General features: G+C 41.4%; 8 protein-coding genes across 15 annotated transcripts; 4 read left to right on the top strand and 4 right to left on the bottom strand.

Annotated features, from left to right (window-relative positions):
- The first annotated feature begins 52334 nt into the window (after nt 1-52334).
- LOC128755829 (beta-1,4-galactosyltransferase 2-like) lies at nt 52335-56924 on the top strand. The gene is made up of 2 exons (XM_053859861.1): nt 52335-52976; nt 55856-56924. Exons 1-2 carry the CDS (start codon nt 52413-52415, stop codon nt 56522-56524), a joined length of 1233 nt encoding a protein of 410 aa, XP_053715836.1. The 5' UTR covers nt 52335-52412; the 3' UTR covers nt 56525-56924.
- Nucleotides 56925-62325: 5401 nt separating this feature from the next.
- On the bottom strand, nt 62326-66972 carry amer2 (APC membrane recruitment protein 2). Its single transcript, XM_053859681.1, has one exon. It carries the CDS (start codon nt 66832-66834, stop codon nt 64816-64818), a length of 2019 nt encoding a protein of 672 aa, XP_053715656.1. The 5' UTR covers nt 66835-66972; the 3' UTR covers nt 62326-64815.
- Nucleotides 66973-78520: 11548 nt separating this feature from the next.
- On the bottom strand, nt 78521-83333 carry fen1 (flap structure-specific endonuclease 1). The gene is made up of 12 exons (XM_053859939.1): nt 83268-83333; nt 82570-82676; nt 81806-81908; nt 81618-81720; nt 81448-81511; nt 81011-81120; nt 80810-80946; nt 80670-80736; nt 79388-79519; nt 79152-79303; nt 78855-78969; nt 78521-78762 (listed from the first exon to the last, which is right to left on the bottom strand). The coding sequence occupies exons 2-12, from the start codon at nt 82649-82651 to the stop codon at nt 78685-78687; spliced, it is 1143 nt and encodes a 380-aa protein (XP_053715914.1). The 5' UTR covers nt 82652-82676; nt 83268-83333; the 3' UTR covers nt 78521-78684.
- A 72-nt stretch (nt 83334-83405) lies between these two features.
- Nucleotides 83406-89471, top strand: tm9sf1 (transmembrane 9 superfamily member 1). 5 transcript variants are annotated; one of them, XM_053859676.1, is made up of 10 exons: nt 83582-83926; nt 84740-84868; nt 85039-85235; nt 85322-85453; nt 85634-85756; nt 86119-86477; nt 87410-87564; nt 87635-87820; nt 87954-88227; nt 88336-89471. In XM_053859676.1, exons 3-10 carry the CDS (start codon nt 85074-85076, stop codon nt 88727-88729), a joined length of 1785 nt encoding a protein of 594 aa, XP_053715651.1. In that variant the 5' UTR covers nt 83582-83926; nt 84740-84868; nt 85039-85073; the 3' UTR covers nt 88730-89471. The 5 variants fall into 5 exon arrangements, with proteins under 5 accessions (XP_053715648.1, XP_053715652.1, XP_053715651.1 ...); XM_053859673.1 differs by lacking the exons at nt 83582-83926; nt 84740-84868 and adding an exon at nt 83406-83542; XM_053859677.1 differs by lacking the exons at nt 83582-83926; nt 84740-84868 and adding an exon at nt 83426-83484.
- Nucleotides 89472-89853: 382 nt separating this feature from the next.
- On the bottom strand, nt 89854-96060 carry nanog (nanog homeobox). Of its 3 annotated transcripts, XM_053860896.1 has the most exons (5): nt 95091-96060; nt 91436-94298; nt 90787-91175; nt 90577-90726; nt 89854-90343 (listed from the first exon to the last, which is right to left on the bottom strand). In XM_053860896.1, the coding sequence occupies exons 2-5, from the start codon at nt 91950-91952 to the stop codon at nt 90047-90049; spliced, it is 1353 nt and encodes a 450-aa protein (XP_053716871.1). In that variant the 5' UTR covers nt 91953-94298; nt 95091-96060; the 3' UTR covers nt 89854-90046. The 3 variants fall into 3 exon arrangements, with proteins under 3 accessions (XP_053716871.1, XP_053716870.1, XP_053716872.1); XM_053860895.1 differs by having other exon boundaries at nt 91436-96060; XM_053860897.1 differs by having other exon boundaries at nt 90583-90726; nt 91436-96060.
- Nucleotides 95379-105662, top strand: ipo4 (importin 4). Its single transcript, XM_053860894.1, has 30 exons — nt 95379-96111; nt 96276-96362; nt 96794-96873; nt 96946-96987; nt 97062-97191; nt 97311-97490; nt 97605-97670; nt 97738-97839; nt 98042-98125; nt 98360-98515; nt 98582-98635; nt 98734-98843; nt 98938-99046; nt 99121-99250; nt 99324-99437; nt 99595-99708; nt 99893-100016; nt 100100-100211; nt 100296-100435; nt 100624-100701; nt 100787-100844; nt 101566-101671; nt 101869-102062; nt 102142-102192; nt 102269-102394; nt 102677-102903; nt 103670-103802; nt 103872-103976; nt 104306-104375; nt 104454-105662. Exons 1-30 carry the CDS (start codon nt 96037-96039, stop codon nt 104582-104584), a joined length of 3288 nt encoding a protein of 1095 aa, XP_053716869.1. The 5' UTR covers nt 95379-96036; the 3' UTR covers nt 104585-105662.
- On the bottom strand, nt 104950-106430 carry si:ch211-196f5.2 (uncharacterized protein LOC556372 homolog). The gene is made up of 4 exons (XM_053860089.1): nt 106231-106430; nt 106068-106167; nt 105868-105997; nt 104950-105038 (listed from the first exon to the last, which is right to left on the bottom strand). Exons 1-4 carry the CDS (start codon nt 106428-106430, stop codon nt 104950-104952), a joined length of 519 nt encoding a protein of 172 aa, XP_053716064.1.
- A 6707-nt stretch (nt 106431-113137) lies between these two features.
- Nucleotides 113138-128056, top strand: pdcd6 (programmed cell death 6). 2 transcript variants are annotated; one of them, XM_053860681.1, is made up of 6 exons: nt 113138-113332; nt 117219-117280; nt 123427-123471; nt 124520-124690; nt 125571-125680; nt 125833-128056. In XM_053860681.1, exons 1-6 carry the CDS (start codon nt 113250-113252, stop codon nt 125929-125931), a joined length of 570 nt encoding a protein of 189 aa, XP_053716656.1. In that variant the 5' UTR covers nt 113138-113249; the 3' UTR covers nt 125932-128056. The 2 variants fall into 2 exon arrangements, with proteins under 2 accessions (XP_053716656.1, XP_053716657.1); XM_053860682.1 differs by having other exon boundaries at nt 124520-124678; nt 125833-128050.
- Nucleotides 128057-143606: the final 15550 nt, after the last annotated feature.

Genomic DNA, 143606 nt, shown 5'->3' with positions numbered 1-143606 from the left:
ATGCTATGGACCTAGTAGACTGCAGAACAGTACCTGATCTGAAATATATTGATGCCAAATTTGAGAAAAAGAGCTCACAAGTTAAATCACAAAACCACAGTGAGTCATCCAGGATTAACAGTAATCGAATTGGTGGACCATGTTTCATCTGGAATACAATTTTGATACCTGTGGCGTTAGTTTTAACAGCATACTATAGGAATTCAGTTTCTGGCCATGTGTGACTATGTCACCGGCCACAAGTGGGCCACAAGCCGTCTGTTGATATCGGCCTTATTCATCAAATAAAGCACATTAAGAAAAGTGATTATTTTTAATGAAGATATGTGTTGTTATCTATTGTTTTAGTTTTTTTTTTCTTTGTGATGTTTCCACTCTTAGGGGTGGAAAATCACTGCCAGTCTCTGTCTGAAGCCAGTTGAAGTAGTGAGGAATGTGACTTCTACAGAAAATGGAGGAAGATCATGAGCCTGTTTCTGATGACATAGATTATTTAACAGCCTGTGCATCTTCAAGTGCAGAGTAGATTGAAGGGAAAACAAACAGCCACTGATCAAAACAGAGGCAGACTGTGGTTTCATGATGAACATAACTGATTTATAATTTACACCTTCATCTGCCACAAAGTATTGATCTGCAGCTCCAAGAAGGATCTTAAATCCTTGAGCTCACCAACATTACATCTAATGATTTCTAATTTGTTCGAGTGTCTTCGTCCAGCGGGTAAATCTCAAAGTAAAACGATTTTTTTTACTCCATAAATAAACAAGCACCTGCAATAATGTGCCTTTTTATATGAAAGACTACATTCAGATGTACATTTAATGCTGACTGTAAATCCAGCTAAAAGCCAATAATCTTGCCCTGGAGGTGATCTTTAGTTGAACTTGAGCTGATCTCACTGTGGTCTCAGTAAAACTCTAAACTGATCCACAAGGCACTCTGCAGCCTGAGATCCTTCAGCGCACATCGATTAAGTGATCAATATGTGGGCATGTGGGTATCGACTTGGGTAATGATGATAGCTGCGCAAAGTCTCGCATGTATGGAAATCCAGTAAATGCGCACACACACACACCTGCTCATAGGAAAACATAAAATCTAAGTAAAATTGATCAGTGTTCAGATTATAGCAAAAAAAATTTAAGATGACATTATAGATGAATGATCTTCTTCATAGCAGAGATTCTGTGTAGTACAAGACTATAACTACACACTTTTAACAGAGATAGGGCGTTTGAGGAGTGAAGGATCGGTGCAGAGATCAATGCTTTATTTGACTGGTAATACAGCTGCCATATGTTCAATGGAAATTTGTAAAGACCAGTCATGCCTTTAAGGTTGAAGGCAGCTTCGTATGCAATGGGTACAGAGTGACTCTCCAACTTCTGTAGCAGGAGTGAACAAGATGGAGCTCTACGTAGGGGGAAGGATGCGTCCTCATTCCCGCACCAGCATTAAGACTTCAAATAGCTAAAACTTAAGAGCAATTTATTTTTTAACATCTGGAATATGATATGACACACCAAGTAATGAAATCCAAATGAGCTCCACGGGACAGACGGGGGCAGCACTGCCACCAAAATCCAACGCACAACCAGAGACCAAGTCGGCATTGAATCTCTTTTTTTTTTCATCTGATCCCAATTTTTGCTGCCACGATTTGGAGAGAGCACGAGTAAATTTCACCCCTACGCTTGCATGTCCAGTCTGTACGACAGTGAAGTTTGCTGAGCCTTTACATGTAACACAGCGAAACGACACTGCTCAGTCTGACTGAGACCTGTCAATCATTGACGTATAACCTGCCCCTTGTTGGAAGACAGTGTCTGGTGGACTCAAGCATGTCAGCTGCCATTGGTGGCACGGAGAAAATAAATACAGCGTGAAGTACCAAACCCACCTGCACTAGTCTTACTACAGATTATTAGCCATGTTTATGCTCAACAATTACAAGGCGAATTGGTCATGCTTGCGCCATATGCCAGTGAGAAATAGAGGAACATTAAAACATGTTTTTATTCCTGTGCTCTGTCATTGTTTATAAATAGTTGCATACTATTATTCATTTTATTCACCGTTTTATTCATTTGTGGACCATTTATTTACAATAAAACCTCAGTTTTGTATTGAAAGTGGTACACACATTCTTATTATTTTAATTTTAACTAACACAACAAAAATTCCCTTGCATTGACTCATTACAAAATAAAATAATCATCAATATCTTTTGGACCGCAGTCACGCAGCCCTTGGTGCAATCGCAATATGTAAAAGAAACATGCTGTCTCAAATTAAGTTAGATTACTTTTACTAAGCAAGATGTGGTTTCAGTGGCTTGTCATGAGTAAATAGATCACTGTTGAGGCTATGAGATGAGTCAGTAAACTCCCAGCAATAATTTGAATATGTTGCATGTGGTTTTACACGGGTGGAAACCACAGTGTTGCACACTTCTTTGAACCCACATTGGAAGGTTTGATGCGAGTAAGACACCATGACTGAGTGACATCGGACAGCTGACCCAGACTGACTTAAGACAGACCATGTGAATGCATCAGACACTCACCACTCCTGAGAGATTGTGGCAATACCACTTCATACAAATAGCGAGTTTAATAGAATCAAAAATACAAAAATGCAATTTTTATAAATGAGTAAAGAATGCTGATGTGTGTATATGAGACAATAATCCAAAATTCCCCAGTGAAGAATTTGATTCACAGTGGTTGTATCACGGTATAAAAAATATTATAACACTGACAGCCACTGAAAATGTAGCAATGAACATTATTATTTGTAATTTAATATGCAATGCAGGCAACACGTGGAAAATAATACATATACTTTGCATGTGAAGTTCGCACCAAAGTCTGAAACAAAGCTCTGACTTCTGACAGAGAAAAACGCCAAGCTGTTGGTTGTTCGCAGGGATCACAAACAAATCAGCAAATAGGAAGCTACAAAATTCATTAAAATAATCTCAGCTTGTCTTGATGTTGGTTCGAGCCGTGACACACATCAAGACATTGTTCGAAGAAGTCCCAATAAAAGCAACACTGACTTAACAGGCAATTGTGTCCGTCTTGCTGCGAGTGCACTCTTAGTCACGGACAGTGAGTTTATTGGGCGGATCAGTGTCAGAACCACATGCACACACACACACGCACACGCACACACACACACACACACACACACACACACACACACACACACACACACACACACGCACGTTCGAGCTTTAATAAGCCCACACTTTAATTTAGGCCCCGTCACTACAATGAGACATCCAGCATCAGACAGCAAATTGTTCTTGTTCAGTGGAAAAAAAAAAAAAAAAAAAAAAAAACTCTGTCCTCTTGTCTGGGCAGAAAGACTGGCGGACAAAACAATAGGAGGAGGAGGGATTGTCTGAACAAGAGAAAGGAGGGGAAACTTGAGTGCAACCATGCGTGCTTCATGTGGGCATAGATTTGTGTGTCTGCATGTTGCGGCTTGCAGAGTGAGTTGTGAACACATGCACATGCTCCTGCATATACATCACATGCGCACGTGCGCCTCACTGCAAGTGTGTATTTCCGACTGGCAGGCAGGCTTGAAAGAGCACTCCAGACAGAAGTGCGTTGGGGGTATTCTATGTCTCTACAGCCTCTCCAACGTGTTCAGTTAAATACGCCGATTGTTCTTTAAAAGCTTCATCAAACCCCAATTAGCATAGACATAATTACACTTGCCTCATGGCAGCGCTCCATTGACATGGATTCCCATGTTAATTATTGTAATTGCCTTGTTAATGCTGTGAATACTTCAAAGTTATGCAAATGGTAATGATGAGTAATCCAGCAAGTGTTTGAAAAGGCTGTCGCCATGTCGACGCGCCTGCGTTCACGCACACTTGCTCTGAACTGGAATACTGTGGATTCTTGGCTTCATTTCTCTCCGCCAGTCACACAGATGAACACAGAAGAAATTCAAATATGAAGGGCAACACATAACCTACACACTGTCAATTCAATAGCATCTATCGTTTTGAGATGCTGAGGGTGCTTTTACTGAAGTATTCAATAAGCTTGTCACCCGGTTTTTATCACAACACATTCAAAACTGTTAAATAAGGTCTTAACCACCTGGTCAGGAGGCCAAATCCTGCCAAACATTTCTTCTTTTGTGGTCTGCAAGCATTGTATTGGCAGGAATCTTGCGATATGATACGTATCATGATACAGGAGAGGAGATACAATATATTGTGACATTGGAAATTCAGCAATATATTGTAATCTCAACCATAATTTTAAGGGGAAAAATCGGAAAATAGTTATAGACTTTCATTTAAATATCAACAAAAGCGGTATGAAACACCTGCTAAATCAACAAAACAATTTCCAGTGCACTAATAAAGAAAATGTTGTTATGTATTATATACATATCACAAATGCTACAGCAAGTATCTATATATTAAATATCAATACATACAACTTAAAATGTCACGACATATGACACAGTCAAGTAGTGCGACATTTGCATGCAATATTTGAGTGTATATATATTTTCTTACACCCCAAATTAAAAACAGTCAGCTTGAAATAAAAATATAGACTGCCCAAGATCTTGCTCAGCTCAAGTTCATTTCCTCACAAGCAAAAGGGTTTGACCTCATGTCAGCAGTGTCTCTGCTTTCTTTTTATTATTATTATTATTATTATTATTATTATTTTATTATTTATAACAAAAATAAGTTTATAGATGTCATTAATGAATCCCGAAATGTCCAGGATGATAAGAACTGTTGGATACATGTCGGTGTACGTGTTGAGTAAAGAAGATCTTATTATTGCAGTCTGGCTTAAAAGCCACAGGTTGGTTTGGTGAAGGTGAGTGTAAACGTGTCGTTCACATGACAGGCCGATGGGAGGTGTTGCAATTTTTGAGCATCACCCGAACAAACCAAGCTTGAACGTCATGTGAGATTACAAGATGACAACCTAAAATTAGAAACAGTGTGTACTGGCGACGAGGGTGAGCTGTTAGGATTTGTCACATTTAACAACAAAGTGACTGCAGAAAAGTTCACCAACACTGAGTAGGGGGTCCAAATCCCACTGTATAGCAGCCGACACTCAACTGCTCTGTACTACAATTTCCATCTACTTCAATTCAGGTTTTCTCAAGGCTTCTGCATCAGGATTTATTTCCTGTCAAGTGCCACAGTACGACTCTTACACTGTATAAGCGCCAAGTGACGTGACAAAAGATCACATGAATTTCCAATACCATGGAATGTATTTAACCTTCTGGTGCAAGTGTGACGACGTCCGCTGCCTTGTAAAGCAACACTCATGAATAATCTTGCCTCACCTGAGATCAAATAGTTGAATCGCTAAGACGAGAGCTTCTCATGGAGTCTAACAATTTAAGCAGGGTGGTGGTTATATTAGCACAAAGAATTAATGAGGGCACACAAACGCACTCGCCCTCTCAATAGCGCTTTATCACACACACAAACACGCACTTCAACACACACCATGGCAAAGATGCAGTTCGGCGGACTATTCAACGGAGTAATTACCCTTGGTTCATCTCTCTCATCTCGCTCGCACACACACGCCACACACATGCACACATCAATGAAGGCCTGTTGACTGCTGTAATCCCATGCTAATACTCTCGGGAGTCAAATCAATGTGACCCCACAGTCTTTGTGCATAAAGCTGCGTTATAATGAGGTTGGTGTTGAAGCGCACACACACACACACACACACGCCCATAGCCCACACACACAATCACCCGCTCGCATGCCCACATTCATACACACCCATAAACACTTGTTTTATGCAAAGGTTGAGCTACCATTGCAAAGTAACGATTAATGATTCAAGAAATAAAGGGTGTGAAGTGCAGAGAATTTTTAAGAATATCCAAAGGGTTAAGACTGACCAGTGCTGCAAAGCATATCGCTCCAAATCAATGCAATATTGGCATTGAAATACATATTACTGACAATACTGACGCACAGGATACCGTGACCAAGGAACTACAGTCTGCAGACATTCCTTCTTTATCCTTCCCAAGCCTTATTCCTGAGGTTTGGAGCCTTTCCTCGCAACTTAGAGAGAGATTTGGGGGACACTCCTGTTGCCAGTCCATTGTAAGACATATACAGTGAGGTATTCTCTCTCACGCGCACTCTCTCTCACTCACTCACTAACACACACATACATTTTGAGCTTCTTTTTTCCTCAAGTGTCTACGAGTGCTGGCACTAAACTGCTAGTTATTTTTAGATTTACTTTCTTTCCAGACTGCGTGCATTGATCCGTGAAGCACATACATGGTGTTTCTGTGCTGTCGAATCAATAGAGCATATTTTTACAGCAAATTTGTTTGTGATGTTTGCTACACTCTTCTTTGGCACACAGCAGCCAACAGTGGGAACGCTCGTCATACACATAAATATCTAATATATATATTTTAAATGTCCCAAACTTTGGAGTTGAGAGCAAACTTAACAAGTTGTGGAATGAAAACGCCACATTCGCAGACAAAAATGTAGGCTACGGTGACGAAACAGACAAGACATGTCACAATCTAGAGGCTCACACTGACACACCGGTCTTATTTTAACTGTTCGTATTGTCAACACCACCTTCATATATTCAGTTATGAGAACGGAAGAGCGGCGTGTGACGACATTTTCAGACCATACAGTATGTATGACACACACACTCCAAACCCACATGCACACAGACGCACGCATGCACACGAACGCACAGTGACAGTCGACACAGACGGCTCCCAGGAGAGTGCCACTACAACTTCCACCACTTTATTATTGGTCAATTTAGAGGCTTCTTTCACAGGGGTGACATGGCTTAGGAGATGTCACAGCCCCAACAATCAATACCACTCTGAAGGCTCAGGAACCACAGTGCTCGTGTGTGTGTGTGTGTGTGTGTGGAAGCGCGTGAGTGGCTGCGAGCTGCGGCAGCTGGACTCTACCATTCTGACCTGTTTACTGGACAGTAATTACATGGGAATAGATGTCTGTCCGGCTCCTGCTGACCAGTCCGACTAATGAAGTAAAACACAGACAGACAAAGATAAGGGCAGTCGGGGAGTTACATCAATCGATAGTTACATAGATACCATCTGTGGTCTTCTGCAACCATGTGTTTATATGTTTGCATGCGGCCTTGTGCGAATGTATGCATGATGTATATTGTGCAGCTCCCCATGAGTGCATTGCTTTGCCTTCGGCAGAGCACGATGAGAAACCAGCCTCACAGCGTGTAAACAATCCAAGCTATGAGTTTCCCCAGCAAACCTATTGATTCTATGGATTTTCAACCAAAGTTGTGATAATGATACATCATGGGTGGATTTGGCAGGACACAAAGCCAGAGGAAGGAGTAGGAAAGCAATTTGCAGCTGTAAAGTCCAGAATGGGGAGCGATGATTACTGATACCCCCAGCGAGACGTAAAAACTGGAAAAATATCCCTTCCTCTCTGCTGCTAATGCTCAATGTGGATTTTTTATTTTTTTTTAACTGAAGCAAAAAATTTGTTGGCAAACTACTGAAATGTAAATGATAGTGCTGACAGGGATGATCCACTGCGACTGTTCCTCAATGACAGCACAAAAGGTACAGCACACTGTAACAAGCCAGGATACTAGTTCCTCACATCAGTGATAGAGCCACAACCAGTTTTCCTGGTTGACCATATGAATTACTGAGTCAGTGATTCATGCGTAAATGGTATATAGCTTATGAAAGTTATGAATACGTTATTATGAATGAATACATATTCTGCTTTATTACTGTCCATGCATGAACCTCTCTTTTTCCTGGTGCACCTTTCACTCATTCCTCATTTTGTTGATCCTGGTCACTTTGAATAAAATCCTGGACATCTTCAACTTTGACACTTCTAACTCTGCTTCCTGCCTTTGCATCAGTGTTATTGTCTCTAAACCACACGTCATGGCAGGTCTCATGATAGAGCTTCTCTTTCACAGTCGCTGCAACTCTTCGGTCACCCAGCGCATCTAACCCCCTTGATTTCTGGCCACTGGCTTGTGTTGCTCCATGAGAATGGGAAACAACATTTAAGGTCGTGTCCAACTTTTCCAATCCTTTCAAACCTACCATGCAAGAATGGTGTCTTCCAAATATGCAGCGGGATCGGCCAAGGATTTTAGCCCAACGTAGGAGGTGTCTCCGCCACAAGCGTCAGGATCAGGGGGGATAACGGCAGAGCACTTTGTACAGCCTTCACAGTCTCGTGAACACTGGTCCTTAAGAGGAGGAGTTTTCCTGGACTGATGGGTGAGGTATCACAGACATTGTGAGTCACACTTCACTACATATAAACAAAACCAGGGGGTGATCATGAGCAGTCGCCACTACTTTGCTTTTAATATTACTTATGCCGCCTACTTCCCTCACAGTGCCAAAAAGTATGCACCGTGAGTGAGACACATATTTTATATGAGGTGCTATACATACCAAGTGACATGAGAAGTATTTCCAAAACAACAGAAGGACCACTTCATAGATTACAATAACTGATCCACACAGGTGAGCAGTGGGTGGAGGTTTTTGACCCAACCAATCAAGCAACCACTGTTAAACCAATGCGGGTTAGCCCACCTCAACCGCCAATCCGTTTATCATACTGAGGTAGAGCAAGTACTCACTGCACTGAAATTTAATTCAAGTAACTAATGGATTTTGTGTACTATACAGTGAAGTCGAGTCAGGAAGTCTGAGAAGTGCCGTGTAGAAATGAGTTGCTATACATACAAAGGATTTGTTCCATCATCGTGAGCACTGTTGGCACCACCGTATTCGTGTTAAATGTTCAGTATTGAGCAGTGAGTTCTGGACCATAGCGAAGAGCAGGTAAAAAAGATGGCGAGAGAGAGGACATTTTTTCCTATTATGTTCTTGTACATGTCACTCACGATGCTTGACTCAAGTATTCTTACTTAATACAAAATATTGAGTGCCAGCTTTTCACGTGGCCCACTCACATGTCCCGAATGCCGCTTTGAGATATACACAAAAGTCTCGATAGCAGGCAGAAAAAAGGATTTAATATGAACAAGGCATTGTTGTGTGCAGGTGACAAAAAGCAATTTGCAGTTGAAACATGTAAAATTCAAAGACACCACCAATGAAGTCCAAATAAGTCATCTAATATCCCTCCATCTTATCGCCGCATCCCTCCGCTTGTTGGCCGTGCTGTTTCCTGGTGTGAAGATATGGATGTACGCATTTGTTACAGATGATTCCGACACAATGGATTGGCTTTGCAGCTTTGTTGACTACGAGTGTGTGCAGGCATCATGGTCTTTGCTGCGTTTAGCGTGTGATTGGCGGGAAAAAGAGCTTGGCGATAAACCCATTTGAACATACGTGTGCTGTTTTTCTTCTCTATCTTCCCGGCGAAATCCTGAGGTGTTTTGTAATATTAAAACTATATTTCACTCTCTAGCTGAGGGATATTTTAAATAAATGTATGAAGCCTTCTCCACACAGTACCCGACTGTATAGTCCATCAGCTTTGAGATTTGACAGAATATTCCTGTCTGAGTTGTATATAATGATGCAATATGTATTTTGTTTTGTGAGACTCTTGTATGTATGTTTCCAGGTATTACATAGTGCAAGCCTCAAGGAGCATGTCACTCCGTTTCTGTTCAGACCGCAGTTGTCTAGCAGAGAAGGAATGTGATTTGAAGTTTATAAAAATAACCTTGCAGTGTTGAAACTAATCCCCAACAGAGAAAGTAGATGCAAATATCTTTTTTTTTTTTTATTTCTGAGCAAAACTATCTTTCTTTAAGCCTCTTAAAATGCTGAAAAATTTCAATCAAGATGAACGGATGGATAAATAGAAGATTGCATGAAAGGCAATAATTTATGGCCCATATTTTACTTTGATTAAAAAATCCTAAGCAGTGATTATAGTGACTACTCAGCAATCTTCACAGACGCCAACCAATGTTTTTGCTGTCTCTAATCCACTATGTTATAATTATTCCATCATTTTTACTCAGGAAAGGAAAAAAATAATCTGCTTTTGATTATGCAAAACCATCAGGTCGACCGAAAAGGCCCTCCTTGGCAGATGGCTGGTACTTAAAATGGTCATTTGGGCAGTTTTGTCATGAGATGGATCTTTGATGAAATGAAACAGCGACTTCAGTGTCGTTAATAAGAAAGAGCAGCGCAATGACTTTATGACCACCATCTTTGATGACTGAGCATTTATTGTCGTGCTGAGATGAGTGTGTTCTAGTGCGTCCTGATTACAAACACTCTGTTACAATATGATGAACACTCGCTCCCAAATTGCTTCATCGTTTGTTAGCGTCATAGATTCATTCATAGATTGGATTTCAACTGTTTCAAATGCCTATTTTTTTCTGACTCCAGCAAACTGAGTATAATGTGGAAGTGTATTCTTTACGTAGCCAGGGCGGGGAGAGTTCTTGGTTTTGTGGCTTTGCTGTTGCCTGGACAAGTGCTGTTAGATATGGGCAAAATTTCCATCAGCATAACAGAAATCTAGATGTCGGTATGATGCGCTGTGGCAATGGGCTTAGTGAAGATCAATTGTGTTTCAGAAAAATAAAAATGTAACAATACAAAAGCAAGGAGAAGGTTGTTGGTCATTTGCTGGCTTTAGCTGTCTATGAAAGGCATGCAGGAAACTCGGTCTGAGGTTGGATTTCACAGGCGGGTATGAAGTGGCCAAGGTAAACACCTCGACGTCAAAGGCAATGGTTGTGAGTCAATTCCATCTAGGGCTGCTATTACTCGACATAGTCCATGATACTCGACTATTAAACAAGTTACCGAATGCGTTGACGTGTCATGACGTCATCATCCTCTTTTGTGAGTGATGTTCTGGGACCACTGCCACCCAAAAACAACCTAAGTATGGAAACATATCACAATATACACATCGCTATCCTGCATGTCCATGATGAACATTTGAGGCCGATTCCAAGACACCTCAGTGAGCTAGCGAGTATAGAATAGCCAGATGGGATTGTGAAAACTATCACTCTACCTTAAGTTTGCCAGCTAAACTCCGTCCATACACGTGGGGCCAGGTTCAGGGTCAGTGGCTCTGAGAATATGTCATGGCACTCAGAGGATGTAGAGTTCGGATTAATGACACTGACGTAGCCTCGGATCCAGCAACTAGTCATGCTCTGTAGAACCACTAAGAAAGTAGTTGTGCAATGTACATTCCATGCAGCAACAGCACCTTCCTCAGTTCTGCTGCGTCCAAAGTGGAGTGCATCTGCGAGGAGAAAGGTTTTCCTGACACATTTAAAAGTAACATTACACACGTTGGCGTGTTCATGAAGTGGTAAATCGTATCATATAACAACTAGGCAACTTGTCATTCAGATAGTCAGTGACCAGTCAAAATATCAACAAATATCAAAATACGTATTAGTTGCAACCCGAGTCCCATCCCCACATGGCAACGTGTAAACGTCTTTTGACAAGGTGGGAACGATGGAGTCATGTAGCCATTGTATTTGTCGGTCCAGACGAAAAAAGACTCCAAACGATAAAGCCTTTGATTGTACAATTGACGTATGCTCTTACTAGAAATGGGCGGTAACTTATCATACCCTCCTTAAAGCAATCTCCAACATGAGAATCTGATATAGTTGAAAAATGCAAGAGTGTGGCATGCTCACAGCAATGGACTTGCATATTACACATTGCTTCCCATTTCCCGCATACTGACGCCTGTGATGAGATTATAGCATTTCGTCTTTTTAAAAATATAATTTAACAGTATCTGAAGAACTGCTTATTTTGCTCATTTATGGTAAGTGGGGATGATTCCACCACAAGTAAGAGATTGACATTTTTTCGCGACGCTCAAGACTATCGGGGACCGACAAGAGAGGTATGGAAGGTGTGTGTTCCGTTCCATCTTGAGTAAAAGTAACACCACACTGGTACGGAGAACATCGTTCCAGCAGTACCATGGTGGTGGTAGTGTGACGGTCTGGGGCTGCATTGCTGCTTCAGGACCTGGAACTCTTCCTGTGTTAACCAAGAACCAAGAATTCATTAGCCTACCAAAGAATCCTGAATGAGGATGTGCAACCATCTGTTTGTTAGCTCAAGCGGAAATGAACTTGGCAATGATACCACACCAGTAGCTCCACCTCTTAATGGCTGACAAAATAGAAAAGAGTCGACCTTGGAGAAGCCTAGACTGTCCTGCTCTGAATCCTATTGAGATGCTGTGACATGACCTTTAAAGGTGGTTCATGCTTGCAGTGTGACTGAATCACAACACTTGCCAAGATGAGTATCAGACTACCTCAACTAGACCCAGATGAAGAAGTAACTTCCATCCCAGTTGTAAATGTCTTATGTCCTTATTTTTCACAGCAGAGAGCATTTGCAGCTTTTGAGTCCCTTTTAAAAATATGCATTACGCTTAATTCTAACGGAGTACTACATTTGGTTAATTAGTTGTCACAGATTCAAATTCCATGTTGTACACAACATGTTTTACCTGTGTAAAACAAGACATCTCAGTACGGCTGATATTACTGTGATTCTGGAGGTTCCTCAACTCAGCAAACTTGCCGCTAAAATGTGTACATTCTGAACAGAACATGTGAGCGTTGGCAATAGTTCACCTCTCTCACTTTATTGATTTCCAACTTCGATATAGGCCGGCTCTGTCCAAAGACATCCAGACTCTAAAAAACAGCTACGTGTCACAGCTACTTGACTCTTCAAAATAAACAGTCTCATTGAAAATAGCGTGTTGATCGTCTTTGAAAACCCTCGGGTTGTGTTGATAAGTGACCTTTTGTTAACTTGTTTTTCAGCGACATTGGTCCTCCTGTCTGTGGGCACACTCCATCTTTGTTACATGGCCATTCAAACGTTTGTGTTCTTCATGCTTCACGCGATCATCGAGCCAATGGCAGCTGTGTCTCCTCCGCAGACCTTTAAGGTGTTTATGTGTGAAGAGAAGTCGCAAGTAATCAAGATTCATTGTTGTTTATTTGTCCAGCCCCGGGCAAATTGGACTCCAGGTTCAGTGAGTTGCTGATGAAGATGTGGGAGCAGAGGGGATTAGATTCTTGCGCATTTGTATATAGGTAGCCGAACTCGTCTTGGACGTTTATGTAACATAATATGAGGCGGTGACGCCACATGTATGTGCGATGGTGTGTGTGAATATGTTGTTTCTAGGGCAAGTCCAAACTCTGTCATGTTGATTAGCTGTAGGTGTTAACACGCTAGATACTGCCTCATCTCATTCTCTTCCTGACTGATCAATGTCACTCTCTTTCTCTTCATCACTCTCTCCTCCTCGTCTTTGTCCCCGCGTGGTGCGTTTCATCCATTAAGCCGGGGACCATGGCTATCAGTGAATCATTTACAGTGGGATGAACTTGGATAGTGCAACACGGACTTTAACCAGGTTGTTTGTGTTTGGATGTTTTACAATTTTTCTTTCCATTCAGTTTGGGACACAACTGGTGCAACATCAAATAGCATAATTTTTCTCACTTGTCTTTATGTGTAGCAGCCACCAAAAACAGGGACTTTCCCAGGTAACACAAGCATAGGCCAAGAGCATCACTTCACTCTTCTGAGCGTCATAGTTATTGTAGATGTAGAATGTGTAGAACACTGCCGTAATTCAAGAAGAAGATAATTCACTGAGGAGACTCAGATTACTAAAGTACTGAAACCGAAATGAGCTGTTTTTGTATTTTCTCGAACCGGAGCAGCAGACATCAACATGGAAATGAAGGAGCGGTACATCGTTTTCCCTGGTAGCAAAAGAGTTTGAGACCGTTTCAGTAAAAAGACTTATTCTTATAGAAAATCTTCTTTGGTGTCAACTGTCCTGCATTATCTGTGCAGTTTTTTTCTACAGATGATATCAGTAAAATCATATTAGACTTAGACTTAGACTTTCTTTATTGTCATTGCACAAAAACATATCACTATATTATGGCAATGAAATTTCTGTCTGAGGCCTCTGGTTTCCATAAACAAAACTATATGTCCAAAAATAAATCAGGAAGATGTACAAATAAACAAATAAACAGCATTGCAGCTATATCTAACGTTCAGCAGCCTGACAGCACCAGGAATGAAACTGTTCCTGAATCTGGTGGTTCTGCACCACCAGTATAAGGTTCAAAAACTTGGAACATTCTTATTCACTTTCGGTCAGTAATTTCCATCCTTCACCTTCACCTTCTTCTGCCGCTTATCCGGGGTCGGGTTGCGGAGGCAGTATTCGGGGCAAGGAAGCCCAAACTTCCTGATCCGCACAAACCTCCTCCAGCTCTTCCCAAGGGATCCCGAGGCGTTCCCAGGCCAGACCGGAGACATACTCTCTCCAGTGAGTCCTGGGTCTTCCCCGGGGTCTCCTCTCGGTAGGACATGCCCGGAACACCTCCCCAGGGAGGCGTCCAGGGGGCATCCGAATCAGATGCCCGAGCCACCTCAGCTGGTTCCTCTCAATGTGGAGGAGCAGCGGCTCCACCCCGAGCTCCTCCCGGATGACTCAACTCCTCACCCTATCTCTAAGGGTGCGTCCAGCCACCCTGCGGAGGAAACTCATCTCAGCCGCTTGTATCCGCGATCTCATCCTTTCGGTCATTACCCAAAGCTCGTGACCATAGGTGAGCATCCTTTGTGACCCAAATAAAAATAATGCCCCTTTTTGAAATACTAATGGCTCCAACATTGTTATTATTTCTTTAATGTTCCTATTAAGAAAACATGTTCGATTCTAGACTTCACCAGAGGTAAAAAAAAAATAACGTCTGACTTAAATTCACAAATTCAAAAATTTGACATTTCCGATCTGCGATGCCACATTTTTCTGCACAGTGCGTGAACATGTGTTTCAGCTGGTTGCTAATTGTTCCTTTTCACCAGCGGGGCCGTAACCAAGCAGGCATCAACAGATTGTAAGCACTCAGCTGCCAGCCTCCCACCAACTGCTTTTGTGCCTCTGCCACTTGACATCTCCATTCGCTGTGTGTGATGATGTAAATAATTACACTCAATTAGCACTTAATTAACGACGCTGAAACAAAAGGACAAGTCCCTGGACGCGGCCCGTCTAGCGCTGCGCTGCACCCTCTCTCTCTCCCTCTCTCTCTCTCCCTCTCTACATACACACATCAGGGAAAACAAAACATGTCAGCTTTTGACAATGTGCCATCTGTCCTCAAGCCAACAGATAGGCTTAGACACACGCACATGCAGAAACAGCCCCTCAGCGCCCATAAGACATGCGGCAACACTAATCGGGTCCTTAGGCGAACGTAATTACAGCTTGCCATGTTAATTACCTAACAATTAGTCGTCGTATTTTTCCAAGGGGCAATCAATGAATTAGCTTGCGATTCCTGTGTTAAGTTGCCAAGCCAGGCCTCCCATTGACACGCTCTTCAATTTATTTGGACACTTGAGAATGCCACCTCTGCCACGGCACATACTGTTAGGCACAAGCGGCTCCACAGTGAATTGTGAAAGAAATATATTCGCAGCAGACAATTAGGCTGTTTCATATCCTGAGGTGAAACGCAAAAGCGTTTTGCACATCCAGAAAGACGAGTGGTCAAAATCTTCATGTTTCTGTCTTCATAAGCATCTAAATCAGCCTGAGGGAAGCACTTAAATATTCAATGTAAAATAGGCGGAGGGGAGAAAAAAAAAAAACAACATAAAATAATAATCCCAATGATGGAAATTGTACAAATTGGACGTCTTGTACTGCTCTTTGTCTTTGTAATCCGGCTGGTTATTGAATGACTAATGATGAAATGTTGCGGTGGAGATGCAAAATATAAATCTTAATGTCAATTTTGATTGGAAACAAATTGGTGAAGCAGGTGCAGTCCCGAGACTAATGATCAATAAGAGAAACTCATATTTCATCATTTTTTTTTTAAAGCATCCCAAAAGCAACGCGGAAGACAAATGTGCAGCCTTTACCGGAGAAATCATCCATCACCGCTGCTATTGAATTTCTCATATTAAAACTCCAATATGGAAGTCATATAGGCTGATAACACAATCAGATTGAGAAATTGAGAAAAATTCACCTCCTGCCGATAAATGTATATCATGGATTAGTGCACTTGGATGGCTGCTTCCTCAGGAAAGGGAACAATTTTTTGACCTCATGGATGATAAGCATTGTCCTTTCTCGTGCGGCGATGAAGTCGAGCAGCAGGCGCGCAAACACAAGCTCAGTGTGTGTAAACGAAAGAGTTCACATTATTCCTTGTCTATAATTGACTTGTCCCTCTATCAATCGCCCTCACAGGAATATTTCCCTCTCATTACTTCTCCTGTTGCGGTGAATATTACGATGGATATTAGAGTGTTACATATTGGCCTTTAGCTTCTTTTATGACTGAAATCCCGAGGCAAGCCAGGAGCGTGGATAATTCATTCAGCCTGATTGCCTTGTGTTATATATTTAGACATCAGAGCTGTACGCTGCAGTCAGACCAACTTGAGAGACAGCTGGGATGCTGGAACATCCTTCGGTGTAAAGTTAGAAACAAGCCGACAGATGTTGAAACAGACAGACATGCCTTTTTTTTCCCCCCCTCCTGGCTCTTCCTTTCCAAGCATCACCATTACAGACCACAGTGACCGTGCCAGTGCTAGCCACAGACAGCTCTCTAATAGGCCCAGCTGTCTCCTTCTTAATTTGCTGAAATTGCAAAATCAATAGGTGTAGTCGTGGCCGCCTGCTCCCTGTTTTAGTGGGAAAAGATAAAGTCTATGGGAAGGCAATCTTCACTTTCAATTTGCTCCCTGTTCAGCATTGAGGCCCAAGTGCTTATCACTCTATTTAAAGACTCAGTATGCCTGGATCCTGGTGCTGCTGTAGCCCGGACGAGTCTTACTCAGAGTATTGACCAGATTAGACAACAGATGTGATGCCCAGTCGAGCATGTCTTCAATGAAAATATGTGTCTTGTCTTTACAGTGGGCCTGTAGAATATCGTAAACCAAGGGTCACCAATGTGGTGCTTTGCGACCCCTGTTGTAAACATGACTGTTGGTCCACACCAGTGTCGATTTCACACTTAGATTATACCGCTTCCTAAAGAGCAATTTAATCGTGACCACCTGTCTTCAGTACAAAAATGCAGCATGTTATGCAAATGCAAAATAAAACCTCTCAAACCTGAGCATATCAAACAGGCCTGGCCAACCCGTGGCTCCCGAGCCACATGCGGCTCTTTTCCCAGTTTCATGCGGCTCTTCACCAAACTTTGTCATTCCCTAAACTAAACGTATGGCATGTGTTTCACCTGTTATTCATTGTCCTTACATATTTGTATGTATTAGCCTCTGACTGGTTGGCCACCCCTGATATCAAAGATAAACATCGATCAAGCTAGTGAGTAACAGCGTCAAGTATGAGAATGTGAAATACTTTTATATTTTAATCTTTGGTATAAGAGAAATGTAGCAAAAAAAAAAGATCTGTATTATGTGTTCTACCAAACATTATCAGACCAAACATGTTGGCCATAACGTCCTTCTTCTGATTTGTTGGAACATTCTGTCTTCTCGTTTTTAAATTCATGTCTTCCTGAATGTGTTGAAGACGTGTACTTAGTGTCTCCAGACTCCTGAAATCAAGTGCGAGATGTGGAGTTTAGAACTCACGCCTATTATCCAACAACATCTTGGCTAAATCCCATCTGATTCCGTCCCTTGCTGCGTGGCGTGAGTAATACCACGCTGGATATTGCGTTATCAATGAGAATTATTATTACGAAAATTGGCCTTTTAGTTATTGGTGTTGTTATACATCATTCTTCTTTTAGATAAAATGCATGTTTATGTGTTCCACAGGTAGCTGACCCTCAATGAACCTAATCTGCGATACATGTGGTCAATATTAAAATGTCAAGTGGTGGAACACATTTCCAATGACCAAACTCAACAGTTCGGTCAATGACCAAAACCAACAGAATGCTTGATATTTCCAAAACTAATGGTTAGAAATACATATATTTTTTATTAATATTTTTATAAATGCATAAAACTATCACAATATTTCTCTTGTCATTTGATCACATGTATTATTATGAAAGCAGGCTACAACAAAGTTTAATTTTTTATTCTCAGTTCATGTTTTTCTTAAGATGGCATTGAACACTAAGGAAAAGTCTCGCACTTTGATGGTAAGCTCTCAGGTACTCGGGGGTCATAAACATGTTTCTATTAGCGTTAAACTAGTGAAGAAGCTATGAGTGGACCTATCCTATGACACTGAAATGCTGTTTTCTTGGGCTATGTGACGCACCAAACGGAGCAAATGCCCTCTCGGCTTGGCGAGCCCACTGCAGGCTTTGAAGGGTTATAACTCGGCCCGGCATGCGAATATTTGAAATCTATTGTCTGCGTTTGTTTTGCGTGTCAAAAAAATGGCGGTAAAATAAACGCGAACTGTTCATCATTATCCTCATCCCAAAAGATAGTGGCTTGGTTGTCGAATTCCAGTTGGAGGTGGAAACAAATCTGCAGTCTCACATAATACACTGTGAAATATTATTTTTGTGTGATCGTTCAGCTGATCGAATGTCTATTTGTGTGTGTGTGTGTGTGTGCTAGAGATATGTATGCTAAGCTTCTCTTGTCAGTGGGATCTTTTGTCTCAGGGAGCCTTTTCGTCCTCTTTCCTAATCTCCCCTTGATGCAGCCTTTACCCATAATCCTTTCTTTCATTAACTGCCCTCCTTGTACAGCGCCACCTTTATTGCAGTCTTTCACTTTCTAATTGCTAAGAGACAAGAGCAGGGGGAGGTGTGTGTGTGCGGTGCTGCAAGATGCTGGCTGGGTGGTGGACGCATTCAGAGCATCTGCATCAGAAGTTGTGTTTGTGGAAGCCAGGCCACAATTGCAAGAGGGTGGAGGGGAGAAACAGAGGACAGAGTGCGAGGGCGGGGTTGGCTTTGTGCTTGATTGCACAAATAATTTCACATGTCGAAAAGAGCTTAAAATTTTTAATCTGGATATTAAGAACATTATATGTCGGAGTTAAGGGGGTCATCACCGTGGCTGATCTTGGCAGGAAATCCATAGAAATTAGGAACAGGATTTTGATGATGAAGATGAGAATAGCAGGAGCAGGAGGGAGAGAGCAGTGCACTGGTGGTAAGGCCACTACCACACAAGAATGGTACCCATTCATGGCGTTTTCTATTTACTATCAGTCCTCAAAACATTTTTCAGACTCATCCCACATTATTGTAATACAATAAGCAGATTTATCTTAAAGAGGGAGCCACAACGGAGGGAAGGAAATCTTTCACCGCTGTGTTTTTAAAATGTTGTTTTCGTGTGGTTAGCACAAAGCAAAAAAATAAAAAAAAATATTGGGGGGGTGAAAAAGAAGGTGGTGAGGGCTGAGGTTCAATTTTGAAAATACTCGTCCTGATGCATATTTATGACGCCGCGCGGTAAAATGCACTTTATGATAAGGCAAATAATTCACACGGAGCATCACAGACATCACTTTAACATATTCTATGAGCAGAGTTAAAGACCGCCTTGTTTGCCATCGCCTATTTGACAATACCCCCCCCCCCCCCCCCCCCACCCCTCCCTATCCCCCTCCACCTGCTCTCCACCGGCAGGTCTCCCTCTTGTCGGTCCTTATAGTTGGTTACACACTGACCCCTGTTGGCCGACATGTTTAAACCACTAAATCAATGGAAATCGATACGTCTCCACTCCACATGCAAAGAATGTTTCCTCAGATTCAAAGTATGAATAAAATCATACCAATTCATTAATAGAATTTCACATAGTTATTAGGCAAGTTGGTGTTTTATTCTTGTTGACCCACATTTTGAAGTCTTTCATGAATGAATTATGTGTCATTTTCTCATATTTGCACCCAGACATAAATATTTGCCCAGGTCCACGGGTATGAATATCACTGTCAGAAACATGGAAATTGATCCCAGCAGTAATATCCCTCAATTAATGTCAGAAGTTTTCCTTCAGCAAAGGGACGGACTGTGCGTCAGTACATTTCTGCAGCTAAATACATGATTACACTTAAGCCCCTGCAGTTAGGTGTGCCCAATTTCCACACACTAACACAGAGAGAACACAAGGTCACACACTGAGCAAGTCAGAAAGAAAACGGATAGAAATTAGGACAGAGTGAGGGATGAAGAAAATTATGACACACGCACAGTGTACCCGAGCCATTTTCCCATAACACTTTGAGCTTTGATAGATTGGGCTGAAGCCATTTTATAAACTGGATAACTGGTAGGGCTGTGGATGTTTACCAGAAAAAAGAAAAAAAACACATTTCGACACATTTTGAGGCTCAGGAAAAGCTCTCGGGGAGTAAAAATTTAATTTTATTTAAGCTGTATTAAGAACAGATGGAAGTAAAAACTACCAAAAAAGTAAAATTGCTAATAGTAAAAAAAACAAAAGCACATAGGTAAAGTATCTTATGAATACATGAAAAATCAACGGTGATAACTTTGTAACAATTGTGAATATGCTGAAAAAGCAAAAGGGCCAATTGTAATTGTAAAAATTGTACGCTGTGTCTATACTTTGATCATTGGACAGAAAATCCGCTTTTTTTAGTATTTATTAACCTTGATCTGCAACATGAGAACCTGACTTATTAAACGGAAAAAAAGTGATGTGTGTGGAGCCGAAAAGGCCTGAAATACATTCACAGCAGTCAGATTATATTTGCCGTCCCACACACACGCACACTCAGCTTCTCAAACTGAACAAAAAGCACCAAACGTACGCATCAATACAGCCATATATTTTGTTTGCACTGACAGCTTTTCAACAGTTACTCTTCCCTATGCAAACGAGCCGACTCGCTCCCACTCCCAATTGTGCTGGAGTGATATAAGCCACTGAATATAAATGATTGGGGATGATTGATGGACCCACCCACTCACATCCTCCGTAGAAAAGACAGAAATTCAGACTTATGCAGCCACAGTCCCCACTCGCTCTTCATCTGACACGTTGTTGCTCAGACTCTCTCCCTGATATCCACTGTTAATTGTGCATGAAGTTATAATCCCATTCCAAAGTTTCTTGATCACCATTCAAGGCCTTAAAAAAGAAAAAAGAAGAGACTCTTTTTCTGATATTGTGACAAGCAGCTGCTGAAGAATTTCGACATCCACTCACAGGACACAAGTAGCCCACATTAATAAATCAATTCAATGGGCCGTGAGAGTTTTCAACAAGTCACTGCAGCCATTTTAAATTTCTCATGTTGTCCACTTCCTGCCATTAAAAAAATAAATAAATAAATAAAAGGTTTAACTCGCTTCTGCAACATTTCGCCCGTCAGCTCAACTCACCTCCACATACAGAGTAATTTGACCACTGCTCAGCCATACTTTTTCTGGTCTCTTTCCCTGACAAAGCGGCAAGCAGAAACGCACACTTGAGAGGGCCAAACTCCAGCAGCGTGCTCTTTAAACATACGCAAGAAATGAAAGCGCATTTACAGACCAACAAAAGACCACAACCAGGACTGGAGATATACACAAGTATGTGGGTAATAAAGCCAGGAAACAATAAGAGATAATGTGACAAAGTAGAACCACATGCCGATGCAGACAAACACAAAATATCTACAATAGAACGTATTTACCCGACTGTTTCCATCCTTTCCCCAATGCACGACCGGCCAGGTGTGTGTATGTCAGTGTATGTGAGCCACTGTTGGAGGGTCTGTGTGTGATTTCTTTCAGACAGGAGACTGGAAATGGGGTAGAAGCCATTACGCTGGGAGAATCACCCAGAGCACCCCGAAATGAGGGGCAGGGGCCTGTCAGCACGCCTGGATGTGTGTCTGTGTGTGCGTTTGTGCAGACAGGGTCCAGCCGTTGACCTTCTTCCAATGAGCCCCCCATGATTTATTTACTGTGGCCTTATCCAACCTCCACCAACACAAACACACACACACCAACACATGATTTCTTGTATTTCGGTGATAAGGAAGAATCTGCAAATGTGGCTTTTTTTTTTCACTCAGGACATGGACAGGCAGGAGAAAATGGTGTTTGGTAGGAAAGGAACAGATCTGTCACCCTATCTCACTGTGCAGTAGCATCTTATTTTCCCCTCCATTTCTCTGCACCCTCGGTCTTCTTCTCATTTTAGCTCCTTCTCCAGAGCCAATGTCTGCATCTCACCCTCATTCTTCCATTCCTGCCCTCGCAGTGACTTCCTCTCACACAAGCAGGACCGCCCAGACGGGCTCTAGATGCTACCCCCCCCCTTTCACTTTCACTTCGAATCTCCCTTTCTTCTTTTCCATTTTTCTCTTTTATTCATTCCTTTCCTGTCTCTCTCACTTTCCCTGTTTCTCTATCTCTGGGTGAGGGGGGTGGGGTTTAGCTGTCGTGGGCCGAGATGAATTTCTGATTGCCGTCTGGCAGTATAGCGGGCTCTCATTGGTCCGGAAAGCCAAAAAGGACAGGCAAAAGCTTGAGAAAAAGAGAGAAAATTGGGTTTTTCTTTTTCATCCACCGGCTGTATATGACCATAATTGCACCCCTCCCCTTTTCTCTCCTCTCAGTTTCCCCTCTCTCAGCCGAGCAGCAGCAGGCTATAATTTGAACCACCGGAGCCAATTATGCAGATGAGCTTGCCCCAGGTTGACCAATGACCTTCTCCGCCGTTTACATTTGTTTACAATATGCAAATTACCCCTGGGTTCAAAAATGCATTAGAGGATGTCAAAACACCTTTTGACTAACATTGAAAGGCACAGAGAAAAGCCTTACCCCCCCGCCAGCTCCACACATCAATGAACATGTGCAAATGAAATAGAAACGTAGCAGGAGATGTTGTTTGATGAAGTGTTGGGGCTGTTTTGCACAATGGGCACTTATTACTGGTTCCGTTTTACTTTGGACGTCTCGCAGTTAGATAAATACAAAAGTGCCCTTGCTTAATTTTGATTTCCTCTCCCACTTCTTCCACTGATTTGCCACCACAGAGGCGTACCGATCTTACCTCTTCTTGACTTGGGAGGCCTGTATTTCCTTGCAGTGATGATCACATTCCGTGACAGATTTATCAGGTTTCCTGTTGAAAATAAAATACAAATTCAGGTTCTATGGTTACTATTGCAACATTTTTTTTCTGTTCTTCATATGTCTTAACACAACAGTGATGGTAGAATCCCTTATGTACAAGTACAGTCCAGCAAAGGAAACTCCAACCTTTAATAAGCAGATCTTCACGACACCTCATGGGTTAGCCAGACGAATTTGCTTTGTCTTTTGTGCAGGTAGTTGGAAGACTTTGTTTTGGTTTTGTTTGCTTTTTTTTACTCCCATTCCCCCAAACTTTAAAATGATAACGTGGGGTCAGGAAGGTTCTGGTCTTGTCGCAGCCTGCATCAGGCAGCCCGCCCTCTCTATTTTGCTCGGTGTACACACACATTATAACCAATCAAGCCACTTTTACAGGAAAATGAATGAAACCAGATGTTATACTTGAGCCAGCTCCCATTGTAGCTCCCATCTATACTTGTTGCATGCTCCACTGGGGTGGCACTGGGTGGATAATATTTTTATGTGAGGGAAATAGCCAGTCTTGCGTGTGACAACGTGAAAGCCCTGAGCCCAAAGAGAGATTGCACCGGTGCTAGTGTGGGTGGCTACGATGCCACGTCTCACCTGCAGATGATATATGAGACAAGACGTATACCAGCGATCGGCAAGTGCAGCTTAGTAGTGATTACTAATAACTTTATCAACACTGTCATCTGGAAGGGATTTTGAATGAAAACTTCCATACAAGAGACTGTGGTCCCTCTAATAGCCAATAAGCTGTTGTTTGACAGAAGAGAACAACTCTTCTGGACCAATCAGTGTTCTTCCTATCCAATGTGGCACTGCGCCTGAAGTGGGTTTAATGCGGTCAAAAATGAAAGCTACACACGGGGGTGGACACTATTGTACGATAACCATGGACAAGAGAAAAAGAACAAGAACGATTTGTTTTGAAAAGAAAATAAGCATGGTAGTGGTGCGGACCACTCTTGGCGGTTCGCCTAGTTTGGGGGTTGATTTAGAAAATAAATAAATAAATAAAACAAGTGCCAATAGTGTCCTCTGGTAGGACAGGCTGTACCACAGCGAAAGTGCATTGACCACAGCCCATTTGAAGCAGCATCACCATGGAGTGTAAGTGATACGATCCAAGACAAACAGCTCAACAACTTTCATCACAGCAGCAAACGGTGCTAAAGCTCATGCAAAAGCTATTAGTTAACAAGTTAATTTCCAAACACAGTTCGTGTAAGTTGGCAGAGCTCTCTTTACTGTATCCGCCGTCATGCGAAACATGGGGTTCCGATTTACGCTTATGCTGTGCTTGAGCCACGTTGTGCCAGGGTATCCTCTGTAGCACTCTGTAGTACAGACCTCCAAGGCAACGGACAGCTATGAAAGTATGACCACTCACTACTTTACAGTGGAGTACAGTACAAGGTGTGGTGCTTGGCGCTGCAGGACACACCCCCCTCCACGAGAGACAGGGAGAGACAGAAGCAGAGGCTGAGTGGAAGATCATGAATGAGGACAGTTTGTGCCATATTTGGGGCTTTCAATTGTTTTCATGTATTTTAAATTTAGATTATTTGATCAGCAAAAGTGTTTTTCTGTATTTTTGTTGGTGATACGAACCATGACGTTTTTATTTTTGTTTTTTCTGTTGCACTCCCTAAAGCATGGTATATATTTATCTAATCAAACAACATACTGTAGACGATCGATCAGACAATCACTGATGAACATGGCAACCGACAAAACAAAAATCCAATACGGTTGACTGAATATTTTCAAAGTCGGCTTGGTGGAAAATACATTTCTGAGAATGTTGAGACTATATTTTTTGTGACATAATGAAGTTTTTATTTTCTTAAAACTACACATCTGCTGTTTTCATTCAATTTCATATCTACATGTGATATTCAAGAGGTGTAAGTCGTTCAACTCTGAACCAGTTCCTACTGAAACATGGCATTTTAGCCATCACCTCATCTTCTCTCCAGCTCCCTTCCAGCCGCCCCACCGCCTCCCCAGTTTGGTACCGAGATGGAAGTTGGTCGGTCTAATTAGCTGTATGGTTTACCTTGGCTCAGTGGGGCCTGGCTGCCGTCGCGAGGTTTAAACAGGGAGATGGACAGACTGAAACGCTGAAACCTTACACTGTAATTAGAGACAAGCTTACTGAGGGCACCACACTGCTGACACAGTGTCTCTGTTCCACCACACACACATGTAGAAAAGTGTGTTAATCCTTCACAGAATGCATAGAAGCCACAGCAGTGTGCATTAACTGTATATCCACAGAGAGCAAGTCATGTATAGAGTTGTCAAAATCACACTGTCATTTAAATAAATCGCTGCTTCTGCTTTTAATTTGCTTCCAGTTTTCATTTTCCAACTCATATTTCAGTGGTTTATTTTATTTCATTCCAGCAAGATGTCCCCAAAAGACACCACCAATTATGTCTTTTCCCCTCACCTCATCTATTTTAGCCGAGTCTCCTTTTTTTTCTAACACTGTCTCTTGCTATTTTTCCAGCCATGTTGTTCAATGATTTATTACTTCTCTCTGCTGATTTTAATTTGCCGGCTTTGTTACGATTGTATGCATTGTGGTCGGGTTCTGTTTCTATTTTCTGCTTGTGGACAGATTAAAAAGGACACACAACCGCAAAACTGACTTTAGACTGTACGCGCGCACGCACACACGTCTACGGTGTGCAACTGCTCTGTATGTTGTTTGTGCCAAAAGTTAACTCCATCAAAACAAAGGAAACAAAGAGACAAAGCCAATCAATAAAATTCATTAATGAAAACTGAAATGCATTATATTCTTTTCTAATTACACGCATTGTAGCTCATAATTGAGTGGGGTGTATCGGGGTCGAGATTAGTGTATGTGTATGGATCTGTGTGGGCGTGTGTGATTCCACTGTAAATGTGCATCTGCATTCATGTGTGTGAGGGAGACAGAGGGAGAGAGAGAGAGAAAGACAAGGAGCCAAAAAGAAAGCTGACAGAAAGTGATCGGAACAGACAAAAAGAAAGGGTCAAGTGAGAGACATGTGTTTTAGTTGATGTTATACTGCCCCCTTTTGTTTGTGGAGAGAATTGTACTCATAGTCAACGAGTGGAACTTGTGTTGGGTGCAGTTTATCCCTTCATTTTGCACCAAGGCAACATGTTAAGTTCATAGACAGACAGTCTTCATCGTCGCTCCTGACAGCAGCTTGGCAGTGCGTCATCATCAAACGTCAACGACAAAGAAAAACTTTGTCATCCATCTAAATAAGAGCAGCTTTTTTCCACTTAATTCATGTCACCGCAAACAATCCTATTAGATTTCATAGTCAAATTGTGTCACTGCAAAGATTAGAAAGCGCTGCTACAAAGAGAACTTGCACGCTCAGGTGTTGTAATGCAACGTGACAACACAAAGGCTCTGTTGTCTACAACTTGCATCGAGAAAAAACACACAGACGTTCTACTCTGTTGTGGCATTAGTCACCCCAATCAAAGTGCGATGATTAAAGCAAGGTAGATGATGATGATGTGTGTGTGTGTGTGTGTTTGTGTGTTCGTTGGGCAGTGTGCACTGTTTGGCCCTCACTGCCCCGCAATAAGAAATGTTCCAGTTTTCTGATTGGGCAATTAAAAACAGCAGGGGCACTGTGCTGACGGGTGAGAGTGTGACATCCATCATCAGAAACAATCGGGGCCTGAACCAAGTGTGTGTGTGTTTGTGTGTCCTTATAATAGCTCCATGAAATCAAACACAAAACTCCTTATTCCCAGGTGAGAAACAGTGGCCTATGGCATTAAGACAAGAGAAATCGATAATGACCACGTGACCAAATCAGGATATATTTGGACGAAAGAGTTACAAAGGGGGAAGATTTGGCTCGGTTTCTTTTTTTTTGTTAATAATATGGTGAAGTGAATTCACTGCTGTTGAGTCATGTGATCCCAGTTTCTGGAGATCTGTGCCTGGTTTGCGTTATAGTACCTCTGATAAAGGCTCCCTGTTCATCACTGACCTCATGACACCTCACTGGAACATATATAAACTCTGAAATAATGATCTTACAGAACTGCCAAACTGGTCATCAGACAGAAAGTCCAAATCATCCACGGTGCCACTTAACCCCATCAGAAGGGGCAGAAGCCTGTCCCAGCTATACAGGGTGAGAGGGAGTCCTTGGCAGGCAAGTATGAAAATCCACGTGATTCAATTACCTCTGGAACACAGTGAACTCACCATTTCACCTGCGCTCTGTGACTTTTCTCCATATTCAGTGCATCATCTAAGAGCCAGCTGTGTTTGAGCTTCTCCCACCAGTGCGTATGGCTCGTAGCAGATTTAATCACAGGTGGATTCTGTCAATTCAGGTCAAAAGTAATTTTCCACCATGAGGGGAACATGATCCCCGGACAGATGAGTGACAATTATCGTTCATCAACCTGACAGGGTGACACTGAATAATGTACAGCTGACAACTCTGGCTCGACGGCCACATTGCAGCAAACGAGTCAGAGTTTATAATTGCGTTTGCGTCAAGAAACTTCTGGAGTTTGACTTTAAACTTTCAACTGTGAGGTCACCAATTCTGACTGATTCTTAACATCAAAGCCAATTGTGCCGGCATTTGATTTCAGAGCATTAATTTTACAGTATAACATGCAAAAGAGTGGAGGTGAAAATGCAATTGCTTTTTGGACCACCTGCTGGTTTTAAGGCTGCGGTTCAGAACGGTGTGACTGTATGATCCGCTCTCACAGCCAACGTGCAGCTCAACAGCAACAAGCAAGGACAAAGCTCAACTGCTCACAAAGGATAATTTGAGGCGAAAAATGGAATGCAAAAAAGGGCCAAGAGGAAAAGACTGCAGTAATACCATGAAGTAATGTAACAAAAGAAAAAGCACTTTGGTCCCATGGCGCTAACTGCATTGAAGCATTGACTAAATTGGAGCGATGACGTTTTGCTCAAATGCAAAGAACAGACGGGTCTCCTATGTGAACTTCTGGGTCCTCTATAGGGCTGTGCACTAGCAGGAATCTGGTAATACAATAGGTGTAGCAATACAGGGGACACAATATTGCAAAGTTGCAAATTGGGCACCGAAGCCGAAAGAGAAAGAAGAGTTGTAGTAACAATAATAAAAAAAAGAAAAAAAAACAGGGTTTCGGCGACATGTAGACACGATCATGGCGCTCCGCCACCAAGCCATCAGAAAAATTATGTCTTAGTTGAAGATGAAATCTCACTTTCAAACGTATTAAAATGAAGTGGAAACATCAAACCAAGTTGATAACACATAAGACACCATGGAGGTGGTGTGTAACCCCAGAGGAAACTAAACATCGCTGCTCGCGGAACTCAAGTCAGACAGCCGAACATATGACGAGATGGACCAGGTGAGGACTGCTGCTCCATTTTCATTATATATATATATATATATATATATATATATATATATATATATATATATATATAGTGGTACCCCACTTCACCACTGGATTCACAAGAAAAACGCAGAAATCATGGAGGAAAAAAAACCTATCAATACACACTAAATTTAGCAACAGTATAACTGCATTCCTTCTGTTCAATTCCCACTTTGAAAACCACACAGAAGCTGCAGCATTTTATTACCTCCACCAATCACAGCACGTTGGGATTTCTGTTCCTTGGTCTATTCATTTGCAAGCAGAATAACTGAAACTTATTATTAGTCATACCAACTGGTCTCATGACTAATACCGGGAGAAACCAGCTGTTAACTGACTAAATAAAACACAATATATACTTGAATCACCGAACTAAATCAACATACATGAAACAAAGATCACATTTGTGTTGGTCGAAGACATGAAAACCTGGGAATGGTGCAGCACAAATGGTCACTGTGTCGCCAGCAAGTTTTAAATTATACCGACGTCGATCACAGCATACACACCTTTACAATGTCAATCTGTTTTTTAGGTCCAGTAAACTCATTTAATATCATTGCATTTTATATTCTAACTTGAACCCAACAGCAAAAGGTTTGATTTAACTTCACTTGCTTCATGTACCACTATCAATGAATATATTAGATCCAATATCAAGCCAAAAGAAATATATCTGGAGTATTGAGAACTTGTAGCAATTTAAACAATTACATTATTATTTTTTTTTTTTATGATGATGTAGTATCAAATACTTTTTATATTCAACTTGCTATTTTAATGTGAACTCATTTTGGTAGTCTCCAGTTTGTAACTAAACCCAGCCGAGGAAGAAAAGGTTTGTACTTACGTTTCACTCATCTAACTTTTCACACAGATCAGAAAGAATCCTAAATTAAGTTCACTTGATCATCCCATGACCTAAAAACAACCTGTCACAGTAAGTTGATGTGTACTTATAATAGAAATTGTGTGTGAAGCGAAATCCTGCAGAGAAATGCAACGTAAAGGAGTCACATGAGCCAATGTTACTAATTTGACAAGTTTTATGTTGCTCTTTGGTATGCAAAAGATGTACTATATTTAAAATAAAAATGAAGTGTTTTTGTACTGGAAGCCAAGCAGGACATGTGCCTTCAAAGTGGCACCGTATTCTTGGCTGTTGATTGTCTCGGAGCATAATTAACACAGCAATAATCCAAAATGCCATCAAGCCAACCCAGAACTGTCCAATCACATTTAGCACTTCAGCTGGTTTGATGCCGCTCAAAGTCCAGAGCTGAGCCGCTTTGAGAGCACAGAGTGAGGCACCAAGCATCGTGCGGTTCAGTCAAAAACACTAGGAATTAGTCAGAGGAGGAGAAGTTGTGCTTTTCCACAGAGCTTTTGTTTAGCTAATTCCCAGTTGACAGCCGAGTGCTCCACTTGCCTGGAGAGCAGCTTCCTCGAGCTGCAAAGATGACTTTTTTATCCCTAATTAAGGCGGCTTATTTGCATAACTTACCAAGTCATAATTTATGCTAATGTACATTTACATTGGACAGTGCTGCGTAGGCAGTTAATGTGGCCTAAATATGTCCATAAATATATTTTTGGGGAAGTTATATTCAGCCAGCATATTTTTATTCACTCCATATCCAGTTTTCATAAACACTTTTCAGAGCCGAGGTCTTGCTCAGTCACCCACGTCTGACTGCAACCAAGTCACATGGCACCAGCAAACGTGAACATGTTCACCAGTAAGACTATTTAATTTTCTCATTTATTTAGCTCAAAAACTCGCCAGTCCCAATTGTCATTTGTGAGAGGAGTTAAAACTTGAACTATGAACTATTCTGTGAAAGCACAGACCAAGCTAAGCGTAACTTGGAGCCCTCGATTGTTTGGCAAGCTTGAACCTGTGGTTGCTGTTGTTCTTGCATGATGCCCCATGATGGTTTAATTGCTTTGCAGTTATAGACAGAATCAGCGTTGCATTATAGCAGCAGCAGATACACAACCATTACAATTTAGGTAGAAATGTCCACCAACTTTCTTTTTGGAGCGGCTCGCCACATCCCTCTGCAGTGGATACACAATGACTCTATTTCTGACAGAGCGTAGATGTAAACATTCTCCTCAACAGAGCAATATCTGGGGAGGAAGTAAAGAAAAATAACAGCATCCGGTTACTTTATATTTTTACTTTTCAAACAAACTCCGTCAAACCAGCAAAAGCAAATCCCTGCTGCTCTACCACCCCAAAAATTGCATGCTAATTCGCAATATTGTCAAAACAAATTGTGATCTTTTTTTTTTTTTTTAGCCATTTCGTTCAGCCCTACACACAACAAAACTAGAGTTTTCAACACAGACTTAATATTTTGCATAGCGATGCGCTGATCAGTGGGCGACCGATCATGATCAGCCGATGTCATTGAGTTCAGTGAATGCAATCACTATTATTTCACAATTATTTTCTCCGCTACTGAAATCACAAGTCATATAAAGTGCAGGCGAACACGTTATTTACGTTCATCGGCCTTTACATGTCGTCTCTAACAACGTAGCTAAGTGTCGTGAATATTTGATTCACATTGTTGTGTATTATTTTATCCCAGACGTTAAACGGTCCGCCGTTTTTTTTTGCGTCTGTATGTTAAAAAGATAAATGTATCAGATGCCATAAGTCGTCAGTAGCCCTGGAAAATAATTTACCTTCACCTGTCACAGGGTTGTGATGCGTCCACTCCTCCTTAATACGTCCACTCCTCCTTAACTACTTGCTGATCACTCGGCAGCAGCATCTCAGCTGTGTGAGTTTTTTTTTTTCCAATCTGTCATGTAAAGTTTACATCCTACAGCACGTGCACGGGAAATTGCTCTGCAGGGAAGCATGTCCGATGGCTACAACTCCACGAATTAAATACGCCATTTAAAGCACCAGCACTAGATGGAACACGGAGAGTTTTTAGGGCTCATGAAATGAGCCCGCTGGTTCCTCAGCAGCAGGATGGTAGCACAGCTAACTCTAAGCAACACCTGCTGGTCCAAGCGTGACATTCGGAAAAAGCTAAGCAAATTACCCAAAAAATAACAATTAATTTCATCAAACTAGATGACCAGCCTTTCTCAGGTGTTGTTTACATGGAGATGGAAAGACTAAATCTGCCACCGTTTGTCATTTTCATCTTTGAAACTACTGTGTGTGTCTATATCCATTAAATGTATTGATACATATAAGTACAATATCTATATAATCATGATAATATCCAGACTAACAAACGTAATTTATAAAATGAATGTGTAAGTGATCTTTTTAATGCCGCAGGCTGCTTTGAAATTGCAGGTGACTGATAATTGATCGTTCCCATTGGCTGTGACGTCCCGATCCCAGCTCAAGTGAAATGGATGCAGGGGCTGTGATCTTTTCTTCCTCCTGTCATTCTCAAACCTCACTTATCCTCCTCTGAATGATTTCATTTGGCAACACGCGCATTCAAGAGGCGAGTAACCACAGATGCAGTCAAATTAAAAACCAGGTATCTCTGAGTTGCATGCCCTTCTCAAGGATTTAAGTGCAGCGATCTAAAACAAGCAAGGCTTTTTGTAGAAATTGGAAATGGGGGAAAAATGCCTACTTCTGTAAAACCAATTGAAAAAAACATGAGATACAGAGATGCATATGGAGCACACCGAAACAAAAGGCACTTTGCTTTCCATCAAGCCGCATATTATGTCTCCAAATGATTTTGTTTTAGAAAGGTTGAAGGGTTGACTGTATAGCTTGAGACAGCAATGAATAATACTGACATCCATCCTAGATGAATATGCAGTGTTTAATGTGTTCAATATTAACCACTGATCAATGCTTAAAACACCTTTCCTGTGGATTCACTGATGATGTTTACATGAAACCCATAAAGTTGAACCATTCAGGTACTAAGGTCACTGTATCTTTGTTAGGTCACACCTCACATGCGTTTGCTTCAAAGTATCGACAGCTACTTCCGGACAACAGATTCTATCACAATCTTCGACCAAAGCTCATTTAGACGAGTCATTCGGTCAAGTATTTCAATGCAACAATGATGGTATAAGTATAAAGAATACTTCTATCGCGGTGAATAATAATTTGTTGTCATATTCACATCATGTGTGGAAAATTCATTATTATGTTTTAGGGGAAAAAAATGAATCATCCAGGGATGATGTCACTTTTTCTTTGCCCGTGTTGTTTGTATTATTATATTGACTGAATGTATGTGTGTGCTATTACAGTATGTGCAAGCAACATAGCTAATACCAAACATCTAACACTCATGCCATGCCCCTAAAGCAAATAAATAACTTTTATCAACTGGCTTGTGCGAACTAGCAGCCTAAAATGGGCATCATCGCAGTGCACAAGATCTCCACAAAGGTCCAAGCGCCATTGCACTGTAGTTGCAGTTGGAGTAAGACAGTGCTTTTCAAATATTTTCTGTGATGCCCCAAGAAGGATGAAAATGGAAGTAAGAAAGACGTGATCATCCTTCTGAAGTGGTGCGCAACGGAATTTTATATTGTGGCAAAAGCACAGCATCAGCATTAATTTGTACACCGTGGTTTGCATAGCAGAGTATGGCGTTGCATCTTCGATGACGATATGCAAACGGAAAATAAATAAATAAACAAAAAAGCCCCCCACATGGGATCGCCTCCACTACTTGAGAGGCAACAGGAGTATTCAACAATTCAGTTTTTCAGTGTTATATAAACTTGATGACTGATCCGCAGAGCCCTCAGTGATCCATAGAAGTGGAGATCTCAGCATCTTGTCCAGTGTCAGGTGGTCCCCTAGGAAAAGGTGGCTTGGTGGTATTTTCTTGGTCAGCGATGGCACCTAACCTACTTTCTTTCAGACACGCCAGAAGTCTGTCCTCTAGCATAGATTCTTGTATTTGAGAATATTTCCAGGTAAGACATTTCTCCGTCTGTCTCCCGTGGCTCTACATTCAGAAAGTTGCTTTCAACTGTGTAAAAACTGAGAAGTCTCTTGCACATAGGAGTGAGTTTGTATGCAAATACACAAAAGTGAAGTGATTATGTAGATGTTCCACACATACAATGTGTCTAAAAACTTCTGTTTTCACATGTGGGGAAGTTACGAACCCGATCTTCAGAGCAGACGGCAGAACCATCAAATGAATCTCCCCCTCCACCCCTTTTCATCTCCTTCCATCGCTCTCAGTTACTCCTGCTTCCACGCCTTGCCTAATGGATTTTCAAATGCAGGTACACGATTTCTTTCAAGACTTGACAGGCAGTTTCCTTTGTGTTTAGAGATGGGGATCAGGCACTGAGTGGTTTTCTGGTGATGGTCTTGGTGAAAGATTCTGCATACAGAGTGAAAACACTTTCAGTGAACTTGTTTGGAGAGGCCAGATGTGAGACACACATTTTCACATTTTGCCAAACAACATTAAGAGGAGAAACTCTAAAATACTTTTTCTTCGTTTGTGAAGAATGTGCTTGTTTCTCTTAGGATAGAAAACCACATGCATATGAAAAGGCTTTTCTGAGAAAACAGAATATAACTAAAGAAACTGAAAAATGTCCTTGTGCACTCTTACAAAAGATACTGTGTGTTAAGGGTTGTTATCTACAGTTACACAAAAAAAACAGAAGACAGTATTTGGGCTAGAAATAATTGAAATGTCCAACTTGATTTTTTACTTTTGAGATATTCAATATAATTGAGGAAAGGTCAGCTCTGTACTTTCAGGGGTCTTCATGCTATATTGTTGGCTTCAGCACATCATGAGAAAAGGCCTTTTCATCACAGGAATGCTTTCTTATTTACCATGGATCATTTTGATTATCATTTAGTGATGATGAAAACTATGTTGCACAGTTAAAGCCACCTTCTCCAACCTCTACATATTGTGCCAAAGTGTTAGATGTTGCAGAGCCCCCTCATTCATCAGTAGGGAGGTACATGCACACATAAAGCCCTAGTGGCACCCAAGGATGAGCTCCCACAAAGATGTGATGGATTTCAAAAGTTGAACCGACCCAGCAACAACAACCAGTAATTTTGTGAAGGGAGCCCTTTATTCTGGCTTAGAATGTATGTGCACATGCCTGCTCAGCATGGTGCCCTATCTTGGGTTGAACTGCCATCAAATTTCCCCACTGTGGGATAATCTAACCCAATGTAATATTTGGTCGCTCACCATGTAATTTGCAGAGCAGATATTTATTCTGAAGATTTTAAGATGAATTTTCGTTCACTCAGTTTGTAAAACACATTATTTTCAAAGAAGGTCAGAACCTATAACTTCTGTGGTCCATCCTCGTGAAATTCAAGTCAAAACACTTGAAATTTCGTCGTCTTCAGAACTATGAAAAATGTGAGACAGATTTCCTTCAAGGTCATCCATGTATCCAATCAGAAAAGACCAGAGGATTATAGAAACAATATGTGTGCAATGTATGAACATGTCGAGAGATGTTCTTGAATATGTACGTCTTATATGCAATTTATTTTCTATGAGAAATGACAACCATAAAAAAGCATTTTCCATGTTAACAAATGCCCAAGCATGAAATGTATGAAGGCATTACAGCCAGCATTAGACAAGCTGTGACTCGATAACTTGCAGAGCCTCAACTACATCACATTCTGGACGTAATTGAGTGTGATTTCCAGCTGCCCTCTTCGTGCCAAAGCGACAGTGTCTTCTAATGAACTAGAGAGCAGTGACGGCGTAGTGCTACCTCCATTTGGTCCCCACTTGAAACGATGGCCATGTCCTGAGGGTTCCTGTCAGGCTGTGTGCTCCGTGTATGGTGTGACACGTCCTTTCATATTTCACATTTCAACTTCCTCTCCCTCCGTCCCACTGTTTGACAAGCCCTTTTGTTTCGAACCACGGTCATGTTTTTTATGTTTTACTGGTAGGAAACCCAGCTGGATATTTAGCTCAAAAACACGTGGCCATGAGGATCAATCACAAAGGACCTATAAAGCATTTCCTCATGAGTCCACAGGTGATGCATCCTGTAGTGGAGAGCAATAAAATGGTCGAATGGCGTTCAGGTGCACCAAACCAAAATTTAGGTGACAAGTTGCAGTACGCACACTGGTGCAACCAACGCACAAGTTAGTCTGGACCCCTGACAGTGTTAGGCAAACTTAATGTATCGCCTTCGCACCAGGTTTGTGAGAACACAAGGGAGGAAGCGAATGCATATTATGTATAGTGGAGAGACCATCAAATAGATGAGCGCTTGCCACTAATGAAATAACTAAATTGGCACAACGCGATTAATTCCTTCAAGGGTGACGGGGTTTAATTGAGAACACGACCCAGGTCACTGCAAGAAAGGCTGCTGGACATTTTATGAAGCCAGAGAGAAAGGAAGAGATTACCACGATGGAGGCTGGTGTTTGCCGCGTTTAAAGGGCAAGTCAATCCTTGAAGAGCGTTTAAGAAGTTCACCAGGGGATAAATACCTTAAGAGCTACTCAATGTGTGTCTCGTAATGAGCGCAACGATGACTCACTATCATTGACTGGCACTCAGAGTCACTTGGCTAATTGAACCTCGGCTATTGGTCGAGGAAAGAAATAGCGTTAGAGCTTTTTAATTAAATAGGACAATATTGCTGCATGAAGGAATAACAGAACATGGTGGAGGAAAACGGAAACGTCCGATAACAAATGTCATAGACTTGCAGTATCAATGTAAACACTTACCGTCAAAAATATGCTATTGGGCTTAAAGAATTAAGAGAAAATTTGGACTAGTTGTTTTTATATACATATATTTTATACACATATGTTTTACATCCATTTTCAAGATACTACTTTTTTTAATCACCTGCAATGAGAACTATAGATACTACTATTATTTTAACACTTTGATGTTAGACAAACAACAAAATAAAAGTACATTTAATGATTATAATAGCAATATACTACAAAGAACATAAGAAATATCGCCAAATGTCGAGGAACACTGTGACAAACACAACACTTCACTCCTTAGCAAAGCAAACAGAACAAATATAGAGAGAACAATTTCCACTCATCACACCAAGGTTGCGTCAGAGAACTGATGTCATGCCGTGTCAGAACTCAATAAACTTTGTGGCTAGTGCCACTGGCTAGTACAGACTCCGTGATCGTCAGTGAAAGTTGCCAAAAACACCAAAAAACAAGCAGCAAAATAAATGGATAAAGTTTAATTGTGGCATTCTGTGAGAGCTCACTCATGCGACAACAGAAAGCATATGCTATATTTCTATCTGGCACATTTTCCAGTCTTTGACGTCTTCAGTCAGATTCAGAACACAGTGACCTCTGGTGGTGAAGGAGGGGAGTTACTTCCAAGTAGCCAAGTAGTCTGTGTTTAACTGAGAAACTGGATGATGACCAACAGTCAAGAACGACACACTAATGTGTGATCGCTCATTATTTGAAGTACTCTCATAAACCTGAGCTCCATTCCATGAGCATGTCGATTGCGTTGGTTCAGTTCCAGAAATCTAACAAAACATTTAGGGCTTGTACACAACACTGCGAAGACCATGAAGAGCACGACCAGCGCGGCACCCATATCAACACAGTAGGGATGGGTCATAATTTATCGCACATGATATACCGCCAAAACTAATCCCCGCGATGAGAATTTTGCACGCCACGATAAATTTGATAAACACACGCCAACTGTGTGTTTATCAAATTTATCGTGATAAAAAACTGTGGGTATTGCAGTCACACCTGTTCTTTTAAGTTGCTTTTTATGATGCTTTTCATCTGTAGAGGAGTGGCACAAATTAATATTCTCATACTAAAGTTGCAGAGCTTGTTTACCTGCACCTTATGGATGACTCTTAAGCATCAATGTATTTATTCTAGATTGTGACAACTTGTAGGCAAACAAGTAATAATAATGATAATATTCGACCCTAGTAGGAAGAATAAAGGATTATCTCATCTTATAAAAACTTATTTGCAAAGAAATTTAAGAAGATATTCACCTCTCACAATTATGTCCAAAGTTTTTTTAAACTACTGCAGTCGTAGTAGTAAACAATTTTTAAAGCAACTTGAAGTTTCCACATGACAAAATCAACTAACATCCGGACTGAAGTTAGCATGAAGACTTTTGTCATCTTCAGGCAAGTGTCTCTTGACAGCCGCTCAATTATCCTTCACTAAACCTGGATTTAGAGAACGACATTTGCCAAAAAGAAAACTGCTAAAACATCTTTAGACAGCAGAAGTGTTCAGTCTGTTTTGCTAAATCTGTGCTTCTCAGCAAGATCTGTCTGGTAGTTTGAGGTGCGTCACAATCAGGCTAATTGGACAGGTGTTTGCGAGCCTTTGTGATACTAAACCGTTGTGTCAGTAAAAGGAGCCCAGAAACAGCGTGATATCCCCACAAGACCTGGCGGAGGATTAGCGCAGTTGTTAAGATGGGGCGGAGAGCTTTTGCACATCAGTGTGGAAGGGGAAATTAAGAAGGGAGCAAGCCAAACATTGAAAATGAGGGATTAAGGAAGAGCAACGTTCTCAGTATGAGGTAAGCCACTGCCGTCGCTTGTCAGGCACCCATGGTGGAAGTATGTACCCCACACAGAGATACAGCGACAGACAGCAACATTCCACCTCAGATGATTTCGTCCACAGAGAAATAGCTCATATTAAGCCATTGTGCACTGATTTGTTGTGCTCACAGAAAACGTTGTTTTAAGCGTTGTTATCATAAGTAGGACGCTACCAAATGTCCTTGGAATGATTCCCACTCTGGCGACAGAAATGAGAATTACACAAAAATATGTGAGAAAAACCAAAAAGTACAAGGTTTGGTCATGCAAAATCTGAATGAACAGAATTATTTTCCCCAATACTTGGATGGCAATTCAGTTTAGATTGTCATTCTTTGATTCGATTTCATTTATACCTTGATTCTGATTTATGATATTTAAAAAATGCATATCATGGTTTCCCACAGACATTTAGCCAAAGTGGTGACCATGGTTCTATTTGTGTAATTATACAGAGTACAATCCACTCTTTCAAAATGTACAAAGCAGTTTATGTCCAGAACACCTTCTGACAGTAAAACTGGGGAGTAAATTGTATAGAATAAATAACCAAATATCCAACTACGATCACACGGATGGCGTTACTCCAGTTGTACAACCCTCCAGAAGCTGTACTGAAAATACATTTAGGAGGAATCGATAACCTGCTAGCACAGGGCTGCCAACTCTCTCACGATGACATCAACTGACATAAGCCATTCGTACAAAAATGACTTAATAACAAATAAACATCTGAGTCAATAACAAACGCGAACAGAGATTGACTCAGCAGCTGTCGCCACAATAATACTTTCAGATGTAGGGGTCTCCTTGGCAGTTTTGTTTCTCTTGAATGACCCCCATTAATGAAAAGAAAATACATATTTTTATCATTATTCATTCCCTTACTACAAGCGTCTCCAGTTTTGTTCATCTTCTTTCAAATATTTATGCAAGATAAGCATACAGTTGCATGAGCTGACAATCTGTGATGGTTGTCAAACTGTTCACACATTTAAACATTCATTCATTCAAACAGTGAGATGTGTATAACTGCGAGATTACACTGGTAAACTGCCATGGCAACCATGATGGTCAAGCTACGGATGCAAATATTCATATTCAGCAAATTTACTGGGCGGAAACACCCTTCTCATGCAAACCAGTGTGATCACACTAAGAGTAGGGCATTATACAGGCACTAATAATAGGACATTTAGGGCGTCCTGAGGAAAACCACAGGACGCCTCAAGACTCGAGACGGGTTTATTTGTCATATGCACCTTCAACACAGGGTCTACAATGCAATGAAATGCTTACGATAAGAGGACCGGGGACTCATTGACAGCACAGTGCTGGCCGCATGCAATGCCAAAACAGTGCAGAGTTGAGTGCAAAAGAAAAGTGCAAATGTGCAGAAAAGTGGACAGAGGTGACCTGATGTCCAGAGGTGCACCAGGTCAGTGCAGAGTCGAAATGGAAAAAAAATGGAAAGTGCAGAATGACATGTGTAAATAAGAAGTAGAACGTATAAAAAAATAAGTAGGACAGCAAACTTGTCATCACGACCGTTTCGGCGTTCAAGAGCCTGGATGCCTCAATAGCTAAAAGTTTGTTTAGCAATAGTTGGTGTTTCAAAAATAAAAAGCGTGTAATGTGTATTCAACTTGTGTTTTTGATCGGCAGCTCTGTGGAGTATGAGCTGGGCTGTTTACCCAGAAATGGATATGACGTGAAAAAAAATTGATTCTTCTGAGAAATATTTAGATAACAAATATTGTCACAAAATAAATCTATTTCACAATCATTTGCTCTTGGATGTACCACAGAGAAAAAAAACACTCATTTCTGAATTGACTAGACCCAGATCTTAGCTAAAATAATGAGCTAATTCTAATGTTGCAAATTACACGGTACAATGAAGCCACCAATGAACACCTAAAACATGACCTAGCCATTAAACAAGGCACAGGAGTGTGAAATGGAGCACTCAATGAACAGATCCTCATTGATTTCACCAAAACGGTCTGAATCGCTGGTCTAGTTCAACCTCTCGACAGCTCACTCATGCTACAGATCAGCTGGCATGAACACATACAAACACACACACACACACACAGAGATGTGTGGTTTCCTATTTGAGCGCACACGGTGAGAAGAGACCCTCTCGCCACCACTCCAAACCCTCCTACATGACCTTGTGAAGTAAGGTTAGCCTCTTCACATATGAGGTAGACATCGGGCAGAAACAGAGCATCCTTGAATGGTTGACAGCAACCAAAGGTCAACAAGACAGCATTTACAGATGCTGAATGGACCGCACAATGTCCTGCTGTCAACCAATGTGTCGACATCGGTTGCCAGCAGGACACTTGAGAAGCACTGCTATGCTTATTAGACTGCTTCAGATACCATAGTCCCAAATGTACACATCACGACAATGAACTTCAAGAACAATGGAAATCTGTGAAGAACTTGTAACAGAGTCATTTTTGCCTTTTTTAAATTCATTCAAAAAAAAAAAAGGTATGCATTCTGAAAATCATCAACTCATTGACGCTCTCTAAGATCATTTACCATTATCTTGAAGTCCACAAGTACCTTGACTCATCAACACTCAGGGTACATTTGTACTAGCAGGTTCCACACTGACCCAGTGAGGATTGAAAGGCATCTGGAGTTGGCCATCTCTCCTATAGTAAACCCTTCGACTACAGAACAGAAGTGTGGGGAAGGATTTTGGAAACCTTCCATGCTTCTTGTTGACCACTAAACTGAGTAGTTAGGGTCACACATGCGCGGTAAAGAGAAGGGAATTAAATCCTTCACCGATCGCTGAACGCTTTTCATGCCTACAAATGTCAGGCTCACTGGTCAAAGGTCAACGAGGCATGGCGGGCGAAGCATTGTATCTCAAGCTCTGGATGGATATCACAGGAGCAAGTTCATTTGTCAAGGGGTTTTAGGTAACCAACCAGATAACTCACCAGGTCCAGCTGCTTTCATGCTTTCAAATTAGAGTCCTTCCTACCTCCCCCAAAAAAATCTACTTTCACCTTTCCGGTAACGCTGCTGAGGCATAGACCCAGTGATGAACTGGCAAACTGTGCCAGTTCATCACTGGGTCTATGCCTCAGTTTTGTCGTCTGCATATCTCCTTTGATCAACCCAACACTGTAGGCTGCAGTCCATGCGAACAGAATTGTCCACCCACAGCTTCGGATTTGGATACAAATTACCTCTTACACTCCTCACAGTTCTCAGCCCATTGACTCGATTATTACTGTGAAGTAGTTGAATGCAACCTTGTAGATTTTTTTTTCTGATGATTCATATGATGCCAAAAGATGGAAGATGACAGCCAGATCTTGGTAGGGAAAACATGACAGCCAAATCTTGGTAACTTTCGGAACAGTCCGAATGTTACAACACTTACTTTGGGTCACCCGGTATTCAGATATGGACAGCAGGGACAAACCATGTTGGTGTAATCTTGCACAAAGCAAATGCCATGATGAAGTGAAACAATCCAACACTGCTCTCACATGTTCATGCAGGACCTTAAGCATGATGTATCACATTGGTGGGCAACATAACTTGTGCCTCAATCTGTTTGAGATGCTCTTAGGGGGCATTCACACTGCAGACATTGGTGCAATTGGCCCAAGTCCACCCAGAGCCGTGCAACTTCATCACAGTATTGTAGCCAGTGGCAATATAAAACTGTCAATTGGGAGCGACTATTTCTACAACTCGAAGTTGCCATCACAGCAGTCAACGGAGACAACTGGCCAGTGAAAACAGTTTCAGTCAAACACCGTAAAATGCAGCTGAAAATCTTAGCGTTATAGATCCTTTTGTTGAGTTGTTTCTTCAAAAATGAAAATTTGACAACCTATTTCATCACTGTGGACTGTTTTTACCAGCCACGTCATTTCCTGGACACAAAAAAGAAAACCCCAAAAAATGGCAATACAGTTTATCATACTGCCTAGCCCTACTTTGAGGACTGCTGTCGTTATTATTATTGCCAGTCCATTGTGGTACAACCCACCGGCAGAATTTTTCTAAAAATATTGTCTTTTTTTTTAAAGCTCATAGTAACTGAGTAAAATATGGAAGGCATTACACGCCTGAAGATACAAGCAAGAAGCAGTAACTGGGAGTAGAGTTCATTATCATGGAAAAGCAGCACATGGATTATTGATTATGATACACAAAATCATCCTAAGTTGGAATCTAAACAGTGGTAAACCACTTAGGAGTGTATCAACACGCTGACATGTGTGGCTGTTTTCATCTGCATACGCACGCAAAGGCTCCATGTGCACATATTGTAAACAATTCAGTTTCCCTGAGGAAAAACACAATGATATGTCCGGATGTAGTTAGCCAAGTTTACATCCTCAGTATCAAGTCCAACCACAAATGTGAAGAGCAGCTCCATCGAGGCAGACAAGCCACGGAGCTGTGGTTCGAGTGACGCTGGAAACTTTCTACAATGTCACAGTAATGATGATGAGTTTGGATTTAGGGGGGATTATGATATTTCAGTATTTCATTGTTTGTCCAAGTTTTAATTTCAACACTCATGGACCTTTCTTTTTCAATAACGCAATTTAAACATCAGTGGAACTTTGGCATGTTTATTTCTTTTCGAAATTACATCAGAACTTCTATGAATATTAAATAAGGAGACTATCAGTTTCATTTTATGTGTTACAGTGCTTCATTGCAGCAGACATTTAAAGACATTTAAATGTTAATACCTCAAAATCGTAATCCATTACGTCCACGCACACGTACACGAACATTCGTCACGAATGAGCCATTATGAGCGCATCTTCTAACTGTTCCTAAGGCTGATGCTCCTCAAACTTGCCCACACACACCTTCTCCTTCACAGTCGAGTGATGGAGAGAACGTTTGCTCAAACGGTGACGCCAAAGACCGTGTGAAAAATTGACAGAACAAACAGCTAACGTGAGGTTCCATTTTGAAATATTTATTTGTAGTCGAGTATAGTAAAGCATGAAGACAGCCCTCATTGTTTTATTATTGAAGATGAATGACAAGCGACAGGAAAAATGCTGAAACAATCTTTTTAGAAAACTGCCAGGTAGGTACAAAAAGACAGAGGTTGGGGTTAGGCATGGCACCCCTTTTGTTCTACACACGTTCGACTGTGCATTTCAGTCATGGCGACTTGCATTGTCAGTAACGCACCATCAGTGAGGAGGAGAGCCACATAAAGGAATATATGGGTATAGCAAGCAACATTCTGCGTGCCTTGCGCTTGGCCCCCAGCATCACTGAAGGATGTGTTGTACGCAAAAAAGTCTATTTCCCTTAGTCAGTGTATTACACCATGGGAATGATGATAGGTTGCCTTAGCATCTCATGGTCCATCTCTCTATCTCACTTCACTGAAGGTCAGGCTTTACTACAAATGTATGAGTTCTTATACTTCAGCATCTGTATCAGTTTGGTGTGTACGTTGCACATACATCATTTCAAATTTAAAAGGCATGTGGGATGATCTTAGGATGATCTCAACACACTAGAAAAGTAGATCTCCAGATAGAAAAGGTTGGCGACCAACGTGCGGATCGTCTCGGTCACATTCCATAAACTGCAGTTCTATGCACCAGCTCTCACTTGGTGCGGAAAGTTAGTGCATACTTGTCATGTACATCCCCCTACACACACTCACTGTCGGGTCGAATTAGCAGGTCAAAAGCATACTTTCAAGTTGTTTTTAATTCTGATGCAACTCCAGCTTGAACAAACTCCTTCGCAGCAGAAAGATGGAGTGTTCCTTGTCTGACCCGTCACACCAAATACTAACAGCTAAAATGTTTCACTTCAAACTTTTATATATGCTCATAGTGCATCAAGGTTTACCTCGTTGTTCAACAGTTGGCGTAAAATGAAGTGAATGAAAATTTGAGTACGCAAACAATGTTAACAATTATAGAGCTAGTTATGAAGACTTGTCTGGAAATTCCCCAAAAGTAAAATAAAATGATGCACAAGCAGGTATATCCAGATCATTTTAACAACTGAAGCAATGTAAATGTTTGCACCGAATTGTCTTACAGTTTTAAAGTGAAAAGACAATATTTTCCAAAGGTCTTAATGTACCATGAAGTATTTTCAAGGTGCCTTCACATTTCTCAAAAACTACCACTGAGAAATAGGATGACCAGTCTCACTGCTACGACTCAGTTGGTGTAGATGGAGCCAAGACACCATTTCTAAACTGTAAATAGATGCAACATATATGTACAGGCTTAATTCTGCCACGTCCTGTCCTCATCTGAAAGTAATCGCCATCTTCTCAGTACGAGATGATTGACACAGGTAAGCAAGTTTGTTCACGTCGATCATTTAGCAGAGAGAAAGTCAACACTATCAATGACCAGGAAGTGCAATCATCTTAAGATTTTCTGCATATTTATTTGAAGCAGTCTCCGTAATTCTCATAAAATAAGTCACACGCAATCTTCCGCCTCGCCAGCTGCTTTTGTTCGAACTCCCGCAGATGAACGCTTGACACCCGATTCACCGTTTCTTCATGGATTTAGATCTCCTCAATTCCCAGGATGCATTCTTTTTGTGCACGTCAGAGTGCGCGCTGGCATATCAGTGCATTGTGTACTGTGTGTGTGTGTGTATTTGCATGCCTGTGTGCCACCAGGGTAATTAGGAAAAGGAGGGAGGGAGACATCAAAGCAGGCACTTAGCACACTCAGTTTCAGTCCTGATATGAGACTCAGTGTGTATGTGTGTGTTGATCTCCAAGCTTTGATGGTGTAAGCTCCGACGGTTAATGTACTACGGATAAAAATACTACACCATGTAATCTGGCATTTATCCCTCGAGAGCAGGAGCAAAAATGTGACACATGTCAAGAGCAAAGGAGGTGGGGAAGGGGAGAAGAGGAACAAGCGTGGAGAAAGAGGAGGAGTCATGGAGGTAAGAGACCTCTGGAGAATAAGTTCTGTCTTCCACCCTGCAATAATTCATAGATGGAATTCCAATGGAAAACAGTTTTCCCCCTCAATTAAAAGACAGATGGGTTAAAAGGCGCAATTGGCCTTTCCAACAGTTGACAGCACTGAAATAGGAAAGTTTTCCACATTCAACACTCCACTTCTTGCTGTTATGTTTTCAGTAAGAAGTAGCAATGTTTAATCTAAATTCACTCTATTTCTGGTACAAATCACAACAATATTATCAACTTTTTTGGTCCTGGCAAGGGTTTCTCTCTCTTCCCAGCTGGACGTCGCTTAAAAACCCCTAGGAAGGTTACTTTTGTTTGTCAGGAAGTCATTTCTGAACTCTCAAGGTGACTGATCTCGTCATCAACACACGTCAATAAAACAAATTTAGCTACTCAAAATTGTCATTTTGTGTTAAGGACGGGAGCGAAGGTCAATCTTTTGCCGTATTACTCTCGGTTATGAAACAAAACTGTCATTTTGAATTAACGCAAAGCGATTAAGTTTGCTTGCTTGGTTGTCAGACTACAACTTAAATCATAATTGCTTTTTTTTTCCCCAAGGATGTTGGAGAAATAAAGGATGAATGAAATTCAGTGACACATTCAGCTAAGGTTGATAATGGGACAATGAACCGACGAATGCATTTTGGAACCTGAAGATGGCCACCCTAAAGACAGAGTCAGTTTCAGCTGTTGAGCTGGAACTTCTGAACTTCTGCCACCTGCTGTCCTTTAAACTCACTTGCATTTGACTACAAATGCTATTACAAAACTAATACTATGGTTAAAGTATATGTTGGACAGTGATATTTGACAGAGAATGGACAGACATTTTTGCAAAGATTACACTTTTTCTAACTGACTCAAGAAGAAGGTCAAGCATTGCATTGCATTGCAGTTTCCTCACTAGCGAACAAGACGCCAAGCCAAATATGTCTTACCAATTCTGCTGGGGGCAAAAGCTGCTGGCAGCAAATGGGTCCAGGTCTGTTGTGTTGGTCATAATCCATCAAGGGCAGCAAACAAAAACGCTCCTAGCACAGTCCACCGTGACTTCTGAGCTTTGGGAAAAACTCCTATAATTATTTCTGTCAGAAGGCAACGACCTAAACGCTTGCATCAAAATGACTTACCATTGAGAAGACCATTGTGTTTTTCACCCAAGTTGTCTCTCGAGATTTTATAGATTTAGTGTTGTCCCTAATTATTATTATCTTACTTAGATCGGAGAATGACCTCGTCTTTGGTTAGAGTCCTACCTATACCAGCACAAACAAGTAGCGTGGTCAGCAAAATGACGCCACTCAGCTTGACTCAAGAAATCGTCCCCAGACTTGGTCCACAGTAAGTGGGATGAAAAAACAGACATTTGTCTCTAAAATATTGTTGGATTTTCTCGCAGTTTAATTTCTGCGTATGACAGACAGACAGACAGACAGACAGACAGACAGACAGACAGATAGGTAGATTTAATTATAATTATCCTGTTTATCTACTGGTTAAATCTTTGTGATCGCACACTATTGATTATTCCACACTTATTTAGTTCCAGCTGTAAAAAAAGAAGTCTTTGAATACATGGATACTTAAAGCTAGTCGATGAAAACCAGGTGGAGTGAGGTTCGCATGATGTGCACATGACAGATGCAATTTTATACGTGTGTTTTCTTCCCTACGGTTCAGCATGTAGTAGTCAGAGCCTCTCTGACTGCGAATCAGTGCTCACAGCGAGTCCACTCAAAACCACACACACACACACTCTCAGGCAGACACACATACGCCACGAACAGGGCATTATGTTTCACCAAACTGCTGAGTTCCCAGATCATTTCAAGACGTTTGTGTTTACGTGTGTGACTGTATCTGTGCCCTTGACTCGAGTGAAAATTGTCCTTATCAAATTTAAATATTAAAATTAAAACAGAATATCTTATTTGTATGAGGACCAGCCAGTTCCATTTTATTTATTTTTATTTTATTTTTGTTTTTGTCATTAATGTATAAATGGAAGGTTGAGGGTTTGACTTCAGCTTGAGGCAACGTCCGTAGTGGACCTGCAACCAGGTGCGAGTGAATTGTTCATTGTCTGTTCATATGTGTCCAGCAATAGGCAGGCGACCTGTTCAAGGTGCAACCCCACCTCTCACCCCAAGTAGCTGGGTGACAAAATGGATGGATGGACGGAAGGATGGATGAACAATCTGGATGGGTCTGGAAGATGATGTCATCCACCACAGATGTGGAGTAGGGTGGTTGCTTTTCCCTGAAGTAGGAAACTAGTTATTATTATCTGTAGGTTCTCAATTGGTTGCTGTTCGTATGAGATCATCCTGACTCACCCTTTGTCTAGCACATTTCTCACGTACCCATCAAACATCCACCTCACCCTTGTGCTCCACCACATCCTTCCAAATGGACTTACTATGAGCTCAAACACACTGGATCCAGTCTTATGAATTTAGAGTTTTCATCCCACTTCTGGCACCGTTTGTAGCAGGAAGCTGCATCCCGATATCAAAAAGCAGGATATTTTTGTTTTATTTTTTACCTTTTTGATTTTGGTGCCTCACATGGACACCCTAGATCCGACTCATTTGCATGTAAGTCATCACACATATGTTGTTGTGACACATAACAGTCAGACAGATACATCCCTGAATTATACTGTGGTCTTTGAGTCTGAGCTGGACATGGGAACTGGAAGTCCAGAAGTACCTGATACATGTATAACTTCTGTCGCCCAGTGCAGGGTGGGAAGGCTCAGAATGGGAATTTAACGTGGGAATAGAACCTCTCGGAGTGTAATGACTTTCCCACACAATCATGTCCTGAACTACAGAAGCTTGATAAAACCCACAAGTTGTTCAAAAACATTCTGCAAAAAGCCGTTTCAGCATTCTTTTTCTCATCTGTTTAATTATGAAATTATACAGATTTTGCATAAATGCTACATTGGCGCCACAAGTATGCAAACTGGGACAAATATGGATCTGAAAAGGCAGACCCACCCATGATGCACGTAGCCAAGAGAGACTTATGTGGCTAACTCCGTGGGGGTTTACTATTCCTGCAGGCTCAGTTTGGGTTCAAAGTCCATCGAACAGGCCAACTTCTATGGTTGCAAATGTCTCTCAGTCGACATCAATCTTGTTTCAAAACTTGGGCAAAAATAGACGAAGGTTGGTGGTGTAAAGACGTTATATTAAAATTGTCAGACCGACGCTGGATTTAATCTTCAGCGGGCTTCATATCATATTTCTTGAAGCCTATTTACTGAAAGCGTGTGGTTAAACTGAACTTTTGCATGTTGGCTATAACTGTGTGAAGGCAGTTTCATGCACAGGCCCTTAGTTGTGCTGTTGATCAAGCATGTACATGTGTGCATATGTGTTGAGAACAAAATCCCACTGTAGCACTGCCAAATCCCTGTGGAGGTTCAGACCAATGAAAAAGTGGGTGGCTCTGCCTGCATTGATGGTGAATCACTGCCCTCTAGTGGCTAAATTAGATGCCTATTTGCCGATTTTGGCTGCAGCTTCTGAACCTCCTCTGACACCTTCTCATGTGCACATCAGACAGTGTCCAGAGGAGTCTGCTCTGCCGTGCTTTACCACAACATTGCCAGGGGATTGAGAGTGTATTCAGGTGTGAGCAAGAATGACAGCATCACGTTCTCTAATGCTCTCATTCCCAACATCTTTCCTCTGTTTCTGAACACTATCACATACAATAGTTATGTTCCCTTTGATTGATTTGACTAATTTACATTGTGATGTGGGGTCATGTCCCACCCATGAGACCCACGGCTTGGCTCTCAAAACCACATTTCCAAGGTCATGCTCTTGTCTCAGAATCAGCGTTTAAACACGATCTCTGCCAGGCAGGACTCTGGATGTTTTTTTGTTTTGTTTTGTTTTTTTCAAGACCACAGCAGCTTTTTTTTTGGTTTGTTTTTTGCTTTATTCTTTTATCATGTTAAATTCAATTCAACCAATGAAGGTGGTTGTTGTTTTTGAAGATCTGCTACCTTGGTGCCCATGAATGAACTTTATTTACATCACAAATGATAGGAAAAGAGGGCTCTGACTCTGCTACAGTAGCTCTCAATACAACATCATTGTACTGTATCAATAATCAGCACTGGTTGTGACTGACAACCATGATTTCTTATGACAGATTGGGGGTTCAGTGCAATGGTTTGCAGCCCGCTGTTGAATGTTTATTTCAAACTCCTCTCTCACGTTACATTTGGCATTTGTATGACCTCCTATTTTTGTACGTACATTTTATTAAAACAGGTTGCATAACCGATCGATCTAGGTTCCCACCCTCACCTATGGTCACAAGCTTTGGGTAATGACTGAAAGGATGAGATCGCGGATACAAGCGGCTGAGATGAGTTTCCTCCGCAGGGTGGCTGGGCGCATCCTTAGAGATAGGGTGAGGAGTTCGGTCATCCGGGAGGAGCTCGGGGTAGAGCCGCTGCTCCTCCACATCGAGAGGAACCAGTTGAGGTGGCTCGGGCATCTGATCCGGACGCTCCCTGGACGCCTCCCTGGGGAGGTGTTCGTGGGCATGTTCTACAGGGAGGAGACCCCGGGGAAGACCCAGGACTCGCTGGAGAGATTATGTCTCCGGTCTGGCCTGGGAACGCCTCGGGATCCCCCGGAATGAGCTGGAGGAGGTTTGTGCGGATCTGGAAGTTTGGGCTTCCTTGCCCCGTATACTGCCTCCGCAACCCGACCCCGGATAAGCGGTAGAAGAAGGTGAAGGTTGCATAACAGCTATGGACAAACATGGAAAAGCAACATTGATTTTTATTTATTTGTTTATTCTCGTGGGGAGATGTGTCGTCACCGACAGTACACAGCCCAATACGAGACCTTAAACACACATCTCAATGGACAAACAAACATCGCAAGAAGAACACACAATCGCAAAAAAGGCAGACTTTGAAGGCCAAGAACTCCTCATAACAATTGTGCTTGAACAAAAAGCTTCAACAAGTAACAAGAGAAAACTGAAAATGGGCAATTAAATGAAAAAGTACTGAAACCATGGCAAGGTGCGCTCATATAGTCACCTCCAGTGTGAGGCACATCAGCTTCTCAGATCTGACAAATGATGTGATCTATGGCTCGCCATACATGGTATGTCCAAACTGGATGAGCCTGTTATGCAGGTGTGGGTGGAGCAATTCTGGCTGGGATTCAAGGGAAACCATATGCCATTCAGATTAGTTTAGAAAGACGTTATCCATATCATGTTATTTTGTTGAAGGAAAATATGAAGTCAGAAATAATAAGAAAGAATTCTCCATTCACAGCAAGTACAGGTTTAGAGACCATTTAGGCCGTCAGTATGTGGACAACAATCTGAAAAGACATCGGGTTTTTTGGATGGTATCAGGCATCGTTTCAGTGTGATCCAAACTCCTAATATCTCCTCCCATCCTTCTGGTTGTTTTCCATTGAGAAGAATGAAGACACTAGTTTCTATTTCTCAAACTAGCGACATTAACAGACTTGAATAAAGAACAATAAAGAAACATCCACATCAATAGTGTGATAGCGTGAGCTCACACACCCTTTTACTACTACTACTACTCTGTGACCATACTAACCTATTTACATAGCATTTTTTTAGCGTCAGGAATATTGATAACCATACAGTGTCCATGATGTCAAAATTAATTTATCCTGATCCACACACCAAACGTTCAAAAATATTCAGCCAAAATGTCTTTCTGAAATTCAAATGTTGTCATTTATGTCTCCACTAGATGGCGACCATTGGTTGTTGATGCAACCAATATTCCGGTATTTAATTTATCATAAACTGGACTGTCGAGAATTAGATTTTAGGAATTTGGGTTTTAGCAATGCAATTTTTAAATTGTTATTGTTAGCACCGAAATTATTAAAGACAGTGGACATGAGAAGTTTACTGAACAGGAAAATCTTTCTGGATAAAGAAATCAGACATTGACCAAAATATATTCCTTTATGTTTACTTTGTTTTCTTTGGGGTTTTGAGAGGTTTATGGAACGTAAATGAAGACAGTCAGCCAGTAAGGTGGGGTAGGTCGGTGACAGTGAGTCATCATACTGTGCGTTCCTTCTGTTTCACAGACAAAAGTGAAGGTTGGTCGTTTGACTGAAAGGAGCAAGTAAGCAATGTAATGCAAAATAGCTCAAACCTGAAAAGCTTGCTTTGACTTCTCGACGTGTCTAATTAACGGGTCACCTCACTTGGCCGGGAGTTCCACCATATTCATCGGCAAAATGCATCAATAAAAAGATGAAAAAAAGTAACTCAGGTAGAGTAAATGTCTGAATATCATGTTGCTTAACCCCCTCCACCGAGAGTATCCAACTACTATATGAGTTCATTCTCAAAATATGAGTGCTAAAACAATCATATCAAACTATTAAGTGCTTCAAGAATACATTTATAATAATAAAAAAATACACTCAATTTAACTATGATTAGATTTAAAGCAACTCTGGTATTGAAAAGTATTTTTTCAACGTCACAGATAATAGTTTTGTCGCTGCTGACTGTAGGTTGTTGACTTGAATTAAGGGAACAAAGAGGCCAACTGGTTTCACACTCGGACTTGTAACTTGAGATAAACCTTCATCAAATTTCAGTGCGCCAAGATTAACATCGACATGCAAGATTAATACAGCTGCTACCTATGGGGTTGTGCAAATCGAACTTTAGCTCACGTGACTGGAAATTAAATCCACCGGGTATTTACAAGGCAACAATAGAGGGTGTGACGGTCGTTTTTTTTTTTGTTTTGTTTTGTTTTTTTAAGTGTGTTATACGAGTTCCGCGAGCCATGTTCAGTTCAACCAGGTGATGACAGAATTATTGCGGACTATTCCAAACAATACTGTTGCTCAGAGTGGAGTGGGCAAGTCTGCTAAAATTCAGATCGCAGCTTTCATCGTGGTCATGTGAATTTTTATGAAGTAATGAATTTAGAGCAAAAAGAATCAGCTGGTTGTTCTGACTCGGTGGTAACCAAAACATGCATCAGTACAGCCTTTACCTGCCATCAATTATTAACCGCGGGTGTGAGGTTGGACCTGATCAGCTGACACGAATGAGGAAGCGGGTAATAGAAAAACCTGTTTGCTTGCTCTTGAGTATCCAAACACGTTTGACTTGCAAAGAGTAATGCAGACGGCAGAGTTTCATCGGGGCGGCTGAATTACAGCGTGCAGTCGAGCCACAGGCAGGGAGGAAGCATGAAGAAGAGTTTTAAAGTATTATCACTTTTTACCTTGATATGTTTAGGGTGCTACATAGTGGTCTTGTACTTTAGCAATGACAGCTCTTTATCGAACAAACATGTTGCAAGGGAAGGATACGACAAGCTCTCTCAGATCATTGGTGAACGCCTGAATCGGATGTGGGCAAAAGATAAAGAAGAGAAGGAGAAGGAGAAGGAGAAGGAGAAGCAACAGCACGAGGGGCAAGAGGAGGCGAAGCCACCACAGGAGCCAGAGCAGGAGGTGAAGCAAGAAAAAGAGAAACCAGAGGAGCAGAACAATGAGCAAAAGGAACCGAAGGAGACATTGACGGAACAGACTGAGAAGCAAGAGGAGCCAAAGGAGAAGGAACAGAAGACAAAGAAAACTGTCAACAAACCAACTCTACCACCTTGTCCCGACGTCCCGCCAAGTCTTGTGGGACCGATCGCTGTGGACTTTTCTGTCCCAAGAGTATTGGAAGAGATGGGAAAGTATGTCAGCGATGCAGTGAAAGAAGGGGGACGTTACAAGCCAGAACACTGCTCCCCTAGGCAGAAGGTGGGTTAACAGATGAATGAGTGAACTACCAGATAAACATAGTCCATTTTAGCTCATGAGGAACATGAACATGTTAAAATGTGTTGAAGCTCAGACTCAAGGTGCATTTGTAGCCCTACATCACACATCATTTAGCTTGAACAGTCATAAAATTGTGGTCCACCAGTGAACACCAAAAAACACAAGACATCGGATACATTTTTGACAAGCTTGTATGTCGTGTTAGCCAAAACTAGCAGGGTTTTATGATAAGAATTTCAGAATAAGAGAACTCTTATGTGAATATGCTTCAAACTATAAAGTCAATTCTATTGTTACGTGGTAGCGAGATGCTAGGTGCCCTCCAGAACAGGTTGGACACCCCTCTTATAACAATGCAATGGTGGGACTATCTTAAAATGTGTACCAACTTACTCATACACAGAGCATCCATGGCAGTTCAGGACCATCATATTCATTCCAGAAGCCTTCTGGAATAAACGTGGAATCCAGTCCAAACTGGACGGTTAATCCATACTCTGTTTGAGGGCTTCAACGTGAAAAAGTCAGCTTAACTGTAAAAAAATCTGCATCAACTGATGAACTGAGACCTGTTTTCCGCCATCAAACCCTAAAACTAATTCCGAATATACACTATCTTGAAACCGTGTCATCAACTCCATTCAAGAGGCTTTTTCAAACATTTTGAAGAGGCCCTCGGGAACAACGGCGAACCATTTTCAAACCAGTTCTCTCAATCCTAAGTACACACCACGTTGACAGTCTATTAGTGCTAAAAACAAACATGGCATTTCTGTCGTCAGCTAACAATTTGATCATATGACCTGTGTAATTGTACGTCATATTTGTTCTTAACCGTTTGCTGCACATTTTACAGGGACACATAAGCCTTGAACAAAGTTGTGCTTAATGAACCCTATAGGTCACAGAATGCAAAGCTAAATAGAAGGTGTTAGTGGCAGGCACTCCCTCACTGAACGAGTCAAGGCAGACTGTGATGTCAGTCTTTTCAGTCTTGGATGATAAATCTGGAACGCTCATTTCTGTGTGAGCCAAAACACACAAATCATCCTCCTCCGGTTTCCACTAAAAGCAGAAATGTAATTTGTAAAAATAATATGTAAAAGTAGGACAAGCAACTACCTACCTTCATTACGCACAAAATAAATCACGAGACAAAATAAAATGACAAAACAAACCAACAAACATGGCCGAGGTTGAAATGAATGAAACCCCAATAAACTGGTTTACCAACTTGCCTCAAACTAAATAACATATACACTCAACTGTAGCTCAAGAATTTCACTGTCCACACACGACTCTGCTTAAAATTGCTGTGTTGCATTTTCAACCGTTCAAAATCAAAATCTGTATTTTGTGTTCATTAACATATAGTTTTTTTAAATGAATATTTACCACAACCATTCATTTCTAATATTTCTATTGGTTTGAAATCTTACAATTGCATATGCATGAACTGGGGTAGATGCTTCACAGCAATAAGAGGGACACAAAACTGCTCCGCCTTTCGCGTTTTGCACTGTCACATGGCATCTATCTAAAATCAAAACCTGCTATTGGTTATTGTTGCTACGCTGGGCCCAAAACATTTGAGAAGAAACATGGAGGACGTATCCATATTTCAGCAAAAGAAGTCGCCTTCTTCTTCCAGAAAAAGAAAGGAGCAAAAGGCCAGGGTCAAAACAAGACGACAGACTGATACCACTTGTCTGACATTTCATTTCAATTCAGGAATACTGCTTTTTTAGTATTTATTGGGGTGTCTAAGCAGAAAGAAATGAAAACAAAAAACAGATGCCACAGACCGTAGTCACTTTTTGGCAGACATCACTTTTTGGCACAAGACTGGCAGTTACCTCTGTGACGCATGAGGCAGCGCACCATATAATTTGTTGAAAACATGTCATGAACTTGACATTCACTGATCTCCAAGTCAATCTCTGATGAGCGAAGAGAGACGGCCTGCTTTGTCTTCAGCTTATCTATCGCGAGTGACATTGCTATGTGAAACAGCAAAACATTTTTTATGGAGATATAATGTACTAGTCGATAAATCCTGAGGCTAAAAATAGCATTTAGCATGTCACCAAAATATTAATTTAACTCAAGACATCTGTAAATAAAATTTTGTTTTGATTTCCTCCACAGATGATGTGATAGTTAGAATTTATGTCTGCTGTACTGTTATCGAAATCATGCAAAAATAGAATGGATTTTATTTTGCAGGAAATGTTGAATTACATTTTGGTGGTATTGCAGGCTGCCATCTGAATAACTTTGATGTGCCATTTAAATGGAAGATTTATAACACGTACACAGTCAAAAAAGCTGATAGTCAGTCATCTTTCTTTAGGTTGCTTGACAAACAATGAAATACAAATAGATAAAATGTCTGATGACAATGAAATTGTACTTGTATATTAAGCTACTATGTAATAAAATGCCAAATCCGTGATAAATTTGTGCGTAAACAGCAACTCTTTTTTTAAATTTCTTGAACAAAATGTTATACAAGAGACAAGTCCAACCAGGGGAATTTCTCTTTCATCTGAGATTCATGTTCATATTTCCGCCCCGCAGGCACTCTCACCTATTTTTTTTAGTTGTGGTTTGTCACTTGTTAAATACAACATTAACACAGCTTGACAGGATCCTGTGAGTCAAATCGAAACACGACCAAAGAGCGAATAAGTGGCTAACCATTTAAGTTTTAGGCCGAAACCTGAAGTACATACATTTTATGTTTTGATCTTCAGAAAATATTATTAGTACTAGCAAAAAAATATACTGTTTGGAGAGTGTTTCAATGGAAATATAACAAAAACAATGAAATAATAACCAGTGCATTATGTCAATAGGTGGCAATCGTCATCCCGTTCCGTCATCGGGAGCAGCACCTGGCTCACTGGCTCTACTACCTCCATCCAATCCTGATGCGACAGCAGATAGACTATGGCGTCTATGTCATCCACCAGGCTGGAGAAGGCATTTTCAACAGAGCTAAGCTGATGAACGTCGGCTACATGGAGGCTCTGAAGGAGTACGACTATAACTGCTTTGTATTTTCGGATGTGGACCTGGTACCGCTCGACGACAGGAACCTCTACAGGTGTTATGATGAACCAAGACACCTGGCTGTGGCTATGGACAAATTCAACTTCAGGTTGCCCTACAACACTTATTTCGGAGGGGTGTCTTCATTGTCCAAAGAGCAATTCCTGAAGATTAACGGCTTCTCGAACACCTACTGGGGGTGGGGAGGTGAGGATGATGACATCTATAAGAGGATCATCTTCAAAAAGCTGTCTATCTCTCGACCCAACATGATGATTGGAAAATACAAAATGGTGAGACACAACAGAGATCCGCACAATGAAAGCAATCCGAAGAATCCTGACAAACTAAGACAGACTCTGTGGACCATGGACCAGGATGGGATCAGTAACCTTGAATATTTGGTGATGAACACAGTCAAAGAACGCCTATATACTATGATCACTGTGAATATTAAAGCACCTACAGGTTGAATGAATTCGGTGGAGCGAATGTAACAGTGAGGTTTAGAAAGGTAACTTGTGTACCATTTCGGTGGTATACTACCACCTTCCTTATGGTCTCTTTTTATGGTGCAGGCATCACGGGTCAGGGTACTTTTTTAGTGGACTTTAATCACGTCTGCGTTTTTATACCTTAATAATGGCAACATCCCATCATTTCTGTGATATTTCTGATGTTACTGAGAATGACAATCACCCAGCTTTGACGTGGGGTTTGGCTGTTTTTGCGTTGAGGTTGAATGGATGATGAAAATGTTTCACCTTTTAAAAGAGTCAATTGTTTTTGATACACATGCTGCCTTTTAGACAATGGATTAAACACTGTATTTATGCTGGTCACTTGTTTGCTGTCAAACATTAATGTCATTAAACACACTGAACTAGAAAACATGTTTGGATTCGAAAGAGCCTGATCTTTACACCAAAATACTTTACTTGGTTTATCAAGTATAAACATCCGTGGTCGTCTTGGTGAAGGAAAAAAGTATTCTCAGGTGTCTATATTCATTTATGCACACATATACGTGTGATACAAAATGGCGTGTAACCAGTTTGATACACACTTCTGCTATGACAAAGCTGCTTTAATTATATGTAATTATTAAGTATGTTCGTTGGCTGATGTCTTTGAAGATGCCACACATACTGATCTCTGCGGTCGATCACTTCTGTGACATTCCTTTTGATATATGTTCTAAAAGCCCCATGCAAAACATGAGATAATGCCACGTTCAATTCACAAACGAATCTCTTCCTGTGGTGTGAAACCATTCTATTCCACTAGAGGACGCTTGTGCACCGTTTAATTCAAAGCCCTTTCAGCGTAACCAGCTGTAGTTTAATGCCTTCACGACTGACAGACACTTCTCTGTTATACAGCATTTCCACTGGCTGCTCTGGACAGAGGCCTTCAGGCCTCGCCGTTCAGGAAATATCACACGTCTCCCCAGAATTCTACACCTTTTGAAGATCTGCTGAGCAGCTCTCTCCCTGGTCTAAACAGAAACTTATATGAAAGCAAATGCCGTTTCTGCGATGGTTGCACAGTTTCATTAGCAATGGATGTGAAAATATGTGTCCAACTCATATATTTATGGAGCGCATTTCCCCTTAAAGAAACTTTCCCATCCCATAATATATATTTTTTGTTTATATTTTTTTTTCAGCGTATGGGATTTGTGTCATGTTTCATTTAGTTAGGACAACCTCTGTCTAAATATAGTCCACTCTTTTCAAGTCAACTTCTTTTATACATTTTCCAAAATTGAAACCCAAAATCAAACCAAAAGAAGGGCTGATACAAGGCCTGTTGCTGCAGGTTGATGTTTTTTTCTCTGGTGTTAAGCAATGACTCAAGCTGTATATAATCATAATGACCAATGCAAGCATTATTGGGTATTGTTTCAATTTATATATGGCAGTTTTTATGTGGTCCACCTATCACAACATCAAAATGTGTGATTGCTTACTGGAGCCAAATGCAGCAGGGTCGGGAAACGATTTCAACTTTGCTGAGCGGACGTCCTTGCTGACCAGGGGAACTGCTAAGACCAGGTGGCAAGGGATCGTACAAAAACCAAAGTGTGTACAGTGCTCTGTCAGGATGAGGTAAATGAAACACCAGGTGGGTTTAATGTGTCTAGAATCCTATTGTCTCAGGCTGCAACCTTTTGAGAGCGGGAATGGCAAATATGGCTATTTTTGAGCTCATAAAAACTAAACTAAATGTCTCGCAAAACAAACGTAATTCAGGGATCATGGTCACCTCTGTCTTATTGCCCAGCACCATGATATGTTTCTTCTCCACTATCACTCCGCTAAAACTCCACCCACCACCGTCTGCTGGACCAAGGCTCTGGAGATGAGTTGGTTCAGCTGGATGCGTCTCTGTTCATCTACTGTCTGATCACTTGTCTTTGTCTCTCTCCCAAACTGTATGCTTCACTTCTGATCTCAATCGATAGTCTGACAATGCTCGTGCTATAGGCTGCACCTGGTGCTACACCAAGAATCGCTTTGTCACATTCATCCCCATCTATTCTTACACCTTTGCAAGGCTGCCCCTATCAAGACAGGTACACGCCCAACGGACATGCCTGTATGGTGGTTTGAGTTAAAGTTGTGTGCCTGGTTTTGTACTCTTTCTATTGACTAAAAGTAGTCTGTACATTTTTCTTCTGTTTATCCAATGTTGTGGCGGCAAAAGTCCTCTACCCCGCCACAGTAATACAAAGTAGTTGGCAGGTCGACTGGGAAACCTAATCCCACATGAACCTGCCCTACAGCCGGCCACCGATTGGACATGCCCGACACCTAACAAGGGAGGTTTCGGTGAGGCATCCAGAGTCAATGTATGAGCCACCGCAGCTGGCTTTTCCTGACACACAAGGTCAGCAGTACTGTTCTGGAGAAAATATTCCCATTCTTTTGGTCACCGCCCGCAAGCTTGACTCATTCTAAGTGATAGTGGGTGAGTGAGTGGGATAGAGAGTTTGCATTACTGTAGTCTTTGCACCTGCCAGAGATGTATCGCATCTCCAGCCTAGATTGGCCAACCCACCCTTCTCCAAGTGACATCCAACCATGCTCTTTGTATTGCTAATGCTAGAGTCAAGGCCGAGACTAGAGCATACAGAGACCTAGTGGAGACCAAGACAAAGACAGAGACCAAGTTGAACTGAGTAACTTACTGACTGACTCATTATCAAGAGCTAATGTCGTAACTAAGTGGATGGTACCTGAAACACCACTGAAAAATGCAGGGTTTCTTCCAGAGTATGAGGATGAAGATGCAGCAGAGCAATAAGTTTTGCGTTTGGTAAGAACTACACTAGAAGTATTGAACCTATTTAAATTAGAATAAATAAGTATAAATAAGGTGCAGAGCAGAAGATTTGAAGCGAGTGGAAGGTTTTGAACAAGTCATCACCGAATAACCATACTCATCGGTTAGACCTGAAAAAAAAACAGAAAAGTCAATATACTTGCATCATCCCCTACTGTATGTTGAACTGTTGTTATTTCATTATTTTTTTTACTTATTATCTTTCTTTATCAATAGGTGGCAATCATCAGCCCATTTTGGAATCGATGAGCACTTGACACAGTGACTTCACTACCTTCCTGCTCCGATGGCAGCTAGACGGATACAATCTATTCAGCCAGGCCAAACGTCTGACCGCTGGTTTCGCAGAGGCCCTGGAAAAGTTTGGCTATGACTGCTTCTTAGTCTTCTCTGATGTTGTGCCACTGGATGATACCGATGTTTTAGTAAGCCCAGAGCCTTGGCTGTGGACAAACATGAACTGCTGTACATTGTTTACTTTTGAAGGCGACTCGTTCATGTCTAAAGACACTACTTGAAAATTAACAGCTTCACCAACGCAGACTGGAGCTGCGGGGGGTGAAGATGGTGGTCTGTTTGGAAGAAACATCTACAGGGGCATGACCACTTCTAGGCGAGTCATGAAGATAGGAAAGTACATGATGGTTAAACACCAAAGAGATCTGCATCATGAAGTTAATCACATGAAGTATTAACATTTATACACGACAATGCAGACCATATATATAGATGGAATGAACAGTCTGGTTAAAGAAGTCAAATGTGATGTATGATGATGATGTGTGATGTATGATGTGATCATACATACAGTATTAACCTGTTCCCAATTGGAGGGGGAATGTTCAGAGTTGTACTTGGATCCTAGTTGTGATCTGTGACAATAAAGACAATTTGGACAGATTAGTTTGAGTATGTATGTATGTTCATGCTCTTCCTGGACAGCTTGAAGATCAAGTCTCATTTAAGTAAAACTTATCTGGCAAAGGAAGGGCAGCTACACCGGGGGGTAAAATAATATTATATGAAGTTTCCTTATCAGACATTCACAGAAGAATGCCCTCTATTTTGGATGTGACTTCATCTTTAGGGATACCACGGTGGGACTGTTCATCACGTTTGAGTCATCTTTAATTTTAAGTCTTTGCTACACCATTATTCAGTTGCAAACTCATATTAACACAGTAATCCAATTTAATTTCAAGTTTTGAGGATTAAGGAATGTATACATGCACATACGAACACATTCCCACACACACCTCCACCCACACACAAACGCACACACGTACACACACAAGCAGAGCATTGATGTAAGTTGATAGCTGTGTCAAAAGATAATATAAGACACATAAGAAGGGATATTCTATCTCCTCCGGCTAGAACACACGCACCATTGTAACATACATTCAGAGTACACCTCCGGCCTCTTGATAAATATTTAAGCACTGTGGCTTCATACAGCAGGTGCCTCAGATGGCCCTGCTGATGAGTCTGTTTGTTATGAATACTGTGGAATTCAATACTGTGGAATACTGTGGTCATTTCTAGTTTCACAATGATCTCATTTTGGCGTTTATCACATGCTAGTTGTCGCAGACTCTGACAGTCTGAGGCGTCTCTGTTGAAGACTGACTGATATGTGTGAGAACAGCACGACGCTGTCATGACAGGAATCACATCTACATGCCACCAGCTTCGTCTCCATCCCCAGACGTACTCCCAACTTCCTTCCTGCCCGGCCCCTCGTTTTCATTGGTTGACCTACTGGGGTTACTATGGAAACAACTTGAAGAGGGGCTGCCATGTGAAATGTGGGGTAGTGGAGCTAGTGGAAGGTGCTCATGACCCCATTATACACTGACACACACAGCAGGGAAAATAACACTCAGTGGATTTTACTGCAGTTTCTTCTCTTATATCTCACTTTTTCTGCATTTATTTTAGATTTATTAATTCATTGTGTTAGAGTTTTACTATATTTAGCATTTTTGTTGATTCTAAGACGACAAAAACATTCCTCAAAACTATATAATGTCAACTGTAAATAAGCAAAAAAAAAAAGTGTATTACATTTTAATATGAGTTCCTCAATTCCGTGTTCCCTTTGAACTGCATTATATACAGTGTATCAATAGATTCTCATACGTATAAAAGCAAAAGGAGCTGTGATTTAATTCCAAGCATCCTTGAATCCTTCTGATGAATATACAAGCTCTGTCCTGTGAGAACAAACATTACTGAGCACAAAAGCAGCAGTAGATTAATGATGAGATCAGCTCGTCTCTGCACATGCGCAGCAGCCGCATCTTCAGCTCTGATCTGATACGAGGGTAATGGTCTTACGTAAGGCTTTTACATAAACCTCCGCCACTGACAGCCAGGTAGTGAGCATGTCAGGGAGGTGGGGGGTGGGTGGGTACTGCACAGCCACAACAGCAATTCGCACTGCACCAACTCGCCCATGTGCACTCACTGACATCATAACAAAGTGCTACTCGCAGCGAGTCACTCATCAACACTGCCGAGGACATGCACAGATGTGCCGTATGTCTACGCCCCTCAGCTGTGCATGTGCTGGCTTGTGTCTGTCATCTGTTCTCCGATGCCTCGTCTTCATCTGGTGATCCACAGACTCTCACATCTGTCGGGCTCTCTTAACAGGATCAATAAAATGCAATGAATGTAGCTAACACACAAGCCAAACGGGTCACTCTCAATGTGTGATGCTGCAACAAAAGAGCCACCCGCCATTGCACAACAAAAGCCTTCTCACCCTCCCCAAAAACTCCTCGGGGATTTCTTCCGCATCTGCGGGCACACAGGGGAGCCGAGGTGACAACTATCTATTTTGCTGTACTCGAAGGACTCTTAAAGCCCTTTGCAGCTGCCGTTTACAGAAACACAAAGTGCTGGCAAACAATGGCTCAAAGACAATTTTATTCTTTAAATATGAAAACTGGAATTAATTCACATTGTGAAAAAGACAAAAACAGAGGACAAGATCCTGAAAATCGTCACAAAACTACCCAGATTTTTTAATGTGAAAAAGACAAACAACAATGAATACCACTAAATTAAATGATGGTTAAAAGTGAAAGCAATGATGGTCCAAAGATGGAATTAAATTAACAATCATTTAAAGCAAAACTCTTTCCCACAGTCAGGGCATGTACAAACTACATGTAGGTCCATTCAATTGTCAATTCAAGATTCGACTACAGGAGGAGTCCAAAGTCTTGATGAATTCATAGTTACTGCCTCGGTCTGTGTTGACAAGGGAAGAAGATAAATGGAGGATAACTTTGTTTTCCGCTGGCCTTTAACCATTTGGTACTTTTTAGGGCTAAGATATCAATCTAGCTATTCAAATTGTATTTCAATTTTTTATCAAATGAATACTTGCTGCTGCAGAAATTTGACGGAGAAACGATACGTGTCGTAAACACATGACCTGGCCGCGAACCCGGGTGAAGCTAAAAATGAATTAGATATGATAGATTGTAATAGAAGGACCAATCCAGCTCAATGTCACCTCGAATGCGAACGTGTGGTTCTCAACCTGCCATAAGCATGTGAATACTTTAGAATAACATTTCAGTCCGGGCTAATGTATCATGGGAAACGCCTTCAACACAGACCTGGAATCAAGTTACTTCCTGTGTGTCGTGCCCTTCACCACAAGCAGTGCGGAACAGACATCTGAACCCGGAGAAGCCTTGCAAATCAATCATCTGTCTCTAAATGAGATGGAGCGCCGTCGTGAATGAGAATGACCCCCAACTGTCACTGACATGTGGTGAGGATTAGGGAGATTATCCCAAATGTCTTTTTAAATATTCAACACCATGCAAGCAGGGAAAAATGATGTCCTGTCATTACTTAAAGTGTTTCAGGCTGTTAAGTGTTTATCACCATTTTACAGAAGCAAAGCTGAGTCATGATGTTTCACAGTCACTTCTGGCTACATTCAGATTTAATAGCTGTTGTGATTGTTTGTCTCTTTTTTCACCTACTGCTTTGTCTACTACCCCTGAGTTTTTAAGTCCTTACAATAGAAGGGGTTAGCTTGACGGATATTTGCATATTATAGCTCTGACAAGTTCTTAATGTGAAATGTATTTTTTTGTTAGCAGTGTGGACAATTAAAATACACATCTGAACATAGGTCGAAATGAAAGCGTCAAAATGTGGACATTGACAACTATTGAGAACAAAAATACTTGACCTCCTGAAAGGATGACACCATCGTTCAAAAACCACTGACAGTGTGAGTCATCCAGACAGAATATCAAACAGAAATATTATTTTGTCGTCAAGCATTTGCCAGAGAAATAAAAAAAAAATCACAAGAAGGAATATTTCTGGGAAAGCTGGTGTGATCACAGTTAAAGAAAACGGTCCTGCAAAAAAAGATTTTTTTTGTGTCCACAGAGAAGAGTCATTTCGTGGAGCTACGAAGAAGTTGTACAGCAGGTGAGGTTGCATGATACCCTCCCCTCCAGCATCTGATGATGTTCCCTGACCCGTGTGTCTTCATGACCACATGCACAGAGAGAGGTGATGTATTATTTTCTGAAGTACCAGTGCACAGGGTTTGGTTATTGCAATAGGTTAGTGTTTCCATTGGAAATTCATCAGTAGGTGTTCCCAGAGAGGATACAATTCCAGAGATGCAAGCAGATCCATAAGCAGAACCAGAACGGTGTGAATGTAGGGTGAAGTAGTCCGTGAGTTCCAAAGAAAAACAAACCTTGACATTCATGGTATTTTTTTTTAAATCCAGTCGCTCAACCTGTCTGCTCATTCAACTGAAGGACAACAAGCAAATCACGCAGCTATTTGGTCAACAGCACATTGCAGGTTAGGTTGCCAGAGAAAACAGCGATGGACATGTTACGTATGTATTTATCAAGTTAAAAAAGACAACTTTGGCTCTAAAATCTTCTGATGGAGCTGCAGTTTGTCACCGATTAAAAGAACCTTGAACAGAGTAGGTCCATTTCAGGGAAAGAAAGATAAGCCAAGGAGGAATTAAAACATGCTGTTAAGGTGCTCTGCTTCGTCTTGCAGTGTGCTATCGTGAAACAAAATTTTGAAAGTGGCTGTGAAAAGGCAGCCGAGAGCTTTTTTCCAGGAAGTTAAAAGGCAAATGTGTTGTTGCAAAGTTCACAGATTGTCAAGAGTCAACCTCCGGGGTACATTAAGGGCTGTGAAGTGTTGACCTGGCTTTTTGAAGTCTCCTTCTGACTTGTGAACTAACACCTCTACAGTTCAAGGGCATACACAAACATGACTTTTTGAAAGGAATGCGTAGACAGTCAACTCCATTGATCTGACTTTTTTCGAGGTGATCTTTTGAGTTTCACACCTAAGTCCCTCTGTCCGGAGAAAAGATGAGGCCAATTCATGAGAATATTAACTATTTCTTGGAAGTGTGTCCTCTTGCTGTGGAGCTCGGTTTATTCCCAGATCGACGGATGGGCACCTTAGACGTTGGGATTTTGCTGCGAGGAGGCGCTTGGGTCTTTGGCTGGGGGGACTCCACCTCCACAACCGCTGAAAGGGCTGTCTGACTCGATGAGTGTGGGGGTGTTGCATGTCTGCTGCTTACTGGGATCTTAGACTCTCTGGGAAGACTTGCGCTGCCTTTCATTGAACGGTAAGAGGAGGAAGAAGAAGAGGACGGAGGTGTCGTTAGTTCCCCGGGGCTGAGTTTATATTCTGTGGATGGAGAAGGAGTGCTGTTCAGATCATCTCCTTCAGGATCATTGTAAAGATCGTACAGGTGGTCTCCAGAGCAACTGTCACGTGATAGTCCAATGTTCTGGTTATTCTGTAATCCACTCTCATCAGGTGTTGCCGTGGGCGTGGCTGAGGGTGTGTCCCAGTAACCTTCATCACTGAGAAGCTCTTTGTCACCAGGTGAAGTAGGATGACGGCTGTGTGCGTGAGGCAGCGGAGGTTTTGCTCCTCGCGCTGCAGCCCCACCAACCACTGGAATCTTACTGAGGCCCAAAGATTTCACTTGGGGTACCTTGCGATCAACACTCCTTGACGATGACGGTACATGGCTGCTGGGAATATTGGAGATTGTGCGAGGGGGGAAAGTAGAGGTGGTAGTGGTAGCAGAAGGTTGATTGGTTCTTGGTAAAGCAGGGGAATCATCGCCAGTGGAAGGCAGCATATGCCACAGACCTTGCATGTCGGCATCATCCACCCCTTCAGGGCTGGCCATTTCCTCCCCACCACCCATGTAGGCAACCACACCACTACCAGCAGGCGGTTGTTGTATCGATGGGGGTATCCTTGCACGGGCTGGGAGGGAGACAGGTGCAGAGTTTGAGGGAGTGGAGAACGTTGGCTGAGTAAAGTGAGGGAGTTTGGATGGGGAACTTCGAGATATAGAGGAAGCGAGGCCAACAGGTTTTCCCACATTTAGTCCAGCATTCCCTCCTCCTCCACTGCTACTGCTGCTGGTGCCGCTGCCCCCATTTCCCACTGTTGTCTCCTCATCTGCATCAGCGATTATGTCACCACATCCCGTCAGGGAATCAAAACTCTTGAGAGATGTGACATCATTAAAGAGAAGAGAGCAAAGGCGGTCCATTGTGGGTTCCGAGGGTGGGTCACCTGTGCTGCAACGATCGGAAGGGGGGGTGGCAAGGGACGGGGTGAGGCTGGAAATTGAGGCTTTGGCTTTTGTGACGGAAGGATGCAGTGGTGAGTCTGTGGGTGTGTAAGTAAAGGGGGAATCTGGCTCGCCAGATGGCCCTGGCATGGCAACACAGTGTGTGGGTGTCATGGTAACACTAGTAGTAGGAGTCTCCTCAGGTTGGGTATCGGAGTCTTTCTCTGAATTTTCTTTATGATGATGTGGCAGAGGTTCAAGTGTTAGAGTAGCATCCTTTACCTTTTCAGAGACTCCAACATCTCCCGCCATCTCTTTCCTGCTTTCTGCCTCTTCTCCATCTCCCTCATTTGTTTTTTCCTTACGCCTCCATCGCATGCTGCTGAAAAAGCCCTTTAGGCCCCTCCCTCTGCGATGTAGTACAGCCCCGTTTTCACTTGACCTGAAGCTCCCACGTCGGAGCAAGGAGAAGAAACTGAACGATTTGCTCAGTGATCTCACCGGTCCCACTTCCAAGCCAGTGATCCCTTCTCCTCTCTGTCCATCAGTATCGTTGTTTGAGCTTGTTAGTCCGTCATGGGTTTTGCTTCTCACCAGCTCCACCGATGATGCTGATCCATTTCCATTCACAGAATTCCCATTGTCACAATTCCCGCTGTTTGAGGCCCCTTTGTTCCTGAAAGAGAAGAAGCTAGCCATTCCTGAGCCAGTGCGACGTTTTCCAAAGAGTTTGAAGGCAGCTTTGTTGATCTTCCCTGTTGGCTGCAGGTCACCAAGTGGTGGCTCCACACACTCGGACTGCACCTCCATTCTACCGCAGTTGTCTCCCTCTGGTCCTCCCACTTGATTCTTTTCCTCACTGGCCACACACACAATCGCCCTTCCACTCGCTCGCCTCCCTGCTTCCTGGTCCTCTTTCACGCCCACTCTGAGTTGCTCCAACGTCTGTCGCTTGTTTTCTTTCTCTATCTCCCCTCCGCACTCTATTCTCTCTCCCTCTCTCTCTCTCTCTCTCCCTCTCGCTCACTGAAACACACACACACGCTGGGTGCTGCTCCTCACGGTATCCATGGCAACTGGGTGGGCTAAGCAGCTTTCATCAACATTGGCGGGGCGCCAGTGTCTATCCTCAACTCCCTCCCCCATTCTCCTCTTTTACACTGTCACCAAAGCCCATTAGCTGATTTCAGTTAACCCTTAACTCAATTTTAAATGTCCAGTCAAAGAAACGGCTCCTTTGTCTGAAACTCTACAAGTCGATAAGAAAAGTAAGCATCCAGTCAAGTATTATGACAGATTAAACTGCATTCTCTCAGTGGGTCATGAGACCCTGTGGAATGGCCCACGAGGGTCACTTTTCATCGTACTTGCTTGGATTTAGTACAGTGAACAAACACTTGGTGTCAGAAAGTCAGAAAGACTTGAATGTCACATGGCTTCTAAATGATGCTTTTTTTCGTCGTATTTCCAAGCCATATTACTGATAATCAGTTTATCTAATATGAAATGAGGAGATGCCAAAGTTGTCCAGTTCAGAGGGATCCCTGGCAGAACAAGAACTTATAGATAGTTTTTTGGTTTTGTAAATGGGCCCGATTTAGGGATATAGAGTAACTTTACATCACAATGACATCTTATATGTGAACGAGTGAAAAATAATTTCTGAAAAAAGGGATGTGCCACAAAGACTAGAAAACGTTGAAATGTACGATGACAATCCCACAATCCTTTCCAAGTTAGATGGGACTCCTGTCCTGGTTTGAATAATTAAATCATTTAGATAGTTGTGGTTGTTGCGGGCGTTACAGGTGCTGCTGCAGTGATGCTTAACTTGGAGGTCGAGGTCATAAACTCTGGCCAAGTGGCAGTATTTTGTGACAATAAGTAAAACCTCAGCCACGTTCCGCTGGGCCAGGTAGTCACCACTGGACTACAGACACATACGACTCCATGACACCAAAGAAGACTTTCCCACGAAATGTTGTGGGAATGGAGCTGGAGAGGAAGACTGATCATGTCATGAGACAGGAAGAATTAAAGACCATGTTTACTCAGACTGTACTTAAAATGTATCACAAGGATGGGGGGGGTGATACTTGTGATACTTCCATTTAACTGCGTTGAAACCTTTATTCAAATGACTTCAGATATTATAATCACTCCTACGCTCTGGACCTGGTGAGGGCTTTCAACATTTATTACTCAGATTTGTGCCGGATTATACTCTAATTCAGTAATAGAAGCCGATCATTTAATCTGATGGGTCAGGCGGGGACGCTGATCGGAAGCCGGATTCGCCAAAATAATGTTAATACAAATCTGAAGGAATGACCTTCTGTATTCAATGTGCTCTTTCGCTCTGTGTATAGCGAATCCTGAGTGGATGGAGAGCTTCATCAAGACAACTGCATCACTGACTAGAGGTCCATTATAAGGGCAAGCAAAAGTTGTCACAAAAAAGGTCATGCTGTAATATTTCATGGGACTGCCTTCAGCTCTGGTTATGGCCTTTTGACTTTAGTTGAGCAAGCTCCTGCAGCATCCAGAGATGTATTTCCAGTGTTGCATGTTCCAAGATTGTGTTTTGACAAGAGGCCAACAACTGCGTTCAGTGTTGTCCGGAACTTCTCAAAGATTCTTAATGGAATTATGACGCAGATTCTGCAGAAAAAGAATCCGGTAATTAAAAAAAATGTGTTTCATTGTGTTCACTAAACCTCATTCTTTGGCCATATAATGTTTCTGTACTCTACCCAAATGGAGGGCGTGTACCTATTTGCTTAGTTAAACCCGGGTGGTGACTATTTTTCTAGCTGTATAAATTGGCCTCACTCTTGATTAATATGTGGCTCTCTTTATTGAGCATGAGAAATCATTGTGTAAAGACAGGTGAGGATTTTGCAAAGCTTCGGTAATTGTTGTACTCCGGGTGGAGCTCAAGTAGGTCAGTGTCCGTTGAAAAGGTGGATGAAATGATAATCTCAAAACTAGCAGAAATATGAACAAGACATATGAAGTGGAACTGCAATATGGAAAAAGAAACATAAGGAGACATAATAGAGAAAGCGAGCTGAAACATGCCTCAGTTAAGTGCAGTTGACTTTCGCCTTGGTGACATGTGGCCTGGATATTTCCAGAAAACAAGAGCTGCAATCAAGTGTGTGACTTTCACCGTGCCATTATTCCAGAAGAATTAGCGCTACTTTCAGCTCTTACCATGGAAACCTGAAGAGCTCTTGTGGGCTCAGGTGGGCATTTAAAAGTATTAACAGTTTGTCCACCTGAGAAAAGAAATAGTGTGTATTTTCAGTTTATTTAGCGGTCAATTGATTGAAAGAGCATTGGAAAAAATGGTCAAGAAGAATGTCAAACCAAATGCTTCTCACATCCCTTCCATAATTTCCCCGGGTGGCTGACCCATGTACAATGCCTTCTCTCCTCCGTCTTAGTCTTAGTCCCCTCTTCCATCCCACTGCCATCAAAGACCGTCTGCATTCTTTGGCCCAACGTGGCACACACGTCTTCACAGCTCCCATCCACCCACCCACTCTTCCCCAAGGTACCACAATGGAGCACATCTTCCTCACTGTCTCCCCACAGCAGAGCAATTGCCCAGTGCGTCAGTAAGCAAGCACATCGGCAGGATAAGATGGCATTTGCAAAGTAAAGTTCCAAGTAGGCACGGATTAGATGAGTAGATGAAGGGCGGTTTATTGAGTAAATCGGAGGCTATCTCTATTAAAGCCGCTTAATCACAATCTCTGTGAAGGATTTTTACAAGCACTAATTGACCGTTTTGTTATTATGAAGTACAATAGAGCATAACAATGTAAACTCTGCATGGGTGCAACCACTCATGCACTATGGTGGCGTAGCTAGATGACATGCAGAAAAGAGGAGTTCGGAGTGTAGTGCTCCAGCTCATGTATAGCTACAGTATGTGTTCTACTGAGGGTAAATGAAGCAGCCTCACACTGCAGCATGCATTGTTACCACATTCTCTCTTTTTTTTCTTCAAGCACGCCCATCTGTCTCAGCAGAGTCCAGTTTCATCCCCCTGAGTAATGCACATCACTAAGTGGGACAGTTAGAGGACATTTTTTTCCACTCTCAGTCTGTTTTTGACTTTGGGTTTTTCTATTATGATATCTGCTCAGCAAACATGGTCCCTCACAATTTACGATTTCTGTGACATTAAACTTGTAGGTGGTGGTCTACTTTCTCATCACGTCTTCTTAATGTCCTCAGAGGAATTTAAAGACTGCCTGAGGTCAACTTTGGAATAATATGTTTATTGAGTTATCTACTTCAGCTAATGTAATAAGAATTTATGGAGCTGCAATTGTATCATACCATCCATTTTTGACATGTGACTATGGTGACCATAGCATGGAGGCGAACAAATGGCCCTTTAGACTTCACAATTATAAGTAATAAAGACATCAAAGGCACTGGTTGAGGGCCCTCCCTTTTTGAGTGACCAAAACAAGTTTCAACTACTAACTTTACAGATCTGTATTTTCCTGGTTGAATCGAATTCATTGTTGAATGAGGATTTTAACTCCATCAATGCCAACATCCAACAAGTTGCCAAGACTCACTTTAAATGGGTGAAAACTCTGTGAACATTGAATTTGGTAAATAATCAGTGTGTGTTCAATGGCAGGTTTTTATGGAAGGAGAAAACAATTATTTAAAGGATTAACATCCAATTGTTTATTCTGTTTGAGATGGTTTTTGATCTTCACTGGAGTCCATAAAAGATTCATCCCAGATTTTTTAAAAATCAAATAAAAAATGTCTTTTTAAATCAATTGTACAAGACAAAAACAAATTTGAGGTCAACGTGAAGTTTCAAAAACATTTTGAAATTCAGAATTAAAGGATCTATCTGTGTGACTGATGCTCTCTCAAATAGCTCTCTCCTGGCAGTCTAATATAAAAACAATGAGAGTCAGTATATTCCATTTCCAACAGAGAAAATTATCAGTGCATGGCGTTGATTAAATACATATTGGAAATGATGACCCAGTCCAGTTTTATTTCCACTGTTAGCTTGTCTGTCAGCTGCTCCCTTTGTTTCTGTCACAACTCAAAAAGTTTCCAGGTAGTTTTGATTAAACTTGGAGATGATCTGCAGGACCACTTGCATTTGCAAATGTCCTCAAGATTCCCCCATTCATTTCTATTACGAAGGGCAGGCCGGCCCAACCCGCGGCTCCCGAGCTGCATGCTGCTCTTTCCCCGGTTTCATGCGGCCCTTCACCAAATGAGCCACAAAACTGGCTGCGATTTTGGTAAAGTTTCTATTAAGATGTTAGTTTACACAGGAAATAAGACAAAAAAGTAACATAAGAAAACAAGAAACATAAACAATAATCTTTGCTTAAACTAATATTGTATTTACACTTGTCTCGATTCTCATTTGCGATTCTACTATATACTACTAGTAGTATTTAGGACAACAGGTATTTGTTGCATGATAGTGCTCAGGAATGAACATGGTGCTGCAGAGGAGTAAATATGAGTCGTGGAGTGAATAGTGGATTTTAAAAACAAACAAAAACGTCACGGAGAAGGCTGTGTTACGTCCACTACGAAGATGCGTGGGAGCGATAGAGCGGGATTCCTTCCGGAGACTGAATGAAGAGACATTGTTATAAGTTCTGTGTTGTCCTATTCCATTGCGTCTTTAGATTACATCAGATTGCATGTCCTTTATCTGTCCCACAAATGATCTTGTCGTTGTGGTATTGTCTAGACATTCTGACCTTTAGATAGATAGATCAACATTGCGTTCAAATGGAAAATCAGACCTGATCAGATCACAAAGTTAAACTAGCCTTTTAAAGCACACCACCATGAAGAAGTTAAAAATGCCTCTTTAGCGACTGCTCCTTTTTAAATAATTGACCTCACCGTCTTCCAAACAGGCCAAACCTGTTCTGCCATGAGACACAAACGGTATCTGTGCTTTGTTCGGGGAGCTTGTTGTCATGCGTGGGTGAGGGGCGCCCCCAGGATTAGACGCTCACATTTCTGTTTAGTTGCTAATCAACAGGATGTGGAGCTAACAGAGCTTATTTTATTAGTGGGATTTTGTCACTCCCGCTCAGGACTGTGACTATGGTTGTGATGTCTTCAAATGTCTTGCTGAAAACATTAAGTATACAGTCAGTGGTTGATTGAAATAATAAGCAGAGAATAAAGGGATATATTTTCGTATGACTTTAATAAGCACCAGCACACTTCTGTGACAAAAAGGCCACATGCACCATTGTCACCTCTCTTCTCCCCCATGGGTGTTTTCACACAGTGCTTCAGGAGAAAGTCACTTTTTCTATGCCTTTAAATCAGGAATAAAACTAAAGAAATGTCAGATTACATCTAAATTGGGGATTACTGAGGTTGTTAGCAGAGGGGGTAATGTGGTGTCTAATCTAATGCCTGCTGGAGATTAGTGCCAGAGATTAATGCCAGCTCACTGTTTGGCAAGCAACTAGTTAGTATTGACCATATTACTCTGGCGGCTAATACTTGCCATGCTGGGAAAAGGCTGATAAAGCTGACAATGGCCCTTGGCAAGGGTGCAGGGGCTCCGATATTCTATATGCAAATGTTGACATCGTGTTTGGGTTTCCCATCGGCACTCTGGTTTCCTCCATAGAGGTCGTCCATCCACCCGTCTTCTACTGATTTTCCGAGTTAAAGTGGCAGCAGTCAAAGCAATGAGGCATAGAGTTCCACCTCCACAGAAACCTCTTCCATTTCATCTCCCAGGTTAATTGAGATCTGATCTCTTTGGTGCGTCCTGGGTCTGCCTCTGAGCCTCCTCCTATTTAGAGAGACATGTGAGTAAAGCCCCACCATCTAGGCGGCTTCCTGACAAGATGGCTGAGACACATGAACTGACTTCTTCGGATGCAAATGGTCACCAGATCATCTACTTCAAGCTTCTGCCACCTACCTTTTGTTCTATATTGTGCAGACGGGCCTCAACACTGAAGGTGAAGCATGAGTTTTATTTGGTGAGGATTATGTGTACCTGTATATTTGGATTTTTAAAGTTTTTAAGATTTTTAAGACATATCACAACATGTTGTAATGTGTCCTTTTACATCTAAATAATTTAGTTGTCCATCCAAAATTAATGCACACATATTGCCAACATTCAATGAGGGTTGTTTACATGTATACATGTTTCGGATCTTGGTCAGAATTGCATGCTACATGAAAGAACTTCCAACCCCCCAGTTCCCTGTGGCGTGCTTCAGCATGTCGTGAAGATTTGAGCTGAATGATTCACAGCCCGTGGAGACTCCACGGCACGTGTCCTGGGATGAGCCTCCTCAATCTTTAATATGAGATAACATGCACCAGCAGGCTACAGGCAGAGCTCTCTGGACCCGACCGTGCTTGACGTTGCATAAGGACAAGTTTTCGTTTTCTACTTGTGTACAATGATGTTGGTTTCTACCGAGGAAAGATGGCCTCATGCTTACAAAGGAGGCGAACACCACATTGCACGGGCATCCTGCAGTGAAGCAGAAGAACAGTCTTGTTTATTTGCAAATACTAAGTGTGCACAGTGAGACTAGAAGTTTCTTTGTCAAACTGCTGTGAGTGTGTTGAATGCTAAAAGAGGGCTTTTGATGCGGGAGTAGTTTAGTGCTGCAAGCATCAACTCCATGAAGTATTTATGCATTTAAAAGCCCTTGCTGAAAATGCAGCAGCTCTGTCTTAAACGCTGCACTAATAGCAAGAGAGAGGAAGTTCAGTGAGTTCCTATTTACACATGTAAATGCTTCCTGTTATGAAGCAGACACTGGCACAGCATAGACTGATATGAACATGTGTGTAATACACAGACCAAATCTTAGAGTTTGGCACATCAGAGATGAAATACAGTATAAACCCTGGATTCAGTTCACATGCTCCAAAAAAGGTTACTATTGCCAATTTCACTGTCCAACAGCTCATTCCGTATGTGAACACGAAAGATATTATTTTTTAAACATTAATACAAGTCCTGTCCAGGATTTGGATTTGGGGGTTTATAGGCCAGTGCGCTGCCCACTTGTTATCAGATAACATGACAATACTCAAAGTACCCTCATTCCCATTTCAAAAATAAGTTTGCATTGTCACGAACATGGAAGTAGTCAACAGAGTGTCAAAATAATATTAGCAATTGCCAAAATTGGGGCACTGCCCCACAGGCGACAGTTTCAAGTGCACAGATTGAATACATTTCTGGTGCCATGTGACCATTTCGTGTTTGTGATTGGCTGAACTGCTGTGCTGAAGGGCCACTTTCATCCAGTGCCCAACATGCGGCGTGGAATGAACCGGAAGCATTTCCTCCACAATATAAGGATTTATATGTTGTAGTGCTGCACTCTGCATGTCGCTGCCGCAAAACACTCATGACTAATGGTTATTACCAAAGACTGATGACCGAAATGTTCCATTAAAAAAAAAATACACCATAGGGCTTTAAGCAGGTACCATGAGGTCTAGCCAGCCATAGGTGAGAATAAATCACCCAGTAAATTGAGAGCTTGCCTTTTGGCTCAGCTCTTTCTACATGAAAACTCAGGACTGAGGACCCCGCACCGACCTGTCACTCACGTGTCTTTGCTCCACCTCCAACAGTATGGAACATGTTGCACAACATAGACGGATCATCATTCAATCATGCTTATCTCTAAATTGCGTCAAACTATTGTGACACAACATTGTCAACAACATTCTTTTCAGTTGATCTGTTTTCTTCAGGCTTCTGCTGGAATGAAGTAACAAAAAAAAGTCCTGATTCTTAATAAGTCAGGATTTGAAGGCAAGGAGACAGTTGACTAAAAAAGTTGAAAGTATTCTATTTTTTGGCTTTGGTCATTAAATCATATTGTTAACTTGCTATTACTATACAGATTCCTCAATTTTAAAAACCTTTTTTTTTTGCTTGTTTCTATCTTTTACTTCTGAGCTCCAGCTGCTTTGGTAGTGTAACTGGCAGGCTCTTTAGCGTGTTTGTGTGACACTGACCCCAGATCAGGATCAACCGTCATACCCGCTCTAAGCTGTTGACATGGCGGAGATGACCAGCGAGGATGAAGAGATCAATGAGCATTAGCAAATCTGATTATCTGATCAATGTGAGATGGAAAATAGGATTAAATGATCAATGGCAGTTGACAGTTCCGTATCAAAACATGCACTCAGTTAGAGCAACGTGGCACTGGTCGTCATTACACCAGCAACTGTACCAGCTGTTTAACCTGATTTAATCATGTTGCTTGTTTTAAGGGTCGCTGCAGTTTTGATCAATATCAAGTCAATCTAAATTGAATGCAGCATATTGAGCAAAACTTGAGCAGCTGCAGATGTTCAGTTAACCCCCCACACACAACCAGTTTTGTTTTGGGGCTTAAAAGACGGCTCAAAGAAGAGGCACAAAAACAAATCGACCTTCATGCCTACAGTTTCTGGCATTTTGCCTTTGTTACCATGAATACACTGCGGAACACATTTCACCGAGCGTCATTGTTTTAAAGTCACTTGATCTGAAGATTGGCATTGACTCAACCAGAAATTCGGCATGGCAAACAAATCAAAGCCGGGCGGATGGTGCGGCTCATAACCTGGGGAGAATAATTATTCCAGTTTGCATATTACAACCTAATTAATATAAGTTAGTGAAAGAAGCCAGTCACGCAGCATAATATTCTATTCAATAATTCAAACCCACCTAACATGAGTCATGACAAAATATGGTTTGGCCAAGTGGTTCTGAACCATGACTCATGGACTGGAACAAGTGAAATGCCCATTTAATTCGGTAAAGAGGCGAGCTGTCAGAGTATTGTAAATTACAATGCAGAACTTGATCAACAGCATTTTACAACCCCCGTCAAGTTCTGCCACTGCATCAGCTGCGAACTCCGCGTTTCTCAATAACTGCCGCCCCCTGCTGTCACCTCCGCGGTGCTACCGATACCACGTCTGCTCTTGTAACAAGGGGAGGCCGATATCAAATTCATTGTTTCAGCCGGTTAAAAAAACGTTTTATTCACCACGATGAGATTCAGGTATATTGTGCCAATTCATTAAGTGACAGAAAGTTATAATTACCGTATTTACGCCTAGAAGTTGAGCAGGAACTATTGTGAGATGTTGCCCTGCCTTGGCCAAAACAATCTTTCACACCCACAGAAAACTCCTCTCACACTCGGGTGTGAGTGTTTTTCACACCGCTCCGTACCAGTCACCAGGAAAGGAATGTGTCTCTGCCAATACGAATGAACCGACACATGCCTCATTTGACATCGATGGACTTGCGACTGCCGATAGATTCAGTAGACCAAGTACTGACCAATAAATAAGCAAACCAACAGTGAGTCGGTGGACTCTCACCACGTGTGTCTAAAATCTTCACCAGGGGCCTCAGTCAAATAACAAGTGGCCCGCAGCCTCCGCCGCTCCCTCCAGGAAATAGCAATGTTACGATCACTACTATTAACGCAATTTCAACCAAATCTCACCAGGCGCTGCAGTTTTGTCAATAACAAAACATGTTACTATTTCAAACCCAGTAATCAGATTAAAGTTATTAAGATTAAGTTATAAGTCGCCGTACGTTACTATTTTTGCCATTGCGACTGTGAAGCAAAATATTAAAAATGGCTTTCTTAACTGCGTCTTTGGGCATGACCTCATATGCGGGACACGAAAGTCACATTTTTGACTAGCAATATATCACTTTGATTTGTTGCTTTTGGTGAGTGATTTTCAGTGCTGTGGGTTACAGTGTGTCAGAATACAACATTGACTGTACAATCATATAGCTGACATTGTGCTGAAAAAATGACCCCAAACATGGCCAGGCAAATGGTTCTAAAGCTTAGCTACAAAGGTAAAAATCAAAACACTGGAACCCTAAGGCTTGTTCTTAGGTTACATTGTTTCAAAAACACAATCTCAAATTTGGCATAGAAATATTGTTTAGCCACTCAGAGCTGTCCTCGGCTGATAAAGTAACTTGTAAACTAAGTTAGTTTTAAATTAATGTAATCGGTAAAGTACTTTTTGAGGAAGTGATCAGTAATCAGTAGTTGGATTACTTTTTCAAAGAAACTGTGGCAACGCTGCTCATAAATGTCCAAATTCCGATTTGGACATAAACAAACGTGGCTGACCTTGAGATCCATCTTGCTCAACACTATTTCTGACACGCTACATCCTGATCCTGTGTAACATACTCTACCGCCAGTTACTGGTTTAATTCGCTTTATGAATGATCCGCTGAACAAGTGCAGTCACACGTGTTTTTCTATCCTTGTGGAGGTTTCTCATTGACATAATGGTTTCCCCAGGCTTACACCCTAAACCTAGCCATCCGAAACAAATGGCTAACCTTAACCAGGACTCTGAACCAAACTGAAACCCAATTGTAATGACCCTGTTATTTTGAAGTCCTCATCCTCAAACTGAGGCTTATCCTCGTGGGGACCAGCCAACCCCACAATGTCATACGTCACAAGGATAGTGTTCAAGAATTCAGCCCCACAAAGTATGACAAACAAAGTGAAAACACAAACACACATAAACACCCCATCTTCACTTCTCAGACTCCGCTCCTTCAAACGTCCATCAGTCTCTGCCCTTATGACACGTTTTTTACAAGCCAATTTGCAAAGGTCGCATTTAAAGTGAGGTAATTCCAGAACCATAAATAATCTCAACTTTCACCCCAACTGTTTTTTTTTTTAAATCTTCCACAAAATCATGTTAGAAAGTAAAATCAAAACTTGAACAGTAAATAAAATCACTTCTCAGATGTCACAAAATCACACAAGTCAAGTTGAATAGCACTTGGCTCCAACACAAATTCGGTTCAGAGTATGAAATGAGAACAATACTTCATTAGTAATTCTAGACAATGGTTCCCATTACTGGTTATTATCTTTGACTGTGGGAAGAACTGGTGCACAACTCAAGCTTGTCTCATTTCACTAGTGAACTGTAGAAGACAAAGGAAGCTAAAGTTTGACAGACAGAACTGTATGTGTGAGACGATAATGAGTTTAGGTGTGGTAGCAACTACAGGTGAGTCATGACGTCAGACCGCTTCAGTGTAGAGGGAGTGACAGCTGATGGACCAGTAGTCAGCAGCACATCATCAGCCACTCAATGTCTTGTTAACTAGCACTGTCAAGTCTCTCAAAGGGATGAGCTTGATTTCAATAAACCTTCCGACAGCACACTGTCGAGACTACGTTGGTTGGAACGAAAACTATTTCTATACTACGATAAACTAAAACAATTACAGATGATGTAAGTGACCCTTTAGCTAAACTTAACTTTATGTGACATAGAATAGGTGAACGATACAGCGGAAACAGGAAACTGTTGATCTGAAAAAAGTGCATCAAGCTTACCAGCTGTGGACGTCAGAAAAAAAAAAAGTTTCCAAGAAATAAACACAAAAAAGGGTCAATTTTTTATTTACTGTTACACAAAAAAACATGTAAGTCTGACACCATTGGTCCAAAACAGTCAGTCAGAGCAAAGGTATCTTGAACATGCGTTGCTTATCACAGCTCAATTGATGAGGCTACTTTTAGGGATGAGCTTTTATCTGACAACTTTTACTTGTAAACTCTATTTGCCCTTTTTGAATTTGCCAGGCGTCGCTCCAGTCTTCTGCTTCTTTTTGGCAGATCCTTTTGCTTCAGGCTCCTGCAAAATTAAAATGATGAAAAAACATGAAATAATTTTGTAAAAGGATGAGTATCCATAAAATGGTGGGCAGATATTTGTCCAGATGGTACCTTCCGTTTGGACGACAGAGATCCAGTTACAGTGAAGAAGGAGTCCAAACGTCCCTGAGTGCTTCCTTGTCGGCTTTTAACTATTTTTTTGCAGCCATTTCGGATCCTGTCCTCGCTGATCGAACACACCGCAAACAGTCAAACAATGTTTTACGACTAAACCTTTAACACAGAATTCAATGAGGAAGATCGTTTTATCTTCAAGGTGAAGTAAAAAGCAGGGTATTAACGAGCTTTTCATGGCAAACAACGCACCCTGGTGGCCAATAAATATATCACAATTTTATCTTATTTTACCTGAACTGCTTCTCACTGCACATGAACTGGACAAGTCCTTCCTCATCAGGCTCATTCCACTTCAGGTCAACTGTTGAACAGTCAACAACTTCTGGATCCAGAAACAAAGCTCTAGCTTCCTTGTACAACCAGTCCTCTGGAACAGGATGCTTCTACAAGAAGAAAGACACAACATACTTCAGAGGAAACCTTATCAAACACCCGTGTGTCGGGGTATTGTAAAACTGTCAGCGCACATTGAGGTCAATGTTCTCCAGGATCTCTTCGATGCAACCGTGCTGTCGGATCAGGTCGATGGCCCGCTTGGGTCCGATCCCCTTGATGGTGCCGCAGTAATCACATCCCAGCAGAATACACAGATCAATGAACTAGAAGGGAGGAAAAAAAAAAAGAGTTGGGTGGTGCATATTTTCATACCATAACAAATGCATCAAATAATAACGACTGTTTGTTTAAGATGATTAAGTCAGACTGGCACGCATGAGAGAGCCATCACTGAACTGTGCAGTAACAAATAAGGGTGGAGCAAGACGCAACAGTGTTCATGAGAATGTGACAAGAATTTAATTTAATTCACTTATAAGAACAGTCCAACGGCAAAATGTGACTGCACAAACAGGTTTGTATTTAAGTGAGTCACAAAACAGTGCAGGAGCAATTTGAAATGTTTTATAAAATGCATCCACCCATAAGCTTCTCTTGACAAATAAAGTAAAATAATCTATTGTTCCAGACAGTAAATACAAAAATATAAAACCAATTTGTGGAAACACACCTACTTTGCATTTGTGGGGATATTTCACAGATCCCCAAGTTTAAGTCTCAATTTGAGGGTTAAAATGTCAAAATAACTTCTAGCCATTTGTTTTGGATGGTAGGGTTAGGGTGATAGGCTGGGGGAAGGGTTATGCAAAGCAACATGTCAATGAGCGGGATAAACATGAGTGCATGCTATTTTCATTTCTCATCGAAGAGAAAGACGCACAGTTTCATGCGTATTTGCATCCTGTATTAAATCAGCGCGGTGAGGGTATAGCTCACACCTAGAGAATCTCCAGAACACCGACATCTGCCAACAGTGTTTGCTCAAGAAAGACGAGGCCAAAGTCACTTACAATATGCAGACTTGGCAACGACTTCAACGTCAATCATCTTTTCATTTGTAGGTGGAGCAGTCACCGTCTGATAGGTTTCTTCCCACAAGACGGGTTTTACTTAACAAGAAATTATTGTCACAATTTCATCTTGAGATCACATCACGCTTCAAGAGAAAAATAAGAAAACAAAATTGGATCTGGATTATCTGAAAATATAAATGCAGGAAATATACATTTGTTTTTGATCAGTGCAACAAACAAAAAAAGTTCAACAAATTGCCTCTTGGTGTCAATATTCACAGGACACTTGGGAACATGCTGCACTACTTGTGTCAATGATGGCTGTCACTGACCATTAACGCTAACCTGCAGCCAAAATTGCATTCAGTTTGCTTCCAAAATGTACAGGCATGAGCTTTACCTGCTCCTTGGTGAGGTTGATATCCTGCAGGATCCTGTTGAAAGTGAACTCTTGAATAGGTAGTTTCCTAATGGAGCAGAAGGACCATAAAAAAGGAGCCACGTTGAAAGATTCATGAGTCAGGAGCAGAACCACTTTACTTGGCTTCACTGGCGGTCAAGTGTCTGAGCAGGACGTTTGTGCCGAAGGTCAGCCCGTCCATGTCCTCCGTCGCAGTACCAAACACTTTGCCCGACTTAACCAGAGCAGCACAGCTGGCCTCAGCCTCGCAGGGAGCCTGAAAACACCACCGCGAGTTTTAGGAGAGTCGTCAAATAACAGGCACAGTGTCATGACGGTACCTCAATATACGGCACCCCCATCAGGGTCAGAAGCTTCTTGCACTCGTCATTGTGCTGCCTGGTGACCTTCACCAAGCGCTTGCTGAACTTGTCAATGTTCTCCTGTTCGCCTGAACAGATGACAAACGTGTGGATGATGGCACTTTGAGCACTGAATAATGGTGAAACAATTGAGACAAAAACGTGCAATTGCAATAATATATGTGATAATATGCGACAGTGATAGTAATATACGTGCGGACCAAAGTGCGAGTGTGTGTCACTGCGATTACCACCATATGCATCAAAACACTGTGTACATTGAAGTGTCAAATCGAGGAAAACAAAAAAATTTAAATTAAAGTATAAACAGAGTCATACAGTGGAACATTGCTTTCAGGTCAGTGACGAATGGAATCAAACAAAATCCATGGACAGTTAAATGGTGTTTACTGTACCCATTTCCTGAGCTTGTGCCAGCAACTTCTCTGCCTCTGCTCTTCTCTCCCCTCTCTTCTCCAGCTGAAAGGAAACAAATACATTCAAGAGTTAGAAAATAGCTATTGCACCAACTACACAGTCATGGTAATAACAACGACAAACACTTTTACGCGCTGCATATACTCACCTCTGCTGACTTCAGCTGTGGCGGTTTGCCATCAAACACATACACAGGCTTAATCCCGTGGTCCAGCAAGCGGATTGTCCGGTAAAATGTTCCCATCAGATGACTGAGAAATTAACAGAAAAAAATGCTACTGGTCAGTGAATAGAATGTGGACAGTTGGAGAGGAATCTGAACGAGGTATTTCATACCTAGTTGTTTCCCCATCTTCGTTCTGCAGCACATTGCCATCCTGTCGCACAGCAATCAGGAACTGGTAGATACACATTGATGCATCAATAGCGATTTTCCTCCCTGCAAAAGTTACAAGCAGTACTTAAAATGACGTTATTACAAATAGAATAAAAGACTTTTACATGGCAACAAAATTAAAAGGTTAATTTCTCCACCACTAAAGAGAAAAGGGGATTTTCACTGAGAAAGAGAAACGGTATTTGCAATGACTTCAAGGCAGATTGTTCTGTTGTGATGTGAAACAGCACACACAGTAGCTTTTCAGGAGGCAACAAAACCCTCATTTTCAATGCAACAACAGGGGAGTGAGAGCCACTTAGACTATCAGACCCAATTTTTGACCCATCTGTTTACAGTTTGACCACAGTCGCATTCCTCCATCTCTGAAACCATCCTGTTATGAGAAGATTCTGAAGAATGGAGTGACTGTCGCCAGACCAGGTTTTCATCAGCTGTAGATGATCATTGTTGGGGTCTATTTTTGTAATGTTTTTAATTGATAACACTGTAATCACATAACTTTAGATGCATTTCTGGTTGTTACCACAGAGAAATACATTCAACTATATTTCAACCTGGCAACAACAATAACAAACATAGCGGGTCAGGAAGGTCAGAATTATCGACTCGACGTTTGCAGCACTCAATCGGTTTGACAAGTCGATATGAAACGTAGTGAAGGGCAGTGGAAAATGTTGCTGTGTGACTGGTGTTCTATTACCAAAGTAGTTCTTGATGTCTTGCTCCTTGATGGCTCCGGGTGCATGGTCAGCAATCAGCTTGGCGAGCCCATGTATTCCCATGGTGATCAAGTGAGGTCCACACAATCTGCAATTTAACTCAACATGAGACATGCGATCACGGAACCAGAAGGGAACAATAAGCCTCATTAAAGACTGTGCTTGAAATTGAATTGGCCAAGGAATAAAACCATTTTTTCTTGAGTTTGACTGAATTTATTGAATAATATTTCAGATAGCATGCCAGTACAGTGTAGTACTGTTGTATAAATAAGACGCAACAGTCACAATAATATTACTGGAGATGAAAAAAAGCTTTCTTAAAGTTAAAGCATCATCTGTGGTCGAGTAAACGGGATGCCACCGTAAAGATCAAGGCAAGCGAACAACGCACTGATAACGGTTTTGAGTTCAGCAAAACCATGGACTCCCCGAACGGAAGCCCTGTACTTGAACGACGAGTTAACGGCCGCTGAGAAGCTTTATAAGCCTTAGTTTTTAAAACAAGCTTTCACACGACCCGCCAACTTTTAGATAAACAGTGGTTGGTCTCGGGAAATTCTCGGCTAATCCGGGAAAGTTACATCACCACGGAACCGGTTCTCATGCTCCTTTCATAGACGTTGTCCTAAACTATCAAGTCCTTCACGTCTAATTCAAGTTTTATCGGAATACATACGTATAAAGAGAACACTGCTGCCCGTGCAAGCCCCCAGGACGTGCGGTGGTTTCGCGGGAAATAACAAGGCAGGCATTACTAACCAAAACGTCGAGCTGCGGATCGTCACTGACATATCACAGCACTGCGCTGCTGGATCTGTGAGCGATTGCACAGGTCTCGTCTCACTGCGCTTAGGACAGGAAGATGTGCAGCGGAGCAACGTTACAGGCTGCAGGTGAAAATAAAGCGTCTGAATGTTTTTGGTACCACTGCTACCCGACGTGTGGATTACAGTGAGTATTTATCGTGGCGTGCGGCCGGGAAGAAGGGATTAGTCAGTGCTATCTGACCGTATCGGAGGTGTGTTTTAGCTTCTCCGCCCACCCCGGAAAACTCGCTCGGGCTGTCGTGATTTTGTTTTTAAGGTGACGTGGAATCGGACGCTTTATGGTGCACATTGACCAAACTACCTAGCTTCAGGGGGGATATGTATACGACTCCCAAGATGCTGTCTTGTGAATTGGGCAACATGTGTTTGAACAAATACCGAGTTTGAGCTCCAGTATCTCAGACCGGAGTGCAGAGATCTTCCGGGGCCTCGACTCGCTTCTACAGACCCGGTGGAAGGACAGGTTTGATCGCATCTCGCATCTTGCGCTGAAGCAGCGCGGGTTTCGGTATGCTTCAGTATTTACCGATTTTTATACCTATATCTGTCTTTAAATCTTTATTTCCAGCCACACCTTCTCATCAAACGTAGACTAGTTATAGTCCACATGATTATACATTTGGCTCTCTCGTCGTTTATTCAGTGCAAACTGACTTTTGAATTACTCGAATTAAGTGTCATTGACTCGATTGAACTGTGGACGGTCTGTAGAACTCGACTGAATCCATGTTCTCATCACCGATAACGTTCAGTTGGGTCTTTCTACTATCTATGCCACGCACTTTGCTATATTTGTTACTCAAGTTGCATCTCGAAACTTAAGTAATTCTAATAATTACTCTTGTAGGTACTTGAAATTCGAGATCCCCTCTATTTTTCCTAGAAGGTGAGGTCATGTTTGTCCATTTTAATATTAAACACTGTGTAATAAGTGGCTATCACGCTAGTTAATAGCTGAATTATAACATCTATAACAGATCAGTGGTTCGAGGTGTGGTTGTTGCACATATTATTGTGCCAAGGTAAACATGTATGAGCGAGACGTGGGTTTTTTTCATTTGTTTTTGGCCAGCGGAAACCTAACATAAAGCTGTGAGAAGAGTCTTAGTCACCAGTCATATAACATTAATTCAAACCAATTTAGCATCCATCCCCATATTCAAATACCAAAGTTATGTGGTTATAATACACTTCAGTTTTGTTTTTTATCTGGTTCAGTGATCAGAAACCTTGCTTTTGAGTGGACCATTAGTTTATCATTTAATTCATTCTAAAATAATATGCTTGTAGTTGTAATTTTGAATGTCGTCGATCTGTTTAGATTTCCTACAAATGGTGTGTTACTTTCTTGAAACCGTGCCAGCGATGCAACAATGTGAAGCGTGTGCTGTGATCCTGGGAGACATTTAACACGATGTATGAAGTAGCTGCTGATCTTTTTCACCTTCAGGTCAGGAAATGAAACTATCGTGCAAATGCAGTTCAAAATGTGTTGTGACACTGCAAACAGTTCCCTGTCAAAATATTGCTTACAAAATATGTAAATGCTTGACAAAAAAAAAATCTGTTGTTACCGGCTTGTGAATTAATTTTCCCATTTTGTCTCATTCTCTTACAAAGTTTGACACTGTAGAACAGGAGGTCACCTCAGGAAAATGGACCTGAAGTCCATTTGGCTCCTCAGCCTTGTCTGTGGCTGGGCAGTGGGCTTCAAGCAGGGGGATAACGTGACTCTCTATGTTAACAAAGTGGGCCCTTATCATAACCCCCAGGAGACATATCACTATTACACCCTGCCGGTTTGCAGACCACAGAAGGTTAGTCTTTTTTCCCCACTTTTTTTTTGCTGTTCATTTCTATATTCATTCAACTATATAGATTCATTGTAACATGTCCTTCACAGGTGCATCACAAATCTCTGAGTTTGGGAGAGGTTTTGGATGGTGACAGGATGGCAGAGTCTTTATATCACATCAAATTCAGAGAGAACGTGGAGAAAAAAACTCTTTGTAAACTCACCTTATCAGGAGAGCAGGTACACACATCCTTGTTCTAATGGCTAATAAAACCTTCAGTGAAATGTTTGTTAATACAGGTGAAAGTGGTGCGTCCATTCATTGCCATACGCACACAGTTAAATTGTAAATTTCCTGACACTTTTTTTCCTTGTGAATTAATGAAATGATGGGTAACATACTGCATGCATGTTCTTCAGGTTGAGCAACTTCGGGAAGCTATTGAGGAGTTGTACTACTTTGAGTTTGTCCTGGATGACATTCCCATTTGGGGATTCGTTGGATACTTGGAAGAAGGAGGCCTGTTGCCTCACACTCACAAGGTAATGTGTCAGTCATACTCCACAAACATTTAGTGTGGAGCATTGGGTTTCTGACTCTGTTAGTTTTAGTTTAAATTAAAAAAAAAATTAAATGCAATATACTTCATCAGCGATGTGCTGTGTGGATTTAAAGCAAAGTGATTTACTCAAAGTGTTTTTTAAATCTTTTGAAACTCCATCCACTACATTTCACAGGACCACTTCCTAATAGATCACATTGTCAGCCTTGACACTCACAAACTTAAATCAGCATCTTAGTAGTTTTTTCAACGTTTTGCTTCAGTACTACTTTTGTCATTATTTGTTGACGTACTCTTTTAAGGAATTTGGGACCATTTATAACTTCATTTTTCCATCAACAGGTGGATCTATGGAACCACTTGGACTTTAATATCGAGTACAACGGGGATTCTGTGATCTTCGCCAATGTATCGGTGAAGGACGTCAAACCAGTCCCTCTGGAAGAGGGTGCCGGGTCAGCTGGGGTCGGAGTGGGAGTTGGCAGCCGAAACTTGACCATTACGCACACCTATAGCGTGCGCTGGTTCGAGTCTTCGTTGCCTTATTCACGTAGAGCTGAACGCCTCAGAGACTACTCCTTCTTTCCCAAAACGCTGGAGATCCACTGGTTGTCCATCATTAACTCACTGGTGCTGGTGGTGCTGCTGCTGGGTTTCGTCATCATTATTCTCATGCGAGTCCTGAAGAACGACTTTGCCAGGTTAGTTGAAGAACCTGCTGTAGTGTTTACATTTTAAGCATCAGTGACCAGATGCTGGAGACGTAAATATTCAGCCTGAAATGGTCTTCTGTTGAATGTAACAATTTCTGTGTGAATTCAAATTGAATGGTGTGTTGCTCTTTGCAATGTCCAGAGACACCATAGTATGATGTCATGAGGTGACTTTCCTGTTGGCTGATCCATGTAGTGTTGATGTAAACTAACTAGTTAGCTTCCCCACCGTCAAAGAAATGTCGGAACGTCTCATAGTGGCTAGGTTTTCTAATTCTTCCAGTGAACATATATGCATGTCCTTAAACTGGTTCTGAAACCAACTGTCATACCAAACATTTCAAACAAAAGCAGCTCAAGATGGTATCAATGTATAAAAAAAATGAGTATGTCCCCTTGTTTATGTGCTAGGGTGAGGTGTTTTGTATATTACCTTTCAGTGTTCAGGGCCATCTATTAACCTTCAGACCCATCACCATTCATTATTCCTTCTAAAATCATATGGTTCAAATAAGTCAGGTCTTTTGATAGAAACAAACAACTCTTCTTTGTCACAGAAACCATAATCTTTGCCTGTATCTCGCTCAACTTTCAGCTTGTTTACATCTTCATCTCCCCTCATTATGTTCATGCATATGAAAACGAAAATTTACACTCAATGTTCGATAGTTATTCACCATTCAAATGGTGTCTTTGAATGAATTATGTCATGGAGCCCATGGAACACCTTTATGCAAAGTCGAGATACCTGTTGAAATTCAGATCAGAGTCATAAGCAAGGAGTCAAACAAATGTAATTCCTCAATGCAATGTTTGCTTGTTTTTCTACTGACAATATAATATCAGTGGACATCTGAGGAATTAACCATATAGACCAATTCAGCATCCTTTTCATGTTTCATTTTCATGCTTCATTGCAGATACAACGTTGAGGAGGAGGGTGGCTGTGATGATATGGACCACAGTGACAACGGCTGGAAGATCATCCACACGGACGTCTTCAGGTTTCCGCCCTACAAGAGTCTTCTGTGTGCCGTCCTGGGGGTGGGGGCTCAGTTCCTTACCCTTGCCACTGGTGGGCATCTGACCAACTACACTGCTGCAGTTTGACTTGCACAGCTTACAGATTACTTTCCTTTCCACAGGGATCATCATCATGGCATTGCTGGGAATGTTCAACGTGCATCGTCATGGCGCCATCAACTCCGCTGCTATCGTCCTGTACGCGTTGACCAGCTGCGTGTCAGGATACGTTTCTTGTAGCTTTTACACACAAATTAATGGACAGCGATGGGTTTGGAACATCATCCTCACATCGACCCTTTTTTCTGGTGCGTTATAGTTAATTCATTATATGTTTTGTATATTTTGCTCTACTTTTTTTTTAAACATGCTTTATGAAGACTTGACTTGCTAATATTGTTATGACATATAATATGCTAACTTTTTACGTCTCCCGCACAGCTCCTCTTTTCCTAACATGGAGCATTGTGAACTCAATCCACTGGTGGTGCGGCTCCACTCAGGCCTTGCCGGTCACCACCGTTCTGCTCCTGCTAGCTGCCTGGATATTGGTTGGCTTCCCGCTGACTGTCATCGGCGGCATCGTGGGAAAGAACCGCGCGGGCAGCTTCCAGGCCCCGTGCCGCACGCGCAACATCTCCAGACAAATTCCGGCTCAGCCGTGGTACAAACACACCGCCGTGCACATGGCCATCGGTGGCTTCTTGCCGTTCAGGTGAGCAAAAAGTGTAAATTGACAGCCAGACATTTTAAGTAAAACAAAGAATGAAAGATGTCAGTATGGTTTTATGAATCTTTTGCATCCATTGATTCTGTCCCTCAGTGCCATCTCAGTGGAGCTGTACTACATCTTTGCCACTGTTTGGGGAAGAGAACATTACACCCTGTATGGAATCTTGTTGTGTGTCTTCGCCATCCTCCTGTCAGTGGGGGCGTGCATCTCAGTGGCGCTCACCTACTTCCTGCTGTCTGGGGAGGACTACAGATGGTGGTGGCGCAGCGTCCTCAGCACCGGCTCCACCGGAATCTTCATCTTTGTTTACTCTGTTTTCTACTACAAGAATCGCTCGTCGATGAGTGGCCTAGTGCAAAGCACAGAGTTCTTCGGCTACTCTCTGCTGACGGCATTCGTCTTCTCCCTGATGCTGGGCAGCATCTCCTTCTGGTCTTCGCTCGCCTTCATTCGCTACATCTACCGCAGCCTCAAGATGGACTGAGCGCAGACGAGAAGCTGCTGAAGCGATAACGGCTGGTCCTTGCTGTAGAAAGACAGGCTTCGGTCACAGACTCTCCAGTGGATCAGGGAGAAGAGAAACAGAGGCCTTCGACTTTTACCTGAACTATACGAGCTGTGAATGCTGGAGTATGTGAGACTTGAATGGGGAGGGGCTTCTTTCTGTATTTAATGATGAAGTGGCCGGACAAAGGGACGTGTGTCAAAAATGATTTTATAATGGCAGTTTGAGAAGTGTTGTTTTCTTCGCAGGTTGCAGTTAGACATGTGGTGTGAAATCCCGTCGTGCTGATTAAATTTATTTCCCCAGAGTGATCAAGTGTTGCATATATCACTTTTTTTGTGACGATTTACTTTATTGTGGAAAATGTCATGAGGTTCTAGGGTGAAGGACATGTCGCACTGTGAGAATACTAGCCAGGAAATGCTTCTCTATGTGAGAATGCTTGGTTCTTTTTCCATTTAGTCATGAAGGAGCTTTTCTACCGCAGCCTTGTCAAGCTGCCTATGCCATAAACAGGAATGAAGTTGGTCTAGCTTGGGAGACACCCTGCATTTTCTCTTCATGGTGGCTGGGGAAGAACATTTCATCTCACAAAGTGAGTGACATGAAGGTTTTCTGCTCAGATTAGATCCCGTTTACTCTCAATTACTCCATCTGTCTTTCAAATTTCAGATATGTATGTAGACAAAAGGCCTGGCCTCGAGGTGTGTTCAAACATATTGAACATATTGTTTGATAGTGAAGGCATTGCTATGTTTTTTAAGCAAAATAAACATTTTCTACATGATATACTTGCAGTACTATCAGTAAATCATTAACTTCACTCATCCTCGTTAGTCTGCTTTTTCCAACAACAAATGATCATCCAGGGATAACTGTTATTAAAACCATAATCTACATTAAATTGTATTGTACAGTGAAAAATTAGTGTTTTTCAGTGCATGCTGTAATGAGATTTGAGCAGACCCAATCCATAAAGCAGGACACAAAGAGACATTATGGAAGTTGCCACAGGAACTTTTTTTATAGAAAAAAATAGAATGTACAATGTGTGCATATATTCCGCACTTTGCCAAAATCAATGCATGTGTGGGGAGCATGCTAGCTGGAACCTTCAATAAGTGCAAAGAACAGAACATGGTTAGCATTTGCATATAAAAATAGGGTAAAAACTTTCAAAAACAAGACTGAATAAAATCTTAATTACACCCAGTCTGAAAAATGCACTATGTCAAATGAGGGTAAGTGTAGAAGAGAGTATAAACAACATTTACATAAATGCTTGTCGCCACATGCCTATACACAAGGGCTGCTCACAGATTCTGCCGTTTTGCCTGGTTCGGAAACATGGCCTGTTGTGCTGAAAGCACTGTGGTTGTGGTCGAAATGGTGTAGTCCAGGGGCCATATGCCAAGTAGGGGTCTGGGCTTTTGGTGGCACTCCAGTCTGGAGCGAGCCCATGGGCCATGAGGGGTATCCAGCAGGTCCATTTGTGTTTCCCATGGCAGCCAGATAGAGGGCGACGTTCTGTGCCATTGGCATTGTGTGTTGGTTGAAATGAGTTTTCTGCTCTGGCTTGGCTTCACCTTGATACTGCAACACAAACAGGTTTTTTTTTTTAGTTACAGGTAGAAACAGTGGGTATAAGCGATGCATGATGCAACAAATATTAAGCATGTTTCATCCTGCCTTTAAGGCCAAAAATCAAGACTTGGATTAGGCCTCCAATGTGGACGTGTTGCTGTGTGTCTGAGCCTCTATAGCACTGCTATTGATGCAGCAGGACATATTGGCAAGACAAAAGAGGAAAAAACAAACAAACTTACATTTACATTTTGAAGAGGATTTTGGACACTGGCGATGACCGTTCCACGAACCTGTCCATCCTTGTTTGCCATGGATCGCTCGGACAACCAGCCATTGTCTCTCTGGTGTCTCTTCAGCTTCATCCTCCGGTTTTGAAACCAGGTTTTCACCTACAGCAAGCGCACATTTAGTTTCAAGTAAGAAGACCCCTGAAGAACAAGTGGACTCACCTGTTTGTAAGTGAGCCCAGTCAGCTCGGCGATGTTCTTCATCTCGGCTGGGGTGAGGTATCTCTGCACACTGAAGCACTGACCAAGAGTGTTCATCTGACTCTCGGTGAAAGACACACGTGCCTTCACTTTAGAAGAAGTGTTGCCCTTCTTCTTTGGCACAGAGACGGGTATTTGAGGTGGGGTGTAGTTGACTGTGTCATCATGGTTTGGGGGGAGCGTTTGAGGCGCCAGCGTGATCGAGCTTGGAATCTCTCTGGTCTCCGGACTCCCACCACTGCTGCTGCTACTGATGCTGCTGACCTCATCGTCGTGTCGCTTCCTCGTCCATGAGGTGAAATCTGGGAGCTGGATGTGCCCTTCTCCACTGCTTGTTGAGTTCCATGACTCTGGAAGAAGATTGGATATATTTGGTTGATTTTTGCAACAAACACATATTGACCAGTTTAAAAATTGGAAAAAAATAAAAAAAGAATTATAATTCTTCCTGTGATACTGTAATTTCATTACAATACCACACACAATAACATCATTTATGAGAGAGGAGTATCAGTAGAGTGTAGAAAAAATCGGAATAAAATTGTGCGAAACGAATCTCGCAGCGTCGCGCTAACTGATAAACGCTAATGCCCGTGTTGCGTTCACTTACCGGGAGAAGCGTGTACTTCCGAGTCGCTCACTCCATCGCTCCCGGACCTCCCGCTCCCTTCCGGGCTGTAAGGCGTTCGGTGTTGCTCGGGGTGGTACAGTTGGCCGGGCGCTTGGTAGTGACCATTGACCACGTCCACCTCCGGACTATCCGGGGGAGATTCATCGGGTGGTTGGGCTACAGTCGCGTAGAAGCCCGCGGAGCTGTAGCCGCTCAGGTCCACCACTTCGTTGTCGGTCCAGCCGGCCATGTTCCCGCTCTGCTCCGCTCCATGTGGGTAGAGGTAGCCGTAAGCGTAGGCATGGTAGGACGCGTTGTAGTTGTAGCCAAGCTTCCAGTCAGCCATGCCGCAGTTGAGCTCAAATGCGTGTGAACGTGTGAGGTACGCTGCACGGTCCAATGGCACTGGCCGCGGAGAAGCCCACTGAGGCCCGATTTCCCGGCCTTTTTCAAGACGTGCCTGGGTGTGGACAGGTAAAGTGGGGGTCCGACTTTCAGCCAATCGTCTTTCACCCATAATTAAAGGGCGTCGGCGCGTCTCAGTAATCGGCCGCTAGATATTTAAATTAGTTTTACAGGGTCGAAAAAAACATGTTTGTGTCTGTTAAAACACAGTGTTTTACATCTAAATTATTTTGTCGTGGCCTACTTTGATATCTTGTGTTTACATTGGTTTAGTATCCTGAATTCATTGAGTTCACCATATTTGATTATGTTAACTTAAAAAAAGAAAACACATCTCATTTGCTGAAAACCATCTGAGCAAGAATAAGTTGTTTCATTTTTTATAATGGCGAGAAAAATAAATTAACATGGAAAATAAATTATTTCCAAGCAATCCTGGGGTGGGTGGGAAATAATAAATGTGTTAATACAATAAAATGAAACTAGAAAAATGTTGAAATGGTTTTGGAAAATCGTACCTTTCAGAAGTTGATACATGAACATTAGTGTTTTTTTTGGTCCGATAAAGAATAAAAAACATCAATATCTGAAGGACAATTCTTGACTTGATGTTTTTAAATAACTTGCTGAAAGATCCTTCAGGGAAAGGAGTTATTTGTGAATAATAATATTACAAATCAATGCAAAAATACACACATCAAATTGAAGAAACTTAAAAACTGTCATGATGAAGAAGTATGGAGCAATATTAGAAATGCATGCCAGGAGGTCTGGCAAACATTATAAATGTCTTTGTTGTACTTGTGTTTAACCTACTATTCTTTACAGCAGATTAGACAAAGTGGCTTGTCTTCACAATTAAAATTGAGATTCTGTTTGCATGTTTGAATGACTGGAATAGTGTATCAATATCAGTGTAACAATGAATATTTGTGTTGACGTGTGATCATGTTTCCATCTATGTTGGCAAAGTATGTTCAGATGAATTGGTTTTACAGTTTGTGGGTTACTTTACTTTACGTTGGTCATCTTGTTGGTGCTTTGAAATACATACATTCCTGTTGTTCCATCACACTGGTGAGATTTAGGTAGATTTTACAAGTTACACTCAGATTACAACTTCTAACGAAACATCCCAACCCCCTTCTGTGGGTTCAGCTTGTTGTTGGTCCATCAAATGTGACATTTGCAACCCTATTCATAAAAATGGTTCAGATTAAGCTGTGTTGTCCTGCTGAAAAGCTGTTTGTGTGTTTGATCAGCGCCTGAATTGGCGTGCAAATGAGTCAGTTACTGGATCAATGATGTGGGAATGGTCAACTTAACGTGTGCATCAGCATTTTCTCCCCATCCCAGACTGTTTTGTTGCTGAGACGGCGGTCATTTGCATCGGAATGTCGTCGGAGGATTGGCTTTGGCAACAGATTGACATTGAAGGCATTTGAAGTTTGTCTAACTCCAGAAAGTAAGACCTGGGGCACATGCAGTCAAATTGAGTCTGATGTTTGCAGTTTATGTTAGTAATGGGTTTGATTTTGTGTTCATTGTCTTTCATCATTGTCTGAATTCTGTAAATGTATTCCTTCACTTTGGTTCTGGGATCAGTCACAAACACATAAGCCGTATACACAGCATCAACAAATGACATTCAAGTGACAGTTCAATGTATTTAAAGGCCTCTTTTGTATTTTCTTTAAGCTCGCTCTAAAATCACGGCAACCATTTCTAACCTTCATGTTTAACCACCTTTCAGCAATACTGTATTGTCATCCTGAAATATGAGATATTGAGAGGACACATATCACAGTTAATGTGGAAATATTTATTTACATACACATTACATTTCAAGTATGTAAAGGGTTTTTTATTATTATGAACTTCTGATAAATCTTTTCAGTGATTACAATGAGTAATGAGACCCTCAGGTTAATACATTTTCAAACAAAATAGAAGCAGTAACTTTGAAGCGTAAACCAAATCCCTCTAAGTGACCACAAAGTGATCATTCAACTTTTTAATTACTCTCTCAGGTTACTCTCTAGCTTAAATGAACCACTTGAGAAGGTTGTTGCCACAGTTGAAACAAATCATGTCAGAACATGATTCAGCTATGGCTGCCACTTTTGAAAAAAAAAAAAAAACTTTCCTTATTTACATGCCAGTCATATGTGTGTCATGTGTGTTTGTATATTCCAATACAAAGATACAGTAGACAAAGCAGAAAGGATCAACAAAACGAAAAACTAGAGTTGAAAAAAACAAATCTTAAATCACTGGCAAGTTCAATACAGTGTTACATATGAACTGAATGGGTTCTAGTTCATGAGGGACATCAGTCAACAGTCAATCTCGACTTTTCCAGTTTAAGAAAATGAAACATGTTGTTGAGCCAGCATATCTGAGTGGGTGGCTTTGGGGATTTCCGGATGAGCAAATGGTACTGCTTCCTTCTTGTGAACTAAAAGTCCATTTGCAGAAACAATTGGGAGTACAGAAGAGACCAAAGGTAAGATAAAGTATGAAAATGTCAGACAAAAGAAGAGCAAAGTCCTATACACTTTTTTAAGAGAAAGAAACGAAGAAATGTGAAATGTACTCAGCCGCCTTCTTTTATCTTTAGTTTTTTAATAAATCTGAAGCTTTGAGCTTGTTAGAAGTTGGTAAGTAAATAATATAAAGATTTCTAAACAGAGTGAAAAAGTATAGCAAATTTATTCAATGTTGATATGATGCAAAAGTTGTGTCAATTAACAGATCTCTTGCAGTTTCCAGACCCAGCCCAAGTTACAAATGTTCTTTGGAAAACCTGGAAGCCAAAATGGCATCATAACTGTATCCATGTTTTATTTCAGGGTTAAACAACTTTTTTTTTTTTTTTTTTTTTGGAAAAGAAGTCGGTGGGGAGGATTGTGAATGTAATGTGATAGCTGAAAATAATGTTGGGTGAGTTGATTTAGCCTGCCTGGCCTAGCAAGGCTTTTCTAGGGTGTCATTTTGAAGACAAAAGTTGTAACTTTGAATATTTGCAACCCATTAATAAAACAAGAAATTTGGAAGTACCATGCCATGGGTTCCTGTGAGAGTTTTACTTGTAATTGTGGCTTTTTCAAATTCCCAATAAATTCATTTGTCAAGTCATACGGAAAAAGGACATTTAACTTAGGGGAAAAGAACATGAGTACAGTTTACTGTTAGTTTAAGCAGTGTAGATTGTCATTAGCACCGATCAACTGAGAGGAGACCTTCCTACCTTCTCTACTAATTTGATCAAGCAGTGGCAGAAAATTCCTGTTGACGCGATTTTTTAACAATGTATTTGAGATATGGATTCCCAAATGCATAGAACACTACTTGCTGTTTAAACTGAAATGGGCCAAGTGGATATGCTCTAGCTGAAAGGTTCAGCACTCTTCCTTGATGTTGTTTTCTTAGATCCGTCCAGAAATCTAGATTACTGTACTCAATGGCTTTATTTCATTTGATCTCAGGCTCTTCTCTAACAAAGCAATCCCACCTTTCAAAGCAATTAAAGTGTTTTTTTGTACTTAAGTTGTCAGAGAGTGGCGACGATTAAAAATTCACCGACATAGTGATTCTTGTCTGAAAACCAAACTGTAATAGCCAAAATGTAATGTCAATTTCAAGACCGTAATCCATCTAGTGTTAAACCTTCCATTTAAATTTCTAATCGAATCAAAGTAGATTTGACTTTCTGCACATGTTACCATACCAGTCTAATCACAAGGACAGTAGTCAGCTTTTCCCGAGTAGCCAACATTTTTTAGAACTCGAGCACAGAATACAGCAGGGAAATAAACAGCAGCCAGGAGCTTGTGTGTCCTGTGCCGAGCATTGTTGTTGTAGTACATCCTCCCGTCCACGTAGAGCGCACTAGGCTGCAGATTCCGAGGTCCTGTCTCTTTAACGCTCCTCACATGGGTCTCTTGCCGGTTCTGTCCCACATGCTGACCGCAGAGGCGCTCAGGGTCCGTCAATCTCACTATTAGCTTAACAATATCATACGTTCCATTGCGAATCGGGTAGGTTTCGCCGACTAAGTCCTCCAGAGTCCTCCCATCTGCTGCTTTGTGCGTCGTTTCCAGGCAAGAGTCGTAGATAACTTGGGACAAGTTATTAGCCGCCCACATCGAGGACACGTCTTTCAACCATAACAGTCATTTACAGTTGTTATCAACATGGCTGACATGACACAGGAACTCGAACACATTCTGGCTCAGATGACGCAGCCTGACAATGCGCTCATTCAGCAGGTAATAACCTTTTGCGACCCAATCGCATTTTCGACATTCGATGTTGCATGTCTGGATACAGTTCACTTCACGGTCAGCAACTGACAAGTTGTCAGAGCACGACATTTTTGTTGCCTCTACTGTCTCCTGAAGTAGATTGAGAACATGTTTTAATGTCATTTTAGGCCACCGTCCAGCTGAAACAAGCATTTAAAGACCCCAACATTATCCCAGCTCTGTGTGCTGTCATGGGAGGCTCCCAAAACCCCCAGGTATAGTGTGTGTGTGGTGATGTGTCAGAGACAAGGTTGGAGTTATCATTGTTGTGTATCTGGTTTCATGATCCTCTGTAATGCATCCCCGATGGTGGAACTGCTTCATCTGGTTTTACTTCATTTTGTCAACTCTGACTGAAGTATCCATTTGTATTAAGGCCCTCTCAAATTGCCTCTTTATATGCTTTTGTCTGTTCAGAGTTCTTCACAGATCTTTGATCAGCGATCTTGCCATAGTTGTGCAACGTGCAAGAAGCGATGATATAAAAGTTGATCGTATGGTCTTGAGCTGCGTTCTCATTTGCTTCCATTAGATGCCCACAAAGACGTAGAAACACCTGACTCAGAAGTGGATACAGATTCCTTCCGCAAATCCTTTCCACATCAACTTTTAAATATGGTGTTCTTGCGGTGTCCCATCTGCATAGGTGCGACAGTCTGCTGCAGTGATGCTCAGAATGAGAGTGAAGAAACGCTGGAAGAAGATAAACCCAAATGACAGAGAAAGGTTTTTATCATTCAGCACTTAAATCTGCTGTGTGTTCCTGTCATCTAAATCAAGATGTGTTGACCTTTGCAGTCTGAAGACGGTGGTGTTGCAGGTGTTCATGCAAGAAACAGAGTGAGTTTTGAAACAACAAGGTGGGCTCTTAAAGATGGCAAAGTCATGACTGAACCTGTTTCTTTTTTCCCCAGACACACAGTGCAGCACTCGCTGTCTCAACTGTGCGCGGTGATGGTCAAACATGAGACCCCGGACCGCTGGCCTGCTCTGCTGCAGCTCCTTCGTCAGGCTACTGAGAGCAGTAATCCGCATGACAGACAGGTACAGAGCAACCTTTCTTCATGATAAATAACAAGTGTTATTGTATGTGTTAAACATTTCTTGGAATGTGAGTTCTGGCTGCTGTGATGCTCATTCCACAATATTGTCCTGTCCTGCAGGTCGGCCTTCTGCTCCTGAACAAGGTGATCGATTCAAACCCGGAGCCTTTCCAGCCTCACTACTGCCAGCTGTTGCGTCTGTTCAGCACGGTGTTGCAGGATCATAACAATCCAGCTGCCTTGTATTACTGCATCCTCACCCTCACTGCCATCACCGCGTACACCGGCACCCAAGAGATCGTGAGAGCCTTTCTCCTTTTATTCTGTTAGGATAACAAGTCTGCAAATGTGTGTCAAGTTTTCTTTATGTGCTGTTCAGCTCCTTGAATGATTTTCACCACTTCTGCTCCACAGCACCAGATGCGTAACATCATTCCAAGTTTGATTGTTGCTTTGAAACATCTGATAAAAGCAGACGAGGTAAAGTCCAGAATGATGCCTTTTATTGAAAAGGAAAGCAGTAATCTCACCTTTTGTGTTCAACCAGAATCAAGCCAGTGAAGCCATGGAGGTGTTCAACGAGCTCATGGAGAGTGAAGTGTCCATCATTGTGCCTCATGTTTCTGATATGGTCCGCTTTTGGTTGGAGGTCAGATCTGAGTTTCATTTTTAGGAATACAGTTATTATTACGGTTGTTCTACAGTTGTACATCTGTTATATACATATGTTATGTATGATTTCTTAATAGTTTTCAAGCAACGTCGTGCCTATATGTGAAAAACAATTTCCATACAATTACCACAATGTGGTTATCATAATCATGCATTGTTCATCTTCTGCTTTTTTTCAGGTGGGCAGTGACACCACACTGAGTGATTCACTGAGAGTGAAGGCTCTGTCATGCATCGCTTTTCTGATCAAGCTCAAGAGCAAGGTAAAACACACTGATAAGACCAACCTTCTATATTTTAATATCACACTTCTTCCTCTTCATTTCCCATGATAGTAGCTTAAAGACTGGGGGTGTGATCCCAGATAGATTAACTGATCAGTCAGAGAAAGAAATCATCATATATGTTACGATGATAATAATAAGTAATAAGTAATATACCAGTCTTTTGACCTTGCATAAGTGCTCTGTTGAGCCCTCCCTTTCTGCCATTCACAGACGGTGTTGAAGCAGAAGCTACTGAATCCAATTCTGCAAGCTGTGTTCCCTGTCCTGACTGCTGAGCCTCCACCAGGTGAGGAAGACCCAGAGGATGAAGAGGACGACACTGGTGATGATGAAGACAACGACAATCCCAAACATTGTGCTGCCCAGGTACAAGAATATCGCACAACTATTTTGCCGATATCCACTTACGGAATGTTCTGGTTTATTTTTCAGATAATTGACACTATGGCTCTTCACATGCCACCAGAAACATTGTTCAAACACCTGGTGAGCCGTCACAATCCATGCTAATTGTGGATATTCTTTTTAAAAAATATATTTTTATGAACAACGAAAGCATTCCAAACTCTGCTCTTGCGTCCCAGATGCCGCTCACACAATCATGCCTGGTCAGTCCGAATCCCTATCAGAGGAAGGGAGGACTGATGTGTCTTGCTGTTTTGGCTGAAGGATGTGCCGATCATATACGCACCAAGTATGGCCTGTCAAACATAAAAACAATTTCAAATCCAATTCCCTGTGCAGAACAACGTGATGTAAAATCATGTTTCGTGTTTGTTTGATCTTAGGATGCTGTCCTCCGTGCTGCAGACGGTGTGTCAGAGTCTGTCTGACAGTAATCAAGTTGTCCGCAGTGCTGCGTTATTCGCTCTCGGACAGTTTTCTGAGTATTTACAGGTGAAAAACTCTTTCTTTTAAACATTCATTATGTCTGAGTGGTTGTGATTGAGTCATTTCCTGCCTGTTCACAGCCTGAGGTGAGCAAATATTGCGCAGAGTTGATGCCTTTGCTGCTGGGTTACCTGTCCTCCTTGAACGAAGCCAAAATTGGTCACGTTACAAAGGCTTTTTATGCCCTTGAGAACTTCATGGAGAATTTAGGTGAGCTAAACAATCGGTTCACTGAAGTGAAAAAAGGATGTTCGACAATGTCCATGCTCTTTTCTTCATACAGAAAAGGATATTGAGCCCTACTTGTCTACCGTCATGGACACAATGCTGTCTGTCCTCAACAACACAGACAACCCAAAGATAAAAGAGCTCACAGTGTCTGCCATCGGTGCCATCGGTAACACTTTCGTTCAGACAAATCAGTACCTGTTTTGGAAAGTTGCTGCATAACTAATAGAATAATTTAACATTTTTGTTGCATAATGAAGTGCAGGTGCATGGATCAAATCTTGCTTTGTTGCTTGATTTCTAATAGGTTTTATTACCCTTCTTAGCTAATGCTGCCAAGGAGTTGCTGGTTCCCTATTTCCCTCCAGTCATTGAAAGTCTGAAGGGTTTTCTGACTGCCACCACTGATGAAATGAGGACTCTTCAAACTCAATCCTTGGGTATGATCAAGGCCTTTTTGGATTACAGTTTATTATAGCCTCCAAGTAATGCAAAAATCCACACTTCAGATCATGAATTTTTACATATATTTTTTTTTTTACATATTATTGTTCTCTGAATCATTAAAATGTCCTTCAGACTTAAGTTTTTCCTATCCATTTTCATTGTCTTTCCCCACATCAGATACTCTCTCTGTGCTCGCTCGTACCATCGGCAAAGACGTCTTCACTCCTCTGGCTGCAGAGTGTGTTCAGCTCGGCCTCAATCTTACCGAGGCCATCGATGACCCCGACCTCAGGCGCTGCACGTACGTCATCTGTTTTTCATCTGGTCTGAAAATGATTCATCACACCGCTGTGGTCTCACCTCTCTTTGACCGCTGTCCTGTAGGTACCGCTTGTACTCTGCCGTGTCCACTGTGAGCCCGGACTGCCTGACTCCGTATCTCACGCCCATCACCACCTTCATGCTGATGGCCCTGAAGTCGAACGAGGGCGTCACGGTGTGGATTATAACTGCAGCCGGATGATTCATCACTTTTCGTGTTGACAGGTTTCAAGCTTTGATTTTCCCCTTTTCCATTTAGGCCCATTTTGAAGAGGATAAGACTTTTGTTCTGCTGGATGATGATGATGAAGATGATGAAGATAATGAAAAAGATGGCGTGAATGATGTTGAAATTTCTTTGGAGGACGACTCCGAGGCAGATATCCATGATGCTACAGGGTACGAGACAACAGACTCATACAATGTACCCACCTTTCCAATATTCTGAACGTCCCCATTGGCTGCCAAACTTCTACTGGTCATCGCCTGTCCAAAGTATCCCACATAAATGCGGACATTGTGCTCTATTGCAATCGTTGGTCAATATTTGTGATTGAAAACCAAAGTCTAACTCTATGTTTTTGCAGGTTCAGTGTGGAAAATGCTTACATTGATGAGAAAGAAGACGCTTGTGATGCTCTTGGAGAAATTGCCTACAACACGGGGTACTAGTCCTGTTACAGAGCTGCTGTTTACTCATTGTGTTTGCAGCTTAGCATCATACAATGGTCTGTTGTCGTCCTTCTCCAGTGCCATCTTCCTGCCGTTCCTGGAGTCAAGCTTCCAGCAGGTTTACGAGATGAGAGATGTAAGTCACTTTGGTCTAACTGCCCGATCAGTCAGCCCTGTGCTAAATGGCTTGTGAAGGTCATTTTAGGATCCAGCATTGTAGCAAGTTGATCTGTCGGCCACCATTACTCTGTTGTCGTTATATGAAAAAATATGTAAAAAAAAAAAAAATTGTGATTACTTATTGTCAATCGCAGTTTAATGGTATAAGAATATTTGCCACATTTTTCAATTTGAATGAATTTGGTATATTACTGAATCAAATGATGGAGCCATACATACATTTAAACAACAAAATATTGTTTATTTTGCATCAGTTTGACAATAGCACAATAAATCACGATGGTGTCTATATTCAAGTTTTTATATCACCTTATTTAAACCAAAGCTCTTTTAATGTCTTGAAAATATTTGTATAAGAATTTCAATTTTGTAAGAATTTCAAGTACATTCAGGGTAGTGGAAACCCTGGCCATTGTGAAGCGAAAAACATCCCTGAACAAAAGCAAACAGATTGCTTTTGTTCAAAGATTCCTCCATGTTTGTTGTTGTTAACACTAATATCACTATGTGTATATATATATATATATATATATATATATATATATATATATATATATATATATATATATATATATATATATATATATATATATAAACATTACACAATATTACACTACTGTGCAGTTGACCTGCTCTGAAACTTTTGTTGAATTGAATTATTTTCTGCACATCTCTAGTTTCCTCATGAGGATGTTCGCCGGTCAGCATTCGGGGCGATGGGGCAGTTTTGCCGAACTTTGCACAACGTGTGGAAGGAGAACTGCACCGAAGCCAACTACCAAGGTGAAACTGGATCCTTAAAATAACTAGAGAAATATAATGCCAATATGAATTTATGAAATGTGTTACTTTTTTGCAATATGCACTTATTTGTCTTTTTACGGTGCATCTGAAGGTTCGGAAGATTTCCTGTGTTGTGGAGAGATGGCTCTTTTAACAGATCACAGTTTAATGTCCCTCCCTCTTTCTTTCTCTTGCAGCGCTGCACAAGCTGATAGATGTGCTGTTGCCTTGCTTTTTTGATACGGTGAGGACAGAGACGGAGCGACATGTCGTGATGGGAGTCCTTGAAGCCATGAATAATGTCATCAAGACCTGCAAGGCTGAGGTGTTCAAAAACCCTGCATACCTCAAAGAGGTCAGCCATGTCATTCGTGACGTGCTGAAGAAGGAGGTGAGCTGGACAAACATCACAATGGTGAATCAGTGACTTGGAGTGAAACTCTTGGCTTTTTTTTTTTTTTTTCGGACAGACTGCGTGTCAGGATGCTGGTGGTGATGAAGGCGATGATGATGAACAACAGGTTTGGCAAAGCGTTTCCACGGCACACATCAGCGTGGTTGAGTCTTTCCTCTCAAGAGATGTTCTGGTTGCTGCAGGCGGAGTATGACTCCATGCTGCAAGAATGTGCTGGTGAGGGAATTCCTCTGGTGGCGTCAGCGGTTCCTGCTGAGAGCTTCGCTCCATTCCTCAATGATCTGCTACCGCTTATCATAAGTAGAACTGTAAGTGCCCGTTAGCTCTCTTTACCTCTCATTCTTTTGAATTGATGAACTGATGTTAACTGAGTATATTCAGTACTTACGGTTCTGTTTGGAATAATATTGCACTTGCGACCTTAGAAACAGAGGAAATAAATGTTACCGAATGTCTTTGTGTTGAGCACTATGGTTGTTGATAAAAAGTTCTGTGTTGTGTGAGTCAGTGTTAAATCTAATCTGTCTGGTGCATTTCAAAATTGTTGTGGCGATAAACCATCTGACCATACAGTCCGTTTCTCTCGACAGAAATCCTCAGCAACAGTGGCAGACAAGTCTTTCTATATCGGAACTATTGGGGAAATCCTGGAGGCACTGGTGGGCGTCACAGGCGGCCGGGGCCTCGCGGGCCGACTATCCAATCGTTTGCTCCCAGTGCTGGTCGTCGGGATGAAAGACGCCGATTCAGAAGTTCGGAACAACAGTGCCTTCGGGCTCGGGTGCTTGGCTGAAGCAGCGGGTCCCATCGTGACATCGTATCCTTTAAGCCAGGGGTTCTTAACCTTTTTGATCTCGGGGCCCACCTTTCCCAGAACAAATGGCCCCGGGGCCAATTCAAGTAATAGAGCTGATTCATTACTCTTGATTTCATTTGTGTTCAATAACCATATCTAATCTACTTACACGTAAACAAGCCAAAACCTTGTGAAAGACATGGAACCAGGTGAAAAGTCCAACCGGCAGCAGAACCAGTTGCAAGTCATATTCAGCAAATTTACTAAAGAAAAGAGAGAACAAATAATACTGATGCAAACTGTTGGGAACATAAAAAAAAAAACGGAATAAAATGACTGTAATAAAACCAGGTGTAAATATGAGAAAATACAATACATAGAATATATTTTATTTAAACCCCAAATAGGATATAAGTAAAGTGTAAGTCAAAGTATGTAAATGAAAATGTTAATGTTAATTAATTTTCAAAACTGCTTCACCAGGTGCTTTCATGAACGGTTTTTACTGTTGGGGCCGACATCACTTTCTTGATCATTTTTTCTTTTTAAAAACTTCTCCATAGTTGGTAACTATCACAGATTTGCAGCTGTCAAGTCAATTCAGTGACACACTATGTATGAAAACTGAGCGTCTTGCGGCCCAAAGGTGAAAAACAAAGAACTTTTGGCGGTCGTCTAGGAGGTGCTCGGGGGCCTTGGCCCTATGGTTAAGAATCACTGCTCTAAACCAAGTGTTTCCTGACGTTCCCAAAGCACAAGCGTTCGTTCCTTAGCTGGATTGTTGCAGGGATTACCCCATGATGCTCTCAGTGTTTTCTAACATGCTGGTGAGAGAGTCCAACCCCCGGGTGATCGACAACGTGTGTGCTGCTCTCTGCAGGATGATGATCAGCAATGTGGACGCCGTGCCCCTGGAGCAGGTGCGTTTTGAGTTGTGTCTGAAACACTTTCAAACACTTTCTAACTGAAGTTACTGTCTGCACTTGCAGGTTGTTCCAGCTGTAGTCACTCGTCTTCCTCTTAAGAAAGACATGGAGGAGAACAAGACAGTGTTCCGTTGCCTGACGATGCTCTACACACATAGCCCTGCAATGGTAACAACACCAACGCTCTTTTTATTGCAGGAGAAAAAACAAGTATAACTCTGAAAGACATTTTGTGCAATATTAGTCAATGCTTTCTAAATTATTATTGAAGGTACTGGATTTTTTGAGGTACAAAAAATATTATTAAACAGAAACAAAACATTACATTTTACACTTAAAAAAAAAAAATAGCGACCTTTATTTGTCTGCGGACAAGTAGTTCGCATCATGCATCTGATACTGAACTATGTAGAGTATTTTGAGGCAAACGTATCAGAATGATTCCAAAAACAACAAGCAGTCACAATAGTTTAATGACTACATTTATTTCTTTTCAGATCGTGGGCTTGATGAAGCCGATTGTTGCCTGTTCCAGTAGTGTCCTGGGAAACAAGAAGGTGGATGAAGGTACGGTAACATCATAGTCCAACGCTCATTTTAGATTTGAATCTGACAGTGGCATTTTTTTTCTTATCTTCTCTCCAGAAGCACAGAAAATCTTTGCTGGGCTGATGATCCAGTTTGCTCAGAACCACCCCTCTGACTTCCAGGCAGCTGCAACATCACTGCCTGCAGAGCATCAGGCCGATCTCCGGGCTGCTGTCGGCACATCTTAGTGCTAGCATACTCCACTTTAAGCTAAAAACTCTTTAATATTATCTATCACATTAGAACTTGAAACTTTCTATTAACAGTTTGAAGTGTGAACTCCTTATTTATATATGCATTTTTTTTTTATTTTACTGAAGTACTGCAAGGTTACTTTTGTTTCCCCTCTGGTGCCAGTGCTTACGACCCAGATTAACGTTGATCAGAGAGATTCCTTTAACTTACAGACTGTCTTATTTGTTGCATCACTATAATGTCCAAGTTTACAACACATTGTCAAGTACTGCCTCACGCCTTCCAGGCTCCATTAATAGGTGGATATTGGCTGTTACCAGAAGTGCATGCACAAACATGGAGCAGACTCTTCACATTTTTAAATCCCCCTATCCTTGTGCTCCTGAGCGATAATGTGCGGCTGGTCTTCGGTGCTGACAGAAACTTTGACAGACTCCAGTCCAGTTTCTGTTAATGCAAACACAATAAGCAGAGAGCTAGTCACCAAAATGGCACTTATGTTTGAATATTTGGCTCTTAAGTCTCAGTTGCTACTCAGTCAGACCGAGGCGAAACAGTCTCTTTGTTTCTTTTTAGACAAATGCTGACACAAGTCGGTAAATGCAATTCTATTTTTCTATTCAAACCTGGTGTTGTAGTGCAAAACTCAACTTGTATAAATAAATAAACGAAGCTCCACTACTATCAAATCAGTCTTCAGGTTCACTTCTCTTCTGTAATGGAAATAAACATTGTATTCCTCTCATTTATCTGAGGTTAGGGAATTTGGCACTGTGATGCTTAGAATGTACCAAAAGATGGTTGAAACCCCATTTGGTCCATGTACTTTCAAATGGTTTTAATTTAAATAATACTACAATGTGACAGCTGCAGTGTATTTTCTGTCATTTGTTTGAAGTATTGCATTGATAGGTTACTGTAACAGTACCACAAGGGTCATTCTGTAGCTGTAATAATCATTAATGATGATAAACACCTCCAACACACTTTAATGCCTTACTTGACAATCTCTATGACATTTGTATAACATTTAACGTGGCTTCAATATTGTTACTTTGCCTGCAACAATATTTATACAGAGATTGAGTAGGAGTGAAGATCAGTTCTTTAAATTTATGCACCTTATTTCCACTATTGCCAATTAATCCAGTACCATTCCGTCTTGTATATTTTGATTTTATCTTGTTGAAAAAAAGTGTACCCTTGATCAATCTTGAAATAGCTGTGTAAAAAAAAGGGGTGTTTTATGTTATTTAATGTTTTAATGCGACCAGACCTGGGTTCTGCTGCTTCCAGGGCAGAATGTTGACCCCGGTACGGCAGAATGATCGGTCCGTGTGGGCCTCTGTGCTGTACAGCACCTCCTGCAGGTTCTTGTCTCCCGGTTTCTGGGCTTTAACTCGCACCTGTAAGAGAAGCAGTGTCCGTCACTCGTGGTCCTCTCACGGCCCGACTGGCCCTCTCTCAGCACAGAACCTCTAGGATGGTGGTCTCTTTCTCCTTCACCTTCCCTGCCTTGTTTTTCACTTGGGTCTTCTTGGTGTCGACCCAAACCACCCTCTCTTTCACCTCTGACCTTGAAAGACACCGTTACTGATACGACCCGCACGGCTTCAGGGCTCATCAGCTGGAGACTCACTCTTGAATGCCAAGGTCGGCCAGTGTGGTGTCCAGAAAGGGGAAGGGTTGATGGGTGGTGTCGGCCTCCACTTGGATGGGCAGCAACACCAACATGGGGATCTCCCAGTCCAGCTCAGCCCGCTGCACCTCAGTCTCTTCCCCCTGCTCATTGTGGCCCTCTTCGCTGTCCTGCAGGGATTTGCTCTCATCTGCTGCCATCACGACCTGCTTGTAAAATATATGAATCTCAGGATATTTGCATCTCGTGTGGTCTTCCGAGTGAGCGCTGTTTTTCTCCTCCAGCTGGTCTGGTGTCCTCTCTGGGCGGATGATTCAACTCCTCCGAAGGCTAAGTGTGAGTGATGCATACAGACGTGTGTCCTGCCCTGCTGGCTTTTATAAGCAGCTGGTGCGATTGCGCATGTTATCTGCCACTTGTATGTGAGTTTTATTACACCGTCAGACTCACAGGCGAGGTGTGTGTCCTGGAGGAGATGATTCCATGAGATAGATTTTCATCTCCTATGCTCATCTGTTTTGGACAAAGTCAGTTCTAAACCCTGCCTGTGGAATTTTGAGCAGTTGGCCACGCTAAAGTGTAACTTAAGGTCACGTCATATTCACTTCAGCGTGTGATGACGAACAGGATGTTGATGTCCCAGAAGCTTTCGCACACATTTGCTTGTGTCACAAACTTGACGTGGGGCGAGCGTGTCACGGAAAATGCTGTCTCACCAAACATCTGCGCTCTGAAAACATGGAGATTTGGGACAGAAAAATGAGGACACTCAAATGAAAATGGGTATTTTAACTGAAATATTAACAACTTAGTACACCATTAAGCTCAACGCATTCGACTGTGTGCTAATGGCAGGAGGACTAAACATTTTGATCATGTGATGGTTTATTAATTTTTGTTGAGCAGTGAACCCGTTTTCTGTCATTGGTTGACTTTGATATCGAGAATGTTGGGAACTAACATACTGAAACTGTCAAGAGCTGAGTTTTGTTTTTCTTGTAAACAACAAACAAGAAATACAGGAGTTTTCCACAAATATTTCAAAATAATTTTTGAGATTTTATTTTTTAGAACTTCTTTCCGGCAGTGTAAAACAGCTTATGGGATTGAATGAAGGCATAAAAAAGACAAAACATGTCTTTAATGAAAGCAGTTATCACACAGGTCCATGGAAATTGCCAAGCACAAACTATGTGATAATGAAACTGAAAAGTATTCGCTCACTTTATTTGCCCCAAATATACGGTAGGTTTGACATACTTCGTAAATCAGGAAGTGAATTACAACCCAGTCACACGTGTATATTTACCCCAAACGACCTCTGACCTTTCAGCATATTTGGACCTGTGTTACTGAAGCAGAGGACTGTATAGGTTTGATAAACTGTTGATCAAGATACGTACCAAGGTATGGATGTTCCAAATGTGTCGCCTCTCGCAAAAAAAGGTTTGTGATGTTACGTAAAAAAAACAAAACTTTTTTTTTTCACGTCTCTGCACTGTTCTAGCAAACATCTCACTGACCAGTCACATCCAGGTGTCACATGACTGCGCTCTTACGCCCTGCTACTCATTTACAGGGTGACTAGTGCCTGTAGTGCACTCGAGCCCTGATGTGATCCACCACAGAGCGCACTCCATAAGGATGCTGAGGTCAGCAGAACCATCAAGGTAATGAAACATTTGAAGGGATCAGTTTGTCACAGTAGCACTTAATTTTTCTTTGTTCACAGCTGACCTCAGTCCATGGTTACGCTTTAAGATGATGCTGTATTTACAAAAGCAGTGCTTTTGAACCCCATCACAAGGATGGCTGCTGGCAAGAAAATCATTTTGAGGACTCAATTCCATGGTCCACTCATTTCAGTTACATCCAATCTCCCTTTCAAACGTCATGTCATGTGACATGTAATGGTTGAAGAAATCTTCACTGCAAATGTAATACATATACCAGATACATATACCACAGTTTTCTTACAAATTATTTGTATTATTTGTGTGACATTTACCTGCTTGTTTGGCTTTTTTTCTGTACTCATCTTTGACAATGCACAATACCTGTTCAATTTAACATGAAGAATGAGCCTTTATTGGCATTGCACTTTCATTCACTGACTTGGCTCGAAGTACTTAACATGACTGAGGATGGAAAACAAAATAAGCATAAAACCATTAAGAAAAAAACAGCCAGTCCTTGTGAGAAGAATCGGGAAATAACATAGGCAGAGTGTGGTTTCAGTTAAACATGTCTGATACAGTTTTCCCAATGAGTCTTTAAGGCAAAATTCCAAACGACAAGGTTCCTAACATAACCAGACTAATAGTGAAGAACAGAAACAGAATTCATCATCCAGTTTGTCTGTAACGCCGGGCGGCCCCCGAGTGGTGAAACAAAAAGTAGCATTTTGGCATAAACAATTCATGAAAAGCACTGTAAAAACAGCCTCAAATTAAGCAAGTAACACGAAAAAGGGCTCTTTAAAAAGTTAAAGATTTCAACACTCCCAGTGTCTTTGGGTCCTCAGATATGGGCTGTAGTCACTAAAAGAGGATTCTCCAAAATTGTTTTGACACTGGGAACAAATCAGACAAATGGTCATGAGTCATGACTACCGAAATTATTCTGACAGTGAACGATGATCAGATGGATTTATGAACAACCAAAATATATTTGGAGGTTAAGCCGCCATCCAAGTAACTGGCTTGTCCAAGGATTCTATCTCTCTTGAAAGGAGGGTGTTGACAGAATCCCAAACTCTCTGGAGACACGTGCTCCATGACAACACTTGTAATTCCTCATAGCCACCGCTGAGCAGACTCAGGGTGCCCCTCGACAGCATCAGCCTCCCTCACACTGTCACATATGAACCTCCTTTCTTGGAAAATAGGTTTCAACTCCCTCAATCCCATGTCGTAGCGACATATCAGATATATTCAGTCCTTGATCTTCTTTTCTTTCCTTGGAGGTATTTTGAAGTCACTTTGTATTTAAGAAATAGATCAGCATGGTTCAGTTGTGTGACAAATATGATCACATAGTCATAACAGACAAGCGGAGATATTTCTGAATTTTTCTTAATTTCAAATCAAACATTTTTTTTTAGACATCCTTAAAATGTGACACAATTTTGCCACACATTATCATCATGGAAGCCATCACACCATTGAATTAATGTTTTCAGTAGCTCAGCCATTAGGGCAGAGTAGGTTGCAAGCCTTTCTCCACCACAGTATAAAGGAAGCAAACCAGGACGGCATACGTGCTGAGAGCAGAAAGTGAAGGCCCTCGCATCAGACCAATGATGTAATTAGGTCTGATGGTATCAGAGGTGAGTGGGCTTTGTTGGCTGCAGATGCTGAGGTGGAGTCTTATCCCAGTCTGCCTGAGCTAATACTGCACACTGGCTGTCAGAGGAGATTCATCTCCTGGCCGAGACAATAAAACCAGCCTTCTGCTTTATGAACCTGATATCCAAGATGGAGTCAAATTTGATGACCCGAAGAGAATCCATCTCAGTTTATCGTCGGTGAAAAGCTCTTTGTGGATGTAAAATGATTTATTTATTAAGCAATGGACAAACTGAAGTTCATATATTGTAATATTGTAGGGCTTCTTACACATAAAGGTGGACTGAAGTGTGTAAATCCTCCCTCGATCTCTAGTCTGGATAGCAGCCTCCACTGTGGTGGAACCCAGTCTTGCATTTCTGCCTCTATAATATTAAGTGTTGTAACAAATTTATATAAAGCATATATAAACTTTGAATGGCATTGGCACTGTCAACTCTGAACAGCAGGGAGCGCTGTAGAGCCACTTCATTGACCAACTCTTGCTGAAACGCTCGAACGCAACTGTAAAAGAATGTAAAACGCCTTTTGTGAAATGAAATATTGATTGCTCGCATGAAATAAAATATTAATTTTTGCTCTCATTATAAGAAGCCATCTTTAATGATTCATCACTTCATATCTCATCCACACATGCGAGTCCCTGGTGGGACGGTCGCATCACGGACGGAGTTCAGTCCAAGGTTTCTTCCCCATAAAATATTGTAATAAAGTATAACATACCTGCAGCAGCCCTCTTATATCCAAGACTCCCTTCTATGTCGTAAGACCATGGTGACAGACTTCTCTGGCTTGCAAGAGCCTTTTAAAACGACTAACCCGAGGTGCAAACACCTAAGTTTCGAGAGACCTAAGGCTTTAAATTGAGCACTTTACATAAGACCGTGTTTTTCCAGATCTTTGATCCATGTCAATATCTTTAAGCGGCAATGAAAAAATACTGCAGCATTACAGATTTAGAAACACTTTGAGGATAGACTCATAGATTAAATCTAGACTAGTCTGAATTATTTATAAATACCCAGCTTCAAATATAAGAAACACACATTTTAAATATATACATGCAAACGTGTGAAAACGACAGTTTCTCTAAGTTTGTCACACTGTATTGGCCACTATATACAGGTGGTTCTGAGACTGGGTGTAGATAGTTGGATTGGTGACTGGTATTTTGTCTATTGACAGGAAAATTGGACTTTATTGCAATACCGGTATGATTTTCATTGCATTTTAGGTATTTACTATTTGTAATTTCAGCATATTTAGATTTTATATAAGTAACCAAAGATGAGTGCATCTTATAAAACAAAACAAGTTTATTTATAAGTAATGGATTGATTGATAAAGAAACAGTTATGTCATTCATAATGTATGCATCAGTGTAATGGTTTTGGTTTTTCATTACACGTCCTTTATTTGTCCTTCAGTGGGGAAATTTGGTAGGTGAAAGGGTAATATAGGGTCATGTTTTGTGTATGTGTTTAAGATGTTGAACATTTTAAAATATATGTATTACGATGTCCGATGCACAAATCATCTATATGAAACTCATGTTGCAAATTGTGACAGATAATACAGCAGTTTCAATGACACACACTCAGCCGCAGCCAATACTGCTGCTCAGTTGCACATTCTCATCTGTGAAACTTGCGAAAAATCCAATGTGACGAAATGGTGTTCATGTGTTCATGAGCAAAACCTTGTAAGACCACTGAGCTCTTGAAAATGTTTTGAGTTTGTCAACCCTAATCTGCCTTCATTACGTTGATAATTAAATTAGTATCACAATGATTGATGACAGTATCACAATGATTGATGACAACATCAGTGTTATAAGAATGTAATTAAGTGTATTAAGGTGTGAACTGTGATGAAATCAGAATTAACATTCTTGGTCTAGTTCTAAGATTGTGATGATAATGAGTGAGTAATTTATGTCTGTCATAATGATGTAATATAGGGACGGTTATTTTGAAATCAAGGCTGTAAAACAACTATGCTTGGCGCAGTCTAACCTTTATTTTTAGGCTGGTTCAACTGGTTCAGCTCTTCTTGACCGGTGAATGAAATGAAATTCTAAAGGGAACAATCTGTCATCCATGTGTAGCACTTGCAGATATCAGCCTTCACTCCTCATATCAGTCGTGAAAAGAGAGGCTTGTGGCTTTTTGGGGGGCTGGTGCTCAAGCCTGAAAAGTACAAACCCGTCGCAAAAAAGGATAATAATTACTACTACTACGACTATAATAAATATTATATTATATTTTAATGAACACAATATTCAATAAAATCACAAAAATAAATAAATGTTATATTTCTGTGACATAGTGGTCATCCCAGTGGAATTAAATGTTACAGGTTTGTGTACAGCAAATGTCTTTAAATACATTTTATCATATGCAAATTCACAATAAATATCACACGAAACAACTAAATTAGATATTTTAAAGTATCCTAATAAAACGTGTTAATATTCTGATTAAGTGCATCATGCAAACACTGTGTTTACCTGATGCGGCTGCAGGTCGAAGGAACCATTTGAATGTTGCTTTGCATCTGTCCCGGCAAAAATTTGCGCCTGAACAACCATCAGGCAGGATACACTCTGATGTTTGAGGTGTGATGCTAGAGTAGATTGAAGAAGTGGTAATAACAGTGATTCACGTGTGGAATATGACACATATATATGAAATACATTTGCTTCGGTTTATTAGAATTGCTTCTTGCGTTTTATTAGCTGATATACTTGAAACAGTCATAATTATTTTCTTTATTACGATGGACTTTAGAGATATGTTTTCAGCAATTTGACTTGGGCAGGATCAAAGTTCTGATCTAAACCTTAACAAACCATTGACCCTAACCCCAATATAATTCTGATATTATAACTTAAATGGATTCATAAATGGAAACAAAAATCAGGGTCAACATTGCAACCCTTTTTTTTATGTCCATTTTAAAAATAAATATTAAAAACAAAATACACCCAGTTATCTGAGCCAGTCCAATGTGTGAAACATATTTTAACCACAATGTTATACGAAGTACAATTTTTAACTTTGTTTTGTTTTGTATTTTGCAACGTCATTGAGCGTACCTTTATTTTAGTGGGTGTGACTGAAATTAAGATTTTCCGAAAAGACACTCCCTATTATTATGTAGAACAAACTCCTCAGGAGAACAGTATGTTTTGACTAAAGGTCGAGTTAGAATTTGACTAAAACGTTTTGTTAAAACATAAAACAAAAGCACATATTCTATCATAACACACTACTTCAGAATCATACACATAAAATAACATCATTCATTTGGTTGTTTTTATTGTGTTTGTCTGTCGCTTGTGAACCGTTTGTTTAAAATGTTTTCTTTTTTCTAATCATCGGTAAAATGACATACGCACGACATGACTGTTTCTTTCCATATTATTGTTTTGGAAAACGGAGTAATTAGTCACCAATTCATAGCAGATTCTATTTTTACTTGACAAGAGGAAAATGTGACGTCACCTCCCTCTGGGAAGTGCTGAACGATTGGCCACGCCCCTGCGCGCGAGGCAGCTCTCGGTGAGCACGGACTGGGGTGGAGGAGTCGGATTGAAGCAAGCACAGCAGGAAGAAGAAGAAGTAGTAGCTGCCCATTCGCGACACATTTGAACAAACTATTCCCTTTAAAATGGCTTATCACAGCCCGTACAGAGCCCCGCCGCATATCAACGCGCCGCCTGACCAGGGTTTTCTGTGGAATATCTTCCAGAGGTGAGTGAGAAATGTTTGTTTTCCGGGCTGTCATTGGAAGCTGCTTTCGTTTTGAAGCACCAAGAGGAGACCGTTGTGACTCACTGGCAGATCTACAACGGCGAATTTAACGTCTCATAAAGTGCTCAGACTCAGTCCTTCGACCGAGTCAGTTCAAAACGGACTCTTTTCGGTGAGGTGCGAGACCTTCCCGTAAATCGTGGTTCCACGTCACTGCCAGTCACGTTAGTAGACCATTCAGTCACAACGGTGAATCAGAACTAAACATTTTGGTTGGACCTTGCCCAACGTTGACCGTCTGTGGAGTCTCTGAATGGATTCACTCCGGTCAACATATTACTGTATGTTCTACAAACATACAGTGTAATGGGTTGGCTTCTTCCTCTTCAGTATCTTTTTTAACCAACAGACATTAGCGGACACTTCGTCCTCATATTTGCCACTGACACTAGTGAGCTAGTACTGGGCCTCAATTTAACCAACAAGTAGCTTATTACTTCTCAAGCAGTTCCAAAGATGCTAGGAATCAGTGGAACATACAGAGATGCCAGTCAAGATGCCAGAAGCCATAGGCACCGCCATGGATGACTGAGAAGATGCCACCCATTGAAGTCACTTTACGTATTCCCTCTACTCTATTGATCAATCTCAAATTAAAAATGTGTTATCTTCAATTTCCAAAGCCCTTTGACAGTCCAAAATAATAATAGCAAAGCATTTCTATTGTTTCATGTGGAGTGGGAGTGACACAAGTGTCTTCTGTCAAAGTGAAAATATCTATATCAGTAAGTCAACAGTTGGTGCTCTAAATATCAATGAGATGCAGATATTTGAAAATATATCTCATCTTACTATTGTTTTGCACGTTTCACTCAGGTGTGCAGCTGTAACCACTGACATCATGGTAAAAATACCTCTTAACCCAGCAAACAAGATGGGCGACTACTGGCATCTCAGAGTCAGGAGTCACCTGAGACACATTAACTGGTATTTCCAAGGATGATGCCACCGATTTCTGGCAATGTTCCCATTTTTTCAGCGATGCCTCATAATCAGAATGTTCCAAACTTCTGCGAGTGCAGGTATATCATCAGTTGTATTTGAAGCCAGCTACTGTATATATCTTATGTTTATGTTGATTGAATTGAGAAGTTTACAACATGCAGATTGTTTTTTTTTTTAAACAAGTAGAGTGTTATGTTTTTTCACGATTTCTATTAAAATATACTCAACATTTTGATTTAAAAGTGCAGGCTGTTGCCAGTGATTGAGTTTGGCCCTGCTGCAGAAGTGTGCCAGCAGATGTGAAAGTAGTAATACCGACCTATAGTTATGTAATACTGCAGAGGGTTTCTCTCGTGCCTATAACTTCCATTGCCATGAAAAAGATGCACTCTCTTTATAAATAATTTATGTGTGGTGCAACATCCCTTAAACTGATGACATCTCACAACTGTCATGTTTGTGTAAGGTCATGAAATGCATGCTGGGTCATTACAAACACTGCCCTCGGTGTCCATGGACAATCCTGCTTCTCTGGGAAAATGTGCTACAGCAGTGCTGGAATTCCCTGGGTCATGTGATCAGAGTCAGCGGAGCTTATTTGAAGCGGCGAAGCTCTGTGTCACGAATATAGACACACCTACTAGTTTGTGACTCAACGACACTCATTGCTTTTTCAGTGTGAAGCCACACATTGTAACCTACTTTACATTTCATGAATCATGACTGGGCCAGCTTGTCTGTTCTTGGGGATATTGACTGCCCTGTTAAACTGAGCTTTGTAGGAGTTCGAATCTTCATTACACCGCTTTGAATTATTAAAGTAATTTCATTTATATAAAGGGTGAGGTTAATTAGAAAAGAGATTTTAATGGCTATGAAGAACATTTTTGGGATGAACAAATCCTTCATGGATTGGTGCTCATGGAGTGGAAAATAAGATCAGTTCCAAATTTCTAAAGAAAATAATTGAATATGTTGTGATTGTTATAGTGTTTTCGAAGGTATGTTTTTAGAAGAACCTGAAGAAAAAAAAGCACAATAATGGCCATTATTGTTGAGCCGTGGTTTGCATTTGTGTGCATGTGTACTCCCAGTGAACGGTACAGGAACGTCACAGGTAACTTGATCGTACTTCTTGAATTGCAAGATGTCATGTCCACTTGTGAAAATTAAGACACTGAATGAAGTGAACAGTATGCAGTATTTTACTGCACTATCATCAGCTCCTCTGATGTTTATAAAGCTGTTGGAGACCCCAGAAATTGCAGTTCAAAAACAGCTATAAATTTTTATCCTATCTTTGATGCTTGCTGTGTTACTTTAGGGCGTCATATACTTGAGTGTCACTTATTTTCTTGACACTGTTTTATGATTGTTCCGTATGTGCTCTTTTGTAGTCCAACATGGCCTTTCACTTTCACCGTTTATGCGGAAACTAGGGCATGCTTTGTCCAACAAGCTTCAATCCATCCTTAGGAAACATTGAGGCAAGCAGGAAAATCTGAGCACCAGAACCGCAGTAACGGTCCTCTGTTCTTGTGCTGTTTCAAATACAAAAGAATAACGGCACTAAGATGGAGAAGACAGATGGTTCAGTTTCTTGCTCAAAGCCAAGAGAGAGAGTTCTTGAAAAAAGTGGTGATGTAACTTAACCTGAGGCTTACTGTGTGGGATAAAGACATTCCAGAGAACAGGTTGTAGGACCAGCTTCTCTTACATTTTTTTGGTATAAGCTATCAGTGTTTAGTCAAGGTTGTGCTCCCGCAGATCATGCATCAACCACCCGGTTGCGACAAAGTGCGCCTTCACTGAGAGGTGTAAAAAGCTGCTTTTTTTCCCCTCACAGTCGACGAAGCGGCCTACCAATGTTTGCTTTTCATTTCTAAGCTGTGGATATAAAACCAAAGGTACACACAGATGTACAGCAGAGCCAATAGACAGCAGATATAGCTTTGCTTGTTGCTACGTCACTCCCGACTGTGGAAACTCACCCCACAAGGTCTGGTTTGGATGTAGTTTTTTTCATTGGGGATTTCCTCTCTTCCACTCCCTTCTCTTCTGTCCTGGAATTCAGATTCTATTTGTTTTGTCAGGCTGACGTGGACATGTTGACTGAGGTTGGTTGCTAAGGAATTACTGAGTCATTTTTGTTCCTTGACCGTGGAACAGCTTAAAATGGAAGATTTTCTAAAAGTTAACAATGACATCAGCTGATAAAAAAAACTGTTTTCTCTTCTTCCATCTGCATTTTTTGCTAAAAGTAGAGGTTTGAAATTAAATGAAACGTTTTTAATTGAGGCATCAGAACAATTTGTTTAACCTTTCACCTTTTGCTTAATGGTTTTATTGGTGTTTTCATGATGTTGGAAAAATTCACTGACAACAGACGGCTGGAAACTGTGGCTTAAAACAAGAAACCTCTTTCCTAACACTAATGAAGCGTCATAGAAGAATTCAGGCTTCGGCTTTCTGGCAGCTATTTTGAGCTTTTTTATCCAGTATGCAGATGTCTGTCCTGAATCTAGGCTCAGTGGGAAAGAAATTCGTAAATTATTTTGTTAATTTGCTGAGAAGAGAGTGTGTGATTTCTGCCATATCATCGTATATAGCGGCTTCTCGAGTCATTCCTTGCCAACTTGAATTATCTCCCTGCAGTGTCAAGATCAACAAATGTAGTGACAACAGTGCTTTCCTGGCCTGATCTTGATGGTACCGGACCGCTGTGCCCATTCATTCAACCTTCAATAGGTTGTTGAAACTCTAACACGCGACCAGGCAGATAGTGTTTCAGCTGGCGATCGCCGATGCCTTTCGCGATTGTGTGCTGAGGTGTGTAAAGTGGTGAATGCAGGCGTTATCTAATCTGTGCTCTTCTCCCCAGAGTGGACAAGGACCGGAGTGGAGTGATCTCAGACTCAGAGCTTCAGCAGGCCTTATCAAACGGTATGTTGGTCAGACTGGTCAGTGCCTCGCCCTTTTTCCCTTGTTCTACATTTCTACACATTCAGCCTCAACCTTTGTTCGCCTCATTGTTAATCTCCTTTTTTTGTAGACTTAGACTGATTTGGTCATATTACTTCATGATCAATGATTTATGAAGGGTGCGTATTTCATTTTTAAAACGTCCTAGCAGCTGAACTTGAATTAAAGTTCTTCATGAGCAGGTCATTCTCAACGGTTTTTCTCTTTATTTTGTGATCAGAAAAGGATCAAAAAAAGAAAAAAAGGATTCAGAATCCCAACTAGACTCAGTGCGGAGCAATTTGTCCTCATTCAAATGTCAAGTTTTCAAACATTTACAGTAGTTTGGCATCACCTAGTCACCTACTTTTGGAGGGTTTCTAGGGCATCTGTCTGGGAAATGTTGAAAGATATGTCTGAAGTGGATTAAGTGGACTGGGGCTGATTTAAAAAATAAAGTCCTTGGCCGTCATAAGTAATGACCCTAAGTAGGAATGTTCAATACCAATTTTTTGCTGACCGAGTGCACGGACTGACAATTGAGTACTTGCCGATACCGAATACCGATACAAGTAATTCATGATACCATAGCAACCTGATTTCCTACCTGAACAATCCTTATCGCCATGTGGAGCTCCGTAAAAATATAAAAAAAGAGTTCTGCCACGGTGCCACATGATGGGGAGTATATTTGAAGAGGAAGGGCGAGTGTGGCATGAGAGCCTGCGACCTCCGTCATTTGCGTGACAGTTGACAGTCCTGTAAAAACCTTCAGGGACACAGCATAAGGTATCAGGTACTGTCACAAGTATTGTAAAATGGGCCAGTGTCGGTGCTAGCACCAACGCTAATATTGTTATTGGGACATCCCTAGTACTTAGGTGCTTTACTAGATCAAGTACATGGCTCTATCGATAAATTAATTGACGTTTTGTGTACTTTGTTCTTTTGTTGCACAGTTTTTATGAATGTGGAAAAAATATTTTTAATGCTACAACCCCATAGGATTGGAGGTGTATAGTTTTGAAACATGGATAGCCAGTCCATAGGGAATTGTTTCCAGTTGAAAAAGATAAGAAGATTGGACCAGAGGATTGTAGGCACTGGTTTTGCAAGGAGTACTGCTGTCTGTCTGAGGTTTCTCAGGAGCATCAAGCATGAAGGTTTTGTTACATCTCAGGCCTTAGAATGTACAGTGTACTTGAGATGCTGTAAGGCAGTTTGTAGAGTGGTGTTGAATTAATGATAACGGTTGTCCCTTCTGTCCAACGGATGGCAGGCAATACTTGCTGTGAAAATAGTTGGCAGTGTAACAAGCTGTTTTGATGCTCACATAAAGCACAATCATGATTCCCTGACCTGGCTGTCAGTGAGACAGCTCTGCTGAAACATGGCCGTGATCAATGGGGCGTATGGCTTTGTCTTTTCATTAAAATACAATGAGTTCCGCTTCAAGTTGATTAAGGCTGTGTTGCTCTGGCACTGCTTCAAACACCCGACAGTTCTCGCTCTCTCCCGCTCACATTTTTCTGGACACTTGACTGTGTCAGAGCCAGGAGAAGCAGCAGTTGTGGGAGAAGCTGTTATCCGACTGCGCAATGGTCCAAGCTCAGAATACTGATTAGTTTGTGTCTTAGTGTGTGTATTGATTAATTCAATTTTTTTAGGCCAGCCACTTCAGTATTTGTACGCAGCAGATAAAGACAGGGTGCTTGCATCGTTTAAAGACTTCAAAGGTATAAATACTGCTATAAAATGTTTCTTCAATTGTTTTGAAATCAGAAAAAAAACAATTGATCAGATGAGCTCTGTGTTTTCTCACTGACAAATGTTTCAATATCATGGGAGACTTCTCATGTTGCAACACATTCTCACTCCTAAGGTGTAACATATTGACGGTTGTCCAGTGGACTTTTGCATCTACTGTTGACACACTGCATGTTGACCCCCAACACTTCTTGATTGTATCAAAGGTTTCCCCTCCCACTGCATTTCCTGTGGTTCAAAAAGCGTGGTTGGGATGAGGATCAGGATTCCATTTCAATGCTACATATGTGGCCTGGATTCACTATATGCTTCTCCAGGCTAAATATGGATAGCCACCTCCCAAGTCCTAGTTGAAGGCCCATTTGGTGTAGATTGCACCGAGGAATGCAGCGATCGCAGTTTTCAAGCAGATCACTGATTTTTGAAGATCCTGACTTGCTGAAACCTTTTGTTGCTGCTACTGTTTTTTTTAAATAACTCACAGGACACATGGTTACAGAGTTTGAGACTTGTTTATTTGAAAAACAATGTCTGTGACTGTAACGGTACTATGCTTTTATAAATACAGTAAGTGAGGCAATAAATTAAATAACCATTTGGACAACAAACTAACAGCAAAGCAACTCAAACAGAGTGCCCTGAGTTGCTTTCAGGCTGAAAATGTGTCTAACAAGTACCTCTGGTTCTGCATATTGTAGCATAAGCTCAAATGTGTAGTTCTGCATTACTAGGTCCTCAATGACCAAAAAAGGCTGGTCGTTTGATACCATGAATTCCATGAGTTTCATCTTTGTACAGGCAGTCCGTGATCCCGTTAGCGTAGCTTAACCTTACCAGCTTCACGTGTAGAGCACTGGCGAGTTGGTGTACAAAGAGATTTTTTTTTGTGCTGAAAGAGTTGACTGTCCCTCCAGCTTTGCACGACTTGTACATTATGATCCTCTGCAACTGTGTTGTGACTCTACATTGACAAGTGTGTTTCCTACAGTCTGCGAATGTGATCTTGACCAGGGTTTTGGACTGTCGCACATCTGTCTGCGCTTTAATAAAGCCTGGGTCCTGTGGTGCCTCATTACATTTGCTGGAATGGGCAGCAGGGGGCTGTGGTAGATGAGATCGGTATATAGGATCGACTTCCGAAAAAGCAGCCGCTCACCGATCTTGTAAAATTAGGGATATTGGTATCAGTTGACCCATCAGTGTATCCCTGACAGTCCCTTGTTTTCTTTTGAAAACATCATTATTATTATTAATAATAATAATAACTACTGTTATTATTATTATTTGTCCTGCATGCCACTGTTCTGTTGTTACTTTTTTTTTTTTTGTCAAACCTTATCTCCCATATGTCCCCCAATGTGTTCCGATGTCACTGGCTGCCAATATGACATTTAACCTTCCGTTGCCTTGCTGTAAAGAGATTTTGCACCACCGTGCACCACCTCCCCTCTCTGTCCTGCGCACACCCATTTAATTTACTACTTGAGTTATTTATTTAAGTCTGCCAGTGCAGTAATGGCCAGTGAAACTGCTGACACATTTGATGGAGCGCTAACCAAGTGTGCTGCAGATTCAGCTGAAGGGCAAGACTCAATGAGTTTTACAGTCTGTAGCAGTTGATAAAACAAATAGATGCAGGAGTTTTCAGATGGTGAATATTGATTCTAGAATGTTAGTTTAACTTAGAATGTTAGTTTACCACAAATGACCATTGTGCCATGTACACCACGTTTTCAAGAACTGTTATTTCATCTTAAAAGTATTACTTGACCATGTTTCTGCCACGATTTAATATTCCTGGACCATTTACCAGGCGATATGTACTGTGTATCAATGAGGGATTTGATGAGGTGAGGTGGAGGAAACACTTTTTCCAACAACTAACCGTTAGTGGAATGGAAACGAAGTAACTTTTAATTTCTTTAAGCCTCTCTGCTGGAAAATGAAAAAAAAAAACATACTCATAAATGATGAGACAGGAGGCCTGTCAGGAAAGAGATGAGCCTGTGTGAACTACTATCTCACTGTCTCAGCGGATGTTATGCGAACATTGAACTGTTACAATGTAGTTGCTTGTCTTTGTGATATTCCTTATGAAGCACTTGACTCGACCAAGGAAATAAAAATGTAGCTTTACATTAATACCAACTCCGACTGGACACCAAGTGCACTCACTGATTAAAATCATCAATGTTAAATCAGGCACTTGAAAGTGTGTCACATTTCCATTTCTTCCTCCATTCATTTAATTATACTGCAGCTTTATCCTTCCTTCCATCACTGAAAATCCCACTAGCTTTTTAACTTGAAACATTCCCATCCTACCGCTGTACAATTTTTTTTTTATCATTAATCGTTGTCCTGCCAGGACCTCTTTGTACATTTTGTATGTTTTCATTCTGGTATAAAACTGTTTTCTTATGCATATCAAAACATTTGCTTGTACATACCATGTGTACATATGCAATCTTTCCGAGCCGTTATGTGTGGATGTACACACTGTGGGCTCCTCAGCATGTTATTCCTGCACCTCCCTGACTCCCCCTTCTCTCTCTGTGCATGGGCCGTTGAGCTCTCCAGTGAGAGAGCTCTGTGTGCATGCAGCAGACAGGGAGTGAATTGTCCTGTTCCGCCATCCGGTGCACAGTCACAAAAAATCTCAACCCAAACCCTCTGGTGAGAAAAATGTGTGTCGCAGAGAATCTTGAAGTCGATAGATATATATATATAAATGGTGTTTAAGACACTATAAGGCATGTATAATATGTGTACTGATATGTTATAATGTTAGAATATGTATACTGTGTAATGTGGTAGCAATAATAGGACTTTCTGTATAGTGACTGAGTGACTCTTCTTTTTTTCAATCGTTATTGGTGTTTGTGATGCTGCACACGACAAGTGGGATCTAGATATCATTTGTACTATATACTTTTAGTGTGAAAGTGCAGAAAAATTCTGGTGGATCTATTTGAGTTCAGACAGATGCTTTGCTCCCTTACAACTAATTTCTCCCAGAAGGTGAGTCACTCGCTTACAGCATGCTAACTGCCAGGCGCACATTTTTTTCTGTTGACACTTTTTCCGAGCTTTATTTCTCAAAATGGCTCCGTCTGCGCGACTGCACTTCCAGCATCCATTCATCTCACTCCACTTGCATCATACTGAGCACACTGGACAGGCAAGGTGTGTGTGGGTCATTAGCAGCCTGATGATGGATGAGCAGCGGTGTTACCCCTCATTTCTGTCAGGGCGCACAAAGATAAGCAACACTTTCATTGAGTTCTCAAGGACGTGCTTTTGATGCATTTATTCTGTGGCTCGAGTCTATCTGGCCTAAATCTTCTCCCTATCACAGCCTTGAGAAAAGTTTCATCCCTGCTCCTAAACAGACGTCCACAAGACCAAACCAATTCAGAGAACACTGATGCAGATCTTGTTTGTCGTCCTAATTCGCGCTACAGTCACCAGCTTGCTTCTGTTCACAACAACAGCTCCTTCAGAGGAACATTTGTTGTGGGCTTTTGTCAGGAGAAATGAAAGGAAGCGGGATCTTGCCAGCTAAGCTAATCCGGGGAAGAAAGGAAACAAGAACACCAGTGGATGAAAAAAAATAACATGGTTCATAAAGTAGAGACAAATATTCTGCAGATAACTATGTCAAGTCTTTGAGCACCAAACGTATCTCAATTTAAAACTGAAATATCTTGTAATCCACATCCCCTGAGACATAAATGAAAGCGCATGTATTCTCACCACCCTGTCAGTGGACGTATAGACACATCTAATGAGAGCCAAGTCTTAAATCAATGGCAGCAGAAAGCAGAAGCAAGATGTTATCCAGGCTAGGCCAGGATGATCTTGTCTGATGGACCGAAGGTGGATGGAGATCTTGAAGCCCAGGCATGAGGGGGTGGTTTCATACCCACAGAGTTCAAACTCAAGGCTGCAAATATAGCACGCTATTAACATGAGAACAGATGAGCAAATCCTGCATCGCCCTCATGACAGTGATACTGAAGCTCCAGCTAGCATGGTGTAGGTTTGTATGCCGGGAGAAAGCACACTATACTGTCATTATTGGTAGAGTGGGCCTTTGTTCATATGTGTGAGTGGTTTTTGTTGACTTAAGTGTTGCAAAAATAACAGTGGATGCTGAGGCTAATAATTAGGTAGTAAGCAGTGTTCAATATTCTTTTCTGTTGCTTGAATGGCAACATAACAGAAGTTATATTTTAGAACTTGCCCTCAGTCAGAGTTGCTTCGTTACAGTTTTTCACAAGTGAGCAATCATCTTTCATCTATGTGAATCATTTGGAATATTTTAAGACACTCACCTGATATTCACTTCTTTCTCTCAGGGACATGGACACCTTTTAACCCAGTGACCGTTCGCTCCATCATATGTAAGTAATTACTGGTGCTGACTTCTCCTCCTTCTTTACAAACAAGGAGGTTTTGTTTGTCTGCTCAGGAACCTTGTTTGCTTCCTCACCATGATGACTTGTGCGTTCGTTGGATTTTTAGCACAGGCACACTCATAATTGGGACAACAAGGTTGTGAGTGTTTGTGCGGATTGGAGCCAGACTTTTAGCTAGGATTTTGAAAAGCCACGCCCCCAGCACATTACCCCGCCCACAGCCAATTCCCTCCAGATGTGCCATGTCAATGACTTGTTTTGAAAAAAAACAAGTTGTAAACATCTATTTGTACAAAATAATAAACGTTAACGGAGATGAACGCAGTAGCTGTTGCCATGGTAACACTTTGAGATGAGGCTACTCCTCGACGGCTGTTTTACTAAGCTGACCCTGATTGATTTAAAAAAACAACACATAACATTTTTATAATGAATCTTTACCTTTGTCCAAGTAAAATCTCGAGAGTTTTGTTCATCTTCTTTCCTTATAATTGTATAAATATATAATAATTAATATATAATTATAATTTAAGATAGGAATACAGTTGTATCAGTTGTGTATCTGTTTTCTAAACTTGCACACATTTCAACATTCATTCAAACAAAATATATGTGGTTCGCCTCTTGATTAACTACGTAGAACCACATGAATTTTGATCCCTGTTCAGCTATCTGCACAGCACTGGTGTGCGGGTGGATGAGGTGGGAGCAAGCTTCGTGACAAAAATGTGTAAGTTAGTTTTATAAACAATTGTTTGAAGCTTGGAACTTATCTGCATTTCCTGCTGTCATCAGCGTCAGGCATCCCATCAATCACAGCGCGCTTCTTGTCGCGATTCGCAAGATGCGGATGACCGCGAGATTACACCAGTAAACAAATGTGGCAGTTCACATGGAGTGAAGCGCTCAAGGGTGACGGGTCGATTAGTGGGGATGAGTTTGTCTTAAGATGGAACAGTGCAGTGAGAGAGAACAGTCGCTGTTCATTGACAACTGCTGTGATGAAGCTGACTGAAACATTCTGCCGCTGTAGCCATGTTCGACCGGGAAAACAAAGGCGGAGTGAACTTCAACGAGTTCGCCGGCGTGTGGAAGTACATCACAGACTGGCAGAACATCTTCAGGACCTACGACAGAGACAACTCAGGCTTCATTGACAAGAATGAGCTCAAACAGGCTCTGACTGGATTCGGTGAGCAGCAAAGTATGCTTTGATATTGCACTTTTATCTCTGTGGTGACGGGAGCCGCTCAGCGCCAACTCAACTCTTCTTTTCCTGGGGTTAGAGGTCAGACTTAACCTTTTGCTTGTGTGATTTGTTCTTTCATCTTTGATCCTTTTGGTCTTGTTAAATGCGTTCCATGTTTTCTATACATTCTTAGATTTAGATTTTTAACAAATGTGTCACTAACTTGGAGAAAGTTTCATGATGCACCTACTTTTCATAGTGTACATTCGGACTTGAGCTCTAGTGACATGACGGCTGATGAAACGTATAATTTAGCTAATTATTACATTATTATTACACAGTCACTGCTCGGCTGGCAACATTTCCAACTTGCAACATAACAATAACCGTGGCTTAACAATGCTTGTATTAATCAGTCAAAATGTCCTTCCTGATTTTTAGTTTGTGGAGCTACTGCAATGACTAGAATGTGTATTTGTTGAATCGTCACACAATGTGGTGTGTTTTTATTATATGTTTTGTAATTATTATGATGACGAAAACATATAATAATAATACACAGAAACCTGTTTTGATATTTGTATAACTTCTAAATAAAACCCAACACAATACTAGAACCAAAAGAGAAACGGTTAATAAAAAAGCTGTTCATGTGGTTAGTGGTTCACATGTCAGACCTGGCCAGTGCAGTACCATGACCTTGACCCTCTTGACAGTGACACATGGGATGTTTGGTTGTTTTAAGTTGTGCTCGAGTGCACTGTGGCGTCTAACATGGGGACATTGTTGATTTCAATCAGAAAATTGAATTTTATCTCAATTGAAAACAAACATAGAATAAGCTTCAAATTTGCCGAGCATTTTAGTTACTTCCGTCTCTTGTTCTTGTGTCCAGGGTATCGTCTGTCGGATCAGTTCTACTGTACATTGATAGAAAAGTTTGACCGTCAGAGGAAAGGGCAGGTGGCTTTCGACGACTTCATCCAGTGTTGCATTGTGCTACAGGTGAGAAATGTCTTCTATCCACAGGATTCGAAAATCTCTGCTCTGTTTTCACTTTATTTCAGTCACGAGCAAAACTGAAAGTTGCATTCGAACAAATGTGCTCATTTAAATCTTTATGGTTTTCTGATGTCATCATTCATGTTGTTTTCCAGAGGTTGACTGACGTGTTCAGGCGGTACGACACAGACCAGGATGGCTGGATCCAGGTTTCATACGAACAGTATCTATCAATGGTCTTCAATATAGTATAATGCACACGGATCCACACAGAAGAGCACAACTGGACGCAACTGTGCCAAAGCTAGCGGCAACGCCAGGAGGTCTGCCATAGTGGACACTGCAAGATTTTTTTAAAACCCTCTTTTAAGCTCCCTTCAAGCTGTCTGACACATTTAAAAGCTAATAGTGTTTTCAAAGGGTGTGACATCATCCTGTTGACCAACTGCTTGTTTAGAAAAAATCTTGTAGTGTTTTATGTGTTGGGGCCTCTGAGCGAGAAATAATTTAATCACATTTGTCTTTGTCTGTTGTCGTCGATTAACTTTTTGTTTTTGTTTTGGAAAAGTCTTAACTTTAATTAATGCAACTGAAAAGAGTTCTCTGTTGAGAACCCGGTGCAGTGTAAATATGATTTAAAATGCATGCGTGTTGGGGAAACACTCCCAATTGGAAGCATGCTTCTCTGTTCCTCGTCTGCTCCTCGGCCCTGATCAAAGCCATGTTTACAAAAACTGTGAAAGCAGCTGCTGTTCTGCTTTGAGATTCTCTGACATGCCAGCTTCTACGCCATATTTCTAAACATGTTTTACCAAGCCAACGTTTGAAGATTTGATTTTGGTAGCGGGTGAGCATATTGCCTTTCTTTTTTTTTGTGCATGATGCCTTAATTATGTTTAAAAACAGAAAATTAATGAAATGTTTTATTAAAAAAGAAAGGTACAACATATTTCCTTGGTCTTTTCTTTTTCTTTTTTTCATTCCCAGTGATGCTCTTAAGTTGGCTCCATGTCGCCCTCTGCTGTTCGTCTAGAGTGCAAACCACTGCAATGCACCAATATGTGACACTGGATAGCCCGCTCTGCGCTCGGTCATCCTGAGCCTCTTTCTCATCGCGTGCGGGTTTGCCAGCACTGGCTGTGTCTTGTGGGGGTCTTTGACTTGAGAATGTGGATTTTGGGAAAGAGTGAATGAAGATGAACGCTTCGGTTAAAAGTAAATCTGATGTTAGTTATTTTCAAAATCATCTTTATATGTTTTTTAACACTTTTACCGACAACTGCTTTCCAAATATTGTGTTCTTTCTATAGCCAAAAATATTTGTTGAGCAGCACCAGGCAGATGGTAAGCGAAACTCACTGACAAATTTCAGGGTGACCCACTCCCACAGTGAGGATGAAATGAAAGTGAGGAGTTGTGTGTGCAATGCTGAGATTTTGGGCTAAATGGATTATGTTTATGTATCAAATAGAGTCCGCCATCGAAGACGTTAATTGGTGAGGAAAAGACCGTCTTTCTGTTTTCCAACTGGTCCAGATGAAGCAAAATTTGCACCGTCCTATTTTGGTGACATCATCAAGAGATGCTTGTAGGGAGCAAGAAAAGTCTGCGTGTCATCTGCATAGCAGTGCAAAGATGTGTTGTGATGCCAGATGATATGGATGATAAATCGAATGTTACCTAAATTAGGACCTTGCAGAACACCAGAGGTAAAGTTGGTTATGAATGAAGAGTCTAAAAGATATGACTGTAACCAACTAGCACTGAGCAGTTTCTTTGATTCACACCCAGGAGTGGAGGTGGTTCAGTTGAATTCCATGCTGAGCCTGTGTCAAAGCTGCACTTGAGATCTGTTAGGATTCAAATGGAAAGTTCACCATTGTTTCCTGGTAAGAGAAGGCTTTTTCGAAGGTCTGTTTCTGTGCCCTGTTTGGATCAAAAACCAGTCTGAAGTTTTACAAATAGAGTTTGGATAAAAGTCCAATATTTGACTACTAATCCAGCTCCAAGACCTTAGCTCAGAAAGGAAGTTGAGAGATTGGTCTGAAATGAAGATTATTCTTATGTAGAGGTTGGATCAAGTGCAAGAATCATAGATGAAATACTGAGCAGTATGTTGAACTATGTTGTAATTTTCCTCACTGATCAAGGTGACGTGAATTGAATCCTCCTGTAATTCCATCCTTTTTGGGTGTTGAGGTATCTCTTAACAAAGGTGCTGGGAGAGGCGTTTTATTGGTGACCCAGCATTGACCTTGAGGTTGTCTCTTTTTCCAAAATGTCCTGGAGGATGTGAATCTGCCGAGTCTGCACGCCAGCCTTTGTTTTCCTCAAGTTCCTGCAGTTAGAGGAATGTCCTTGCAAATGATAAAAAATACAAGAACGGCTTGGTTGGTTTCAGAGAAAGTAAATATGTAAACAGAGACGTGTTGGCTCTGTGAGCGGTTTCAAAACAGATTTGTCCTTTGATGTTACAGACGTCTCAGCTTACGCTAATGTTTGAAGCTTGCAGATTTCTAATAAATAGAAATGATCTGAAAAGTACTTCCCTAATAAGTGTATTTTTCTGAGGCATGCTTACGGATCATGGAGAATATTCCAGTTGGGATGTTTACTGAGTGTGTTTGCATCTTTATATCCTGGATCATTTCTTCCAGCTCATCAGTCAGAACAGCTGCTCTAACACTGATGTAACATCCTGTCATGCACTGCTTCATTCGTATTTTTAGCAGCTTCACAAGGCTGCATTTTTACATATTGTTTACACAAGAATAATCAACGTTTGGGTGTTTCTTTGCCAAAAACTATTAATCAGTGAGGAAGTCATGGTGGAATTATTAGAAGTCGGTTGCTGAGTAAAACTGAAGCATGACTTGGTTTTCTTACCTAGATTTATATGAATACCATTAACCTTTGTTGGACACCTGAAGACACTCGTGCTGGATTTGTATTCAATGATTGTTGCTGACATGTAAAGTTCTATCTGAGAATGTGGCACAGCTTTTTACATAAACATGCAGATAAGTTTCTGAAGCAGTTGTGTAGTACATGATTCACTTAGACAGACTTGATTCATGTGTCTTGTTCTTACGTTTTGCCCTTCAGGTCGAATTCAAGTATGAAGTTTAAGTATTGGCTTCAACTTCAGTGTATTTTGGCGGAGGCCTGCGCTCTCCCTGCACTCTTTTTGCAGATTGAAGTTGCAACACATTCTCACTCCCATGGCGTAGTGTACTGACGTTGGGGAAGTTCACGTGCTTTACTGACAACAAAGGCAGCCTTCAGTGTTGCATTCAGTGACACATTAGGCTTTCAGTTCTGCCTTTCGTGGCAGCGCAACACATTACAAAGAGATGGAGATTGGGGTTAGGTGAGCCATTGGATGCCGCTCCATCCATTCTATCTACATGTAACACTGTGTCAATTGCTATTTAGAGCCCATCAAACGGCCATTGTTATAAAAGTCCACTTTCCATCATCACTATATCACACCATCGGAGTGAGAATGGGTTGGAAGGATATGTTCGGTATTCAATAGCATGTCCATCCAAGATTTACTTCATAAACAGTGTATTTCTACCAGTTCATGACTCTGTGTCAAAGCTATTATTTGCATTCCTCCCTCTACTACTCACCCTACTGTTGACCTGCTGTGTAATCTAAGTTGACGTGCGTGTGCTCTTTCCTCTGTGTAGCTCCTGTGAGTGACCTCAGATGCACACACCCAGAAAACACACAGCGTCCTGCTCTTCGTCAGCCTCTAGATGTCCGAATTATTTCTGGGCGCCTCATACTTCTCCAAATAATCATCATCCTCGTGGCCAAGCAGCTCCTTCCCTACGAGGGGAAATAATGATTTCAACCTGGAGCAACCTCTCCGCTGCTGGAAGTGGCCTCATGATTGTTTTCACCGTCTGCTTCTCCTCCAGCTGAGTGCCACTTGTCCAAGCACGGACGTGTAAATACCGCAAGTGCTTGTTCCAGTTTGGGACGAGCATTGAGACTGTTGTTGTGCGAACGATGTGTTTAGAATTTGCTTCACATCAGGAATCCATCGGTTTCTCAGCTGTCATATATGGGGGCGTTTTAATGTGGAAAATGAAGAATAATTGCTTTCTGGTGGAGAATATGTCGATTGAGTCGAGCTTCAGGTTACTGTGTGGTTTTAGGTGTGGTAGAGTCCAGTTCCAGTCAGAACGGGTCAAGAGTGAAACGTTAACAAGAGCCATGAAGAACATGTTCATGTTTCAAGGATATTGTATTGGAAAAGCATTTCTGCATAGAATCCTCAATAACCTGATATTAATAGAATCTTTAGTCACCTGGCTGCCTTCTTTGTTGTCCTTTTCAAGTTCATCCTGGGAAGACTCTGGGTCAGAACCTGGACCAGATAAAGAGACAGTTCATCCTCAATGTAGTTTGGAAATGTGTTGGGATCTCTCATTCAGATCAGAACCTACTGAAGAATGCATTTTTATAACAAGGACTTTGATGATAAATCCACTGCACAAAAATGCCTTTAAATGGTCTCTTACTACTGACAGGGGGCAGTCTACGCAAAGGCTCCTTGAAAAGGCCCCAACTATGGGGAGCCTAAGTCCCGCCCATCTACTTCCACCTCATGGGACCTAAAAAATATGAACAGGAGTCAATGGTGAGATGAAAGTCAGTGATCTAGCTCGAAATATGATCTCACATGTGATGAGTGTGATGCAGTCTAATGCTGTGAGAGCACTGCTTTTCCTCCAGCATCAAAAGTTACTTTAGGTTTTGTGTGATATGTAGTAGCCAACTACAATGCTCGTCCTAGCAAGTCCTATCCAGCATGTGGGACAAGCTCTACATCAGAGGCAGGCGGTTTAATTTCCTAATGGGCCACAGTATTAACTCTAACTGTTGTGAAAGACAGTGATAACTACAAAACGTGATGGAAAAATATCCAAAATACATACAAAATGAACCTTAAAAGATTATATGGAAGTAAAGACAATATGAAGCGTAAATATAAACCTATTGAAATATTCCATTTCATAAGCATTTAAGCATAAATAAGCAGATAATCATAAATACATAACTATGGGCCAGACATTCCAGATAAAAAGGCAATTTATTTCAAAATATCTTTTCAGTATACCTTTATGTATTTTGAGGAACAAGAAAAACACACAAAAACGGCCAATGAAAGAACAAAATTTTAGTCTTAAAACAATAACATGCTGTATTTACTGCTAAAGTGTAGGTGGTGACTAAAATGAAAGAACAAAAAAGCAGACAAATTATAATGTATCTGTTATAGTTTTAGTCTGACGTCAAAACGACCATGAAAATACAGGCATCGGGACACATATGGCCCCCGGGCCACACTTTGCCCAGGTCTGCTCTACAGAGTCACGGTAACAATCTCAGCTAATGTTTGCTGTCTTGACCCTTTTGATAGTTCAGTACCTTTGGCATCCATGTTATGTTTTGTTTAGTCCACATAATGTTTTCACAATCAAATAAATCATAAATTACACGACAAACGTGGTCAAAACTCACGTCATTATTCATCATTTAAACTGAGGTACTATGGAGACTCATGAAGGGAACAGATTCATCATATCTGCCTTTGATTTCAAGCCCTGCTTTCAGGTAGCGCAGCCATTGTTTAGAAGTCCACAATCCACCACTCTGATCCCTTGTCTGAACTCATCGCAATGTGGGACTGTTTTTGCCACTTCCTGTCATCATATATTCCGAACCTGTTCCCAGCCTGAGTTTTGATCCTGGTCCTGCCTTTATATTCTGAATCCATCCTACTCACCTCCTCGCCTTCATCTCAACTACCCTGCCTCGTCCTTACACACACATCCTGCGAAGCCTTACTGTTGGTGTGGAGGCTGATAAATGTGATAAATGAAACAAATGATATGCTGTGCGGAGGAGGTCTGCACTCTTTGAGTGCTTTTATCTATTTTTTTCTCTTAGGATTCATTGTGATTTAATGTAGTTCTGTTCAAAATCCTGTAAGTCTGGGTCTTTGTGAGCAACATTGTTAAGGATATAGAGAAAATGCTTCCGTTTTCCGTATGGCATTCCAAGAAAATTCTGAAGACCTGTAAAGATATGAACTTATTTCCTGGCTCAGCGTTATTGTGTTGTACACGGCTAATCTAAATTGTATTTTCGGCACAACAGTGCGGGAGGTAAAAATAAACCCACTCTATTTTTAACTCCCCGTCCACGTATCCTTGTATTTTCTTTCATTTCGAGCACACATCATCAGTCTTCTCCTGTCAGAAAGTCAACACTGTTGCTATTCTTGCTCTTGTCCTCTGTTATCAATGCCGTCTCTCAATGTCCGTGTGTGTGTGGACAGAGTCATGGTGCTGATAACTCCAGTGACCGTGACCTTCCAGCATCAAGGCCAGACTCTGCTGGACAGTCGTGATAAGTCGAAGAGGAAGCCACCAATTGCCAGTTTTCCACTCTGCAGCAAAACAGGGGCTGCACATTATTTATGTCACACGATTTCCCTATAAACAACATTTTCCTCTGCTGCCGTCGTTGAGACATCCAACTACACGCTGACTTGGCAGCAGCTTTGAAAGTACCACTTTGGTTGTCGCCGCTCTAAACGCTCTCATCCTTTTCCAAAGCTGCCGGTCCTCCATGTTTGCGCCTGTTGGGACATCTGAGCATCTCATATAGAGCCGTCACTGCTTTCACCACAGCGCCGACACACAACGATGGTGTTCATAAATAGCACTGTTGTACTGTAATTTACTGGCAGATTCAGAGTGTAAACATGTCGGGCTTATCATGGTCTTCCTGTAATTTTACAGCAGAGCACCACGACAATGCCTTCATCAGCACTGTCTGGTCAGTCGCTGGGGCCGGGCTTCACCCTCCTCTCTGCTCTCTGCAAGTTTATTTTAAGGCACGGAACTTCCCATCGCAGTCTATCAGACCTTGCAGTTGCAGTCACCAATGTAATGTGTATTATTAATGGATATACAAAACACTTTATTAAATAATACATTTTTTAATAAAAATGCATGGGTGGGGTAACGTGTGGCTGTGGGCCTCCTGTGGCCCTTTGTGACGCTAGTTAGGTCCCTTTAGAAAAAATCCTTTAACAAATAAAAAAAAAAAAAAAATTACATAATGAAAATGAATCTTATGTAACATGATTTTATTTTGTGCCTGTAATCAATTTTTCTTATTATTTTACAATTATTTAATATCATTATTTTACATTTACTTAATAAATTTACATTTTTTGTGATAAATCATATATTCACCTTTCACGACTTCACATTTAAGTCACTCAATATTCTCCATGGAGAGTGATTTTTTTTATTGTGTTTTTTCTTCATTGTTTTTCCATTTTCAAAGCACACATTTTCTCATACAGTAGCATACGAAAAACAGTTTTGGACAGCCTGAAAATATCATAAAAAACATAAACAAAAAAAAATCTAACAGATATAAACAATTCTTTTTTATCACCTACAAGAAACACTACCAAAACTAAATTCTTCACAGTTTCCATTATGACAGTTCTCAACATTGTCTCTACCAAAGTCAACAGAAAACAGAGAATGATTTCAAAAATGAACAAAAATAATAAATCAACCTTCGCATGATCAATTTTATATTTAGCAGTCCTGCCATTAGTACACAGTAGAACACATAGAGTGCCTGAAAACGTATTTCCACCTCGATACAGTATGTTGCTGTGGTTATGGAGCTAAGACTTCCGAAACCAAAGTGATGAGTGAAACAGTGCAGCTGAAGAAGGAAGGAGTATTTGGAGAAAAGAGGAAAAAAGAAAAGCACACAGAGAGTGCCGAGCTCCACCAAGCAAGGAGGCAGCCAGTCCTTGTTGACACACTGTCTTCGGTCCCCTTGCAACGGATCCTTCAAAGCCGGCTTTCTTGAGTCAATGTCTGTTTAGATAAGATTAGATCAGATGGCTTTTATAAACTCAATAATCTGAGGTGCAAACACAAGTTAGCCAGGCTTTGTCCCAGGACTTGAGTCTGCCTGGAGAAGTGGATTTAGTTGTCGAGAAATTTCAAGATGCAGGAAATGACTTGGCCGGTGGAATCAGTCATTCTTGATTCACTTTTTTATTGCCCTTCATCCACATTTTGATCGACTCTGTGGTTATCTCATGCAGTGTCGTGACCAGGTTTCACCCCATGACTTGAAAGAGTTGGCGAACATGAGAGCAGCTCTTTCAGTTGCTTTTTTGAGCAGCAACTTCCTCCCTCATTCGCATCAAAGGTGTCTCTGCACCAATGTTTATTTAAAGACCCAGAATTCCTCGAGAATCATTCCCTTTTAATGGTCAATTCCTGCAACCAATTGTGAGTTGGGCACACATGGCAACATCTGGAGGGAATCCTTGTGGCCACAGAATCAAATGAAAACTCCGGAGATTCTGCTCTGATGTGGGCCAATGGCGACCACGAGGATTGACAGCTTTCTGGCACGTGATTGGCTGCCAAACCTGCGGCTTCCTCTCTGGGGCCTCGCTGCCCCGCCGAGGAGGAAATGAGTGGAAGGATTGGGTTGCGTCACAGTAGTCTGCTATTACCGACTGCAATCTGCTCAGCCGACTGCCAGAGTTCTGAACGGAAAGTTGGCGCGCTTTCTGGTTTCCGGAAATTAGTTGAACATCGCAAGCTAAAATGGAGCGCCCCATTCTCTCTTTGTCTCCTGTCTCACATGGCGTCTTTGGAGAGGAGCTTCTGAAGTTGAGAAATTCTTGGCGTGTGATGAAGGTGGTTGGTGAGTTACAGATACGTTATAGAGCAAGCAACATCACTGATCGTGAAGTTGAACGGCACTGACATAGTGACACCCAACATGCAACTCATCGAGTAAAGGTTTGTTTTGACCCCTTGTTTCCACATCTGCGTTGCAGTACCCTTTCACATGAGATGCGTTTTGAAGGGCTGCAGCAGCAGCAGTTTCCAGCATCCCACGATAGTTGCCGCACTAAAGGCACTACAGGGAGAAATAAACCAGTGTCATGGCTGCCAGCACATGATGCTTTTCAACTGCGCAATCGGGTACTTGTTGCGTTGCTGTAGCATCTAAACCGTTAAATTTTCCCCGTAGCACACCGTAGCACATTATTTATGACACAGCTACAAGGTGTATTTAGAGACTGGAGAAGCACCATTATCACAGCAAACAGGGGATGACTTCTCTCATATCATTTTCGCCTCTGATTTTTGTTCGTGGCACTGTTTACATGGATTGCTTATTATTGATAAAACACATATTTACATTGCCATCAGCAGTTAAAAACAAAAATGAGAACAGTCAAAGATAAGGTGCAGAAATGGTCTGAGTTAAAATGGAAAATAAATATTTCTGGAAAATGTGGCCAATGAAAATTGGTAAAAGCGAGTGATGTTGTCAGATCATGGGGATGTTGTTCACAACATGCCTGGGCTGTGATTCTTGGAATTGTGCTGAGTCACAGGTTCCACCTAAACTGCTGAGTACGTCCTCACGTGTCTGAGATCTTCTCTCCGAAGCATTACATGAGTCACATTCACCAACTCAATCACAGACTCATTTTAAGTATGTAAGAAATTATCATTGCTCTTTAAAATACTGTAATTTAACAAAATATGTTATTTAAATGTGCATCAATATTTTGGATTCATATTAATAACAAATAAACTGCTCACAACAGTCCTTGCATGTAATGTGGCCCTTCAGGATGTGGAATTCACCATGAATTTAATTTAAAAAGAGTCAGGGTTGGAGCTAAGTTGACTTTCTCAGCGCAACGGAAATTTAAAAACAAGAGACAAAAAAACAAGATAAACAAAATGAATGCATTAAAACTCGAAAACAAATCAGAGATACAATTGAAATTATAATAAAAATATTTAGAAAATAAAAAAAAAGAACAAACAAAAATGAAATTATAAACAGGATAACTTTGCTTTATTTCAGTGATTCAACTGAATACTGTGTTTTACAAAGTCAGTATTTCTGACCTGATTTGTGACTGGAAGTAATAGAAATCAAAGGGGAAAAATATGGATCCTTTGGAAGACCAAACAAACCTACCAAAGTCATATCACCCCTTAGTCTCCTGAAAGATTTGGGGTTTTTTTTTGCGTTGTACAGTTGTACTGTTGAACCATGGAGAACACCACAATGGACTGTTACTTCACTTGCTGATTTGAGGAAATACCGCAGCAGTGATTCACCGAACTCAATGTTACAGACCTAACCAACCATTATTACGTTTATAGCACTGGCTCCCGTCGGCTCCAGGTCCGGCTGTGCGCTCTGATCATGACCCAGACTTGTAAGGTCAGATAAACATTACATCCCACATTAATCTGGTTCCCAGATAATCTCAGGGGAGGAATAAATGAAGGGAACCACAGAGGAAGCCACATGAGGCGGAACCTTGGTCCAAAAGTGACACAAATCTGGCCAGATCAAACGCCAGTTCGGTGGCTTAAAATCACATTACTTCGCTTCGAAAACAAAAGCTGTTTTTCCTTCCCACACAAAGTGAACCCTTGTTCTTTGAAGAAGTCCCCAACTAGGGACTGTAACTAGTTCTTCACACATTATATTTAATATAGTTGGATTTCTGATCAGAGGAGATTTCAAATCAATCGTTTTTTCAGGCTCTGTACGTAAGCTAGAGGTCTCAGGGTCATGATATAAACTTGAGTTATAGTCCAGTCAGTGTTATACATCGTGTTCCTTTTAATCTGCACTGTGTTCTTGAGCAACGTCATAATTACCGCATTATTCATGTGAATTTCCATCCTGCTGTATTGGTGGTCCTGCACCAATCGTGTGAGAGAGTTGGAACCCCTGTGGGAATCTTGAGAATGTTTGAGTGGATAAGAAATGCTGTAAAGCCACTCCATCAATGAGAAGTTAAGTTTTGAGCTTCCCATTAAAGACTTCCTTTTCTAATCCAGTCTTTTGCCCCGGATATTGTTAATCTACAACCAGCTTAATCGTATTGCCCCCATGGGTGACCATTGTAGTGCTGTGAGCTTTGATGTGGTGGAGATATCAGCAGAACCAGCACCGCCCGGTGTGTCTGGTTTCACACTGCAGGTTCGAGGAGTGTGGTCTTCTCTCATGGGGGTCAGACGCCTCTCAGGAAAATCCACGGTGCTGATAGTGAAGTGTTCAACTGCTGGACACAGAGGTGACACTGGAGCATTTGGTAAAAACCTGATTTTAAAAGAATATTTCAGGGTTTTCATCATTAAGCAGAGCAACAAAAATCATTGATGCAGATCAGTCTGTAACGCAAAGTTTGCATGGATCTGGATGTAATATTCATGATGAAGTTTCCCAAATGCCTCCACTAAATTTTAAAAATTGTACTACATGTTTTTGCCAGTAACAAGGACAGATTACACATTTTATTCAATTTCACTACACTTAAATGCAAACTTCATTTTTTTGCTCTGCAATACAGGTCAATTTTGGAAAAAGAAAATATAGGAATGACAAAAAATTGACACCATGCTTCAACAATTATTGTTTTGTTTTTGTTGAGTTTTATAATTTCTAGAAATGTTTCTAAAATGTAAAAATACAAGAAGACTGTGCTTTTAATTAAATTCTAAAAATTATATATTACAATACTTTTAAATAAACATATCATAATTGAAAAAACACTTCATATTTATAATGTTGCAGTTTTCACTGTGTGCTGTTATGCTTTTCCCAAAAACTGCTATACGTGGTTAATGAAATAGTGTCTGACTTTTTCAGAACTTATTTGTAAATAAAGGCAGCAATTACATCTGTCAGATTACTCTGGATGAGTTGAAAAATAATTTAAAACAAAAAACAAAAATGTCCAATGAAATTTCAGTTGAAGGATTCGGATCATTCCTGCGCTGTAGAATGAACCAGGAAACGTGTGTCAGTGTTCAGTTACCGCTGTACTTCACCTTCAGCTACCTCATGTTATTCATATTCAGTGCTTCTTGTTTCCAGTAGAAAAAAAATTCCGATAAGATGAGCATAAATGAAATGTAAAGCTATTCAACAAATGAAGGATTTAAAAATGGAACAACTCCCCTCTTCAGTGCACTTCTTGACAAAGTCGGCTGATCCTCAACACATTTGAACGTCTATATTTAAAGGACGGAAGTTTGCGTCTTTTGCTTGCTACTGCACACAAACCTAACGGAGCAGATCTTTCTTTCCGGAATCTTAGCGGGATCATCATCACACACCGTCCCTATGTTCTTTGAGTTGCAGCAACATCAATGCGCCGCTGCCCACTCTCATATTTCAAATTCACGTGGAACAAAGCGCAGGTCTGTGTGAATTCCTTCAAACACATCAGAGACACAACTATCAGTCAGCGAGCGGCAGGAGAGGTGCCGGGGACGAGCACTCGGGATAGGAAGGAAGATCCTTCCGGCTGCTGATAGCGGCGGCTCAGCAGCAATGCAGCACCTTCCGCAGGGAGACTGGAGGTCAACCTGGCGCCTTATCTCCTCACCTTTGAATCAGCAGCTGTCTTTCTTGTCTCGGCCCTGCGCGCCACACCTCCTACTGTTTTCTATCCAACTTTTAATCTGAGTGTTGCTGAAGATGAAGAGCAGAGCAGTTTCTGAGTCATCAAAGAGCACTTCCTGCTTTTCCATGGAGGAACACTCGGACTCAGGTTATTTGAGTCTGCAGTTTTCCTTTGATGTCCAGGAATACTGTTGTCTTTTCAAGTTCAGAAGGCCTTCATAAATCTGAATCCATCTTCTTCTTTTTGGACATTTCTTGTCAATGGTTCTGTATATTTACTGTAAGAAAATTGTGCCTCAATGTTAAACAAGGAATGACCATGACTTTCGGAGGTTTGGTATCAGCCTACTGCCCTGGTGTTGCCATGGGAAGCTTGTACTTTACGTGCCTGAATGCATGAATAGTCTTTCATAATTGATGTGTACGGGGAGTGATTTTATTGATGACTTGCAGTGGTTTGTATGAGCTGCTTACAGTGTTTGATTCAAGTAACTTGTGTCACCGATGGAGGAGTATCTTGGAGCCTCATTCACAACTGAGGGATGGATGGAGAGCATGAGAGTAGAAAGACATGGTTGATGATGGTTCAACTGTCACTATCATTTGGAAGACGGGGTAGCACCACCAAGCAAAAGGCGAAAAATGTCAAAATCTGGTGAAAGTGACCCTTTCTGCTTTCTGAGCTCAAATCTGAAGTCTGTTGAAGCAGTTCTCAACATTCTGGATGTGTTTGGATTCAGAAACTGATGAAAGTGAACAGGCCTTTTCAGTAGAAGAGATCATCCGCTGCTAGCTCAAGCCTGTATCAGTTGCAGCAGAATACCAATCATTGATGATGGAGAGGCAAACCCCTGGTCTCTGGAAGTCCATGTTGAGCTCCCGCTTCTTCTGGCAGCACCAGATACATGCAGGCAAAGACATGTTGAGATGGACCGATGGTGTGAAAAGTTGTGTTCTGCAAAAATGTATTAATTATATGAAAGTTGAGCTCATAAGTGGATGTTACCTTCTTGAAATATATCTGACAAAAAAAGAACAAAGAAAACTAGATAAGCGATTTCAAAGATCAGGAACACCTTACTATCAGAAACACGTAACACAACATAAAGAACATGACACAAGCGGTTCTGTAAAATGTGGAAAGAGGTGCTGAAATTATACGGACAGTTCTTCACTCCGCTCCTATTCAATCTCTGTAAAAGGCAAGTCGAAGTGATGCCTTCTTTGTATGTAATGTATCAGAAACAACGCAATATAAGGCAAAAAATGTACCGCAGGTCACATAAATGTCAAATGTTATTCCTGTCAACAGATCAGACAGTTTAAGGTGGACAGAGTGCACAACCTTTTCATGGAAAAACAGAGGACAAACCAAAATTATTGTTGAGCCTGAGGATATACTTTAACACACAGCTAGCCTGCAGGAATCTTTCAAATTTCCAGCACTTTATTATTTCTAAAAAAAAGAGTCATTTCTGCTTCCTGTCGTCGGCTGGGAGTGTTAGAAATAATATATGTGACGAACACAGACGAAATTAAAAGTCCAGCGACAGCAGGATTTGCTGGGTGCACCACGCTCTCCTCCACCGAATCACACCCTTATTATCCCTAAGGAGTCCCAACGTGCTGGCCGTCTGACCCCGGCCTCCAGATGGGTCACATGTGTACCAACACTGGAATCACTATTTAATTTATTTGAACGACAAAGAGAAAGGTTCACAGAGTTTGAATAGAATGCTGGTACTTTCCTACAGTGCAAGTGGGAGAGAAAAAAGTCACATGGCGATTTAGGGTTATAAAAACATGTCCGACACATGTGCTCTCAATAAGCGGTGGTCAAACAGAATCAGCGACTTGCAGAAATGAGGGAGTTGGGATTGTGGTGTGGAACTGAGAATGGGCCAGTTCCAGCTGGTGCTCTTTAGAAATTAGGACAGATGCCAGAGGCTTACCATACCTGGCAGGGAGCGCTCCTCTTGTTTCTTCCTCCATCTTAAGGAGGCAGTGAACGGAGGGAGGCTCTGAAGGAGGGAAACTGCTTTCAAAACCTTCTTCCCAAGAGGGCAATCGCCCAAATTCCCACTGGCAGAGAGATAGGCTTGTGTTCCTTTGGCTCTTTCCCACCATTGTAGGTGGTTGGCTCGCTGGCCCACATTTCCTCCGAAAACATGGACAGGTCCGTCACCCTTAAAATTGCAATGAAACGTATTATTGTTATCAACTCAGGGAGTGTTGTCATGTTCTTCACTCATTTGTCAAGATCCGACGTACATGAAGTACACAGGTTTTACAGTAAAAATCCAAGCCAGATGAGAAGTGTAGTCGTGTCACTGGTGCCGGCTACTTTGGGCCACTTCCCATGAGTTCTTATGGGCCGCGGCACTTAAGTGAAAAACTGCTTTCCCAACAATTCTCATGTAATCCAGTATCCTTAACCTACATGAGACTCTTTCGGATCCACCCATGTGCTTGTTAAGGCTCAATCTATTTTTCAATCTTTTCCTCGGAAAGGCCCTGTTTTTTCGTTCGGAAGTTCTTCCCACACAGCCTCGGCGTAATTGCCATCTCCAAGGGTTCATCGCTTAGTGCAACTTTCATCATCAGGAAGAGAGGGAGAAACAGAAGCTTAAATACGCATGAAGGACATCAAAGTGTGCCATCGCGAAACATCATTTTCCCCTCATGGGAGCGAGCTGGATGCCGTCCAAGGCTTTGTTGTGTGCCAGGAGGCGGAATGGTGCCAGTGTAACCCACGGAGACTGGTAATGATGGGGTTTCTGTTATGTTTGAAATGGTTACACGACTCTCATTGGTGTGGAGCCGCCTGCGCTGCGTGTTCCATGGTGCACCATTATGATCCAGAATCCATAGTGGTGGATCATAAACACATTTGTACCCAATGTATGGAGAACAAGCAGCTAAAGTGGTTGTCTTGATTCAATGTATGAGTTTATTCTATCCAAAGTTCCTTCATGCACATCCGAGCTTCTCGTTCCATCTTTTATTCAGAGGTTCTCAGGGCACTGAGAGTGAGCTGCCGAAGAAAGTGATGAAAATATTGTTCCAGCAACCAGGCAACATGCAAGCATTTATGAATGGATGAATGTGTGTTATTGTGCTTGTCACTCTTAAAAACGTTTGCTTAAAATGTTTGAAAGTGTTGCAGTGACAGCTATAGGACTGTGAGACATAAGAGTGAATGATAAGATTTTGGCAGTGATCTGAAGTCTATTCTGCATCTGGGTGAGTTTCAAATGGATCTCCGTTCATTTCTATGGATTAAAACTGCCACTGCCACTTGAGCCTCTATTCAAAATAGCAACAAACAAAACAAAACAACTCAACTTCTATGTGTTGTTCATCCACCACTCTTTCAATCATTTCCTGTCTGAGTCAGGGAGCCCCTTTTTTCGTCGTGCGGCCACACAATTATTGAATCAAAAGTTGTTTATCAGCCTGGATGTATGCTGGGTTTAATAAGGCCAAGTGAAATGTGTTGCCTGGTGGAGAGTTGCACTGTCTCACAGCTTTTCAATTTTCTTCTTTTTGCTTAGGTTCGGAAAAGGAATCAAAATATTTTGGGAAGAAATCAGAGTGCATGAAGATATATGGTCGGAACATAGACAATTCACAGTGTTTTTTTTTTTTGCCATCACTCAAAATTGGTTTTGTTGCATTAATCTATGCAATAATTTCTCAGTTACATTTCAGTTTTTGTTGAAGTGAACAGTATAGCAGGTATAAATGCAAAGTGAAAACCGTCATTGTTCAACGTCTCCGCTGTACCGAGGCTCTACTGTTGCCTTATTAGCGTGAGCATACGTGTGTGGCTTGTGTGTGTCAGTAATGCTAAGAGACAGACCTCATTAGGTCTAGGAGTTGTCCTGTCTAGACGCTGTGATGACAGGACACAGAAGCTCTGTTTAATGTCTCCTCTGCTGCTTCCAAATCACCCGATTCACGCTCACACACCATCAATTTCAGCAGCGCTGACCTCCAGGACGTACTGCCATCCCACTTTTAGCAGCAAATCATCGAGTCAAAGCTTGTGTTGTGAATGTTTCTTTTTATTTGTTTTAATACTCGTGTGTTTGGTCCCCTCCATGCAGCTTTCACGTCTGAAGCTGTCGCCCTGGACACTAGAGTCGCTGCTCAGTTCAGCCGCTGTATCTGAGTTATAAATCAGGAACAAGCTCTCATTCATAAAAGCAGTCATTCTGAGTCCAGGAAAAAGAAGAGAAAGTTGATGAATCATGTACAGGAGGTTTTAGCTCTGGGTCTGTTATTGTGGGTTTGGATCAGGAGTCTGCACGTGCACACACACACACACACACGCTCCACGGCATCCAGTTTATTTAGAATGTTTAGTGGGCAACACTTTGGATGAGACTTTGTGTTGCCATTTCTGGGTCAACGTTGGAGACCACATGTCTCAATACTTCAGTGAGACTCCAACATGCAAACATTTTGTGTTTGAGTTAAATGAGTTGTAAACTGAACTTTTAGTATCATCATTATTGGCTGAAGCACATTTCTTAAAAAAACATTTTTAAAAAACCCAATCCCAACCCCTTTCTGGCCATTTTTGAAAGCTTTATGCATGTGCATGTGTGTACCTGTTTAGCTATCCTTGTGGGGACTAATTCTTTGAAACACCCCTACTTGTGAGGACATTTTACTTACTTGACTTTTGGCCAGTCCCCGCAAGTCCAAGCCTCAATTTGAGGATGAAAACGTCTAAATAACAAGCTCGTTATAATTGAATTTAAATGTAGTCAGAGTCCTGGTTCAGGTTAGCCATTTGTTTTGGATGGTTAGGTTTAGGGTGAGAGGCTGGGGAAAGCATTATGACAATGAGAGGTCTCCACAAGGATAGAGGTACAAACATGTGTGTGTGTGTGCTTGGTGGTATGATCACCTTTGATGCTGGTTCTCATTCCTCACACACACAGATAAGATTCTGGCAGCAGTAGCACAGATCTGGACACCTTGGCGTCTTATCAGATCCATCACGAGCTCATGGAGACATAACACAGGTTTGGGTGAAGGGGCTGATGAGTCTGGGTGAGTGGGGGATGGTGAGACTCAAAACTCAGATTTATTTGTCTATTTTTCATTCAAAAATGCAAAGCATCGTGAGCTATTTGTGAAGTCCATGCTTCAATTTCACATGTGTGAAACAGATTTTACTTTTATATTTACTCATATATTTATTCTCATCTTTAAATCATTATTCTTGTATTTTAAAGGAGTAATATATGTCAATGTGTAGTTAGAGTGTAATTGCTTGCTGTTTCACTTTCCAACGTCAGGGGTCGTTCCACAACTGGAGAAGCGCTGGTCCGACTGAGCAGCCACGCCAGACAGAGCGTGCACGTCTGAATGCAACACAGTTATACTT

This window comes from Synchiropus splendidus, chromosome 3 (assembly GCF_027744825.2).
Source record: "Synchiropus splendidus isolate RoL2022-P1 chromosome 3, RoL_Sspl_1.0, whole genome shotgun sequence".
NCBI classification, from domain to species: Eukaryota; Metazoa; Chordata; class Actinopteri; order Syngnathiformes; family Callionymidae; genus Synchiropus; species Synchiropus splendidus.
Note: the sequence above shows the minus strand (reverse complement) of the source record. Positions and strands in the feature narration are given on the sequence as shown.

Bases quoted from the DNA above. Each gene is read 5' to 3' on its own strand.
- LOC128755829 (XM_053859861.1), top strand. From the start codon at position 52,413: ATGAAGAAGAGTTTTAAAGTATTATCACTTTTTACCTTGATATGTTTA. The intron at 52,977-55,855 runs GTGGGTTAACAG...TTATGTCAATAG, and splicing joins ACTGCTCCCCTAGGCAGAAG to GTGGCAATCGTCATCCCGTT.
- amer2 (XM_053859681.1), bottom strand. From the start codon at position 66,834: ATGGAGGTGCAGTCCGAGTGTGTGGAGCCACCACTTGGTGACCTGCAG.
- fen1 (XM_053859939.1), bottom strand. From the start codon at position 82,651: ATGGGAATACATGGGCTCGCCAAGCTGATTGCTGACCATGCACCCGGA. The intron at 81,909-82,569 runs GTAATAGAACAC...TAACTTTTGCAG, and splicing joins AGACATCAAGAACTACTTTG to GGAGGAAAATCGCTATTGAT. The intron at 81,121-81,447 runs GTACAGTAAACA...TCATCTGTTCAG, and splicing joins GGCACAAGCTCAGGAAATGG to GCGAACAGGAGAACATTGAC.
- tm9sf1 (XM_053859673.1), top strand. From the start codon at position 85,074: ATGGACCTGAAGTCCATTTGGCTCCTCAGCCTTGTCTGTGGCTGGGCA. The intron at 85,236-85,321 runs GTTAGTCTTTTT...TGTCCTTCACAG, and splicing joins CGGTTTGCAGACCACAGAAG to GTGCATCACAAATCTCTGAG. The intron at 88,228-88,335 runs GTGAGCAAAAAG...TCTGTCCCTCAG, and splicing joins GGTGGCTTCTTGCCGTTCAG to TGCCATCTCAGTGGAGCTGT.
- nanog (XM_053860895.1), bottom strand. From the start codon at position 91,952: ATGGGTGAAAGACGATTGGCTGAAAGTCGGACCCCCACTTTACCTGTC. The intron at 91,176-91,435 runs GTAAGTGAACGC...ATCTTCTTCCAG, and splicing joins GGAAGTACACGCTTCTCCCG to AGTCATGGAACTCAACAAGC. The intron at 90,344-90,576 runs GTAAGTTTGTTT...TTTGTGTTGCAG, and splicing joins ATCCTCTTCAAAATGTAAAT to TATCAAGGTGAAGCCAAGCC.
- ipo4 (XM_053860894.1), top strand. From the start codon at position 96,037: ATGGCTGACATGACACAGGAACTCGAACACATTCTGGCTCAGATGACG. The intron at 98,516-98,581 runs GTACAAGAATAT...TTTATTTTTCAG, and splicing joins CCAAACATTGTGCTGCCCAG to ATAATTGACACTATGGCTCT. The intron at 103,803-103,871 runs GTGCGTTTTGAG...CTGCACTTGCAG, and splicing joins ACGCCGTGCCCCTGGAGCAG to GTTGTTCCAGCTGTAGTCAC.
- si:ch211-196f5.2 (XM_053860089.1), bottom strand. From the start codon at position 106,430: ATGGCAGCAGATGAGAGCAAATCCCTGCAGGACAGCGAAGAGGGCCAC. The intron at 106,168-106,230 runs GTGAGTCTCCAG...GTGTCTTTCAAG, and splicing joins GCCGACCTTGGCATTCAAGA to GTCAGAGGTGAAAGAGAGGG. The intron at 105,998-106,067 runs GTTCTGTGCTGA...CTTCTCTTACAG, and splicing joins AAGAGACCACCATCCTAGAG to GTGCGAGTTAAAGCCCAGAA.
- pdcd6 (XM_053860681.1), top strand. From the start codon at position 113,250: ATGGCTTATCACAGCCCGTACAGAGCCCCGCCGCATATCAACGCGCCG. The intron at 123,472-124,519 runs GTAAGTAATTAC...CTGCCGCTGTAG, and splicing joins GACCGTTCGCTCCATCATAT to CCATGTTCGACCGGGAAAAC. The intron at 124,691-125,570 runs GTATGCTTTGAT...TCTTGTGTCCAG, and splicing joins TGGATTCGGTGAGCAGCAAA to GGTATCGTCTGTCGGATCAG.